Source organism: Ursus americanus, chromosome 4 (assembly GCF_024610735.1).
Source record: "Ursus americanus isolate L20-20 chromosome 4, mUrsAme1.1.p, whole genome shotgun sequence".
Lineage (NCBI taxonomy): Eukaryota > Metazoa > Chordata > Mammalia > Carnivora > Ursidae > Ursus > Ursus americanus.
Genome location: NC_142130.1, coordinates 8,751,688 through 8,889,275, shown reverse-complemented (window position 1 = coordinate 8,889,275; position 137,588 = coordinate 8,751,688). Strand labels below are relative to the sequence as shown.

General features: G+C 41.2%; 5 protein-coding genes, 1 long non-coding RNA gene and 1 other non-coding gene across 10 annotated transcripts; 3 read left to right on the top strand and 4 right to left on the bottom strand.

The window, feature by feature from the left end:
* Positions 1 to 22,632: 22,632 nt before the first annotated feature.
* On the bottom strand, positions 22,633 to 25,584 carry LOC123786373 (uncharacterized). Its single transcript, XR_006777938.2, has 3 exons — positions 25,459 to 25,584; positions 25,188 to 25,292; positions 22,633 to 22,774 (listed from the first exon to the last, which is right to left on the bottom strand). It is a non-coding gene; the product is annotated as an uncharacterized LOC123786373 (long non-coding RNA).
* Positions 22,772 to 52,315, top strand: LRRC31 (leucine rich repeat containing 31). The gene is given in 9 exon segments (XM_045788618.2): positions 22,772 to 23,022; positions 31,807 to 31,950; positions 33,644 to 33,811; positions 36,373 to 36,540; positions 36,773 to 36,940; positions 37,711 to 37,878; positions 40,410 to 40,577; positions 44,203 to 44,370; positions 50,699 to 52,315. Coding segments are annotated over 9 exon segments (1,698 nt in total). The 5' UTR covers positions 22,772 to 22,832; the 3' UTR covers positions 51,055 to 52,315.
* A 461-nt stretch (positions 52,316 to 52,776) lies between these two features.
* On the bottom strand, positions 52,777 to 65,580 carry LRRIQ4 (leucine rich repeats and IQ motif containing 4). Its single transcript, XM_045788742.2, has 5 exons — positions 64,561 to 65,580; positions 60,186 to 60,359; positions 58,863 to 59,001; positions 57,765 to 57,961; positions 52,777 to 53,218 (listed from the first exon to the last, which is right to left on the bottom strand). Exons 1-5 carry the CDS (start codon positions 65,578 to 65,580, stop codon positions 53,066 to 53,068), a joined length of 1,683 nt encoding a protein of 560 aa, XP_045644698.1. The 3' UTR covers positions 52,777 to 53,065.
* A 5,984-nt stretch (positions 65,581 to 71,564) lies between these two features.
* On the top strand, positions 71,565 to 88,716 carry LRRC34 (leucine rich repeat containing 34). Of its 2 annotated transcripts, none has more exons than XM_045788617.2 (10): positions 71,565 to 71,656; positions 76,197 to 76,315; positions 76,416 to 76,480; positions 77,464 to 77,547; positions 80,274 to 80,402; positions 82,142 to 82,237; positions 84,923 to 85,077; positions 85,496 to 85,651; positions 86,222 to 86,348; positions 87,628 to 88,665. In XM_045788617.2, the coding sequence occupies exons 2-10, from the start codon at positions 76,240 to 76,242 to the stop codon at positions 87,829 to 87,831; spliced, it is 1,092 nt and encodes a 363-aa protein (XP_045644573.1). In that variant the 5' UTR covers positions 71,565 to 71,656; positions 76,197 to 76,239; the 3' UTR covers positions 87,832 to 88,665. The 2 variants fall into 2 exon arrangements, with proteins under 2 accessions (XP_045644573.1, XP_045644571.1); XM_045788615.2 differs by lacking the exon at positions 71,565 to 71,656 and adding an exon at positions 75,323 to 75,492 and having other exon boundaries at positions 87,628 to 88,716.
* MYNN (myoneurin) lies at positions 83,621 to 118,284 on the bottom strand. Of its 3 annotated transcripts, none has more exons than XR_015724117.1 (8): positions 116,521 to 116,817; positions 111,375 to 112,168; positions 110,470 to 110,629; positions 108,160 to 108,338; positions 107,191 to 107,274; positions 106,136 to 106,222; positions 96,535 to 104,440; positions 83,621 to 84,526 (listed from the first exon to the last, which is right to left on the bottom strand). XR_015724117.1 is itself a non-coding variant. In XM_045788612.2 (8 exons), exons 2-8 carry the CDS (start codon positions 116,784 to 116,786, stop codon positions 104,178 to 104,180), a joined length of 1,833 nt encoding a protein of 610 aa, XP_045644568.1. In that variant the 5' UTR covers positions 116,787 to 116,817; positions 117,668 to 118,284; the 3' UTR covers positions 95,525 to 104,177. The 3 variants fall into 3 exon arrangements, 2 of the variants coding, with proteins under 2 accessions (XP_045644568.1, XP_045644569.1); XM_045788612.2 differs by lacking the exon at positions 83,621 to 84,526 and adding an exon at positions 117,668 to 118,284 and having other exon boundaries at positions 95,525 to 104,440; XM_045788613.2 differs by lacking the exons at positions 83,621 to 84,526; positions 107,191 to 107,274 and adding an exon at positions 117,668 to 118,284 and having other exon boundaries at positions 95,525 to 104,440.
* A 978-nt stretch (positions 118,285 to 119,262) lies between these two features.
* TRNAV-AAC (transfer RNA valine (anticodon AAC)) lies at positions 119,263 to 119,335 on the bottom strand. The gene has a single exon. It is a non-coding gene; the product is annotated as a tRNA-Val (tRNA).
* A 1,607-nt stretch (positions 119,336 to 120,942) lies between these two features.
* On the top strand, positions 120,943 to 122,932 carry ACTRT3 (actin related protein T3). Its single transcript, XM_045788741.2, has 2 exons — positions 120,943 to 121,249; positions 121,855 to 122,932. Exons 1-2 carry the CDS (start codon positions 121,050 to 121,052, stop codon positions 122,771 to 122,773), a joined length of 1,119 nt encoding a protein of 372 aa, XP_045644697.1. The 5' UTR covers positions 120,943 to 121,049; the 3' UTR covers positions 122,774 to 122,932.
* The last annotated feature ends 14,656 nt before the right edge of the window (positions 122,933 to 137,588 follow it).

Here is a 137,588-nt window from a genome sequence, read left to right as displayed (position 1 = left end):
GTTCTTAGAGGCCCCAAGGCAGGTGTTAAAAAGACAACATGGCTCTTTCTATTATGTAAACAAGTAAAAAACTTCCAAACTATATAAAATACTTGTAGGGAGTCCAGCAAAGGCTTTCTATTTCCTATGATGACTACAATTTTTTAATTTTATTTCAAATATCAAATATGAACTTTTTCAGAAGTTGTTGGTTGCTTCTCCTTTGCGGATAAGCACATGCCTGCTCTTCCCCTTTGCTGACCCGGCCCCTCATGGTTTCTTCGCGAAAGACAATTTGCTCCAAAAAGTTGGCTCAGTGTCAGGATTTCAGTTTCTTGGAAACAGGCTTACCAGCTAATAAACAGTTTTTTTTAAGCATTTGCTAATGCCCAGCACTGTGCTAAGTCCTGCAGGAAACTCCAAGACTTACGTGTGCGACGATACCATGACATTCGAAGAGTTTATAATCTAGTAGCAAAAGATGATTTATGTAAAAAAATGAGGCAATCACCAAATGTCAGTTGCTGGGCAAGGTGAGTGTGGAATCAAGGGTCTGGGAGGCCCTTTGGAAAGAAGCTGGACTTGTGGGTTGTGTTTTTATTACTTGCATTTTATTGTATATTTTGAGTAAATAATGTATTCCCAAGGTCCAAAATTCCAGAGAGCTCCCTTTCTCCCCTGCCCTTCGACTACAATTTCCCTCCTCAAGGCAATCAACCCCGGGTGACTTTTGCCTATGTTTTCAGAGCTATTTTATATATATATATAAATAAATATGATAAATCTTTCCTCCCCTTTTTGGGTTACAAAGGGTAGCTACTCTGGGCCTTGAAGCAGAGAGCGGTAGTCCGGTAGAGTTATTCAAGCCGAGGCTCTGCAGCCAGTGTTCTAGTCTGGGCTCTGTCAAGTTGTAGCAGGGTGACCTGGGGCCAGAGTCAGAGCTGCTTCCTGATCTCCTCAAGGGAAGCAAACATGAGTACCTGCCTCTTCCGGTTATCGTGAGGACTAAACAAGCTAATGTATAGTAAATGCTTAGAGCAGCGTCCAGCATGTGGAAAGCACCATAATATATGTTAGATTGGGCTATTTTTACTTAATATTGTCACATATAGAGGAATTTATTTATTTACAAATGCTTAGTATTTCACTGAGGGACATGCTATCTTGTGCTTGGCCTTGTGTAATGAAGCTTGTTTAGAAAATTAGGAAAACGGGAGCCTGGGTGGCTTAGTCATTAAGCGTCTGCGTTTGGCTCAGGTCATGATCCCAGGGTCCTGGGGTCAAGCCCCACATCGGGCTCCCTGCTCAGCGGGAAGCCCTCTGCCCCAGCTTGTGTTCCCTCTCTCGCTGTCTCTCTCTCTGTGTCAAATAAATAAATAAAATCTTAAAAAAAAAGGGGGGGGGAAGAAAATTAGGAAAACAGTGTTCTAGGGTTTTCGGGAGGCAGAGCAAAAGTAGCAGGTTATCACTACACACCTTTATTTGGCTGAAGTTTAAAAGACTTAAAAAGTTGGTAAGGACGTGGAACAATTGGAACTGTCTCACACACCGCCGATAGGAAAGTGAAATAGGGTGATCATGTTGGAAAACAGTTTGGTGATTTGACCATTTCTTATAAAGTTAAACACACGTCTACTATATGATTCAGTCATTGCACTGCTAAGTATTCACCCAAGAGACATAAAGCATATATTCACACAAGGACTTGTACCCAAGTGTACCTAGCAGCTGTGTTTGTAATAGCCAGACCTGGAAACAACCCCATGTCCATCAACAAGGGCATGGATGAACAAGTTTCGGTAAATTTAAACAACAGAATACTGCTCCGCAATAAAAATGAGCAAACTAATGATAAATGTCACATGGATAAATCTCAGAGTGATACTGCAAAAGAGTACATACTATGTGATTTCATTTATGCAGAACTCTACAAAATGCAAACTAATCTGTAGTAAACAGAAAGCAGATTAGCATTTGAGGATAGAAGTAGGAGAATGGGGGGCGTCTGGGTGGCACAGTGGTTAAGCGTCTGCCTTCGGCTCAGGGCGTGATCCTGGCGTTATGGGATTGAGCCCCGCATCAGGCTCCTAGCAGAGGAGCCTGCTTCTTCCTCTCCTACTCCCCCTGCTTGTGTTCCCTCTCTCGCTGGCTGTGAAATAAATAAATAAAATCTTTAAAAAAAAAAAAAAAGAAGTAGGAGAATGGGGGGTGAATTACAAAAGGGCACAAAGAAATTTGGGGGGGATGATGCATATGTTTATGATAGGTTCACACGTATGTACGTGTGTCAAAGCTCTTCAAATTATGTACTCTAAATATGTGTAGTATATTATGATAAAATATACCTCAACAGACTTGGGGAAGGAAAAGAAAACGTATGTATTCAGAACAGAAGGATTAAAGCACCCCTAAGAAGCTAATAGAAAAACTAAAATTTTTTGAATGTCCAAACTACGGTTGAGTATGCATGCAAATAGAGCCTAACACCAAAATGACCATTTCCATTTAGTTCTTATTCTGTGCTTTTCCTTCCTCGCTCCCAGATCCAAACTAGTTATGCTGGTAAGGGAGGGAAACCCTTTCCTTCTACCTTCTATGTTTTCAGCCGGGCCCCTGTAACAAAGACAGATTAATTAAAAGACAGAACAACCCAAGTTTGTCAGCATGTATATCTCATATACACATGGGAGAAACTCAGAAAAAGAGAAACAAAAAAAAGGTGGCTTAGGCCTCTTGCTTATGCAGCGTCTTCGGCACGGAACAATAAATGTGTGAAGAGACGACAGGACAAAGGAAGGCTGTGCTAGCCTTCCAGGGGAGACAAACGGAGGGAAGGAAAGGCAAGGGTAGAAGCTGGTGGAATTGGATTTGTTGGCAGATTCCTCTGGTGCTGCCTCTGGGCTGATGAGGTGGAAGGTAGAGAGGTTTCCCGTGTTTGCTGCTGCTTAATTGCCTTCAGCTCAACGTAAGAGCTCGAAGAGGCCTATGTTGGGGTGACATACTCTGGTTTCCTCCTACATTACTCGGTTGGGGAACTTTTTTCTTTCAATTGCTTTGATGAGTCACTTAGTATTTACTTACTGAATGCAACTGGCTCTTTCTTGAGTGAGCGATGGGAAAGAGCTTGATTGGTGTGTGTGTTGTGTGCTGTTCAAGGTGGGACAGGTGGGAAGGCGGCTAGTAAATGGCCGGGTCGTCTCAGTATTTCCCTTATACCAGAGATTCTCAAACTGTTTCTGGCCTCAGGTCCATTTTGTTCTAAAATGTATTGAGTGCCTCAAAAACTTTTGTTAAAATGGGTATGCATATCAATATAGAAATTCAACGAAGAGAATTTTTAAAAATATTTATCAATTTGGGACATCTGGGTGGCTCAGTCGGTTAAGAGTCCAACTCTTGATTTCCGCTCAAGTCACGATCTCAGGGTTGGGAGGTCAGGCCTCGTGTTGGGCTCCGCACTGGGCATGAAGCCTGCTTAAGACTCTGTCTCCCTCTCCCTCTGCCATTCTCTCTTTCTCAAAAAAAATTTATTAAAAAAATATTTATTGGTTCATTTAAAAAACAATGCTTTATATGTTAATGTAAGTAAGATACTTTTATGAACAATATCTTTCCAAAAAAATTTGTGTGAAGAATGGCATTGTTTTCCATTTTTGTCAATCTCCGGAGTGTCTGGCTTAAAGAAGCCAGCTGGATTCTCCTATCTGCTGTTTATTCCATCTGCTGTGACATCATGTCACATAGTCTCTGGCAAACTCCACTGCACAGTCATGAGAGTATGTGAGAGTGAAGCAGGCAAATAGCCTCTTAGTGTCGTTATGAAAATTGCTTTTACTGCAAGGACATTAGTGGAAGGGTTTTTTTGGCCCCAAATCTCTTCTCTGGGAGAGATTTTGAGCCCATGTCTTATAGGATCACATGTAAGTCACAGCATACAGCTAAAAATCTATCCTGTTCTACAAGAGTAGCTTTGAAAGAGAGTCAACAACTGTCCCAGTTTTATAAAATATTTACCAGATAAAGCAGCTGGAGCCTCAGAAATGTTAGGCTGGAAAAAATGGATATGAGGCCGAAGATGAAAAGAATCTTTATATACAGTTAATGTTTACCCGCAAAGCCTTAAAGAATGTATTTAACACTGGATTTAAAAAATCTTTACTATGGCCAGACTACTCTGAAAATTGACCCACTAAAACACCCGGGAGTTGCTTTAGCAATCAAGGGAACAGTCCCCTGACCACATTTTTCTTGAATGGCAACAGAGTTTCCACTGTTTTCCTAGACAACAGTTAGTCATTAAGGGCTTTTTTAGGGCAGAACGTGGTCTCACGGTCATGCCCAAACCAGCAGATTAATTTAAAGTAATTACGTAGTAGAAACCCAGTATTGTGTTCAAATGGTACTGCTCTTAGCCACGGAATTTGGGAATTGGTGGTGATTGCACCTCCAGAAAAGGTCTAACTTCATTTAATGTAGAAATTACGTAAAGCTTATTTGAGAAACAAAACAGTCAGTAGGTTTTTGTTGTGCTTTGGTTCTTGAGGTTAATTGCATACTTTCTCAGTGGGGCAAAGAATAAAATATATTAAAAACCAGAGCAAAATCCTCATGGCAAAATCCCTGCTTTCCCACACTCCAGGAGTTCTTTCAGATTGTTTCTGTTTCCACTCTATCATGTGTAATTTTACCCTGTCGATGTCGTGCAGAAGATCTGTGATTGATAGGTATCCAGTGCCGGTCCTGAGCGCCTTACTGGAACTTAGTGGTACAGTACTTTGCAACTAACGAGTTGGGGGGCGGGGTGGGGGGGAAGGTAAAGGAGCTTGCTTTCCAAATCTAGGACAAAGTAACGATATGCATTGTGGGGATCAAATAAATATATGCAAAAGAAACCTACAAATTTCTAAATTGTTTCATCATCAACAAATGTTTATTGAAGCCCCACTATGTGCTCTGCTAAGCAGTTATCAAAGTGTTCTGTGCCGGCCAAGGTGCAGCGTGGATCAAGGTATGAAGTACCTTCCAAGTCTGGATTTTACACTCTAGTTGGAGAGATAAGCACACAGGTAATATTAGATCAGAGGTGTGGGGGAACATCTCACAAGGCTGAGATGACCCTTCTGCTGTAGACTGAATATTTGCATTCCCCCAAAGCTCCTATGTTGAAACCTAATCCCCAGTGTGATGGTATTTGGAGGTGGGGCCTTTGGAAGGTGATTAGATCATGAGGGTGGAGCCCTCTTGAATGGGCTTAATGCCCTTTGAAAAGGGACCCAAGAGAGCTTCCTAGCCCCTTCCGCTGTGTGAGAGCACAGTGAAAAAATGGCTTTCTGGGGACCAGGAAGCATGTTCTCACCAGACACAGAATCTGCCTGTCAGTACCTTGATCTTAGACTTCCCAGCCTCTAGAACCGTGAGAAGTAAATTTTTGTTTGTAAGCCACCCGGTCTATGGTATTCTGTTAGAGCAGTCTAAATGTGGTAAGACGTTCGTCTGGGATTGCCCCAGAAAGCTTTGTAGATATGGTGTGATGTGAGGACTCAAGGTCTAGAAGAATATGGTCCATATGATATTATTAACACTGATATTATTATTCATGAATTCCTGGTCTGAAACTAGGTTTGTGTTTATATTAAATGTTTAAAATACCTGGTATATTGGGGCGCCTGGGTGGCGCAGTCGTTGAGCGTCTGCCTTCAGCTCAGGGTGTGATCCCAGCATTACGGGATCAAGCCCCACATCAGGCTCCTCCACTGGGAGCCTGCTTCTTCCTTTCCCACTCCCCCTGCTTGTGTTCCCTCTCTCGCTGGCTGTCTCTATCTCTGTCAAATAAAAAATAAAATCTTAGAAATAAAATAAAATAAAATAAAATACCTGGTATAAACTTCTTTCCTCTTTTTCCCACCAAGATTTAAAGAAGAGAACCACAAAATTTCCATTGTGAAATTTTTTAATAAGTGTAAATGATTCAAGAGCATAAGGATTTTATTTCCCTTAAAGTACACAAAGATCCCTGACCAAGGGGAAAGTATGTAGCCCCAGGGTAGCTTGCTGTTTGCCAGAGGCGTGTTTGGGCAGAGAGCGAATTTGGGGGGATCATTTGACCAGGGTCCTGGCATGGTTTTCTCTTTGCCACATATCGAGCCAATTGCTGTCAAGGACACTTTCTGTTACTGAGTCAATTGATGGTTCTTCCTATTTTGTTTGGTTAAACACGTTTCTCAGGAAAGAAACTGGACATTATTTTTTTTAAGATTTATTTATTTATTTGAGAGCGAGCGAGCAGGGGGAGGGGCAGAGGGAGCTGGAGAGAGGGAATCTCAAGCAGACTCCCCACTGAGCCCGACAGGGGGCTCTATCCCACGACCCTGAGATCATGACCTGAGCCAAAATCAAGAGCCGGAAACTTAACTGACCGAGCCACCCAAGCACCCCAAGAAGCTGGACATTATTAATTAGATGTTTCCCAGAAAAATTTAATGGAATCGATTCCGGTTTTGGTATTGTATAGTAAAGAATCTAGCCTTTACTCCAAAAGAGGTCTGGAGTTTGTCCTCAGCTTCCTGATGGGAGTGTCATGTTTGCGTGGGGACTCGGCACCAGTCACGATATGATAGAGGCTGGCGGATTTGAGCCATGTGGTATCAGTTGAACTCCCGAGGGGCTAGATCCCAAGATCGCCCCCTGGATGGGGCCCTTATACAGACTCTGGACCCCAAGGCTTGGGTAAACCTCCTTGGTTGGCAATACTCACTGCCTATTAAGTCATATCAATGCCAAAAAAGTGACAATGCCGTGAGTTCACGGGGAGAGGACAAAAGCTCAGCATTTTGGACTTCATCTTGACTTCTGCCCTAGGTACTTCTTCCCTTACCTGATTCCAGTCGGTACCCTTGAGCTGTGTTACAGTCTAACCGTAGCATAACAGCTTTCAATGAGTTCTGTGAGTTCTAGCAAATGAGCAAACCTAGGGGTCGTTTTAGGTACCCTTGAACTTGCAGGTGGTGTCAGAAGTGAGGGTAGTCTCTTGTGCAGACTGTTTGTTCTAACTTCTCAGTTGGTTAAACTCTCACAGGTATGAAGGCGCATTAGTATGTCCTGCAAAACTCCCTACGAGTTCGGCTTTACTGCCTGAAGCCTGTCCATCCTGGCCTATCCTAATAAAGTGCAGGCTAGGACATTTCTCCCAACATTGTGATCGGGAGAAATCACAGTAAAACGAAGATTAAGGGTGGTTTGGGAAAAGAGGACCCATACACACATAAAGACGTCCGTTGGGCTTTTGGCTTTCGGCTCAGAGGATGCAACCGTCTGTGGTCATCCCGATTCTGAGCTCATCTGACTCCAGCCGCCTCCGCCATGCCACCTCAGTTCAACCCCGACGAGCTCAAAGTCGTGTACCCGAGGTGCGCCCGTGGGAAGTCGGAGCCGCATCTGCCCTGGCTCCCAGGATCGGCCCCCCTGCGTCTGTCTTCCGAAAATGTTGGTGATGACATCACCAAGGCAACTAGCGATTGGAAGGGTCTGAGAATGACAGTGAAACTGACCGTTCCGAACAGACAGTCCCAGACTGAAGTGGCACCTTCTACCTCTGCCCTGATTATGAGAGCCCTCGAGGAACTGCCAAGAGACAGAAAGAAACACTCAGCACAGTGGAAATACCACTTTTGATAGGATTGTCAACATTGCCTGACAGATGCAACACTGATCTTTAGCCAAAGAACTCTCTGGAACCATCAAAAAATCCTGGAGACTGCCCAATCTGTGGGCTGCCATGTTGATGGCCAATAACATCACCCTGGTGCAGGGGAACACTCCACTAGTTAAGAATTACAAAGGAAAATATTTCAATAAAAGATCATTTGATGACCCTCCCCCCAAAAAAGATGTCCGTTGAAGTATTCATCATAAGAGTGAATAGAGAACTGATTATATAAACTATGATATTCCATAGAGTGGATACTATTTTAAAAATTAGATATATATGTACTAATATGAAAAGATCTCCAATATAACTTATTGTAAGAGCAAGGTGCAAAGAACTTGCTTTTTTTTAACCTCAGTAAATAATCCTGAGGCAAGGGGGTAAATGCTTTAATGATGAAATAAACAAGTTTAAAGTAAACAAATTTAAAAAGTTTTCTTTCCTTATTTGTGCATAAGGATTTACTTCTTCAGGGACCTGGAAGATGAAACAGAAGGAGGAAAAGCCAGTCCAGAGTGTGTTAAAGAGGGCAATGGTGGTTCACTCCCTTGGGGACCCCCTGTGGAAATATGTAAAACGCCCTCAGGATTGTCAGCCCAAGAGACAGAAGAGGGGAGCATGTATCTGTTGCATGCCCCCCCAAGTGCCCTGTTGGTTGAGGTTTGCCCCACGGGTGCTAACTCCCTGGCACTTGAGACTTGCGCCCACATAGGAATGCCTGGGCAGCTTCCTCCAGCATCTTTCAAGATGGCGGCAGAGCTCAGAGCAGGAAAGAGCCCTTGGGTTCAGCCAAGGCAGTGCTGTCAGGTTAGGCCTGCACATGCCTGGTTGTTGCAGCGATGGCCAGGACAGCCGTGGGCTGAGAAGATGTCAGACACAATACAAAGATGTTTGACGTGATGTGGGCTTGGGTGTTAATCCCAATGCCGGACTTCCTAGATGACCTAGAGTTTCTGGATTCTCAGGTGCAATTATGCCCTGAGGACAGCCAGACGTCAGCGCCGAGATGGCTGGACCAACTGGAGGCCACCGCCGGGTGAAGCCCCCTGCTTTCGGTATTTCTCCCTGCTGTGTTGGCAACATCCTCTCTCCATCCATTGATGGTAAAGGCTCTCCTCCTGTCACTGCTCTCTCTCCTCTCTCAAGCTCTCCCTAGGGAAGCCCAGGTCTGGGGGTGGAGGGAGACCCATACTCCACTTGCTCAGACCTACCACCCCCCACGCACAGATCACCTTCCACAAACCCCCAGAGATCCTGACTGTAAAACACAACGTGGAAATTTTCTTGCCTCTGAAATTCTTTTTATTGCCTCACCGCTGAGTGTGTGTTTAAATTTACATGGCCATGAGTTTAGGTGATATTTGGGAGATTTTACTCAGCTGGAGTGAGTTCCGTGAGGACAAGAGCCATAAACTGTATTTCTTTGTACCTCTCAATACCTCGTAAAGAAATTATAGGTAACAGATGTTCAATAAATGTGCGGTTGATTGTTGATGCAGGCCCCATTCTGCAAAGCCCCAAGAACAGCTAATTTCAAAGCAAATGAATGAAAGCAACAGTACACCCAGGGGTCATGTGTAACAAAGGGACTAAATCTGCTTGTCCTCATTAAGGCAATGAATAGATGATGAGCCAGCTTGGGTAAGCAAATTCTGCCATTGACCTGAAGGTCATTTTCACAGGGACATTTCTGGTAAAGCCCTGAGCTTAGGACTGACAATATATGAATGCACATTAGCCAGTAGAGAGCATAACAATAAAAGTGAAATAGGAAAAATGTGCCTTAAACAAAGAATGCAATGTGCTTGCTTGAGGAAGTAAAACTCAAGTCACTCCTTATGGACTAATCAGTATTCCTCCCTATCCCAACCTCAACATTTAGGTTAGCTCTCGGGTAGGCAGCTGCAACAGGCCAATATTTGCAGTTCTCTTTCCATTCCTGATCACCCTTTTGAATGTAGATGGCCTCGTGACTTGCTTTGGCCAATGAAATGTTAGTGGGAAGGGATGCATGTCACTCCCACGCGGAAGCATTTAGGAGCCTGCGGCCACTTCTGCAGGCAATCTTGCCTTGCTGCAGCAATCTGGGAGCAGGTATTTAGATAGAGATGCAACAAAATTGAACCAGGGAGATGGAGCACATTCATTTATTGAGTACCGGCCATGTGCAAAGCACTGTTAGATGCCAGGAATATGCTAGCCCACAAGGCAGTCTCTGCTCTCATGAACTTTCTTGTCTGCAGGGCACACATCTATTTTTAACTTCCTTAAATCAGTATTTAATTTTGGCTGTGACTCATTACAAAGGGAGATAAAACATGTCAAGAGAGCACATAATATGAACATCCTGAGGTCTGAGATTTGATGGGAGGATTGATTTAAGAACAAGTAGGAGTTATCAGTTAAAGAATGTTCCAGACTGGGGTTCTGAGGCAGAGAAGGCATGGTGAATCTGAAAAAGAAAAGGCCAGCATGGCTGGACAAGAACAAGTGGGGGAACAGTCCACCAGGCTTGTGAAACTCAGAGAAACCACACTGGATGGGCCTTTGGGCTTCGTTAAAGATCTCAAGAACTTATTCTAAATGTATATGGGTTTTCTTGAAAGAAACAGTGGTCATGCATCACCCTTCTCTAATCCTTCTCTTTACCCCAGCAGCCCTTGTGGAGTGGCACTGATTTCCTCCTCGTTGGGAGGCACTGAACCACGTTGAGAGATTGAGCATGTCCCCTTGTCATAAGTTTGCCGAGTGGTGTCTCCCCCTCCCTCAGAAGTTACATCACCCCCTGCCATCGGAGGTGTTCAGCCGCGTTGCTCCACAGAGACCAGGATCAGCTCTAGCTAGTCTGGTAAAAAGGCATTTGCTACAGGTATTAAATGGCTAATGGAATCATGGAGAAATGGGTTCTACACTGTCTTTCCGGGAAGAACCTAGAGCCACCCCACGTGACTGGCCCAGTAAGAACGCTGTGGCCCTGGCGCCGTGAGGATGCTGCCTGGGAAACTGGAAGCCGCGGTCACAGCTGCCGGCTTGAAACCACATACATCAGGACATTGGGTGTCACGTGACATGCCCCTGTCCCCAGTACCTCATTTGTAGATTCAAGTCTTGCACAAATGTGAGGGATCTGCAAGACCTAGATCACATCCAGAAACGAACTTCAGGGGAGGCTGGGAAAAGTCCTTTTAAGTTTAGTCTCAGGGCGCCTGGGTGGCTCAGTTGGTGAAGTGTTTGACTCCAGGTGTCAGCTCAGGTCACTATCTCAGGGTCGTGAGGTTGAGCCCTGAGTGGGGCTCCACGCTCAGCATGGGGTCGGCACGAGATTCTCTCTCCCTCTGCCTCTCTCCCAGCTTGCATGTGTGCTCTCTCTCAAAAAAAAAAAAAAAAAAGAATAAATAAATCTTTCTAAAAAAAGAGAAAAAAAGCTCGTAGTCTCTGCAGTATGGAAAAGCTGCTGGAAGAGGGTGGAAGGAGATTCTGAATGTGAAAATCATGGTGCTCATCACACCACATCTCAGAGGAACTGAATTCAAGTGAGAGCCCTGCTTTCGAAAGCCTTCCAGCTCTCACTTTAGCTTTTGCAAACCCTATACTTATCTGCATTTACTTTATGCAGAATTAATGTCCAGGCCATCAGTTTTTGTTTCTTCAGTTTCTTCTGGGACATCTTTTTTTCTGTGCAACCTCCTCTTCTGGTCTAGGACCCACCTGCTCTTTCTCAGTAAGGAGTGTCATCTCAGTGCGGCAGGGAGAGCGCGTGTGGGGTTAATCTGACCAGGAGCCCCGTAAGCTCCATGCTGCGTCTTGGGGGCATTGTTTACCTGGATGTGCTCGATGGCTAGAGAGTGTACATCTAAACCCTGAAGTTCAGCATTACACTCTGCAGTTTTAAGCATGCGCACTAAAAATTCAGCACTCCTTTTGAGCCCCCAAGCCTGTGTGCAGTCCCCCAGTTTGGCCCGGGCACACCTGCCAGGTCCACCACTGCAGGGACGGAACGGCCCACATGGCTTCTGCAAAGGGACATCTTTCAGATACCTGCAGGCTTCTTGGATAGGCATACCCTTGGTGGCCTGGGCAGTTTCACCTGTGTTCTTAAAGTGAGCACGAAGATTTGAACCTCTTGATTTGCATGATTTTGTAGGGTTTTCTGGATCAAGTGAATAGAGAACCATTTTCAGAGATCACCTCAGGCCACTTAGGAGAAGCTGAAAACACTGTATGTATGTAGGGCTGCACTTCGTGTCTTTCGTCTTCTCTCTACCAAGAGTAAAACCGCTCTAGTTCTCCATTTCTTCTGCATTTCATTAAAGCATGTGCCCTCTGCTTATCTGTTCCTTTTTTTTTTAAGATTTTTATTTATTTATTTGTCAGAGAGAGAGAGAGAGAGAGAGAGAGACAGCACAAGCAGGGAGAGCAGCAGCCAGAGGGAGAAGCAGGCTTCTCACTGAGCAAGGAGCCCAATGTGATACTTGATCCCAGGACCCTGGGATCATGACCTGAGTCGAAGGCAGACACTTAACCAACTAGCCTAGCCCCCCAGGCATCCTTGTTTATCTGTTCTCTATGTGGAACGTTAGAAGCTGTGAGGACAAGTTCATCACAGGCGAGCTTTGTTGGAGCTCAGCGCTGTGTAATGTACATACACACGTCTATCACACCAATGTTGTTTGTCTCTTGGGTTCTTCTGTAAGGCAGTCGCTCCAGACTGCTTTGAGAAGGTTTAAAAGGGAGCATAAGGAACGCAGTTGAGATGAGCTACGTTGAGCTTCGAGCTTAAGGACCAGAGAGGGTGGATGTTTCAAACCTCTCTGGACTTATATTATTTTCTGTGACTAATTGGGCCGTGTTTTTGCAGCTCTCTAATTATCTTTGCACTTTCTTTACCTTAAGCTGATTTCACAATCAGGATTTGTCTAGGTAGAACTTTGATGCTTGGGATTTTGTCTGAGTTTTAATGTTTTGCTGGTGTTAGGCAGAGCGCAACTGCCAGACTATTGTCCAAAGTGATTGTGCAAAAACAAAACAAAACAGACCCAAACAAACAAACAAAACAAAACAAAAAAGCGAACAAAGTGGTTGTGCCATTTTCTGTTCCCACCAGCAGTGTAGGAGGGTTTTGAATTCTCCACGTCCTTGTTATTATCTGACTTCGTGATTCTAACCATCCTACTGGGTGTGGAATGGTATCTCATCGTAGTGTATATTTTCATTTCCCTGGTGACTAATGATGTCGAGTGTCTTTTCATGAGCTTGTTGGCCATCTGCCTGTTTTTGGAAAAATGTATATTCAGATCATTTGCCCATTTAAGTTACCAATTGGGTTAGTCTTTTTATTCTTGAGTTGTAACAGTTCTTTATATGTTCTAGATACAAATTTCTTATCACATAAATGATTTACAAATATTTTCCCCCATTCTGTGAGTTTTTTCACTTTCTTGATAATGTCCCTCAAAGCTCAAAAGTTTCAAATTTTGATAAAGCACAATCGATCTATTTCTTCCCTTTGCTGCGTTTGTTACTCGTGTTTTTGGTGTCATATCTAAGAATTGTCAAGTCAAAAGTCACAAAGATTTACTCCTATGTTACCTTTTCAGAATTTTATAGTTTTGCCTCTTACATTTTTTTAAATTTTAGTTTTAAGTAATCTTTACAACCCAATGTGGGGCTCAAACTTACAAACCCAACATCAAGAATCACATGCTCTACCAACTGAGCCAGCCATGCACCCCACCTCTTACATTTTAGGTCTTTGACATGGATAGAACTAGAGGGTATCATGCTAAGTGAAATAAGTCAATCAGAGAAAGGCAATTATATGATCTCATTCATATGTGGAATTTAAGAAACAAAACAGAGGAGCATAGGGAAAGGGAGGGGGAAAAAGATGAAATCAGAGAGGGAGACAAACTATAAGAGACTCTTAATCATAGGAAACAAACTGAGAGTTGATGGAAAGGGGGGATGGGGTAACTGGGGCGTTAAGGAGGACACGTGATATCATGAGCGCTGGGTGTTATATACAACGGATGAATCACTGAACTCTACCTCTGAAGCTAATAATACACTATATGTTAATTAATTGAATTTAAATAAAAAAAATTAAATAAACTAGCTGAACCACACACAAAAAAACAAAACCCCGAAACATTTTAGGTCTTTGATTTATTGAAGCTAATTTTTGTAATGGTGTGAGATGAGGGTTCAATCTCATTCTTTTGCATGTAGGTACAGTTGTTCCAGCACTGTTTGTTGAAAGAACAGTCTCAGCACCTTGTTGAAAATTAATTGACCATAAATAAGTGGGTTTATTTCTGGACTCTCAATTCTATTCCATTCATCTATGTGTCTATTCTTATGCCAGTACCACACTGGCTTGATTATTGTTACTTTGTAATAAGTTTTGAACAGGGGAAGCCTGAGTCCTCCAACTTTGTTCTTTTTCAAGAGTGTTTTGTCTCTTTTGGGTCCTTTGAGTTTCCATATGAATTTTAGGATCAGCTTATCAATTTCTACGAAGAAGCCAGCTGGGATTCGGATGGTGATTATGTTGAATCGGTAGGTCAATTTGGGAAATACTACCATCTTAACATATTAGGTCTTCTGATCCTTGGAAATGGAATGTCTTTCCATTTATTTAGATGTTCTTTAATTGCTTTCAATGATGTATTATAAATTTCAGTGTATAGGTTTTACACTTCTTTTGCTAAATTTATTCCCCAAGTAGTTTATCCTTTTGATACTATTGTAAATGGAATTGTTCTCTTAATTTCATTTTTGGATTGTTCATTGCCAAATATATAGAAATTCAATTTTTGGGGGCGCCTGGGTGGCACAGCGGTTAAGCGTCTGCCTTTGGCTCAGGGCGTGATCCTGGCGATCCGGGATCGAGCCCCACATCAGGCTCTTCCACTATGAGCCTGCTTCTTCCTCTCCCACTCCCCCTGCTTGTGTTCCCTCTCTCGCTGGCTGTCTCTATCTCTGTCGAATAAATAAATAAATAAAATCTTTTAAAAAAAAAAAAAAAGAAATTCAATTTTTGTATTTGTATTTGATTTTTGTATATTGATCCTACAACTTTGACAAACTTGTTTAATATGTCTAATAATTCCTAATTATTGCTGCAGTTCATTTTTTAAAAATGTTTCAAGTTTCTATTTAAATTCTAGTTAGTTAACAGATAATATAATATTAGTTTCAGGAGTGGGATTTCGTGATTCATCACTTACGTATAACACCTAGTGCTTATCACAAGTGCCCTCCTAATGCCCATCACCCAGTTAACCCATCCCCCCACCCCCACCCATCTCCCCTCCAACAATCCTCAGTATGTTCTCTATAGTTAAGAATCGCTGCAGTTTAAAATTTGCTTTCTATTGTACTTATTACTAATTCATGCACAGATTCCTGCAGAGCTTCGAAACTCCCTCCAATATGGCCAGATAAATCAGAAATCATTCCTGCCCCAGTTTTTTTTTTTTTTAACTGAAATATCCCCCTTAAAATCCTGTTTTTGCCACTAATGGATTGATTGACCCTAAACCTAGTGCCTGTCGTTCTGGGATTTCCCTTTGTAAATATCTTGGGACTTTTTCCTTTCTGGATCCCATGTTTTTCTTTATCTTGGCTAATTGCCTCATTTTTGTGGAGCACATAATCCATTGGCTTCCTGAGAAAGTATACACGAGAGGGAACTTTTTTTGACACTTAATTTGTTCGAAAAGCTTTATCTCTTACTTTCCATAAGACAGGTTACTTGGGAATGTATAATTCTACACCGGAAATAACTTCCCATAGAATTTTGAAGACACTATTCTATAGTCTCCTAGCTTTTTTTTTTTTTAAGATTTTTATTTATTTATTTGTCAGAGACAGAGAGAGAGAGAGACAGCGAGCAAGGAGCCTGATGCAGGACTTGATCCCAGGACCCTGGGATCATGGCCCTAGCTGAAGGCAGACGCTTAACTGACTGAGCCACCCTGGTGTCCCTATAATCTTCTAGCTTTTAAAGTTAATGCTAACAGTCCAATCTCAGTTTGAGTCCTGATCTTTATGGATCTAAGTTTTTCCTCTATAGCAGCTTTTAGGATCTTCTGTTAGTCATTGTTTAGAAATTTCAGGAACACGTGCTTTAATACAGGTGTTTCCTTCTTCGTTCTTTTGATGACTACTTGGGAGTCTATTTCAATGTAGAAACTCATACTTTCCAGGTCTGAGAAATTTTCTTATATAATTTCTTTGCTTTTCCCCCCATCTTTCTGGAGAGAATAGACCATAATTGATAGTTTTACTTGCAGCCATTTCTTTTTAGTTTTTTCTATAATACAGGAACCATAGTTTGTTTTACTATAGTTGCTATTTCTTTTTCATAAGTTTCATAATTTAATATTCATAATGTCAGAGCACACAACCATTAAATACTTGGTCTCCCTTAAATGTATCAATTATTCTTAGAACCGCACATAAGTATATATTCAGTGATCAACATCAGTTAGTCCTTATGCTGATGTCACTTCAATTACTTTTGTTGTCTAAAGATCATTCTTTAGATTAAAGTTCCCCAGGAAGAGTTAATGGCAGCAGTATTTCCTTATTCTTAAATGTTCATAGCAGTATGCCTGCAGAGTTCAACTTGGCTAATTATAAAATCCTTGGCTCATTTTCTTCCTTGAGTATTTTATTTTTTTATTTTTATTTTTTAAAGATTTTATTTATTTATTTGACAGGGAGAGAGACAGCCAGCGAGAGAGGGAACACAAGCAGGGGGAATGGGAGAGGAAGAAGCAGGCTCCCAGCAGAGGAGCCTGATGCGGGGCTTGATCCCAGAACGCCGGGATCACGCCCTGAGCCGGAGGCAGATGCTTAACGACTGAGCCACCCAGGCGCCCCCTTCCTTGAGTATTTTAAATATGTATCCCACTATCTGGGAAAAATAGTAAACTATTGTTGAAAAGTCTTCTGACAGTGTGATTACTTTCCCTTACAAATGACTGATCTTTTTGCCTTTTCTTTCTTTCTTTTTGAAGCTCATTTGTCCTACTCGAATATGTCTTGGTGTTATCCATTCCAGGTAAATCGTCCTGCTAAGCTCTGTGCCACTTAAATATGCCAGTTTCAGTGTTAGTTCAGAAGTAGTTCCACAAATTAAAGGTTTTAGTATTTGCTTTGGGTTTCTTCTTCAGGGAATCCCCTTATACAGATGTTGGTTTGTCTTGGCCTATCATCTATTTATATCTCTCACTTTCTAATTTTTTTAATATTGTAGAACAGTTTTAAATGTCTGCAAATTCTTTTATGCTCCTTCCTTCAAGGAATAGAACCTAATTTTCCTTAACTTGTGCGAGGGCTGGACTTAGTGACTCACTTTTAACAAATAGAATATGATGGAATGGATGGTGAGTGACTAGGTCACCATAGGCCTCACAGCTTTCCCCTTGCTCTCACTCACAAATCACGTGCTCTGGCAAGCCAGCTACCATTTTGTGGAAACACATCAAGCAGCCCCATGAAGAGGCTCGCATGGTGGACCTTAGAAGAGGAGAACGGGCCAAGACTGCTTCCCTGGCTCAATGGCTATTCTGTTGTTATTATAAAGAGTTAAACATGGATGCCTGGGTGGCTCAGGCAGTTAAGCATTTGTCTTCAACTCAGGTCATGATCCCGGGGTCCCAGGGTTGAGTCCCACATCGAGTTCCCTGCTAAGTGGGGGGTCTTCTTCTCCCTCTCCCTCTGCTGCTCTCTCTCTGTCTCTGTCAAATTAATTAATTAATTAAATCTTTAAAAAAATAAAAAATAAAGAGTTAAACAATACTGCCTTGTGCTTTTTGAAACTACCTTTTCTGCCTCCTCCCCCACTTTATCTGGATCTTCTCTTGCCTCTGCCCACCACGCCTCTGTGCTGCTCCATGTAGATTCTACCCCCAGCAGACTCTCCTCTGAGAGGGACTTTGTTCTGCAAAGGAGATTGCATTTGTTGGCGCTGAGATGTAATACAGCCTAGACTGTCCCATACAATCTAACCTTTCTTTTGCCTTCACCGTTAGGAACCCCTTTCCAGCTCTGGCACCGCTCCCCCAAAAGTTCAATTAGCTTTCAATGCTGAGTGGGAACATTTAGATTTGGGGATAAATACCTTTGGCGATTTGATTATGAGTTTGCTGGCACTCAGTGCCACCAGGAGATCTTTTCTTTGCCTGCTTTCTTCTGTCTCCTGCCACTGGCTGATACGCGGGTCTGCTGCTGCCAGTTAATCAGTGCTCTCCTTGCATTTGGAAACTCACAGGATACCTTATTGCTTCTATAGAAAATCACCGTCGTGCGTTTATGGCGGTGATGGCTCTTGGAGGATTAGGTAGATTCGACACGATACCACTTTACTCTTACACAGAAAATATCACATTTTTCATTTCTAGAAGTTCTGTTCTCTGGATTTTCCCTTTCTTACATCTTCTGGTTCTTGGTTTATGGACCCTTCATCAACTCTTAACTCTCTAGGTATAACAGTGATTTTTTAAAAAATTTTTTTATTCTCCCTATGTTGTCCTTATTTTCTCTAAGTTCCCTTTTTCTTCTTGTTTCTGCATCTCATTTTCATGTCAGTCTTCCCTCCACTATTGTGAGATCTTTGGCCCTTCAAGCATATATAGAATTAGGCATTTTTCACGAGCTCTGTGTGTATATGTAGGACTTCTCAATCAACGAGCAACTCTGTAATTGCTTGGTGGAGACACTTTTACGTAGGTGAAGGATGCTGCACAGTCAATATTGTTTTTCCCAGACTGGTGTGCTCCCATATGCCGCCATGGGATGCGGGAAGGGGGAATCAAGCTTGGTTGCCAGTGTGTTCACAGCAGAACTGAAGGAGAAGTAGGGAGGGGTCTCACGGTTCAAAATACAGACCTTACTTAACTTCCCTATCCAATAAGGTGCTCAAAACATGACCAGTGTCTGAGTCCAGATCCTCTATATTTCAACTTGTCCTGAAAATAAACTTTCCATCTTTTGCCAAGGTAGGGGAGAGACCATCTCTTGTCTGCCCTGGGGTGAGAAATAAAATTTATTTATTTATTTTTAAGAGAGAGGAAGAGAGAAAGTGTGGGAGCATGAGCGGGGGTGGGTTGGGGGGTGGTGGGCAGAGGGAGAAACAGAATTCCCACTGAGCAGGGAGCCCGAAGCAGGGACTTTCTCCCAGGACCCTGGAATCATGACCTGAGCTGAAGGCAGACAAATAGCGGACTAAGCCACCCAGGCACCCCAAGAAATAAAATTTAATTGTTTAACCTCTTACAAATCGGGGTACCTGGCTGCTCAGTCATCAGAGCATGTAATTCTTGATTTTGGGTTTGTGGGTTTGAGCCCCACGTTGGGTGTAGAGATTACTTAAAAATAAAATCTTCAAACAAACAAACAAAAAATACTTCTTACAAATTTTTAACTAATCACTCTGTTTTCAGTCCACCCACTCACCTCTTCTTCAGAGTTACCTGGTACAATTATTGGCTCATTTACTGAGTCTTTTGGGATACTGAAATTTTAAAAATTTGTTCCCCAACTCTTGCATGCATTTAACTATAAAGTCAGTTAAATTCTTCCTTATATTCCCTAGATTTCAAAATTTTGTTGACATTTATCCAGTTCTCTTTGTCCTTAGAGATTTATGAAGGTTTTTTTTAATCCCTTAATTGTAATGAAGTATGGTTCAAAAGGAGGGCAGGCAAATACATGTTTACCTCTGCCATCCTTTTAATAAATTCCTCTTCTGCTTAAACTGAGAATAGTAGTATTAACAATAATGCTAGAAATATATTTACAATAATGTGTTTTCTAGAGAAGAGTCCTGAATAGGGCTGAACTAAGCCCATCAGATATATAACTCAAGATACCACACGCTACCATAATACTTTTTTTAAAACAATTACCTAGGATTTTTACTTTATACTCACTAAAATATATTTAGGCATGGATTTAAAAGCAATCATATCACATTTGTACATACATAAGGCAAATAAAAGCAGAAATTAAGGTATTTCTAAAACCTCCTTACATTTAGTGTTCTAGTCCTCTGAATCATATATATAAAATTTTTAATTGTGGCAAAAAAAACCCCACATAACATAAAATTAACCATCTTCACCATTTAAAAAAATTTTTATTTTACAGCAATTTTTTGTGAAGCACGTTTCGTGGAGAAAGAAAAATGCATTTTCCTTTAATAAGCAACAGTGAAAATATGATTCACTCTGAAACACTGGATCAGAAATGTTACGTACGTGTTAAGCCCAAACCTGAGGACAGAAAAGAAAAGGCATTTCTCACTTTGCGGAACGATATAAAAACAGCGTAGACGCAAGAGCAACAACATGCCGGACATGTATTCTCTTTGGAGTTTCACCGCAAACAACCTTATCTAGTGATAATACAGTAAATATCAAAAAGTGATTGCCCAGTGAATGTAGTTAAGTTGAATTGGAGTGCCAGCCCTTCGTTTTCCCAAAGGGCTCCTAAACGAATGTGTCTGATCCTAGGAGAAGAGACAAAGCCCAGTTGTTTGCTGCTGTAGTCTGGTTGTTATGTTGTGATCTGCAAATTTCCCAATTCCCTTTCCAGGCTTTGCCTTCACGCTGTGAAACCCAGTGCAGGGACAAGGGGAAAATGGAAGGTTTGTGTAAGCCTGAATTGGTATGGGAAGCTGGAGTACTTGTTCAAGTTTGTATATAGAGAGAAATCTCCCGAACACATATTGGGGAAAAAAAAAAAAAAGGATATTTTTAGAGTGAGCGTGGTAACCTACTCCTTACCCACCGCACGTTAAGCAATGTGCAAATGCCTTCTGCTGGGCACTCACTCGTCTGCCTGCCTTATACTTGGTCCTTTTCTACCGCCCTGGCTTCCTGTTTGTTGTTTCTTTCCCTTGCCCTTCTCTTCTTTCTGCCTTCCCCGCCGAACTTCTGTTTCCTCTTCTGTCCCCGGAGTCCTGCGTCCTGGGTTGTGTCTTGCCTCTCCCGCCCCCGCCCTTCCCATTCTGCCCGCAGTGCTCTCCCCTGCAGACGACCTGGAGGGGCCTCCCAAGCTGGGTGGGGTTTCACTTGGGTAAATTACCACATCCTGGAGCACCATCCAGCAGTGTTTTCTTAAGACTTGGAAATGGAAGTCAGCGCATTTAGTGGGGGAAAAACTGAAAGCATTTAGTGGGATGACACTCCGGAGCATGCCTCTCTGTCTCCAAAAGGTGCAATTGCATGACAATGACCATGGAGGTAAATCTTGGGTGGGGGCCGGAGGACCCAGCGAAGGACAAGGGCCCCTGAGGTGATGGTGGAATCGGGATGGGACAGCCAGGTCTGCTTGTTGTGGCTGGCTTCATTGCCAATGGTCTTTTTATCTTTCCCACCTAACCCACTGAGGCTTGGTCAGCTGTGGGGCTGCAGTGGGGGGCTATTGTCTGGTTCCATCACTGTCTGTTCCTGGATAAACCTGGGCTGCACCCTGCTCTAATTTGAAAAGAAAATGCAAAAAGAAAAAGATGCTCAATTGTGACTTCAAAAATAGTATTCCAGGTGTATAGAGTATTCCGTCTCCCTGGCCTGGAGGTGGGCTCTCCAAGGTCATTTTTAGGAGCCCCTATGCAAAAGGTTCTTGAGTCATTCTAGAACATAGTATTACAGAAAGACCTATTTTCTTCCCTAAGAGGCCATGAACATTGTAATGTCAAGAATACCTATTAGGGGGCGCATGGGTGGCGCAGTCGTTAAGCGTCTGCCTTCGGCTCAGGGCGTGATCCCGGCGTTATGGAATCAAGCCCCACATCAGGCTCCTCCGCTATGAGCCTGCTTCTTCCTCTCCCACTCCCCCTGCTTGTGTTCTCTCTCTCACTGGCTGTCTGTCTCTCTGTCAAATAAATAAATAAAATCTTAAAAAAAAAAAAAAGAAGGCACTGGATGTAATGAGCACTGGGTGTTGTGTAAGACTGATGAATCACTAACTCTACTTCTGAAACTAATAATACACTATATGTTAATTAATTGAATTTGAATTTTTGTAAAAAATGCCCCCCAAAATCTAAAATTCCATTGACAGTTTTATCCCCAGTCCAAGTATTAAACCCTCCCTTAAATTGTAAGCAAATTCCAGGAGGGTCAATAGAGTGACCCTTTTGACTCTTCAGCCTCAAATCACACCAGACCCATTCCTTACCTCCATTTCACACTTCTTTTCCGCCAGGTAAACCAGAATTCGCTGCCTGAGCCTACCCTAGGCTTTTTCCAGCCTTCTTTCCTGGAGACTTTTGAGCTTGTTTTTTCTGCCTGGGACACTCTTCCTTCTCTTCTCTTTTTAAGCTAACTCCCCGGGCTAAAAACCCAGGCTCCAAGTCTGTTCTCTAAGGCAGGAATAGTCCATCTGAGGCTTCCCTGATGACCCGGCTCCCTCCTCCCTGGCGGCCCTTACCCCGGTGTGTTCTCTGGCTCACAGCCAGCTTCCCACCAGGTTAAGCTTCATCAAAAGATGAAAGACCGGAGCTGCGTCTTGCTCCTCATCGAATCTCTCATCTAGAACAGTAACCGACCCACAGTAGGCTCTGTTTATGGAGTGAGTGGATGTTTCACCGCCAATGTGTTTTTCATGGGGTGGCGGAGCAGGGCTGAGTGGAAAAGGGAAGACGCCAGGAGAAAAAGTTGCAGTACGGGGAGAGAGGAGGCTGGGCTCATTGGAGGCAAGCTCTCCTGGGTGGCAGTTTTGCGAAGGGCCAGTTGAGAGGCGTGCTAAAACCCCCTTTTACTGTCGTCCCTGAGAAGGTTACAACTGTAATTGACAGCTGACATCGCAAACGTATTAACACATTTGATCCATTTGCCAGAGTGGTTTTTAATGACCTGTATCTCGCACAATAAAATAGGGCAAAGTTAAAACCAGGTTGGCTTTAGATTCGTATCTGCCACCATCTGTCGGTTCCCGGATCTGGGGTTACGTCATTCTTATTTTTACATTAAACATTACCAGTAATAAAAGCAAAGAAAAAGGGGAAATAAAAACTCATGTAGGGAAATTCTGATTTCACACAGGCTTGACAGAGTCTTTTTCTTCTCAGTCATCCTAGAACAGAAAACAACAGGAAGATGTCTTACTGAGAAATACCCCCTTCAACTTGACCATGAGTCAAACACGGAAGAAAAATTCCTCAGATGGAGAAACTAAACCCCGGACTTCATTTGTCAACAAATTCCTCAGGGGCTCCAAATTTATGTCCTCCAAAGCTGAAAACGGAAAAGAGAGCAATGACCTCGAAACAACCGATTTCCAACCCAGCAACGACACACAGAAAACAGCCGCCTTAGATACGGGTAAACTTCTGACTGCTGTTATTTCTTTATTCTTTTAAAGTAACGTTTTCCCCTAAAGAGATCATATGGGTTAAACTAAACCTAATCTGAGTCTCTATTCTAAGCATTTACTATGTGACTTAAATGCTTTAAATACTTTGCTAATTTGACTTTTAAATGAACAAAAGTAACATTACAGGAAGGTATAGAGAAAATACCTTGTTTCCTTTCATTCTAACACAAATGATCATTTCTTCAAGATTCTTTTCAGTCTTTCGTTCATATGCATGCATTTATGGTCAGTCAGCCAGTCAACAAACATTGATTGAGTACCTACTGTATACCAGCCACTGTTGTGTTAGAAATGCAGCCACGAAAAACAGGACCTCATGGGCACAAAGAACCAAACACAGACATAATTTCAGTGTAATAAGTGATAGGAAGAAAAATAAAGCAGGCTAAGGAGACAGAGAAGGGTGGATGAGGTACTGCTCTAGATGGGGTTGTGGGGAAGGAGTCTCCGATTTGGTGGCATTTGAGCAGAGATCTGAATAAAGTAAGCCGAGAATGAATGAATGAATGAATGAATGAATGAAGAAAGCTAGTCACGTGGATGTCTACGGCAACAGCTTCCCAGGCAAGGGGAACTGTAAGTGCAAAGGCCCAAAGTGCAAAGGTGGGACTGGGCCTGGGGTGCTTGAGAGCGAGCTCGAGGTCGGGGTGCTGAAGCAGGATGAGAGAGGAGAGAGGACAAGAGCAGTAGGACCGTCACAGAGGTGCCTGGGGGCCAGAGCGAGCATCTTCTGCAGTTATAATAGCTTACATATCCCTCTTGAGCTTACATGGGGCTGTGAGCCTACTTCCGGAATATACGATTATACTGCTCAGTCCCCACATGGCAGACACACACAAAATGATGTTCGTATGCCTAACTTTAACAGCTGCGTCATGCTCCATTCCATGCATATGCCACGATTACATAAGTTCCTTTTCTGCCCTTCAGTGAATAGTTTTGTCTTTCCCTCTTGCTTATTCCTGGCTTCATTGTATTTCAGCCTTTTTTTAAAGTATAAATTCTTAGAACAGAGATTACAAATTCAAGGGTTATGAAAATAAATATTGCCAAATCTCTCCCTAAACTATGTGTCATACACAATGCCATTAATATATTATCTATTCGATTAAATGTATTTTTTAACACCTACGTACACAGAAGTAGAGAGAACAGCCTAAGGACCCCCCATGATCACTTCCCTCTAACAATTATCAACCCATGGCCAATCGTGTTTCATTTATACCTACCCTCAATTCTGTCAGATTATTTGCATCGAATACCAAAAATAATATCATTTTATATGAAAGTAGAGTACGTATATTTTAAATATATTTTGGAAATCGGAAGTTAAAGTCTACTTTTTAAAAAAAGGAACAACCTCTATCAGAAAACTGTTGATTCTTGTTCTAAAGTAGGAATCGAAGCTTCAGGAACATGGCTCATGAATACCTGCAACCATGATGAAATTAATAGTGCAAGGCCACACGCTGCTTATCCCGGCTGGGCAACACTGGCCACTCAGCCTTGCATGGCTTCTCCATTTCCACCTCTCCCAAAATTCAGCGGCTCCTAGAGTCATGTCAGTTCTGCCCCTAAAATGGCTCTTGGACCTGGCTCCTCCTCCCCACTGCTGTTCTGGCTTTCGTTGTTTTTTGCCCGGACCACTGGGGCAGCTTCCTAACTGATTTCTCTACTTCTAGTCCGGCTCTCTTGCCAACTTGTCCTCCACAGCGCCACGGCATGCTCTTTCTAAATCACAGATATGATGTCTTTCACCTGCTTAAAATCTTTCCGGAGAAAGTCTACACTGCTAAGCATGGTCTTCAAGGTGTTGTGATCGGGTGGACCTCCCTTCCTGACCTCCACCTTCCCCCAGCCTCACGCTCATCCTCTCCTCCTGACGTGCAAATCCACTTGCAGTTTCCTCAACCGGCCACATTCTTCCAAAGGGCTTCCCTGGGCTTACAAAGACTTCCCTTGTGTCACCATCCTTCTTCTGCACCCCTCCCCACCTATCCCTCCCTCATGCCCACCCACCTGGCTGACTGTCGCTCACCCTTACGGAGCAATTCATGTACCCCTTCCTCTTGAAAGCTTGCCAACACCTGCCCATGGGCCCTGAGGTACTTACTGTCATACCATGTGTTCCCATGCTCCTTCCTCACACCTCCACCACTCGTCCCCTCTGTACTGTCAGCATGGCTTCCTTGTCCCTCCTCCATTAGACAGGTAGCTCCTTGAAAACAGGAACTTGTTATCTCGGTTCTCTGTGTGGTGTCACCCATATTACGAACATGTAGTCATGTTTTATGAAACCACTGGGATTCTTGGTTGTTTATAACAAAGAAACTAATCCTTACAGATTTAGGTTGGAAAATAGTTAATGTGAAGATACTGCTTACCTTACAGAATCATGGGGAGGAGGCGGGAGCTTGGTTCAGCAGTAAAGCAGCCAGGAAAGGCCCGGAATCACTCCACGGAACTGTCCTCTTCGTGGAGTGTCAGTCATCCTACCTCAGCCAACGGGTAGCAACCCTGACTCAGCTGTTTTATATCTTGAGCTGTGACATAAGCTATCCCTTGAAGAAAGGGTTTTATGTATTTAAAAAAAATGAAATATATGGTCTATAAGGACGTGTCCAGGGATCACCAGCTGGTACTCGTATTTATACTTAGGCATTTGATTAAGACTTACCATGTTGATTTATTTTGGTCATTAAGGAGCTTTTAAAGCTAATATTCATTCATTCATTCATTCATTCATTCAATTATTTGCTCATTCAACAAATATTTACAGAATATCTCTCATATAAAAGGCACTGCAGAGTCCCCTCTTCCTGGGAGACCCCAGTAAGTGAAAAGTGAACCAGGCAGGAATTATAGTCTCTATTTTACAGACGAGTAAACCAAGGCTCAAAGAAGTTCCGTGACTTGCTCACCTGAGGGACCCATGATTCGAACCAGGTCTTCCACTTATGCTGTCTTAGACTCGCCAGTCATATCAGACATTACAGAGTGCCCAAGTAGGATGCGGTCTGAGAAGAGATTCCTGAATCTGTCAATTGGTAGGTCACTGCTGGTGACCTTTGAAAAACAGTTTGTTGGGATAGGTGAATGTGGTCACCAGAACATAGAGGGTTAATTGGCAAATGGGGTGAAGTGGGACCAGCAAGCACAAACCACCCTTTCCAAACATCTGACAGTAATTGTTTCCTGATAGACAAAACAGTGGCTTGAGAAAACAAAGAAGCTTTGGTGAGGCTGGAGCTGGGGCATGATTGTAGGATGAGCCTGTGGAGATAAAAAGCTCAAAAACAGAAGAGAGAAAGCATCAGAGAGCATGCAGAGAGATTTTTTTTTAACACGAAAATTCAAAACCACACACATACATATAATGGGCTTTGGAGCAGACTGTTCTGGGTTCAAATTCTGACTCTGTTACTTACTAATTGACAGTCTCTCTGTGTCTCAGGTTCCAAACCTATGAAATAGTGTGATTGTGATTCCTTGCATGAAGTTTACACACAATGTCCTGTACTCACTGGCACATAAGAGTTAGCCTCTCTGCACCTGCCACCTACCACTCTCTTCTGCTCCACCCAAAGTTAGAGTTGCCAGACAAAATACATGCAATATTTAGGACATACTTTTACTAAGCAATGATTCCTTGTTTACTTGAAGTTTAAACTTAATTGGACAGGCTGTTTTTGTTTTTCCTAAATCTGGCAACCCTACCCAAAATAAAATCCGTTGTATCTAATGCATGCTACAAGCGGAAGGCCAGAGTGAAGAGGTAAAATAGTGGGTGGTGCTGCCTCCTACTGGCGGAATGTGGAACACCAACCATCCCTGCAAAGATGACACCCTATAGGTGTTCTCTTAAAAACAGCCGGGCCCCAGACCCACTGCGGAGGAGAGGTAGGCTTTGTATTACTCTCCTAATATTTAAGTCTAAGCTGATTACTACTGAAATCCTACTATTAATTTTCAATGGTACCAATATATTTCTTTTTAGCTATGTGGTTTTATACTTTGCAAGGGTTAGAATATCACTGCACATCTGGAATTTACACTTTAATATTGGATTCCAGTATACTCTTTTTATATGTTTTATTTTATTTTATTTTATGTTATTTTAAAGATTTTATTATTTTTTTTTAATTTATTTGAAGAGATAGAGACAGCCAGCGAGAGAGGGAACACAAGCAGGGGGAGTGGGAGAGGAAGAAGCAGGCTCCCAGCGGAGGAGCCTGATGTGGGGCTCAATCCCAGAACGCTGGGATCACGCCCTGAGCCGAAGGCAGACACTTAACGACTGCGCCACCCAGGTGCCCCCTTTTTATACGTTTTAAATTGTCCGTTTTCATCTACAACACCTCCTTAAAGTCACTGTCAGTACCTGCATATTCTTTTTTCCTTATAAAAGTATGGTGTATTTTATATGTATCTTAAATGCTGGCACATACCTGTACACAATAGGTGTTCAATAAAAGTAAAGCTTTTCTTATTTTAGTGTTTGCATGTTAGCACAGCATTAGTGCAGAGGAACTTGGTGAGGGGGCCACGTAAGTCGTCTCTAATAACAAGAAGGACAAATGAGGCTTTCTTTTTTTTTTTTTTTATGAGTGGAGGGAGGTCTTTATTTTATATTTAAATCTCTAAGGATTTTTTTTTCTAATGTTTTTTTATTATATTATGTTAGTCACCATACAGTACATCCCTGGTTTTTGATGTAAAGTTTGATGATTCATTAGTTGCATATAACACCCAGTGCACCATGCAATACGTGCCCTCCTTACTACCCATCACCAGTCTATCCCATTCCCCCACCCCCCTCCCCTCTGAAGCCCTCAGTTTGTTTTTCAGAGTCCATAGTCTCTCATGCTTCATTCCCCCTTCTGATTACCCCCCCTTTCTTTATCCCTTTCTTCCCCTACCAATCTTCCTAGTTCCTATGTTCCATAGATGAGAGAAACCGTATGATAATTGTCTTTCTCTGCTTGACTTATTTCACTTAGCATTATCTCCTTCAGTGCCATCCATGTTGCAGCAAATGTTGAGAACTCGTTCTTTCTGATAGCTGAGTAATATTCCATTGTATATATGGACGACAACTTCTTAATCCAGTCATCTGTTGAAGGGCATCTCGGTTCCTTCCACGATTTAGCTATTGTGGACAATGCTGCTATGAACATTGGGGTGCATATGGCCCTTCTCTTTACTACGTCTGTATCTTTGGGGTAAATACCCAGTAGTGCAATGGCTGGGTCATAGGGTAGCTCAATTTTTAACTTTTTAAGAGACCTCCACACTGTTTTCCAGCGTGGCTGCACCAACCTGCATTCCCACCAACAATGTAGGAGGGATCCCCTTTCTCCACATCCTCTCCAGCAATTGCTGTTTCCTGCCTTGTTAATTTTTGCCATTCTAACTGGCGTAAGGTGGTCTCTTAGTGTGGTTTTGATTTGAATTTCCCTGATGGCTAATCATTTTGAACATTTTTTCGTGTGTCTGTTAGCCATTTGTATGTCATCATTGGAAAAGTGTCTGTTCATATCTTCTGCCCATTTTATGATTTGTTTATTTGTTTCTCACGTATTGAGTTTGAGAAGTTCTTTGTAGATCTTGGATACCAGTCTTTTATCTGTAGTGTCATTTGCAAATATATTCTCCCATTCCATGGGCTGCCTCTTAGTTTTTTTTTTTTTTTAAGATTTTATTTATTCATTCGACAGAGAGAGACAGCCAGCGAGAGAGGGAACACAAGCAGGGGGAGTAGGAGAGGAAGAAGCAGGCTCCCAGAGGAAGAGCCTGACGTGGGGCTCGATCCCAGAACGCCAGGATCACGCCCTGAGCCAGAGGCAGACGCTTAATGACTGCACCACCCAGGCACCCCGTGCCTCCTAGTTTTTTTTGACTGTTTCCTTGGCTGTGCAGAAGCTTTTTATCTTGATGAAGTCCCACAAGTTCATTTTATCTTTTGTTTCTCTTGCCTTGGGAGATGTGTCATGAAAAAGGTTGCTTTGGCCGATGTCGTAGAGGTTGCTGCCTATGCTCTCATCAAGGATTTTGATGGATTCCTGTCTCACATGGAGGTCTTTCATCCATTTAGACTTTATCTTTGTGTATGGTGTGAGAGAGTGGTCAAGTTTCATTCTTTTGCACGTAGCTGTCCAATTTTCCCAGCACCATTTATTGAAGAGACTGTCTTTTTTCCACCGGATGTTTTTTCCTGCTTTATCAAAGATTAGTTGCCCAAAGAGCCGAGGTTCCATTTCTGGGTTCTCTATTCTGTTCCATTGGTCTATGTGTCTGTTTTTGTGCCAGTACCATGCTGTCTTTGTGATCACAGCTTTGTAGTACAGCTCGAAATCCGGCATTGTGATGCCCCCAGCTTTGTTTTTCCTTTTCAACAGTTCCTTGGCGATTCGGGGCCTTTTCTGGTTCCATACAAATTTAAGGACTATTTGTTCCAGTTCTTTGAAAAATGTCCTTGGTATTTTGATCGGGATAGCACTGAAAGTGTAGATTGCTCTGGGTAGCATGGACATTTTAACTATGTTATTTCTTCCGATCCACGAGCATGGAATATTTTTCCATCTTTTTGTGTCTTCTTCAATGTGCTTCAAGAGTGATTTATAGTTTCTAGAATATAGTACCTTTACGTCTCTGGTTAAGTTAATTCCAAGGTAACGTATGGTTTTTGGTGCTATTGTAAATGGGATGGATTCCCTAATTTCTCTTTCTTCGGTCTCGTTATTCATGTATAGAAATGCAACTGATTTCTGAGCATTGATTTTGTATCCCGCCACATTACCGAATTGCTCTATAACTTCTAATAGTTTGGGAGTGGCTTCTTTTGGGTTTTCCATATAGAGTATCATGTCATCTGTGAAGAGAGGCGTTTTGACTTCTTCTTTGCCAATTTGAATACCTTTGATCCCTTTTTGTTGTCTGATTGCTATTGCAAGGACTTCTAGTACTATGTTGAATAATAGTGGCGAGAGTGGGCATCCTTGTCGTGTTCCTGATCTTAAGGGAAGGGCTTCCAGCTTTTCCCCATTGAGAATGATATTTGCTGTAGGCTTTTCACAGATGGTTTTTATGAGATTGAGGAATGTACCCTCTATCCCTACACTCTGAAGGGTTTTAATCAGGAAAGGATGCTGTATTTTGTCAAATGCTTTTTCTGCATCTATTGAGAGAATCATATGATTTTTGAATTTTTCTTTCTGGATAAAATCTATGACATTGATTGATTTGGGAATGTTGAACCACCCTTGCATCCCAGGGATGAATCCTACTTGGTCATGATGGATAATCCTTTTAATGTACTGTTGGATTCTATTAGCCAGGATCTTGTTGAGGATTTTGGCGTCCATATTCATTAGGGAAATTGGTCTGTAATTCTCCTTTTCGATGGGGTCTTTGCCTGGTTTGGGGATCAAGGTAATATTGGCCTCATAGAATGAGTTTGGTAGCTTTCCTTCTTTTTCTATTTTTTGAAATAGCTTTAGGAGAATAGGTACTATTTCTTCTTTGAATGTTTGGTAGAATTCCCCAGGAAAACCATCCGGGCCTGGAGTTTTGTTTTTTGGAAGGTTGTTTATCACTGTTTCAATTTCTTCATAATTAATTGACCTGTTTAAAAAATTAATTTCTTCCTGTTTCAGTCTTGGTAGTTTATAGGTTTCCAGGAAGTCCTCCATCTCTTCCAGATTGCTTAATTTATTGGCATAAAGCTGTTGATAAAAGTTTCTAACAATCCTTCCAATTTCACTGGTGTTGGTTGTGACCTCTCCTTTTTCATTCATAATTTTATTAATTTGGGTCTTTTCTCTATTCTTTTCGATAAGTCTTGCCAGTGGTCTGTCAATTTTATTAATTCTCTCAAAGAACCAGCTTCTAGTTCAAATGAGGCTTTCTGAGTGTATTCTTGTGGCAGGGAGGGTGGTGGAGAAAAGCTCTCCCAGGCACTCCCCTCCCTGGATCTGTCCATTGAATGGTCTAGGAGTCCGGCAGCGTTTCATTGGCTCCCAGCAGCCAACTGAAGCTCCCAGCAGTGGTCGCAGTGTTTCCCCTTCTTCACCTGCTTGGTCAAATACCTGTGCTCCCCACCTGGCCTGAGCGCGGCTCTGTGTCCCTCAGCAGCGCTCCGCTTAATCGCTGTGCTAACGAGTTCGCCGCTTCGTCCAGCAAGACAACACTGTCTACACGCCGAGAAGCCCCTGTCAGGCTGTGAAAGAAGAGCCCCTGAGGTCCTCCGTTTCCTTGCTAGGAAGAGGGTCACTGGGGGCGCCTGGGTGGCGCAGTCGCTAAGCCTCTCCCTTCGGCTCAGGGCGTGATCCCAGCGTTATGGGATCGAGCCCCACATCGGGCTCCTCCGCTATGAGCCTGCTTCTTCCTCTCCCGCTCCCCCTGCTTGTGTTCCCTCTCTCGCTGGCTGTCTCTCTCTCTGTCTAATAAATAAATAAAATCTTTAAAAAAAAAAAAGAAGAAGAAGAAGAAGAAGAAGAAGAAGAAGAAGAAGAAGAAGAAGAGGGTCACTGGAGTGCTCAGTGTCCAGCACCCGGAGGCAGGACAGGGGTCAAGTTCAGCGTCTGGTAGAGGCTTCCCCTTCCCGGTCGATCTTTCACAAAGGACCCGCTCAGCATTGTTGTCGGTCTGTTGACCTGTCTCACTGTGATCACAATGCTTCGTTCATACGGTCTGTCATTCACGGCGAGTTCTTCTTTATTCTTACAACGTAGCTCAGCCTCTCGCTTCGGAAGTGGAATTGGGATCCAGGATGGAGAAAAACGAGCCGTTCCCGCGGAAGCTGGGCACGACGGCTGTGGACAGGTGCCTCGATCTGAACAACTGCAGACTGACGGCAGTGGACGTGACGGAAGCGGGTCTGTATGCGGCTGGCTTCGCATGGAGGGCCTCGGGAGCCCTCGGGTCGAGTGAGCGGGCAGAACACGCTCATTGCTCACCCTGGCAACCCAAGGTCTCGGCGCCGCCCCAGACAGCTCAGGAATACCGGCTGCGCCACTGTTTCGTTTTTTAAAACAAGCTAATTGACCTTCCTCAAGCTTCGAAGATTTGAGCCAAGTTTAGGAGGAAGGTTCATTTGTCTGTTTGTTCTTCCTGAGAATTTTACCTCCCTACTGATTGCTCCTTACCCCTGAAAAACATTTGTCTTGCACACAATATGGTATAAACTCGCAACTCATCCACAAAGCTGAGCCCCGCTGGGAATGTCAAGGGGTGTTGTGCTCAATTACGTGTGGACTGAAAGCGGAACTACCAGCAATAGTTGTTTACAACTTGTGTGCTCAACAGCGTGACCACCGCTTGTCTCACGCAAGCAGGCGTCTGGTTGTGAAGACGCCCCCCCCCCAACTATTACCGCCTTTCTTTTCCCTTTTTCTCAGAGACCTTGAGTCGAGTCTTTGATCAAAGTAGATGTGTCTGCCAGCACAGACGTATCAAAAGAACTGAATCATGAGTGAGGGGGTCCTTGACTATTTTATTTAAATTCCATGCCATTATTTTGGGCAATTCTCTTAAGAGAGAACCCTACCCGTGTCTGTGTTTCCAGATGACTGCTCAGCAGAATCACTAGCAGAGCTTGTGTTCACTTGAGTTCAACCCAAACCCACCGACTTGCAGTCTCTGAGAGCGGGCCCCAGCAATCTTGTTTTTAATTTTTGTTCCTTCTTAATGTGTTCAATAGACTTTTATGCTTTATAAAGTTAGGATTTTGGTGAGCAAGTTGAAATTGAAGTCTAGTAAAACAACAAAAAGCAAAAGCAAATTTCACCCCTAAGCGTGGCTTCAGGATTTTGGACGCTGCTGTGCCTATGACTGTAAGAGCTCAGCTTGCTACTTCTGACTGCTGCCCTTAACCTTCAAGACAGATATTTAAAAGCAAACAAGCGAAGATGCTTTACCCACTCTAAGTTGGCATTTCCACTCTTGAGTGTCATTGCTTCAGGAGATATAGATGGCCTTAGCGAATCTTTTTCATAGACAGTAACGTCACTTTTAATGAGCAATGGCAGATACTCAGAGAAAGTTCCGGTCAGGCTTTGGGCCTGTCTAAACCTCCACATGTTGGCCTATTTAAATACAATGGGAGCTTTTTAAGGTAGTGATACCCAGGTAATGGATACCCTCAATCTCAGCAATCCTGGCCAACATCGCAGTCCTCCAGCTTTCAGCCCAAGGATCCAATAGGATGAAGGGGTGAGGGATGTCAGAATGTTTTGCAAAATAAAGGTCTAGTATACATATCACAGTGACAGTGGTAGTAACAGTAGAATGACCATTTCTGCTACAATAAAGGAGCTCCTATGAAATCTTATCAAGATATCACTACATTTTTTGGAGTGCATTTACTTGGCAGAAATGGAAAGTATCCTAGGAAATAGGAAATGTAAACACCACTCTCTCCCCAATTGCATGGCTGAGGGATCCCTGCTTTGCTAAAAGCCAGCATGTCCACCCCTCCCTTCTATCTTATGGTGCAATAGGCATTGATCCTATTTACTACCAATTGCACCTTACAGATGCAAATCTGTATATCCTCTTGTTTGTTTCCAGTTGCTTTGCTGCCTTTTCTCCCAGACTTGGAAAAACTGGATATTTCCTGGAATGATTCTGTAGGTGGAAACCTCCATTCAGTCACCCAGCAAATGCATCTCGTCAGCAAGCTAAAAATCCTGAGGCTGGGAAGCTGCAGACTTACCACGGATGATGTTCGAGCCCTGGGTATGATGAATGCTTCACTGGAAGCAGCTTTGAAGTGTCAAGGGCAAACTATCTGGGTCACACCCCCTCGGGTGCTCATGGATGAGAGCACATGGATGATGGAATGCCATGCTGAGCACTTGCATAACTTCTAAAAAGCTACGCAGCCGGTACCTACCAGCACCGTGGTAAGCCCCAGGATAGAGAAGGGAACACAGCTGGGCAGATGGATACCTGCTCTCATGGAATTTAAATGGAGATAATTTATCAAATTTGCTTACTCTCGATCTGTTACTTGTCTGTGAAATTGAGGAGTTGGGGGTAGAGAATGATTATTTTCCAATTCCAAAATAATCTCTTCTTTTTTTCCATTCCCATTTCTAAAAAAAATTGACCAAAACAAATAAAAGCAATGGTTTAACTAGAACTGGAACCTCAATTAAGTTAGTTTATATACTGAACACAGAATAACACAGAAGTAGGATAAAATCTGTCATGCTCCTAACCGAACTCTTTACTCCAACCCTTGCTGGTTTTAGATGCCATTCATACTTTTAAAGTCTTTGGGTCTGAAGTTTCTTATTTCAGTGACGTATTTTGATCATTTACATCTCCGCAAGATTTTTGTAAAAACAACACAATTCATGTCGAATGTCTTCTCTCTGATCCTCTGCAGAAAGTCAGGGTCAGTTGATGCCCTCTGGCCCACCCTTCCTGCAGCTGCGGAGAAACACCATACATCTCAGAGCTGGCCAGGTCTTGGCTCAAATTCTACCCCCATGGACAAATTGTTTAAACTTCCCGAGCCTCAGCTTTCTTATTTCTGAAATGCGTTTGATATCCACCTCAAAAAACTATTGTGAGGATTAAATGATTTCTGCGAAGCGCTTACTACGTGCCTGGCACATAGTGCGGCTCAAGAACGGCTCCGCTACTCCCCCGTTCACAGTTAACCTTCAGTGGCTTTATGTGATCAGCTGAGCCTCACTGTTAGCAGCTGGTTACTGTGTAGCTGAGCTGCAAATTGAACTCACTGTTACTTGGGTGAAGAGAAAATGTAGTTTCCTTCTTTTCTGCAATTAATCTAATTTTTGTTCATGATCTTTCATCCTTAAGAAATCAGGAAATGGAATTTCTGCCCTGGGACTCGCTCCAAACTTCTCCGGCTCAGGAGGGAGTCTGCATCTTTGCTGCTAGGATGTTTTGTAACCTGTTCCCTTTTCCCGTCTGGAAGGGCTTCTGCACTTTCTCCCATCAGAAGGGAGCCTTGATGGCAGATGGGGTACAGGGAGAATAAATGGTTTAATGATAAGACACCATCAGTCAAGAGGCGTCCCAACATTATTATACCCGTTACCACTGCTTAGTGTAGGACGACAGGTGCGTGGCTCCCCAGCACCAGGTGCACTGCAGACACACTGATCGGTCACACTCTCTGTCCCTGCTGCTGAGGAGTGCTTCAGGGCTATCGAAGGCCACCCCAACTGACTGGCGATGGCATACAAAATGGCATCTGCGCTGGGAGATCATGCATCTTAACGTGAGGCTCCTGGACTCCTGAAAGCCAGGTCCACACAAGGAATAGCTAATGGTAGGAGTCCAAGTCCGGTAGTGGATCATGGGGGAGAGCCTTCTAGACACAGGGACTTTCTAGTACTCTTGTTTGGTGCAGAGATTGACTCTGCACATTGAGAAAGTGCGTTTTCCATGTGTTCTACCCAAGGCAATGGAGGTTATTCCTAAGGCTGATTTCCCTGGGCACGTCCCTGCTCTCTCCCAGCCTCCATTCCAGCCCGCGGATGCTTTTGTCTGCAAAAGGGTTTCAGAAATGTCAAGTCCCACCCCTTTCTCCCTGCATCCTCCTCTACCCTCCAAGGTTGCATGGCTGTTAGGAGCTGCCAGCACCGTATGCTTTATTACTTGTTCTCTGGAGGGCTCGGTTTAGTTGTGATATTCTTGATGTCAAAGTGAGCTTTACCCTCATGGTGGCCAGTGCCCTGCTTGGCCGCACCTGGTCCTCTGGCCCAGCTTCCCAGTGATGCTGACCGCAGACAGGGTGGAGGAGAGAAAGTAGTTGGAAGAGTACAAGCATTTACTACCACAAAAACAACTCAGTGAAACCACCCTACTGGCAGGTGGGGTTTGCTTTACAAAGATTTTTTTTTTTTAAGATTTTATTTATTTGACATAGAGACAGCCAGCGAGAGAGGGGACACAAGCAGGGGGAGTGGGAGAGGAAGAGGCAGGCTCCCGGCGGAGGAGCCTGATGTGGGGCTCGATCCCAGAATGCTGGGATCACGCCCTGAGCCGAAGGCAGACGCTTAACGACTGCGCTACCCAGGCGCCCCTACAAAGATTTTTGTACATAGGCATGGCTTCTGAACTTTGGAGGGACTAGAATCGCCGTGCCTGTAAATACAGAGGCTCAGCCTGCTGGGAACAGTCTGCACTGTTCCTTGGCACCTAACCAGTCCCTGGCCCAGCCATTATCATTCCATAAAAAATGCTTGTGCTGATTTTGAGATGGATTCCCTGCTTTGTGGATTAGCAATCGACCCCATCTTCGGGCTATTTTGTAACAGGAGAAGCACTCGAGATGATACCCGACCTGGAAGAGCTGAACTTGTCCTGGAACAGTGAAGTGGGAGGAAACTTACCTCTGATCCTCCGGAAGTTCCAAGAAGGGAGCAAGATACAAACACTTGAGCTTGTGGATTGTGGCCTCACATCTGAAGATGGGGCATTTGTGGGTAAGTGGAATTTGGAAGAGTCCTCCCCAGAAAATAAATGTGAAGATGCCCACGATCAGACAGCCTGAGAGTCAAAGGGTCCAAGTTGGCTGTGTTTTCTCTTGCCCTGAATTGGAAGAGTGGCTCCCTATGGCCGCAGGTCACACGAGGCTTCCCTCCCCCTCCTGCCCCAGCATTCACGCCACGCATTTTCACTGAGCTGCTCCTCTCATTTGGATTCACTTCTCTCTAGGTCAGTTGCTACCCATGATGCAAAATCTCGAAGTCCTCGATCTTTCCATTAACAGAAACATCGGTGCAAGTCTGAACAGTATTGCTCAGGGATTAAAAAGTACCTCGAATCTGAAAGTACTGAAGTTACATTCATGTGGACTATCACAAGAGAGTGTCAGACTACTGGGTGAGTTAGCAATGACTGAGGTTTTTATACACATCTGTAATTTTAGTTTATATTTAATTTAAGCTGTTAGGAAATTCAACAAAATATACACAGGGGTTATATTGGGGAATGAGATTATGGGTAATTTAAATCTTCTTTGTTTTATTCTTTTCTAAATCTTTTACGGTAAGCATACACTTTTATGATTTTAAAAATTACCTCTCAAAATAGCTACCTCTGAAAAGGCCAGGATATTCTGGGTTTGAGATAGACACTGGGCAACAGAAAAGTTATGTTCTATGAAAGCTCTCCATTTTTCTCTTACTTTTGAAAATGTCAGCATTATTTTATGCTCAGTAGTAGGAAGGAATTGGTACTGATAAAAAGAATAGCTTCAGTGGCATCTGTAGGGAGAACGTGACATGAAATTGTGTGTTCTCCTTCGACTTACAGAGCCTACAATATCCATCTTGCTGGCAGTTTGAGTAAGTCTAGAATTCTGTGAAATGCCAATGCTCAGCGTGGGAGGAGGAGAACTATCAGTTGCAGGGTTCCACCAAAGCCACTGGCAGTCGATGCAGATTAGGGGGTGGGGGTGGGGGAATTTGAAGCCACTATCAAGTCCAAGGAGGGCCAGATGGTAGGAAGTCTAAAGTTATTCCTCCATCTTGGCTTTTCTCAACCCAGTATATTTTCTCTATCTCCCTTCTCCACACCTACACCCTCCCCTGTTCCACACCTGCCTTCCATCTTCTAACTTGTCAGAATGGGACTTTTGACTTTCTTTGTAGATGCCGCTTTTAGGTATTTGTGTGAACTGAAGAAATTAGACCTTTCCTGCAACAGGGAGCTGGGTGGAGGTTTTGAGGACTCATCAGCTCAGTTGGCCACATTGGAGCGTCTAGAAGTTTTGGATCTTCACCAGTGCTCGCTAACGGCAGATGACGTGGCGTCACTGAGTAAGTGTGAACGACAGAGCCATGGAAAGACTTTTGGAACCTCAGTATCTGTTTGGAACTTGGCAAATTTGAGGTATCCCCTTAAATTTACTGTTTATGAAGTTACCAAAAGCATCAAATCATAAACGTTCTGTGAATGCCCCAATATTGTATTTGGCATGTATTACATGCCCGGGAAATGTTAGTGAATCTAAATTCCTCCTACACATATTTGTAAATGATGAATGTGGCGCTTGGTGGAGAAAATTTTGAATATATGTTACTGTTTAGAAATGACTCTGTTAGGGGCGCCTGGGTGGCACAGCGGTTAAGCATCTGCCTTCGGCTCAGGGCGTGATCCCGGCGTTGTGGGATCGAGCCCCACATCAGGCTCCTCCACTATGAGCCTGCTTCTTCCTCTCCCACTCCCCCTGCTTGTGTTCCCTCTCTCGCTGGCTGTCTCTATCTCTGTCGAATAAATAAATAAAATCTTTAAAAAAAAAAAAAAAAGAAAAAAGAAATGACTCTGTTAGTCACAAAGTTTGTTTCAAACAGGGATGTAGAGAGAAAGCCAAACAAAGGGCATTGAGGCTTTCTGACTAATGACTGAAGTCAAGTCCCTTAGGTACAAATGAAATTACAGAAGAATTTAGGGTGGTGCACCACGGGTCTACATTATAACTTCAGGTGTCTACACTTACTTTCCACTGTAGACATGATCCTGTCATTATAACAGGTAATGTATAAATGCAGTTTCCCATAACGGCGTGAGCGCGGCCTTGCCATTAAGGGTTTAATTCCATCTGTGGCCACAGTCAACTTTCAAAACACCTCCAGAATCTCACCACAGCTCACCTTCTGGACCTCTACCACCCTGGTCCAGGCCACCGCCATCTCATGCCCAGGTTACCGCGAGTCCAAATGGTCCCCTATTCCTCCTCTGTCGTTCTGACTTTGTTCCCTAGCCTTCCCCTCCTCGACTCCACCCCAGCCACTTGCTTGGGCTCTGTCCCTGGGGCCTTGGCCTTGCTCACTGTCCAGATCAGCAGCCCCCACTGTGTAGGGAGCCCCTTCAGTGTCTCTCTTCTGTTCAGGTGCAGGGCTAGCATATAGTTGGCACCAGGAAATGCTTGTTGAATATGATCGAATGAATGAATCAATTAAGAACAAGAGTAAAAAGAATTTTTTAGTTGTTTTTAGTACAATTTGGGAAGGAAAAGAGTAAAATAGGTTCTTAGGTCGAATATCTATATTTTAGACCTGCTAAATTACATTTGGGACTCATGCCTCAATATGGAAAACTGAGAAAAGTTCAAGGCTTTTATAAAGATTTTAAAGGAACAAAACAAGCCGCTTCTGAGCTCCAGATGGAGCGTACGGGGTATCACCGTCCCCTTTATGTCTGAGCGTCACACCGGGAGGAGACACTCCTGAATTATTGGTGCACCTGTTCCAAAGAATGAATTTCCCTCGATACAACCGAATAACATGAATATCGCCTCATCTTGTTACCAGAGGAAGGTTCCAGGGCTACAGGGAACCCAGCTGTTACCGCTAGCATAACAGGAGCACCAGCTTCTCTCACCAGATTCTCAGCCACGAACACGGGTGAACAGCCCTGGAAAGCTAATGATTATTTAAGAACTGTAGCAAATTGCATCGTTCTCTTACTGCCTAATTTTGAGAAGATGGAAATGAAAATACATTCCATTTATACCTTATGAGGTTAAATAACTCACCATTCTTTTATCTGATCATTCTAGATAGCTCCAAAGAAATGGAATTACAGATCGTTTAGCCAACAACTTTGATTCATCATCTAGTCGTACGAGGCACTGTGCCATGGGCTAAGCGAAAATCATAGTCCAGGAGCCCCAGTCTGGTAGGGACAGGAATAAACCAACTACATGTGAAGAGGAAGAAACCGTTACATCTGTTGGGATCCCACCTGCCTGCCTTCCTTTCCTTCCCATCCTCCATCCCTCCTTCCACAAATGTCTGTGCCTCCGGTGTTCTAGATTCTTCGCACACTCGGGAGGACGCAGGCCCTACAGACAGAGCTCACCTTCGGTGAGGGAGGACAGAAAACAAACACATAAACAAAAATAAATAGGGTGATGTGATCGTGACCACGGGCTTTTGTGGCTTAGGGGGCCCCGGAAGGCTCTGAGGAGGTGAGCCAGCCGCACAGAGATCCCAGCATGCTTACATATACCAAGTCATTTTATCTTCCCAATGACCCTGTGAGTTCTGTTGTTGTTGTTGTTGTTGTTGTTGTTGTTGTGATAACTGAGATTCAGAGAAGTTAAGTAACTTTCCTGAAATCCCACAGTTCTTTAGCAGCAGAGGCAGGATTAGAACCCAGTTCTGTCTCCAGGGTCTTTGCTCCTAACGTCTAGCTTGGCAGTAGAACAGCCCAAGCTACACACGGGGGAGGGTGGCTGGTGTGTGTGCGTGTAAGGGAGGGAGACTGTGGGACTGTGGGACCCAAATATCCAGAAGACTCTTTGTGAGATGGTGCCTAAAACATGTCACTGCTGACATTTTCACAGCCCAGGTAGTCCCTTTACTCTCGAGTCTTCAAGAGTTGGATTTATCCGCCAACAAAAGGATGGGCAGCTCTTCTGAGCACCTGCTCAGCCGGCTCCGATTTCTACCCACACTGAAGTCCTTACTCATCAACAGCTGTGCCCTGGAGACTGAGACTTTTACCGCGCTCGGTAAGAGAATCCCCCAGACCCCTGCAGGCGTGTACAGTAACACACGGGAACGCGTACTCCCTACATAGGAATTTCATGCCAAGCCTCAGCCATAGGCAAACTCGTGAATTCCTAATGTGTCTTCTTTTCAGGAAATGTGCTCTCTTAAAAGTGGCTTTCTGAAGGCCAGATGAATGATTGTGGCTGCCATTTGCAAATTTAGCATTTAAAATTTAAATTGTATGCAGCCAACTCTGGAGGTCCATATCCATGGTAACTTGGGATTTCACCGAGGTGCCAATATAAACTGGATTGCTGGGAGTCTGACGGGAAAGATGAGGGAATCGCTAGTGTGTGAACCTCGTTGACTGCCCAGCATCCGCTTTCTAGCAGGATTTGTTGTCCTCGCTAGGAATCTGGGCCTGCTTGAAGGTCATGGATACAGTCCAGCCCAGATCAAGGGTCTGCAGAATCTGGAATGTCTGCCTCCTCGGGGGCAAGAACATCATCTGCAAGTAGAAGGAGATATTTTGAGGCAAAGGTACTTTCCATCAGTTTGCAGAAATAGCCACTCGAGCAAAGCACTTCGGGCACACGTTGCTGGATGGGGGTCCCCAGTGCCACGTTCAGGTTCAGTGATTCGCTAGGAGGACGCACTGGTCTCAGCATAGAGTTGGACTCACTGTTGGGATTTATTACAACAAAAGGATACAAAGCAAAATCAGCAAAGGGAACAGTGCGTGGCGCAAAGTTTAGAGGAAACCAAGTACAAGTTTCCAAGAGACCTCTGCCTGTGGAGTCACACAGCACACACGTCCTTCTCCCAGCAACTTCTGACAACATAGGTGAAAGGACGCCTTCCAGGGAAGCTCACCTGAACCTTCCATCCAGGGCTTTTCTTGGGGGGTGGTCACACAGTTACCCTCTACTGGCAAATATCAAAATTCCAGAGCACAGAAGGAAAGCTGGTGTTCAGCCTAAGTCCTAGAATTTGTAGACACGCAGTGGAGGCACAGCGAGCCACTTGTGTTAGGTAAGGAATGGGTGGAACACAGCCAAACTGCAAAGGCCCGGATGCCAGCCAACCTTGTCAGGAAGCCTTTAGGGGGTCGCAGAGTCAGGCCTGGCAGGTTAGCTCTTTTTCTGCACACACACAGACCAGAGAGCTTGTATTCTTGTGCTTCCTGGATAAGGATGAAAACAGAGTCCTTCTCTCTGACCCCCTCTGGCCCCGGAAGTGTTGTATGTCAGCTGACATTTCTAGAAAAACGAATTGTACCATGGATCAGACACAGTTTATTACTAATGAAAGAAATATATTCTGTTAATAACTGTTAACAGAAACGAATGCATATAATTCACCCCACATTCGAAGACTTCTATATTTAGGGCACTCTTGCCCCCCTTTCAGCCCAAGTACTTTGTTCAACCCACATAGACTTGGTCCTTGGCGTGAACTGTGACCCTCCCCTGCTCCCAGCATTGCTCATCTCCTTGTCCCCATGTCTGGATGGGGAAAATAGCAAGATACGTATCTTTCAGATCAGGAGTTCTTAACCTGGATCAGAAAGTCAGTCTAGAGGGAGGGGGCTGTGAACTCCTGAAGACTGATTGCAATTATATTGTGGGGGACATATGTGGTACATTTTCTGGCTCCAAATCTCCTGGAATCAGGCTGCCTAAAATCAAATCCTGGCTCTGGCTCTTGTGACCTGAGATACTTGACATCTCTGTGCTTCAGTCTCCTTGTCTGTAAAATGTAAAATGGAATAATAGTAAAGACTTCATGAGGTTGTAAGAATTAAATGTGTTGATATATGTAAAGTTCTTGGAAAGGTGTCTGGCACATAGTAAATGCTCAGTGAATGTTAGTTGTTAATATTATTATGGGGAGATAATCTATAAATTTCATTTACAAAGTAAATTGGATCTTATCACTACCCAGTTTAAAAACACACAATGGCGGCCCCTAGCACCCCTGGTAAAATCCACATTCCTTCGTGGGGTCTAAAAGGCCCAGGTGATCTGGCCCTCATGCCTCTCGGCCACTCTCCCCCTTGCTCCCTGAACCAGCCTCAGCTGGCTTCTTCAGTTCCTTCCTGTCACTGAGCTCCCCCTTGTCTCCAGGTCTTCCTGTTCTCTGGATGGGGTGCCCCCAGCCCTCACCCGCCTCCTATTCTTTCCTGGGGAGCTCTGACTTCAGGTCTCAGCATAAAGGCTCCCTGTAAAGACAGCATCTCGGATCTAAATGAGGTGCCCCTGTATCTTTTGTATAGCCTCTATTAGAATTTGTAACTATGTATTTATTTGTGTGTTTTCCTCAATGAATGTATTTCCCCCAGTTGATCATCTCCTTGAAGGCAGAGATCGCACTTACTCTTCACGGCCTACCCTAACCACATTTAGGTATTTCTGCATACAGTTAAGCAAGTAAACTAACTTTTCCAAGGGGTCTGTAATCTCCAAAATGGTGATTTAAACACACATATACACACCACACACACACACACACACACACACACACGACACATCCCACTGTTCAGACTAATGTTCTGTTCGGAAAGTTACACAAAAAACAAATTTAGGGGCAACATGATGTCCCTAGTTGGAAAAAGTTGTATTTTTTTTAAAAGAAAATTTTGTTTTTAATTTTGTGTCTTTTGCCATCGGAAGATAGAGCTCTTTCCAATTACTGCTGCATAATGACTCATAATCAAGTAGATATTACATGAAATTATATCATCTGAGATAAATCTATCATTCAATTTGAATTAAGAAATAAATCATTTGGGAGACCTGGGTGGCTCAGTTGGTTAAGTGTCTGATGCTTGATTTTGGCTCAGGTCATCATCTCAGGGTCATGAGTTTGAGCCCCGTGTCAGGCTCCATGCTGGCATGGAGCTGCTTAAGATTCTCTCGCTCCCTTGCCCTCTGCGCCTCCCCTCCAAAAAAAGAAGTGAATCAAGTAAACATATAATCCATCACATCATTTTTAAAAGAAAAAGTTCCATTTCTTATTGATAGGTCTCTGTACCATGCAGGCGGGAGGGATTTTCTTATTAGACATTATAAAAGGATATGTATTTGCCCCTTGGACACCTGTTATTTTTGAGAAAGAAGAGTGGCATTAAAGTATAATTAACTATATCTTAGGAATAAGTTGTTTGGGTTAATTTCAACATTGGGGCAACTGAGAATTAAGCAGAACCTCTTTTAATCTCATTTTAAAATCTCTCCGAAATCCACTAGTTCTCTTCCTTGTCTCTGTAACTGCAGGTAGGTCCGCAGGAGGCTTGGCCCCACCTCCGAACTTCAGCCTGACTAGACACAGGAGCATGTAAAACCGGGACACGCTCCGGAAATCCCAACTAGCTGTCCAAATCCTCTGCCTCCTTCTTCCTAGAGGGGAACTACAGGAGAAAAAGCCCAGTGGATAGTGAATTCCACTTAATCAAGTTTTATTTTTCTAAAGTTTCCAATATTTCTCCCAAATAAAAATAGGCAACGTAACTTGTGGTCATGAATTTCGGGCAAAAGAAAACAGTCTCTGTAACTTTCTTATCCCAGTTATATTAATACATTGCCCCAGGTTCTTCAGTTTCAAAGACGGAAGCCTAAACGATTACTCTTCTGTTATCAATTTTAGCTGAAGCCTCCACTTACCTCCCTGCTCTGGAAATATTCGACCTTTCTTGGAATAAATGTGTTGGTGGCAACCTGAAGCTGCTTCTGGAAACACTGAAGTTCTTAGCGTCCCTTCGAGTGCTGAGACTGAGCAGCTGTGCCCTGGTGACGGAGGACGTGGCTCTTCTGGGTTGGTATCTACTGGTTCCAAAGAAGTCCGGCGGGGAGCCCAGTGCGCCGCTGGGGGCAGGGCGGGGGAGGGGAGTTGGGCCAGGCCTGTGGCTGAGCCCTCCGCCCAGCTTCCCTTCTTTCTCTCCAGCATCTGCTTAGGAGAGAGCTGGTGACAACGAGTAAGGGCAATTCCCGAGCCGGGAGGGCCAAGAAGACTGGAGGGCGCGTCACAAAGGGAGCGATGGGTATAGACGTGGCAGTGGGTCGTTCCCGCTTCTGCTCCTCGCCCTCCCCGCGCAGGACAGACTCGTTCTCTGGGTAGCTCAGTGTGACTCAAACCAGTTACTTACAGTCCGCCTTCACAGAGCTTGCCCTGTGCACCTGGTACCTGCACTGTTACTTAGTTTTTTTCTTTATATTGACTCTTTAACCTAAATGCTTTTATTTAAACAGGAAACTCATCATCCCATAACTGAAATACGGGAATCACTTCTCATAGACATTATTAGACTGTTGGCAGCTGAAGGCTTTGAATAGAGGTTCTTTCTCTCTTTGTTAGAAATAGGGGAAGAGAGGGCTTTAAAGGCATACTAGCATCAATTCGACCCTTTCTCCACGTCAATTTAGAAGGATGGGAAGAGATTTGAATAAGGAATAACTTTTGCACTGCGGGATTCCAGAGTATATAATACCTTTCCCAAATATCCCCTAAAATCACCTCTATTTCGTCCACATCCCATTGGGAAACAATGAATTGGAGAATACATCTGCGTCTCTCATCTACCCTTGTGCCCGCATCCCCAGCACTATGCAGCCATCAGCTGCATCTCTGAAGCAACGAGCATCCTTCCAACAAATTTTTAGTGAATTACAAGTATCACTGTCTGTGGTTACCTATTGCCACTTTTATAGTGCTTGGATTATTTTAACAAACGTTCTTTAAGAATTTCTTAATCACTTCTAGCTTTTTTCTTTTATAAATAACAACACTTTCTCAGAGTAAACTACAAAAGTATTTCCATAACCTACGATCCTATTACCCAGATTTAAAAATATATATAATAAGTATAAAATAGTGAAATATAATAATTAGGATACTCACATGATTGGAAAATTCAAACAGTATAGGAAAGTTAAAACGGGATCTGGGATTTGCTTTAAAATACAGTAATATGATCATCTCAAAAATCATATAGTCATCTCAGGAAATGCAGGAAAAGCATTTGACAAGATTCAACATCCGTTCATGATAAAAACTCTCAACAAAGTGGGATTCAGGGGAACATACCTCAGCATGATAAAAGTCATATACGTCGGGGCGCCTGGGTGGTGCAGTCGTTAAGCGTCTGCCTTCGGCTCAGGGCATGATCCCGGCGTTCGGGGATGAGTCCCACATCGGGCTCCTCCGCTGGGAGCCTGCTTCTTCCTCTCCCACTCCCCTGCTGTGTTCCCTCTCTCGCTGGCTGTCTCTGTCACATAAATAAATAAAATCTTTAAAAAAAAAAGTCATATACGTCAAACCTACAGCTAACATCATACTCAATGGTGAAAAGTGGAGAGCTTTTCCTCTAAGGTCAGAAACAAGAGAAGGATGTTTGTTCTTGCCACTTTTATTCAATGTAGTACTGGAAGTCCTAGCCACAGAAGTCAGGCAGGAAATAAAAGGCATCCAAATTGGTAAGGAAGAAGTAAAGCTTTCACTATTTGCAGATGACATAATACTATATCTAGAAAGCCTAAAAGCACCACCAAAAACTCTTAGAACTGATAAATGAACTTAGTAAAGCTGCAGGATACAAAATCAATATACAGAATTCTGTTGCATTTCTATACACTAATAACAAAGCAGCAGAAAGAGAAATTTAAGAAAACAACCCCATTTACAATTGTACACAAAATTATAAAATACTGAGGAATAACTTAACCAAGGAGGTGAAAGACCTGTACTCTGAAAACCATAGGAAACTGATGGAAGAAATTGAAGATGACATAAATAAATGGAAAGATAGTCCATGCTCATGGGCTGGGAGAACAAATATTGTTAAAATGTCCATACTTCCCAAAGCAATCTACAGATTTAATATAATCCCTATCAAAATATCAACCGCATTTTTCACAGAAGTAGAATAATCCTAAAATTAGTATGGAACCACAGAAGATCCCCAATAGCCAAAACAATCATGAAAAAGAACAAAATTGGAGGTATCACAATCCCAGATTTCAAGATATACTACAAAGCTGTAGTAATCTGAACAGTACGGTCCTGGCACAAAAACAGACACGTAGATCAATGGAACAGAACAAAGACCCAAGGGGAAAAAATCTGTGCTTATATGGTCAAGTAATCTATGACAAAGGAGGCAAGAATATGCAATGGAGAAAAGACAATCTCTCGATAACTGATGCTGGGACAACTGAATAGCTACATGCAGAAGAATGAAACTGGATCCCTTTTTACACCACACACAAAAACTCAACATGGATTAGAGATCTAAATGTGAGACCTGAAACCATAAAACTCTTGGAAGAAAACAAAGGCAGTGATCTCTTTGACACTAGCCTTAGCAACATTTTTCTAGATATGTCTCCTCGGGCAAGGGAAACAAAAGCAAAATAAAACAATTGGACTACACAAAATGAAAAGTTTTTGCACAAAGAAGGAAACCACCAAAAAACATGAAAAGGCAACTTAATGGGAGAAAATATTTGCGAGTGATATATCCAATAAGGCATTAATGTCCAAAATACATAAAGAATTTAAACAATTCAAAACCAAAAAACCCAAATAATCCAATTTAATTTTTTTTTAAGATTTTATTTATTCATTTGACAGAGAAATAGAGACAGCCAGCGAGAGAGGGAACACAAGCAGGGGGAGTGGGAGAGGAAGAAGCAGGCTCATAGTGGAAGAGCCTGACGTGGGGCTCGATCCCAGAACTCCAGGATCATGCCCTGAGCCGAAGGCAGATGCTTAACGACTGAGCCACCCAGGCGCCCCCAAATAATCCAATTTAAAAACGAGCAGAGGAACTGAAGAGACATTTTTCCAAAGAAGACATCCAGATGGCCAGCAGACACATGACAAGATGCTCAACATCACTCAGCATCAGGGAGATGCAAATCAAAACCACACTGAGGGAGCGCCTGGCTGGCTCAGTCGGCAGAGCGTGTGCCCTTGATCTTAGGGTTGTGTGTTTGAGCACCACATTGGGTATAGAGAGTACTTAAAAATAAAAATCTTAAAAAAAAACACACAACACATGAAGTATCACCTTACACCTGTCAGAATGGCTAAAATCAAAAAGACAAGAAATAGCAAGTCTTGGAGAGGATGTCGAGAAAAAGTAACCCTTGTGCACTGTTGGTGGAAATGTAAATTGGTGCAGCCACTCTGGAAAACCAGATGGAGTTTCCTTAAAAAATTAAAAATAGAACTACCATATGATCCAGTAATCCTACCACTGGGTACTTACCCAAAGAAAACAAAAACACTAATTTGAAAAGATATATGCACCCCTATGTTTATACCAGCATTATCTACAATATCTAAGATATGGAAGCAACTTAAGTGTCCACAGATAGATGAGTGGGTCTAGAAGAGTGGTACACACACACACACACACACACACACAGGAATATTATTCAGCCATAAAAAAAAGAATGAGATCCTTCTAAGGTACACACATTTTATTTATTTATTTTTTAAAGTAAGCTTTATGCCCAACATGGGGCTTGAACTTGTGACCCAACAATGGAATCGTTGACTCAGCAATCTTGAACTTTTGTAGAGTCACATGCTCTACAGACTGAGCCAGCCAGGGGCCCCAAGAATGAGATCCTGCCATTTGTGACAACATGGTTGGACCTAGAGGGTATAATCCTAAGTGAAATAAATCAGAGAAAGACAAATACTATATGATTTCATTTATATGTGGAATCTAAAATACAAAACAAACAAGACCAAAAACGGACTCTTAAATGCAGAGAACAAACTTCTAGTTACCAGAGGGGAGGGGGTAGGGAATGGGTGAAATAGATAAAGGGAACTAATTCGTACAAAAACTTAATAAATAAGTCATGCGGATGAGAAGTATAGCATAGGGAATGCAATCAATAATACTGTAGGATAGGGGCGCCTGGGTGGCTCAGTCTTAGGGCGTGATCCCGGCGTTCTGGGATCGAGCCCCACATCAGGCTCCTCCGCTGGGAGCCTGCTTCTTCCTCTCCCACTCTCCCTGCTTGCCTTCCTTCTCTCGCTGGCTGTCTCTCTCTGTCAAATAAATAAATAAAATCTTTAAAAATAATAATAATAATAATACTGTAGGATAAATAAGTAAAAATAAAATACAGTCATATCTCAGAGGTATTGTGGGTTTGGCTCCAGACTACACGATAAAGCAAATATTGCAAAAAGGCAAGTCAGATACATTCTCCAGTATCCCAGTACATACAAAAGTTATGTGTACACCATATTGTGGTCTATTAAGCATGCAATACATTATGTCTAAAACAAGAATGTACGTACCTTAGTTAAAAAATACTTTGTCGTGGGGCGCCTGGGTGGCTCAGTTTAGCATTCGACTCTTGCTTTCAGCTCAGGTCATGACCTCAGGGTTGTAAGATCGAGCCCCACTGGGCATAGAGCCTACTTAGGATTTTCTCTCTCCCTTTCCCTTTGACCCTACTCCCCCTAAAAAAATACTTTCTCGCTAAAAAGTGCTAACCATCACCTGAGCTTTCAGCAACTCTTAATCACCGATCACCATAACAAACAAGGAAAAAATGTCGAATATTGTGAGAATTACCAAAATGTGACACAAAGACACAAAGTGAAAAAATGCTGTTGGAAAAATGGTGCTTGATGCAACGTTGCCACAAACCTTCAACGCGTTAATTTAATAAAAGCAATTATCTGGGAAGCACAGTGAAGCAAAGGGCAATAAAAGGAGGGATGCCTGTACTAAAAAAAAAAAAAGTAGAAGGAAGGGAAGTAGGTGAAACAAGATTGGTGTAATGAAGGTAAGTGTTGAAGCTGAATGATGGGGACGTGGGAGCTTATGCACCTATTCTATTTTTTTGTACCCTTGAACATTTCCATTACGGAAAAAAATTGTTAAAGGGAAAAGCATGCACATTGTCTCTAAAGGTTGGGTCTTGAGAATATGGTGAGTAATGTTGGGGGAGCAGAAGAGCCACACATCAACATGGACACCTACGAACAGGGCGCAGCTCTTGCGTGTGCGGAATGCTGAGCTTTCGAACGCACGGTGGAACCAAACTGTGGGCAAGGGAAAGCAATGGGGATGGAGCATCCTGCTTGCTCTGGGAGCCAGGACACGTGAAGAATGACGGAGAGATCAGGGCACATTGAATCCTAAAGGGAGAGAACTTGAAGGGAACTGACTGGCGTCCAACATTGCAAGGCGGGTGCGAGGAAGGAGCTGAGGTGTCCGGCAGGCTGTGGGGCAGTGAACGTCACTGTAAGGCAGAAAGGGACCCAAAGGGTGGGGGCTTTCTCCTGCTGAGAGCCACCTCACTCTGTTGGGGCAACTGGAAAGGGTAGTCACCAGTAGAGAAGCTGTGAAAGAGAATCATCTCTGATCATCGATCTGAGCATTGAACGAGGAGACCTGCAGGGTCCCCGCCGACTCTGAGACCAGTGCTACTCATCTCTGTGGTCCACCGCTGCGTCTGGCTGGCGCTGCTTGCCGTGGGCAGCTCTCCTATCTCCTCTTACAAGCATTACTCTCTTTTCTTAGCTTCGTCTCTAACCAGGATTTACAACGTGCCACTTTAGGTAGTACTGTGATATGTGCTCTTCAAAGGGAAAATTGTTCTGTGAATTGGAGGTCCCTAAAGTGACTTGGAAATTACCCATGTGTATTTTGCACATGAAAAGTGCTCAGTTAAATACTTGTTGAATGAAGAATGACTGAATGAGCAGTGAACAATTAAACAGTACTAAACAGCAAGATGACTCTATATAAATGGTCCTCAGTTAAAGCCAGAGAGCCGTCACTCGTCACATTGAATTAGAGAGAGTCTGCAGGGAGAGCTGGGACTCTAGTAGAGCTAAGAGCAGGAACTTGACGAAAAGGATGTTCTTCAGGTTGGGATTTGGAAAGAGAAAAGAACGATTTTCAGGCTGTACCTGGGATGCACAGAGAATAGATTTGGCACTACCGCGATTTCAGGTGTCCTGAATAACGCTGTTAGCTAATAACAAAGCCACTAATCACCGATCTTGTCATTACTAATCTTAGAACAACTGTGTTATCGGAAGTGGCAAACAGCCATTGGAGAAAGTTTTCTTGTATTTTAGCATTTAGTGTGATTTTATTTTTCAGCATCGGTAATACACACAGGTCACCTGGCCAAGCTACAGACGCTCGACCTGAGCTATAATGACAGCATCTGTGATGCAGGATGGGCCGTCTTCTGCCAAAACGTGAGGTTCCTCAAAGAGTTGACTGAGCTGGATATTAGCCTCCGGCCATCAGCTTCTCGGGATTGCGGACAATGGTTTAGACACTTGCTATGTGCTGTCGCCAAACTTTCCAAGATCACGGAGATAGGAATGAAAAGATGGATCCTCCCCACTGCACAGGAGGAAGAGCTAGAACATTTTCACCAAGATCACAGACGCAGCATTCACTTTGACCTTGGTGAGTTTCAGTAAGCTGATTTCCCAAGGCTTAACTAAGCTATAAACCATTATCTAGAGAAGGAAAAGAGCATGGATGAATCTTAGTGTAATCAAAGGAGTATCAGCTTCTGGGCTGTTTAATGGGATTGATGTTACAAAAGCTTTATAAATATGTATATGGTAATCTAATATAAGTACAGCTTTACTTTCTAATGACAAGGATGATATGTTTCCATGGAGTGTCATTTATTTTGGATATATAGTTCCCTTTCTGTTTAGAAGGCCTGCCAAAAATGTTTAGATTCTAGTAACACATTTCCCTTTTTCTTGACCTGGAATTTTCTGTCTCTTCCCTTCCTGCATGATAAATGTTCTAAATATAAGTGTGAGGGTGTGTATGTGTGAGTGTGTGAAATTCTAATGTGAAAGGCACTGGCTATGATAGTTTCATGCTATCATTACTATTGTATGTGTCTTATGTACTGTATTTCCATTTTTGTCAGAAAGTATATCCTTCCAAGGTGTATTATTTTATGTTCCGGTGCTTTTTATCTCAGATATAAACCATGAACACCGATAATGATCACAGACATATAAATCATTGTAAAAAGTGGTCAAAACTTCCAAACCCAGTATCAAAAACACATCTTATTAAAATAAAGTAAAATCTTTTATTGTTAAAATAAAATAACATTAGCTCTGGGCATCTTTTGACATGGAATATTCTATGTAAAACCTATTTAATTCATTAATTAAAGTTTTTTGTCTTGCTCTAAGTGATTTTTGAAATTTTTGGTTACCTTTTACAGGAGCACGAAACTCATTGCACGGCAGAAGTATTTGTTTGCCCACACATTTCTATTCTGATACACTCTAAGCAAATTATGTTTGGTTTCTTGTTGCTTCACTAGTAATTTATACTGCAATTATTGCTTGAAAGACATGTTGAACTTGAAATCAATATTACTCCCAAAGGAAGTCACCAAGATGAGGAGCTTTGGGTGGTGTAGATGGGGATGTTTTAGGCAGTCGTGGTATTCTTCATTCTCTGGGCCTTCCCATGAATTCCATGAGCACCTATGCTCATGTGTTTCCGTGAACATATGCAAAGCCTATGAACAAGTAGCCAAAAACCGGAAACAGACCAATATCCTTCAATGGGGGAAGGGCTAAACAAACCATGGTACTAGGTGATACTACTCAACAACTAATTGATCCATGCAACAATGTGGATGGACTTTGAGTTATGTGGAGTAAAAAAAAAAACCAATCCCCAAAGGTTACACACTATGCCATTCCATTTGTCTGATATCCTTGAAATAACAAAATTATAGAGCTGGAGAAAAGTTTAGGGATCGGGAGATGGGGCAGACCGTAGATGTGTGTAAAAGGAATAGCACCTGGGAGATTTGTGGCTTACATGTGACAAAACCACATTGAACTGCACACACACTCATACACACACACGCACACAAGTGCACCTACAACCCATAGAATCTGAATAAGCTCGGTTGATGGCACCGGTATGACTTTTCTGGTTTTGGTGTCGTATTAGAGTTATGCAAGATGTCAACACTGAGGGAGGGAGAAGGGTGCATGGACCTCCATGTCCATTTCTTTGGAACTTCCTATGAGTCTCTATTTCAAAATTGAAAGTTTTAGGGGTGCCCGGCTGGCTTAGTCCAAAGAGCATATGACTCTTGATCTTGGGGTCATGAGTTCAAGCACCATGTTGGGGATAGAGGTTACTTAAATAAACTTAAGAAGTTTTAAAGTAGACAGGATAGTACAACGAACCTCCATTTACCTATCACATGCATCTACAATTATCAACTTATGGCCATTCCTGTTTCATTGGGATCCCTCACACTTACCTCTCCCTGATATTATTCTGCCACAGTTCCCAGGCATCATATCATTCAATCCATAAATATTTCAATAAAGTGAGAATCTTTATTTTTATACATAATCATGATTCTATGAATAATTTTAGGGTGGTAGGCATCTAATTCCTATATATTTTGCCTTCTTAATCCAACGGGGTTCATTACCTCAATTCATCATAGAATTATTTCTTATTTTTCTTTGCAGTTTTTCCTTTTACATCTTTTTTTCCTTTCTTATCTTTTGGAGAATTCTTTCCTTTCTTTAGCAAATTTTGCAGTTCTTCAAATCTCCCCAATCCTTTCCGGACCATTGTTCCACGCCACCATGCCTGAATCTGAAAACAAGATAAAGCCAAACAGTATCAGCTGGTATCACTCAGGATGGGGGATAGTTATCTCTTCATTCTGGTATGTAGCCTTAAAGATGTGAAGAATGGAATGTCACCAGAACTCTATGCCTTATTTTCTCTTGGCCAGCCATCCTGGCAAATGTGTAAAAAAATAAAAAATAAAAAAAAAAATCAGTGCTTTTATGTCCCAGTCACTGTTGTAGACTTTTAGGGAACAGCAGTCAAACGCCAATGTCCCAGGCCAACACAGGAATGTATGATTGGATAGATGGTAGTAAATGCCATGGAGACGACAGTGCACAGTAAGGGGAATCAGGAGGGCCTGCACCTGCCCTCCCCCTCGTCGCTGGACTGCTGGGCTCCTACCTACAGCAGCCCCCACTCCTTCCGAGATCCTATTCCTTCCCACCTCCTCAGGTGGTGGTAGGCTCTGAATCTCCCTGTGCCTCCCCACTTCTCTTGGAATAAAAGCTCAGGTCCTTACAACGGGCTTACAAGGCCCTATCTGATCTGCTCCCTTCCTCTTGCCCGCACGGACCTCTTTCCTCCTTCCCCTTGCTCACCTTGCTCCAGCTGTGCGGCCTGCTCACAGCCGGGCACACCAGGCACAACCCCAGCTCTTGGCCTTCGCTTTTGCTGCTGCTTCTGCCTAGAACACTCTTCCCAATATTCAGACGGCTTAACCTCCAGTACTTCAAGTATTCGCTCAATTGTCATGGCTGTGGACTGAACTCTCACCCCTCGTCCCCAACTCATATTAAAAGCCCTAACCCTCAATGTGATTGTCTTTGGAGATGGCTGGTGGCAGGTAATTAGGCTTGGATGTGGTCATGAAGGGGGGGTCTTCATGATGGGATTAGTGCCCTTATAAGAGACACCAGGTAACTTAGTCTTCTCTCTGTCTTGTGAGGGCACAGCAAGAAGACGGCGATGCGCGAGGCAGAAGAGAGCTCTCACCGGAGACCAACCACGCCCGCACCCTAATCCTGGACTTCTCGCCTCTAGAGCTGTGAGAAGATGTCTGCTGTTTGAGCCACCCAGTGTATGGGATACTGTTATGGTAGCCTGAGCTGACGAAGCCAGTCGTTTTTCTAATGAGGCCTACCCTGACCGTCTCATTTAAATCGAACCCCACCAACCCACCCAACACACACACACACACACACACACCCAACACACACACACACTTACTTCTGGCAATCTCAGTTCCCCTTAGCTTGAACTTTATTCCAATGCCACTTATTACTTTCTAACAGACTATATAATTTTATGTTTTATATTTCATGTTTTTATTTCTATCACACTACACTTTAAGCAATATGAGGACGGAAAACTTTGTTTTGTTCACTGATGTATTTCCAGTGGCTACAGCAGCGCCTGGCACATAGCAGAAGCTCAGTAAGTATTTGCTGAATGGAATGAGCAAATGAATGAATGAGGTGGCTGGGGGTGCTGTTTTAGATAAGGTGGACCAAGGGCAGGTATGAGGATATTTGAGCGGGGACTGAACTAAGTGAGGGCCGGAGTCTTGTCCATATCCGGGGGGAGCCTCTCTGGGCAGAGGGAGGAGCAGGCTTGGGCCTTGGGAAAACACGGAGGATCCGTTCGGGACATGAAAATGGCATGGAGGAGATGGGGAGTGAGAGCAGCCGTACAGGAGTCAGGTGGTGCTTTTCCAGGGGAACAGTATCGCCCTCTAGAGGCAGTCTAGACTTTTGCAGGGCTTTTTTGGTGTCTTGAAGTTGAGCAGTCTTCAACTGTGTGACACAAGCCGTCGTGCACAAAGACTTTCCCAGGTTGTGCACACTTGGGTAGTTTGCAGGCAACCCACTTCCAGAGCTTCACCTTTCACACGCACCCCTTCCTACAATGGATCTGCCGAGGAACCCAGCTGCTGGTTCTCCACTCCCACCTCTGCTTCACGGCTGCCCCTCAGGCACGCCTCTCAGCCCCCTGAATCTGACTAGGGTGTGTTGCCCTGGACTCCCAAAACCTCTGGGACACCACAAAAACCAGACAATACATAGTAGTACCAAAAAAAAAACAAAACATATGAACAAACAACAACATAACAAAGGCTCTTAAATACAGAGAGCTCTTGGTTGCCAGAGGGGAGGTGGGCGGGGAGATAGTGGAATAGGTAAAGGGGTGAAGAGGTACAAACTTCCAGTTATAAAGTAAGTAAGTCAGGGAGATGAGAAGTCCAGCATAAGGGAACATAGTCAATAATATTGTAATAATGTCGTATGGTGACAGATGGGGCCTGCACTTGGGGTGAGCACTGTGTGATGCACAGAATTGTCAAGTCATATGTGGTACACCTGAAACTAATATAAAATTGTATGTCCAATACTAAGAGACTAGCAGTATGATGTTGGCCCTTGGGACTAGGTAACCAGTTCTTTGGTAAGGCAAGTGGTTCCCAGCTCTTTGCCTTCAAGAAAATCGAAAGAAGACCAGTTGATTTGCCAGCCAAGAGCCCGGCCTCTGATTTTTGGGGATATAAATCTGGAAGAAGTTCAGAGATGTGTGAAGCATTACCATTTAAAACAAAATAATATAGGCACACACACACAGAGGCCTCCTCCATTCTTGTCAACTTATCTATGTAAGCAAGGTTTCTCAGCGCTTCATCTGTAAAATGAAAAATAGAACCGATGTCAACTCTGTCTCATTCTAGCAATAAGTAACATTTATGCAGGGATATATAAACTATGGGGGGCAGTCTCTCATTTGTGTATGTATTTTCCCCAAATCCTCTAGGGCAAATAATTAAATTAAAATATTAAATTAAATACCAAAAATTTTAATGGATTTTATAGTGTTTTGGTCAATTTTATACCACTAATAATTGCAATATGACTTAATCCAGGACATTATGGTCACAGAAAAAAAATTTAATTTTAGAACTTAACTTGTATAAATATTTGTGTTGCCTGAAAGTATGAAAAGTGATCTATAAATGACTTAAAATTATACATATAAAACATTAAGCTCAATTCTTAGGGGAAAGTGAAATAGAAATACATGTTCAAGAAGAAAAAGAAAGGATAGAAAATTTCTGTCTATGGGGTGGGTGGGTGGCTCAAGTCTGACTGGTGATTTCGGCTCAGGTCACAATCTCATGGGTTGTGGGATTGAGACCGGCTCTGTGCTCAGCATGGAGTCACTTAAGAGAGACTTTCTCCTGCTTCCTCTGCCCCTCCCCCACTCAGACGGTGCACGCTCTCAATCTCAAATAAATCCTAAAAAAAAAAAAAAATTCTGCCTATAAAATAAGAGCTTGCTCAAGTATTTTGTAAGTTGATGTGACTGACATATCAAATCCCATAATGGTATTTAGATTCCACTGGGCACATTTAAAATACTGATCTAAGAGCTCTATTTTAAGATGTCAATATTTTAAAAAAAGTAAATCCTTTGCAATAATTTTAAACTTAGTGGGAAAAGAATTTAAATATCAGTTTCAAACTGTGCAAGAGGGTACATGGTTTTTCAAAATACTTTAAGGAAGTATCCAAAAAGTATTATTTTCATTCTTCCAGTGTAGCCATTCTTGAGTATATACATATTAATATAAATTACTTTCCTTTCTCCTTTATGTTGCAGCTCAGGCATTCTTTTCATTTGTTAAAATTATGGGTTTTGGTAGGTTATGTTATCTGAGTTTAATTTCAGAAGAGTAAAGAAGGTATCACATACTATTTATCGTAAAAGAGAGGGCGTTAGGTTTGACATGGGGGAGGGCCCCTGCCAGAGGAGGGTCTTGCAAAGCAAAGACTGACTCTTGCTTCAGATGAAAAAGAGAATCACAGATTTCAGTAGAGTAGTGATAACTTCCCACCTGTGTTTTAACGGCACTGGTCTGATGCTAAGTGGAGGGTACACGTATGGGGAGCGGGTGCGGAAGTGGGGATGCTATTGGAGGACCAAGGTGGCCGTCAGGGTGTGGGAAATGGGGGCGTGGACCAGCTGCATGGAATACTGCCTGAAGTGGACACTGGCCTGGCCTGGCTGGGGCACCCTATCATCTGCATGAGCTAGGTGGGCAAGAAGGCCATGACAAGGTTCTTTGCCCCCCCTCCCTTTTAAAGGCTCTTTGCCCTTTGATCCTAGTTCGTGGCAGAGCAGAACTCTGGTCTCCACAGCCCCGCTCCATAAATACTTTCATTTCTAATTCTTCGGCCTGACCTTAGTGACTTTGTGAATATAAGCTTTTCGGCCCAGTGACTACTCCAAGAATTTTAGACTGCTTTGGGATTGGAAGTTTGGCTTTCTTTTGCCTGTTTGTTGTCTTCTTATCTGACAAAGAGTTGAAGAACGAAAATGCAAAAATGCTAAGATGATGCTCAAAGATCCTGTTGCTTGTTTCTGAGGATATAAAGGAAATAAGAGGGCCTACTCTCGACGAGGACCAGGTATAGATGTGTAAAGAGCCACCCCGGAATGGTCTGTGATAGGTTTGTGTTTACCACCGGCCCTTCTCCAGAGCAACTGTGAACGTGCTACCCAGAATTTTTGCTGATTTTACCTTTGTTGCCATTATCTTCATGTTTCTTTTTTTCTTAAAGTTCGCCCATATAGCCTGGATGCCTTCAGCACACACTTCTCTTGGGGGGTCCTCTAGGGGGTTGTCCACCAGCGTCAAAACCTTGAGATTCACCAGACTATCCAAATTCTCTGGAAGACAGGTGATCAAGTTGTCCTCAAGCAGTAATTCTTTCAAAGCTGAAACAATTTGTTTTTAATGATAGATTTATCTTAAGAAGCAGCAAAGTTAACATGTGCATTCTTTAGTCCAGTTACTGTGAAACGTGTGTCTCCTGCTGTGTTGTGTAACAAAAGACACAGATTTAAGGAGGCAAACCAAGTTCTCTTCCTTATAACAATTCAAAGTTGTTGGAGCCAGTGTGTATAAGTATTAGAGACAGAAAAATAGTACACACGAAAACAATCTGACAATGTTTCAGTCCTCCAGGGACCAAGGACAGGATGAGAATGTATGGTCGGGAGCATGACTAAGGAGTACTGCACGCGACCCTCGGCCCTAATCTATAGCAAAAAACATTGTTTTATTTGGTCCCACTAAAAGCTCAGCACAAGGCTGTCACGTGGATGGATAAACTGACACATGTACAAATAAAGAATGGTTTAGCCTAGTGCAAAATGTTTGGGTGTTTAAATATGGATCATATATGATTCTTCATGCCAATCTTACAGCTCCAAAAGTCCTCCCTTGCTGATTTCACCACTCTGGGTCAACACTTTTCCTTTTATTCCAGTGACTTCAGTGACCTAATGCAAACTTGCTGCGGGACCCCCAACTCCAAATTCTGGCATGTAGTAGGTAGGTAGTAAAGTATGGTTGGTGGTATAATGATTATATGGACGAATGCTAATTCTCTCAGTAGTTGCTATTTACTTCTCTATTCAATTCCCAACAAACAATCTCACTGCCTGTGTACTATTCAGGCCCCCGGCCTTCCCTGTCTCACTAGTGAGACTTGCGAGGAGGTAATGGGGTAGGGCTAAGCTCTCTAAACATGGAGATTGGTCTTTAGTGAATGGAGGAGAGGGAAAGTGCTGGCCTCACACTCCACTAGGCTGAGGATCTACTAAGATTCCTCACCTTGTGCTTGGCAAATGGAATCTGGAAGTTGCTTAAGCCGGTTGTGGCGACAGTCCAGAATTTCCAGGTTAGGCATTGATCCCAAGGATGTGGGCAGGTACTCCAGATGATTATTCTCTATGTACAGCTCTTTAAGACTCTGAAAAACAGCAGCGTAGACCATAATGATCCTTACATTGATAAAAGAATTAAAATAAGCAGCATCACTGGTGAGTTCCCATACTCTTTCAGTGGGGGATGCCGTGGATTGGAATCAAGGGAAAACATACTTATTTAAAGAACCATCATCAAAACATAAAATTATTTTTGGGTAAAACCATTAGACATGGTTCCCATCTATGAAGGGAAAAGAAAACACGAAATCTAGCATTTGTTCACATGAACTTTACGGAAAAATAATTGTGATAATGTAACTATATATTATCATTTGCTCCCTTTCAACAGCTGACTATCTGCAGCAGTTGCTATAGAACTGAAACTGCATCAAGTATCAATCTAACATCGTCCGGGTTTGAAGTGGTAAAAATGTGCAGATAATGAGTTAGCTATTTTCAAATCCGCTGTCATGTTTGCATCTCACGCGAAGATTTCAGAGAGTGTTGCATGGCCTGTCAAGGAGCCAGATGACGGGAAGAATTCTGAACGCAGGGCAAAGCAATGGAGAATCAGGAACAGGACCTCTGTGTCACAGGTGAGAAGTACCCGTGCTACACACGCTGTCGCTCAGCTCCGCGATGGGGGGCTAGTGAGACTGCAGGACTACAAACACGGAAAAAATCTCATATGCATACATTAAGACACAGGGCACGGCTACTTTGAATGAAGCTATCTTGTTGCTTTGTTGGGATTTAGCCCATGGGTGTGGACCCATCTCCACAGGAACCGGGGACAATGTTAAATATACCCTGATTTGCCTGCCATCCTGCAGGGAGGGAGGTCACCTTGACCCATCCAAAATGCAGGCTCCTAGCCATGTCACCGGTATGATACTTCAACTTCAAAATAGTACGATTTTCAGGGGCCTCTTCCAAAAAGGTAGAAATCGAATGGAAAGCGGTGTGGCTCAATTTCTGCAAATAAAACATGCCAAACCGCACTGTGGAAAGGAGTGTGGCGTGTCACAGCCTCTTGGCTATATTCTTTGAGGATGGATCCAGGGGTTCAGGAAAACAGTGTTAGAACAACTGCTTGTTCGGGGTTGGAAATCTAGCACGGATGATTCCACAGGCAGCCCACGGGACACCACCGTGTTTTCTCAGTATCAGCAGACGTACGCAATCGGTGGGCACGTACTGCTTTGTCCACTCACCTGGGGAAGCTTACCTGTAGTTTACTAATGTGTTCTGGCATAGAGGTGAACTTGGCTCCCTGGTCTTGCCCAATGTATAATTTCTCTAAAGACTCTAAAGGAAGGATTTCTTCTGGAAATGAAAGGAACTGATTTCCTGTTAATCCAAGCATCTTCAGCTTTGAAAGTGAGCCGAAGTCTGACGGCAACTAGAAGTATTCCAAAAAGATAAGTTTCAGGTCAAGGTTATTTTAAACAGTAAGATAATAAATGGGGTTTTTTAGTTTTGAGGTAGAGCAATTGAGCAATTCCTGCTGATGAGAAGCTGGCACACGTTTGCACACAGTATTTGTATCTGCAGATCGAAGTCCGGAGCCCCACTCTTTCCCGGAGCCTCTCTGCGCTTCGCTTTCAGGCACTGCTTTAAATTAAAGCAATTTTTTACCTACTTTATGGCAAGTTGTTGAACTGTCGTGTAGCAAATGTGTGACACGACTGAAAAAGTACTCAAGCTTTCAGTGTGATTTCGCAACTATAATATTAATAAGTTCAGTTATTGGAACGGATCAATTTAGGAACATGACCCCTCAAAACTTCAGCTGATATCTCAGTTGGGGGCACCTGGGTGCCTCAGTTGGTTAAGCATCTGCCTTTGGCTCAGGTCATGATCCCAAGGTCCTGGGGTCGAGTCCCACATCAGGCTCCCAACTCAGTGGGGAGTCTGCTTCTCCCTCTCCCTCTGCTCCTCCTTCCTCTCTCCCTCCCTCCCTCTCTCAAATAAACTTTTAAAAATGTTAAAAAAAAAAATCTCAGTTGGAAGCAAACAATGAAGACTATCGTGGTTTTATCCTGCCATATTCTTCCGCCAATGAACACCAAGGCTTATGTGCCCTTTGAGGTATTGGGTAGCCATTTCCCAGACTCCCAGACTGTCCAGGAATGGAAGGCCATCGGAAGGTCATCTATTCTAATCCTTGAACAGGGTGGTTGAATATATTCCACAGCTAGCCATCCAGCATACATTTAAATACCATCTCCTGGAATGAAAACTCATTACCTGGATGGAGACCTCTAATCATCGGATTTCCTTCTTCTGTCAAGCCAAAATTTATGTCACTATTATGTTCACCTATTGGTCTCTTTCTGGCCCTCTGGAACCACATGGAAAAATCTCATTCTTAAAATGTGTGACAGTCTCCCTATTGATTACGTTACAGAGACACCTAGTTTCTTGTAGGGGGAAAAAAAGCCCAGCTATATATCTCAACGGCTTCATAACTCACTTTGAACCACCTTCTTTTGTCTGACTTTACTCCTAACAGGGAAAGCATTCCCCACAGTTGCCTGTCCTAAACCCGGGGTTCTCCTCCACCCATTCCTCTCTTCTTCATGAGAATGGTTACGGTTCAGCTCAGCGTGATCTCTCCATAGATGGGGGAATAGATAAATAATTGCGGAGTAGCCAAAAGTAAGCCCCCTAGAGGGATAACATAACAGTAGGTCTCACACACCTGCAATCTTTCTTTTCTTTTTCTTTCTTTTTCTTTCTTTCTTTCTTTCTTTCTTTCTTTCTTTCTTTCTTTCTTTCTTTCTTTCTTTCTTTCAAGATTTTATTTATTTATTTGACAGAGAGACAGCCAGCGAGAGAAGGAACACAAGCAAGGGGGAGTGGGAGAGGAAGAAGCAGGCTCCCAGCGGAGGAGCCCGATGAGGGGCTCGGTCCCAGGAGTCCGGGATCACGCCCTGAGCTGAAGGGAGACGCTTAACGACTGAGCCACCCAGGCACCCCCCCTTCAATCTTTTCTCTTTATTGTGTAGGGTGAGGGCTCATCTTCCTAAAAGTGCTATAAAATGTTTATAGTTTTATTTATTTTTTAATCAGAGCAAGTCAGTCTCCAGAGAAACTCATGTTTAAGCTTTCCTTCTTGGCTATTTCAAAATTCTTCATCAGGCACTTGGATCCCTTTAATACCAAGCACCTGCATCTGTGTAGTCCAAATAATAGGAAAAGGTTTTTCACGCTAACTGCTTCATTACAACCTATAATGTCCCTCTTGCTGCTGTTCAGTTAGCTCACAGGTTTAGCTTTTCTTTTTCAAAGCACATTGAATGTTTAAAGATTTTTTTGCAGGATATTCAAGATTCAATAATGAATGCCATCACAGTCACATTAAAGTGTCGCGGGAATAAATCTGGCTGTACAGAAAAGCTGCAGGGCGTCAAAGGAGGACAATCACTATGGATGCGCGAACTGCTGCAGTCATTCTGAGGCTGAGTCGTCCCTTTACAGAAATGACCATACAAATAAAATCCATCTAGATACACACTGGAAGTCAGCTCCTTTTGCATCCACCTGGACAGAAAAAGCTGCTGGCCAGGCTCCACGAGCCAGAAACCCATCAGGTAAGTGTTTGGGATAGGAGAGGTAAGGAGCCGGCTTAAAAGCCATGTGTCTAATACAGAGAAATGCACTGGGAGGTCACTGGAGGGATTAGCATAATAGGTAATGAGGGAAGGAGACAAAAAAACACAGAAACACCATCATAAGAACTGAAGAATAACAAGCAATGGTACTTAGAGATTTTCACATTCCATATACTAATATTGAACACGTCCACATTTCAGCGCAGCTTGACTTGCGGCCAAACCTGGTATTGGATGAGGCTTATCCTTGTTAAGATGCCCTCCGTGTGTGATTCCGTCCTCTATTCTGATCTCTGAAAATGTCTCACAGGAAAGGATTAGGGATCATTCAGGACTCACCAAGAATGAAGTGAATGTGTTATTCTTCCCAAGGGCACTTTAGATTTTGAGCCTTTCACTCCCAGTGTAGAATTGGACGGACTTTGTCCGCTGGGAAAGGAATTTCTTACCTCAGTGCTGGAAGAGCTGGGGGGATGGGCAGAGGGCCTCTGATAAACCTCTAACCCCCCCTCCCCCCCCCCCCGCCATGGGTTGCTACCTAAGTAGAGATTAAGCCCTAGATTCTCTTCCTAAATCCTAAATTACCATCAGAATGGTTACTTCCTGAAAGGCAGTTTTAAAACTACAGCAACTAGAAAAAACAACAACAGCGCCCCCCACAGAGTTCTACATTAAAAATCGAGTAAAAGATTAAACAAAAACAAAAACACCCCCAACAAACCTTTAGGGCCTAGGATTAGTATAAAGTATGGTGAGCACAGGAGATCCATGTCCATGTCCAGAAAAGCAGACTATTATTTGATTACAGTCGTGGATTTCCAAATCTCCTGATTTCTCCCTCTGAAGTTGTAACAGAACTAACTGTTCTTTTTAATTTTCAAAAACTAAAAATAAAAAAAAAAAACACACGTGCAGGCACCATCCAAACCTTTTGTTAATAAACAAAATGAAATGTGTCAACTATACTTAAATAAAAATAATTTTCGAATAAATAAAATGAAATGCTGCAATCAAAACCGAGCTCCCCTGTGATCCCCCCCTTTTTTTTAAGATTTTATTTATTTGACAGAGAGAGAGAGGCAGCGAGAGAGGGAACACAAGCAGGGGGAGTGGGAGAGGGAGAAGCAGGCTTCCCACTGAGCGGGGAGCTTGATGGGGGCTCAATCCCAGGACCCTGGGATCATGACCTGAGCTGAAGGCAGACGCTTAATGACTGAGCCACCCAGGCGTCCCCTCTGTGATCCCCTCCTCATTTCCTTGACTTCCCTCCCCTTCCCAGAGGCAGCCACTGTTAAGAATTTGGCGAGTTCTTTTTCTAGTTCATATTTTTTATACTTTTATTACATATATATTAATATCCACAAAGTATGTGTTGTGTGCGTATGTATGTAGTTTTGTGTGATTAAGAATTTATGAATGGTGTCAGGTTCTGCAACTTGGTGTCTTCCTTTTTAATAAATGTAATTTTGAGGTCTCGCTGCCCTGGCACGTAGTGCTCCAGTTCACCTAAATTACTGTATAGTTTTTAATTTTATGAATATAGCCATCTGTTTGCTCGTTGCTCTGCTGACATTTGGCTGTCTCCCATACTTGCTGTCAACGGTGCTATGCTGAACATTTTTGAACACGCCACCCTGCACACATGGGAGAGAGTTTCTTTAGGGACTGTTTTTGCAGTTCCCCCCGAGTGCAACATTAAGGCCTGAGGTTGTAGGTGTCAGAAAAACACCTGCCGTGTGAGGAACCCCCATTAGGAGCTGGTCTTGGGTCAGAATAGAGACTCCGGGGCCCAGCCGCTCTGGGAGGGAAGGCGGCTCTGTCTCGTACAGGGGTGTGGCCTCAGCAAGTCAGTTAAGGTCCCTGCGCCTCGTTTTCCCATGTATCACTGAGGATAACAGCACCCACATCAAAACGAGCACATCAACCCCAGCTCAGGGCAGCAAAAGCCCTTGACAGCACAGTGACAGCCAGGAAGGGAATCAGTACCTGCCATATCTTATTATCATCCAGCGCCAGGACTTCCAGGTTCTTCAGCGCGCTGATCTCCAGCGGACAGCGTTCCAGAAGGTTCTGGCTGAGATCCAGGAAGCGCAAGGTGCCCAGGCGCCGGAAGGAGCGACGCAGCCCCCGTAGGCCTGTGTTGCCGAGGTACAGCAGGTGCACGGAGGTCCACCTGCAGATGAGCCGCGGCACCTTCTCCAGGGGGTTGCCGCTCAGCCCGATCTCCGTCATCCCGGTCAGCTCCGCCAGGGTGTGCGGGAGCGAGTGCAGGCGGTTGTAGGACAGATCCAGCACCGACAGTCGGCTGCAGCGGCCCAGCGACTCGGGGAGAACGGGCAGGCTGTTGTAAGCTACATAGAACTTCTGCAGCCTTGTCAGGTTCCCGATCGCCTCCGGGATGACAGTTAGTTTGTTCTCATCCAGGTCAATGATCTCCAGGTCGCAGAGAACACAGAGCTCCGCAGGGAAAACCTCGAACTGGTTCTGCTTCAGGTAGATCTCCCTCAGTTTGGTCTGGTTCTCGATTTCCTTGGGCAGAGATTTCAGGTCGTTGCCGGACAGCCCGAGCAGCTCGAGATGGTGCAGGAGCTTGCAAAGGCCGCTGGGGATCTCGGCCAGGCCGGTGCGGTAGAGGCGCAGCTCGCGCAGCCGCCGCAGGCCGCCGAGCGCCGGGAGGGACGAGCTCAGGAGCGGGTTGTGGCTCAGGTCCAGGCCCTCCAGGCTGCTCAGCCCGCCCAGCTCCCGGCCCAGCGCGCTCAGCTTGTTCCCGTTCAGGTAGAGGATCCGGACGTTCTTCAAACGCTGGATACCCCGGGGGATTGCTTCAATCTGGTTGTTCTCCAGATGCGCCTCTTCTAGTTCTTCTAATTCTAAGATCTCCGATGGAATGGTAGTCAAGCTCTGATTAGAAGCATCGATGAAAAATGTTCTGCCGGAGGCCTGTTGTGGACCACCTTTTGGATGAATTTTCGATGCACGGCCTACTGATTTTATGTCATTTGACATTGTGTTGACGGAAAGGTCGAGTATTCAAAATCGGAAATATTGGGAAAACAGAAAATCCGTTTACTTGCCGTGAGACTCCATATCCTTAAGAGAGAGAAAATTTAAGTTTAGTTGACTGAATCGAGGGCTTGACATTCTAACGCGGCATGAGATGTAGGTTTTTGTGTTTCCTGCTGGGAGATGAATTCAAATATAGGCTTCTCCTAATAGGTTGACTTCTATGAAAAGAAAAAAGATCGTCTCATTTCAGTTTTTTTAAAAAGTCCCTATCCTGATTCTATTTCCAGGTAGAATGGAGAAGATTGCAAAAGATTGCTCTTTCCATAAACACTAACGGAGCCCTAGGAAAAAATAATATTTTAAAATATTGTGTGTTTTTTTTTCTTGAAGCCACCAGAGAAGTGTGGATGCAAAGAAGGCCAAGCGCGTAAAGTTCTAGAGACGGACTACCGCTTCCTAAGTAGGGAGAGACCAGTGGGCACTTTGATGCCTGGTGGCATTTTCAACTTTGGGACCTGGCAGGCAGAGAAGCTGCCATATGCTCCGGGAAAGGAACTTCTGAGACAAGGAGGGACCAGCCAAACTTTGTCAAGCCGGGTATGCACACCCCGGGGGAGTAGCATGGAAGGGCCTCGGCTGCAGAGCCGGGTCCCCCCATAGACGGGGGCGACTCAGTGGCCTAGGAAAAGTTGCAGGCTAGCTGAAAGACCAGAGAGAGCTTGTGGTCTTAGATCCCTACGCCTGGCTGCGGGCCGGGCCTTAAATCTCTAAGCAAGAGATCTGAAATCGCTCCAACTGAAATGAACTACAGCAGCAACCTAGAAAGAAATTAAATGAGAATAAATCATGTCCATGGATTAGAACACTCAGTGTTCAGAGGTTAATATATTCCCCAAACTGATCTTTTGGTTCAGTACAACTTCAATCAAAATCTCAATAGGCTTTTTTCTTTCTTTCTTGGTAGATGTTAACGAGCTGATTCTAAAATTTATATGAAAATGCAAAGAATGGAAAATTGCAAAAGACAATCTTGAATAATAACAAAATTGGCAGACTTGCACTACTGCATTCATAAATCTTATAAATCTAAGATGTTAATATTGTGTCACAGAAGACTAAGACCTGGGTCGTTAACATACGCGCACACCCCCCACAGCCTAGGAAGGAAGGCAGAGAAGATGAGGTGGTGTTGGCCTGGTTGATTGCTGCATCTTTGACTTGGCTTCTAGATGGGGGCTTTCCTGCTGGAGTACTGGGCCTCTGCTCCCACACCGAGCCTGGGCCCCAGATGGGGGGGATGTGCTTCCAGCCCCCACTTACTATTACTGCGCCTGGCCGCCCAACAGTATGTGGCTTAGATCCTCATGGCTCTATGCCTAGCCTCCAGCAGAGTTCTGGGACAGTGTTGCTCTCTGTTATTTAAAGAAAGGAAAAGACTTATCATTGATTAAATTATATCTAGAATAAGTTGTCTCCAGGATTTCTCATTTGATCATTAGATTGATTTAATGCTGTTCAGTCCTGTAGGATAAAATTTCCCGCATCCTGAATATAAACTACTGACAATGCTGAAGACCCCTAGACAATTCATAGTGTGCAGACTAAGGCCATAGTAGAAATGAAAATAGAGAACACTCGGGACACTGTATGCTCTAAGCTTCACTTAAGCTGATGTACACGTAACCCTCACTAGAACCCTAAGAAGCAGGCACCATTACGATCTGTTTTACAGAGACAGAAACTAACCAAAAAGGCTTTCCTCAGAACCTAGTAGGAAGTGGGGGCAGGAGCGTAGAATTTGTTTTAACCCCGCTGAGGATATTAACATCATTTGTTTACAGGAAGCCTGCTTTTTGTCAAAGTCCGGCTTGGGTGTGAGCATTCAGGCTTGATTTTCTTTTGCGGCCTTCCAGCAGAGTCATCTGGGGAAGATGCTTGCCGACTAGCTGCCTGATTAGGGTTAACACAGGTGTGTCTGGGCTTTCAGACACATAAAAGAACTTATTTCTCCTAACGTTCGTCGGTTCCACCATGAGACCTGCCTAGAATGTCTGAATGTCTGTGTACATATGTTATCTCGCCAGAATCATATATCCCACATGTGTCTGGAACCGATTTGATGGCCTCTGAAAGCTACATATACTGTATATCCATTAACAGACTTAATAAAAGGAGGTCGTAAAGTCAGATTTGCAACAGCTTGGCCAGTAATTCAGCCACAGTAAATAAGAACAGAGAAGATGGATTCCTTATTGGTTATTTTTTTCATAAGGATTGCTACCGCAGCGTGGTCAGATGAACTTGTTACAACCCAGTATTACTGTGGAATTTCTAAGGGTAGTGACTGTTGTGTCATTTCAAGGACTCAGCGTTTGAATCGTTTAATGATTAGCCCTTTTTTGTGTCATTTTAATGCCTGAGAAAACCATTTAAGAAAATGGCCAACCTTCTTAAATTTATATCAAGTGTTGACACTTTTGTTTCCAAGTCTGTTTACACACCAACTGCATAGACAAGACTAGGGTCCTGAGGTTAACATGGCTCTCTCTGATAGCAGAAATAACCATCTCTAGTTAAAATCATTTCAAGATTTTACTTAAAGCTTCACCCGAGATCTTCTCCCTCTAACACAGACAAGCCAAAAGCCTCCATATACCTAGGATGGAGAACCATGTGATGGTAATGGTAACACCCTTTGCTTTGATAAACATTTCTGGGACACTAAAATCCCAGGAAAAATTTTTAAGTCTCCTCTCAAGTAATACTGAGATGAAGACCCATATAAACTTCAGACTTGAGTGGAAAGCTTTTATAATCAAGCAACTTTAGATTTTTGGCAGGGGCAAGGGAGAATCTACACAGCTCAGCCAATAATAAAGACAAGATTCTGGGTGTGATGTTGTGATATAATAATTAATATATATTTGGTCTTTGTTCCCAAGTTCCTGATACAAGAGCTTCTAAAACCTTTAGTATTTTTCCGAGGGGTTGGAGAGGATCATCTTTTGGTATTCATAAGAGACCCCATTCAACCACACCTGAGTCCCTACTGATAATGAGCTCTGAAAAGTTTTGTAGAGTGAAGAGGCTTCCAAGGACGGGTCCAGTGACTCTGGCCTTTGAAAACCTCAGATCAGTCAGCTGAAGATTAAAGAGGCCTTAGAGAAACATTCGCTTCCCAGAATTGTTAGCTGTGTGGCATGGTGTTCCCCCCTTCCCGTTGTCACCAAATTGATCTGAAACAGCTTCTCAGGACATGTTTTCCTTAAATAGACTCGTACGGGCATCTCACCCGTTGTCAAAAACGTTTCTGCCTTTCATTCCTCTACATGTACCACCAAACTATAGATCTATTAATTCCTACGCAAAACCTCTTTTTTTCTCTTAGAATGTGGTTTTTCAAATTATTGTCTTGCACGATGAATAAGAAGGTTTGAGGTGCTATTCCATTACTAATCCCTGTTACTTTCTTGTCTCGTCAGATAAGAAAAATGTAAACTTTTCAGACCACTCACTTTTTTCCATGGGAAATCAGTTCTTTGATAACACTAATTTTCCCAGCTGCGTATTTAGTACCTAAACACGCATGCATGAGCAATGCCAGAAGTCAGCGCTTAAGATACTCGTCGGAAAATTCAACCCGGAATTTGCTCTGACACTTCCTAGCAGCCCGGTTGAGCCCTCTGGTGGTTGGGGAAGAATAGGTAATGGGTGGGTTAAATATTAATTCTCCCAGATCCTATGAGTTCGCTCTCCATGTTAGCAGGAAACGACTTACCTAGGTCCTATTTTGTGTTTTCTCAAGACGGGAGGATCGTAATGAGATCATAATTAAACCTCGTGCTGTTGGCTTTTTAAATAAGTACAATAAAAGAAACATTTGAAAAATATTTCTGAATTTTCTATAAAACTATAGTCAAAGACCTGTCTAGTAAGTTACTTATATAAAGATACACCTATTAAACCTTCCTACTGTAAGGTGCCAGAGAAATGTAAATGCTGCCTTTTATTGAAGAATGGGGACTACATATCCTCATGTATTCTCTTTGGTTCTGACGTCTAGAAAGCTGAGATTCAAGTTAGACTTCCATTCTGGGTTCTTGATACATAAGCACCCAGTGAATCCACTTAAGTTTCCTTGAAGCCAGCTCAGCGACACGTCTCCCCCACCTCCCTAACCGCCCCTGCCCCCAATCAGGGATTCTCAAGGGGAGTGTTTTTAAAATTACCTCCCTCCTTTGTCTGGAAATCATTGGATTAATAAACAATATACTGATGGAAATGAGTTGTACATGTGGTCAGTTTGTTTTTTGGCTTTTTTTTTAAACCATCCTACTTGATATGCATTTTGACATGCAGGCTGTAGTCTGTGCAAATACTGTTGTTTGTTTATTTTGTTTTGTTTTTGCTAACGTGGATAGGGAGAACAGTGCTTTAAGTGTTATTTGGTTAAAAGCAGCTCTTTTCTGTTTATTCTGTTCTAACCCTGTTTGTTAGTTACTCTCTAGAACAAAAATCTGATTGGCACTTCTTGCTCCCTTAGAAGGGTATCCCTCCCTTCCCCTAGAGCAGCAATTAATAAGTCCTGAACCTCTCTTTACTTTCCTCTACTTAACTCCAAATACTCTGAAAGGGGTTGGGAGGCTAGATGCTGAATTGTGCCCGCACTCGCGCTCTAGCATATTTCAAGCTACCTCTCGGCTTTGTTGGTAGAACATGGGGTAAATGAAAACAGTATTTTCTATTCATGTTTAACCTGAAATAATTTAAGTGATGCTTAAAATCTGTGGGCTACACAGGGTGTGAAGAGACTTCTGCCTTGCCTAGCACGGTTTCTTAGCAGTGGAGCGCTGATCTGGAATTGTCTAGTGAGGGAGCTTCAGGGACCCAGGTCCTGGACGTTTTGTTTTTCACCTTTGAACTGTGTTCAGAAACTTCCTGGTTTCACCTTGAGGGTCTTCCTTCTTTCTCCCAGGCAAGGAGTCTCTGCTTGGCTCCAGAGCTCTCTACAGGGGCCCTTCAACTACTTCTTCTGTGGTCTACGGTGACACCCAACAGAAGACCTTTCTTTCCCTCCTTCCTCTTTTTCTTTCTCCCATGTCCAAGTACCTGAGCATGTTGCCCGTAAGTATGGCTGGACTTTGTCCCCTTCTCCTCCTCTCCCCAAGACCAGCCTCCACTGGGCCTTCTCTCCAAAGGCCTCCTGCAGCTGCTTCAGACCTCCTCTCCCCTAGGTCCTGTCAAATCCACCAGCGGCTCCCTATCTGAGGGCTCCCAGCATCCTTGTCCCATAACAGCTGTGCTTCTCAGGATGCACAAGGGCTCCATGTGGGTCCGACCCTGCCTGCCCCCCACCCCATACTCCTCTGGGTGGCCCCAAGTACCTGCGTGTCTCCAGCACCCACCAACCCGTTCATTCCTGGGATGGATTCACTGGGACCAATCAGGAAGTTACCTCCTACAGAAAGCCCTCCGTGATACCCCCGCCCCTCCACAAGACTATCTACATACCCCTTTAAGCTCCCCTAGCTCCGTGCCTTATCCGTGCTGGTGCTACTTCCTCTGCACTTGGCCCCCGCAGGTGTGTACACACTTCGGGGAGGAGACTGTGTCATAATCGTCTTTGTAGCCCCGGCCCCTAGCCCATCAGCCGTGCCCCCTAAACCTCAAGAACTTCCCCCTGCAGAGGAGCCGGGGTACCCTCCCTCTGTGTTTTCACCCAGGTCTGGGTGATCCAGAGCCAGAGGGGGTGACCAAGGAACTTCTACAGCATTGGCGGTCACCGCCTGCCCAGTCAGGCCTCGGGGCCCAAGTGGGTAACGGCAGGGGATGCGCAGCTGGCTGGAGGTGGCACTCAGGATCCGGCGGTCCTTGGAGCCCCGACGCAGCAAGCAGGCAGCCTGGGACTGGGCAGGCGCATGCGCACCGTCGTCATGACAACGCCCCCGCAGCGGCCTTGGGGTGAAAAGCAATATGTGGGGCCGCGGGAAGGAGGTCCCCTGGGCGGGGCCCCGATCCCCCCCTCCCGCTCCCACTACAACCCCTAATCCGTCCTGGGCCCTGGCCGACGGCAGTGGTAAGAAATAGGGTGTCCTTCGGCGCCTGCCAGGCCCATGGGAAGCGCGGAGGGGCTCCGGCCCCAGCTGAGGGCGGCTTGCACCAGCCCATTCCTCTGAGCAGGCTGCCGGCTCGAGGCGGTGGGGCGGGAGGGTGCCCCAGGGAACCCCAGCTGCGGCCAGAACTTTGGGGGTCCCCAAATGTGGGCGGGAAGGGAGCCCCGAATGTCCCCCCACCCCCACCCGTGGGTCTGGCCTTCACATGAGCCGTTGTCCTGGAGGAGGGTGTGTCTGTTGCTTTGCTCTTACGGGTATCCCGGAAGGGTGTCTAGGTGCTCTTCTCGGGCCCTTTTTTTGTGCAAGCTCCAAAAGGCAGGGCCTAGGTGGGCAAGAGGGTCTTGAGACCGTTCTTACTTTGCATCTCTATGCCGTCTCTGTTTTAAGTATTTCTGCAACTGTGAATTATCTCTAGCAAATTAGGCATAGCCTGCACGCCCCTCCTCCGGCCACTGGTTCCATCTTGGATGCTTGTGTTCAAGTGTGTGCTTGTAGATAGGGAACTGTGCTAGAAGCCTTAGGTATTCCTCACTGCATCCTTGAGATGGGCATCGTGCTCTGCTTTTAGCATAAGGGGAAATTTAAGATGGGAGAGTTAAGATAACTTGTTCAAAGCCGCACAGCTGACCCTGGTAGGCACACCAGTCTGTCTCACTCCCAACCCTTGGATTTCCTGGCATAGGGGCCACCTCCAAAATGAGCCCTTTCTTTAGAAACTTTAAAACGTGCTGCCAGGTGAAAAATACTTGGAATACAAGACTTCGGCGTGGATGAAAATTGACATTTAAGTTAGATTCCTGATATTTTTCTTGTGTGACTGGTTAGTTCTAGTTTTAGCTTTACAATTTGAAGACGGATTTATTATTTTCCCCTAATAGGAATACAGGAAATAAATTATTGGTGCCATAAAATCCTGACGTACAACACTTAGGTGAATTTTAAATGAAAGCGAGCATAGCAGAAAAATACAGCAGAAACTTTTAAATACTTTAAATCCATGGTCAGGTAAAAAGACTTTTTTTTTTTTTTTAAGGATTTTATCTATTTATTTGAGAGCGAGCACAAGCTGGGGAGAGAGGCAGAGGGAGAAGCAGACTCCCCACTGGGTGGGGGATCATGACCTGAGCTGAAGCCAGACACTTCACCGATTAAGCCACCCAGGCGCCCTAAGAATTTTCTCGTACCTTTCTTTGGCTATATTTAACTGGTAGTCTAAGATTCCTTCCTCCAGAGAAAGAGTTCTAAGTCTGACACATTTCTTCTGCATGTCTTGGGTGTGGTATGGCCAGCTAAGGGCAGGTGCTGAACCTCAGAGATTCTCAGGCCAGTCTTGTCCTCTTTTCTTTTTCTTTTTTTTTTTTAATGATTTTTTATTATATTATGTTAGTCACCATACAGTACATCCCCGGTTTCCGATGTAAGGCTTGATGATTCATTAGTTGTGTATAACACCCAGTGCACCATGCAATACGTGCGCTCCTTACTACCCATCACCGGTCTATCCCATTCCCCCACCCCCCTCCCCTCTGAGGTCCTCAGTTTGTTTCTCAGAGTCCATAGTCTCTCATGTTTCATTCCCCCTTCTGATTACCCCCCCCTTTCTTTATCCCTTTCTTCCCCTACCGATCTTCCTAGTTCTTATGTTCCATAGATGAGAGAAACCATATGATTGTCTTTCTCTGCTTGACTTATTTCACTTAGCATTATCTCCTCCAGTGCCGTCCATGTTGCAGCAAATGTTGAGAACTCATTCTTTCTGATAGCTGAGTAATATTCCATTGTATATACAGTCTTGTCCTCTTTTCAATACCAAGGAAGATAGTAGCCGGAAGGGAGGAAAGAAGCCCAGTGGGAGCCCAGCTCCAGCAGTAAATTTGTTGGCGATCTATTCGATGTGTTTCCTGTGGAGAATGCTAAAGTAGCATTTTGTAGCTTGAATTCCATGTGAACCATGGTCCCGTAAGTCTGGGAAATGGAATATTTTGAGTCTCCCTACTCTCCAGACTGAACAATTTGAAGACTCTTTGTGCCCCTGAGTGTTGTAAATGTCCTGAAAAGTACTATAGAGGTCTGTTTAGCTTTAATTCAGCACTTCCCAAACTTAGTTGACAATGAATTCTATTTAGAATGTCGTTAATCATCTCATGGAAGATTGGTATGCCGAAGAACACAGTTTGGGAAATATTGTGCTAAAATGTTAAATTCATGGAAACTTCCTAAAACGAGTGGATTTCTTATGTACATCCACCCATAAGATAGGAAATTCTGTTGACATTAAAATTTTTCAGAGACTGATGGGAAAACTCACAGTGTTAAGAGATATAGAACTGTACTGAAATATTCCAATTTTTTTAAAAAGGCTAATATGTACATAGATGAGAAAAACAATAAGGAGGAAATACCCACAGACCTCTATTGTAATGGTTCTTTAGCAGTGGGATTGCTGATAAGTATTTATTTCTTTTTGATATTGAAATTTCCAAGTTGTCTGGAATAAGCGAGTTGATTTTTTTAAAAAAGTTTATTTAAAAAAAAACTATTAAAAGTTTACTACTTTCATTTTTAATTTCCCTCATTTTAAATCTTGTTCTGCAAATTTGTTTAGCAAACTCTGTTCATATAGTGCAGAAATCTCAGCAAAGAACATCGCTTGAAATGCAGAGACTCAGAGTCTGGCTCCTGAAGACACCAGGCTCGTTGAGTTGTGAGATCTCTGAGCACAGGTTTTTTTGTTTTTTGTTTTTGTGTGTGTGTTTTTTTAAAGACCTATACAAAAGATAGGACAGAATACAAAGATAGTGGTATGTGCCTCTAAGAAGAGGGAAAACAATCATTTCCAGCCCTAGAAGGCTTGGGTCTTGCAAAAGATCCTTTTAAATAAATATCAAAAACAGACCATTAAAGAAAGCTGTAGGCATAACAGAGGAAGATTTCAACTCCTGCTTTGTTTCTGTCTTCTTATTAAGGACTGAACAGAGAAAAACCAACCTTTAGAAAGAGGAAATGGAAGGCTAGGGTAGGTGAAGAGCTTCTGAGTCAGGCCTCAACTCAGGAGGAACCAACAGAGCTATAGTCAAAGATGCCATCCTCTTGCACGTGTAGAGCGTATCTGAGAAACCTCTGGGACTTGGGGATTTTTCAGATCCTTTGAGTTTAGATTCTCTGATTAAAACCGTCTTCATTTGAAGTCATGATAAGAAAACATGAGTCCCTTAATGTGATGTGGCAGAGTGGAAAGAGGCTTTGGAGTCCATTTTTATACTCTACCCTTATGAGCTGTATGATTTTGGATAAAATATTTAATTTCTCTGAATATCCTTTTCCTCCGCTACCAGGATTTTAGTTCTCCCTCTGTGTCCCTTCCAAGTTAGTATCTGCCTGCCCTCAGTGGGTGCTTCTATGGCCCTGCTTCTCCAAACAGCATTTTTATTCCCCCCGATTCCTTCTATTTTCCTCTTTGTTCTTTATTCTTCATTCTATCATCTTTTTCTTCCTTACCCCTGACTCTACACACACACACACACACACACACACACACACACACACACACTCATACACACTCATATCTTTGAAAGAAGTGTAATTTTTTTTTGGGGGGGGGAGGGCAGGGAGGGGGCATAGGAAAGGCCCTGGTATCATTTATATATGATGAAGAGTAATGCACTTATGTTTCAAAAGTTCCAGAAGCTATTGGCCATCTCCAGGAAAATTATTATAATCTCTGTATGGAAAAGTCCCAGAAAATTAATTCTTTTATATTGCATATACTCCAAGAAGTGGATGAAGAAATTGAAAAGGGGTAAGGAAGACAAATACATGATTACATAAGTAATTCCTCTGTGTGAAAATCCTGGAATACCGAGTGATTTGTTTTAAGCTATTTGCACACGCTTTTTAAAACAGACCCACCTTTGACTTAGAGCAGTGGGTGATGGACACTGCTACTTGGTCTTGGAGGTAGCGGAGTACGTGGGGAAGAACACTAGACCAGCGGCTTCCAAGTCTAGCCTTCAGATTTGTCCTGAACTCCTGTGAGCTGGATTTATTTATGAAAACCTTGAAGTCTTTGATGTCATTATCAGGGAGAGATACTTTTTTTTTTTTTTTAAGATTCCATTTATTTGTCAGAGGTGGGAGAGCACGAGCAGGGGAGCGGCAGGCAGAGGAAGAAGCAGACTCTCCGCTGGGCAGTGAGCCCGATGCGTGACCCATCCCAGGATCCTGGGATCCTGACCTGAGCTGAAGGCAGTTGCTGAACTGACTGAGCCACCCAGGCGTCCTGACACATCGTGGGGTTTTTTTTGTTTTGTTTTTGTGAGAGAAAAACTATATAGTATAAAAGTGTTTACAAAATCTATGGAATAATCAGTCATCTTAAGTTCCTTGGTGTGAATCTGTATTGTGATACATTCTTGGTTTCAGTAAATGCTATTCATGATGTTACTACTTATATAGGAGGAAAAAATACTTCTATTTTTCTTTTTTCTTTTTGTATTTTAACAGGTTGGAAGGAATCACATTAAACATTGCTGGTAACAGTTGCTTAATGCCAGAAGAAAGAGTAACAGGTGAAGATTTTTGGATTCTTTTCAGAATTTTAAAGAAGAATCCATATATTAATGGTATATGTCTCCTTAGCACTCATTACCTCTTGCTTTCATTTTCCTGACTTTAATTATTCAGTATAACAAATGTCAGCCTGTATTCACCCGTGTTCTTCAGGTCTGGATGTTAGATATAACCTCATAAGTGATGTCGGTGCGTACTATGCCGCAAGACTGCTTCAGGTATTTTACCACAAAATGTTCGGAGTTCTTTTTGTTTTCTTCAGGAGTCCATTAAGAACCAGTCCTTCTTCTTTGGACGGTCCAGGGTTTGAGCACCCCCAGCCTGCTAGGTTGGCCCTTTACTGTGACCTCACTTTGGAGATGCCCGTGATGAAATGCGGCATCGTGGTTGCATTTTATTTAAGACGGACAGTGGAGTAAAACAAGTGTGGTCCACCAATCAGAGTAGGTGTACTTTAAGAAAAGGCTTTGTTTCAACTTCAGAAGATGGGCAAATATGGGTTTATGTCTGTTTAAAAAAAATGTTTAAAGGAGCATGTATCATTTTTTGATACCTCTCTTAAATTGGCTTAAGTTCCTAACTACTTGTCCCAATCTCAATTGCTAAATGTGCTTCTCATGAGCTTAAAAATGGTCTTAAAATTCTCCTATCCATGAGATGGCACATAGCACAAGGACAGAGTGAAGATTTAAAAACATGAACTAATTCTCAGCAATTACAAAAATGTTGCAAAAATCATCAAAGTGTTAAGTTTTTTTAGTTGTTTGCAGTGAAACCACCTAGTCTAGTGGCACGTACACACAAAATGCTAGTTTTGCAAAATATCCAGGGTCCTAACCTTGTACTATATTTATAACACTTGAAATAAACTGAAAACCCCACTTGTGTATTTATCGGTAGATTGCTGGTACCTAGAGCTCCTGAGTCATCTTTTGCAAACTTGTAAATAAAGTTAAATAAAGGACATTCGTACTTTAAATGACTTATCAAAATAGAACATAGTTTTTTTTTTTCCATTTATATTGCTGTTATGTTTAAATGAGGATGGTGATTCCCCATCCCCCCGCCCCCCAAATGGTAGCTTCTTTGGCTGATTTTCTGTTACAAAGATTTTCTTTGGAGGTGAATACTTAAAGCAGCTTCTAAATTTTTTCCCCTAATAATTACATCTGTAATAGCTTCTTTTCTCTCCTTATTATAGAAACAACATAAACTCACTTACTTAAACCTTATGTTTAATGATATTGGGCCCGAAGGTGGAGAATTGATTGCTAAAGCACTACATGTAAGCATTTTTATACCTCAAACTAACATTTTCTTTGGGAAGTTCAACTTCTGATAGCTTGAAATTAACAGGATGAAATGTTACTGTGAACTCATTGTGCAAATGTGTATTTTTATTACACTTCAGTTTATTAAAATGTAACAGTACATGAGCATTCTTGAACTCATTTTTAAAAAGCTTAAGATAATTCACATAAAGATTTCCTTTTCCATAAAAATTTACCTTTAAGATGTTTATTCAGTGGGTTTTTGTATATCCAGAATTGCATGACCATCCCTATCTGTTTTTAGAACCTTTTCATCCCAGAAAGAAGCCCTGTACCCATTAGCAATCCTTCTCCATGCGTCTTTCACCCCCCAGCCCCTGGCAGTCACTAATCTATGTTTCATCTAATAGATTGCCTATTCTGGACATTTCACATAAGTGGAATCTTACAATATGTGGTCTTCTGTGACTGACTTAATGCTTTCAAGGTTCATCCATATTGTAACATACTTCGTTCCTTCTTATTGACAAATAATATTCTATTGTTTGGATATATCCTATTCATCCATCAGTTAAGGACATTTGGGAGTCCACTTTTTGTCTATAATAATACACTACGAATATTCACACATTTTTGTGTGCATATGTTTTCAATTTTCTTGGGTATATACCTAGGAGTATACTGCTAGATCATTTGCTAACTCTTCAACTGTCAAACTCTTTTCCAACATGTCTCTTTTTAGAAGTCCCCCAACAATGTAGGAGTGTTCTAATTTCTCCATATCCTCTCTACACCCAGCACTTGTTACTGTCTTCTTGATTTTAGCCATCCTAGTGGATATGAAGAGGTTTTTGGGTTTTGATTTGCATTTCCATCATGAATAATGATGCTGAGCATCTTTTCATGTACCATTCTTTGGGAAAAAACGTCTGTTCAATGCCCATGTCTAGTTGTCTTTTTAAATTCTAAGAGTTCTTTGTATGTTCTGGATATAAGTCCCTTATATGTGATTTGCAAATGTTTTCTCTCATTCTGTAGGTTACCTTTTCACTTCCTTAATGGTGTCCTTTAAGGCACAAAATTAATTTTGATAAAGTTCAATTTATTTTTTCTTTTGTTTGTGCTTTTGGTGTTATATCTAAGGCCTTGCCTAACTGGAAGTCATGAAGATTTACACTTGCATATTCTTCTAACAGTTTTTGTTTTAGCTCCCTTGTTCTTTGATCCATTTTGAGTTAATTTTTATATATGTGAGGTAGGAGTCTAACTTCATTCTCTTGCATGTGAATATCCAGTTGTCCCAACACTATTTAAGACTTTTCCTCCCCTCATTAATTTTCTTGATGCCCTTGTCAAAAATTGATTGATTACAAATGGTTTCTCTACTCTTCATTCTATTCTATTAACCTGTATGTATATCCTTATGTCAGTCCCACACTATTTTGATTACTGTAGTTTGTAGTCAGTTTTGAAGTCAAGAAGTGAGTCCTTTTTGTTCTTGTTTCATGATGTGTTGGCTCTTCTGGGTCCCTTGCATTTCCATATGAATTTTAAGATCAGTTTAACAATTTCTGCAAGAAAAACAAGGATTTTGAGAGGAATTGCTTTAAATTTTTAGATAATTTGGGGAGTACTGCCATCCTAACAGTATTAAGTCTTCTGATCCATGAACGTGGGATGTGTTTCCATTTATTTTTATCTTTCATTTCCTTCAACAGTGCTTTGTTTTAATATGCAAGTCTTGCTTTTGCTAAATTTATTCCTAAGGCTTTATTCTTTTTGATGCTATCGTAAATGGGATAGTCTTAATTTCAATTTTGGATTGTTCATTGCTAGTGTGTAGAAATACAATTGATTTTTATATATTGATCTTGTGTCCTACAGTCTTGTTGAACTCACTAGTTCTAACAGCTTTTTTGGGTGGATTCCTTAGGATTTTCCATATATAAGATCACGTTATATGCAGGGATATTTTTCTTTTCCAATGTGGATGCCTTTTTTCTTTTCCTTGCCTAATTGCCTCATTTAGAACCTCCAGTACACTGTTAATACTTCCATTTAACAGTGGACATCCTTGCCTTCTTCCTGCTCTTAAGGGAATTAATTATTTGCAGTTATATATCCTCTAATATTCATTAGGATACTGAAATGCCGAATTTTCTTTGTAAAAGAATTATCAAGAGTAGAATGAGAGGAGTTAAATTTTGCAAGTGTTTGAGGAATTCTATTCCTTTAAAAGTGATACAGGGAGCATATGGAGTGATTGCTTAATGGGTATAGGGTCTCCTTTGTGGGGGTTGGGGGGCGAAGTATTTTGGAACTAGCTAGGTGATGGCCATATAACATTGTGAATTTATTAAAAACCAGTGAATTGTACATGTTGAAATGGCTAACTTTGGGTTATATGAATTTCACCTCAATAAAAAAAGTAGTGTAATTTTCTTAGAAAACAAATTTATAGATTTCCTAAAGAAAGGAAAATTTATTAAAATCTGCTTCATTTACTGGGCATTGTTTGGGCATCTGTTTCCTGGGCACTCTTTCCAGTACAAAATTAAACTAGATTTTTATCTCTTATTGGGGAAACTGAATGTTACCTTTAAGGAGTATATCCTACTCTATCTCCATGAAGCCATAAAAAATTGATGAGTCTGCAAATAGAAAAATCTCCTAACTCATGTAATCAAGAGAATTCTGTGAAATAAAACTTTAATCAAGTTTTGATTCTTTTTCTTTTCAGAAGAATACAACTCTGAAATACCTAAGAATGACTGGAAACAAGATTGAAAATAAAGGTGGAATGTTTTTTGCTGCAATGCTACAAATTAATTCATCTTTAGAAAAATTAGATCTGGGTGACTGTGATCTGGTAAGTAGAATGGTTGAGAAAAATCACCCAGGTACCTCATCATTCTCCTTGGAACCAGGATAGGGAACTGTCAGAGACCAGATAAATGACAGTCTTATAAATGATTGAACTTGCCCCTAGTATCTGAGAGAAAACGTTTTTTTTTGTTGTTGTTGTTTCGCTTTTTCTATTAGGCATAACAGTGCAATTAATAAAATCAGATTGTATTAAATGATATTATAGAGGAAGACCTATAATAAAATTCTTCCTAAGCTTCAGTCTATAACCCTTCTTAACCTATATGGGGTTTTTTGAGAAAAAAGATTGTTTTTAATTTAGGCTTTCTAAAGAAGTAGCATTTTTTTTTTTAATATTCTAGTTGGGAAAACATCAATAAAGAGAAAAGTGCTACAAAGATGGCCAAGTACTCTGGTAGGAGGTAATCTGCATGATAGGATGTCTATCTAATGCCTAATATCTGAGGAGGTAATATGAGTCATGAAGGGTGAGGAAAAACATACTTGGAGAGGGTCCATGGCAGAACATTCCAGGCAGGGGTCCAGAAAACATAGACTCTAAAATAATGCTACCCCAAGAGTGGTATGGGTAGCATTGCTATTACAGATGGAGGTAATTTTACTACTTGTGTATTTATTTTTACAGATGCTCTATTTTGAGGAATTACGGTTTTCTATTTATGGTAGCGATAGAGCTTTAAAATGGGAAACAGTGAGTTGATTTAATAGAAACGTATTAAGTAAATAGTAAAACTGATATTCCATTATGGCAAAAACTATGAGTGGTGCATGAATATTGAAATATTGAGTCTGGCAGTTTCTAAGAACTGAAAAGCCAGAGTGGTTAGACAGAGGGGGTTAAGAGGATCTCAAAGCGAAGGTGAGAGGTGTGCAGAGGCCAAATCCAGTGACATTGTATGGGTTGTAGGTCATACACCAGGGGGAGAGGGGATTGTGTTGTAAATATGTATCATGATAAGGCTTTGGGGGTGACGATTTGATTGTCCTTTATAAAAAGATCACTCCAGTTTCTGTGGGGAAATTAAGAGGGTGGTGAGAGGAAGCTCACTGACCACTTAGGAAGTTACTATAATCCAGGGGGGCGATAAGGACTGGGGATAGGGTGGTGGCACACAGATGGGTTAATCTGAGACCTCTTTTGGAGACAATCTCTAAGACTTACTGATCAATTGGATGGGAGGGTAAGTAGACTGGCGGAGAGGAGGCCCAGGTTTTCTGGCGTAACAGGTGGGGGTGTGTGCTCGTGTCCATCACAGAAATCTGGGAGAATTAGGCCCTTCCAATAAAGTAAAGAGGGAATCCTGTAGAAGCTGTGAAAAACGTTGATCAGTAAACCTTTCCCACTGTGCACACACTGAAAGTACGAGTATGGGTATAAAAGAACGCTTGCACAAGGTCTATTCTAAGTAGTGCAGAACCCTAGCTGGAATCTGCAGGTGTGTCTGGGTATCTGAGGTCAGAAACACACAGAAACTTGAGGGCTTAGGAGCAAACCTAGAGGTGAAAGTCCTAGGAAATGGATACTGAAACTTTAAGAACTCCCCTTGCATGTTACAGATTTTAGGGCAGGGAGAAAACATAGTAACAATTCACTCCTGAATTTGACCAAACTGCAATTCAGGATTTATAATTTAAAACAGTTTATTTCTCTGAATCCAGATTACTGATTTTGAAATAAGTTTTATATTTCAACAGTTTCCTTAATGAATTTGCTCTTTCTAGGGAATGGAAAGTGTGATAGCATTTGCTACAGTCCTAACTCAAAACCAAACAATTAAGGGAATAAACCTAAACCGACCTATACTGTATGGTGAACAGGTATGTATTCAAAGTGATAACAGCTAATATTACTACATGTGAATAAAACGAAGGTACTATTTACTGAAGGTTATGTCAAGGTTCATATTTTTAGAATTTACTGCATTTACAAAGAAAAACTTATTTGAAGAAAAATTGAGTTAAATTATGATTTTAGATGTTACTTATTTAAGCAATAAACATGCTTTTTTCTTCCTTGTAAACTCAGATTAACAGTGAATAAACCTGTAAAGAGGCAGAGTAGTTAAGACAAAAACAATGATTAAAGTTTTAAAGGCTGGGTAAGAGCTCAGTGTGAATTGTTTTGTTTGTTATACTGATATCACTAAACCCTTTGGAAATCATGAGTAACAATGGCAAAATGTGTGTGAACAGCAGCCTGGGAAGTCTGGATGTCATCCTATAGGTAAGCTGCATGCTGAAGACAAGATGATGGTAAAAACATGGTAGCTGCTTTCAAGGCTTCTTGTTCTTTAACATTCTTTTAGAAGTGCAGAGAAGGTTCTCAGGTTGAGGACATGAGACTTGAAGACTAAATCAAAATTTTCTGGATTAAAGCCTTGAGGAAATACGTATGTTAAACTATATGGAATCACATTAGAAGCACAATTCCTCTTTTAAGTGTGTCGGGTGGTGTCATTATTCCCAAATCAGAATAGTTAAGAGAAGCCCAAGGTCTTTCTGAGGTCCAGGCCTGGCCTGGTGCTTCTAGCAGTCAGCTAAACTCTAGCCTGCCTTCAATTCCTCTCCAAGACAGGCACTACGTTCCATCCCTGTGCGTACTAGTCTCTTCAATGGCTGTGCAGCAGAGTCCTCCTGTGCTGCTTCGCACTTGCTGTTTCCAGACAGAAGCCTGCAAGCTGGTTCCATTTCACTATCTGGGGAGCATGGAAAGCTACAGATGCCAGGTGCCATCCTAGGCAAATTGTCAAAGTTGGTAAATGGATCTAAAAACACTTTTACTACTTCTGATTTTAGTTCCCTTCCTTAATAAGGGTGGTCCCTCAACCAAACTTCTTGACCTTAAAAAAAAATGCAATCAAAGCATAAAACACAAATATATATATACATCCTGTCCTCTGTTCCAGGCCCCATGCAGAGCAATACTGGACCCCCTAAGTGGTCAGTCTGCATTTGTTAAGACCTCAAACCATAGCTTCCCTTTGGGTGTATCTTTTACAGCGTCAGCAATAATTTAAATCAGATATAGGATTGCAGACTACTGAACAATAAAAAACACTTTATAGTGTTCTACAAAACAGTTATTTTATGCCAGGTACTTTTTTGTTAATTGTGAGGGAAGTATAATTTTACCTATCTTACAGAAAAGGAAACGGAGACTTAGCTAGATGAAATAATTTGCCCAAAGTCAGACAGCTAGTATAAAGCTAGTATTTGGACCATTTTATTATAAAGACCATTTTATTATAAAATTCATGTACACATCTGCTATTGCTATGGGTTTTCACTTTTGTAGATTTTCTCAAAGTAGTTTTTCTCAGTTATTACGTAGAAGTACATAATTTGAGCATATATAGTTACCATGTTTGTGATCAGTATTTCCAGTGACTGTAAAACTTATAAATACAGCAATCTTGGGGCACCTGGGTGGCTCAGTCGGTTAAGCATCAGACTCTTGATCTCAGCTCAGGTCTTGATCTCAGGGTCCTGAGTTCAAGCCCTGTGTTGGGCTCCATGGGTATGGAGCCCACTTAAAAAGAAAAAATGCAGCAATCAAGTAAGAGGACTTCTTACCATAAAATACTGACCCATTCATTTTAAGACCTGCTTTGACTTTGTTAAAAACTTAAAGTGCTTGGTATTCAAATCCTCATTGAGATTATACACTTTTTGCCTGGAAGCAGCTAGAATTTGGAATGAAAAAAGTCTTCCAGTGACTAGAACAGTAAAACATATTTAGAAATTTGTGATGATTATAAAAGCGAAGAATTGGATATCACAGGACTAATGAGTGTATTTTTAAAATAGAATCAACATTCAGAAATGTCTTTGTATTTTATCTATGAAGAGTTTATTTTATCTATTTTATCTCTATCAGGAGAAAAGTTGAGGAACATATGGAGGGTATAAGAAACGTTTAGAGATTCTTGGGGCGCCTGGGTGGCACAGCGGTTAAGCGTCTGCCTTCAGCTCAGGGCGTGATCCCAGCGTTCTGGGATCGAGTCCCACATCAGGCTCCTCCGTTATGAGCCTGCTTCTTCCTCTCCCACTCCCCCTGCTTGTGTTCCCTCTCTCGCTGGCTGTCTCTGTCAAATAAATAAATAAAATCTTTAAAAAAAAAAAAAAAAAGAAATGTTTAGAGATTCTTGAGAGGACAGCAATAAGGGAGCTTAACATGCACAATATCACAGAGGGCTAATTGTTTCCCTCCCCACCCCCCTTCTGGAGTGACTTAGAATTATGACTTTTTAAAACCAGCCTCTTTTATATCACTTAGTCACTGTACTTTGCAAGTGCCTGCTGCCAGTTTTTAAAATGATAAATATCATTTGTGGCAAAAGTGGTTTTGCTTAAAAGCCAAGCCAAAACAAATACAAATCACAGGCTAATAGTCTTAACTTGTTATCTTTTTAAAGAGCTAATTTAAATAACTTGGCATATACTTGGAATAAACATGTACAGCTTCAAAACTGTATTTTAGAAAAGGATTTTACCTATTTTTAGGAAGAGTCCACAGTTCATCTAGGCCACATGTTGAAAGAAAACCACTGCCTTGTTCAACTCCACATGTGTAAGCACAATATAAAAAACTGTGGTATGAAGCAGTTATGTGATGCACTGTATCTGAACAGAAGCCTACGCTACCTTGATGTCAGCTGGTAAGTGATAATACATTAATCCAGAAGTCCTGGGAATAATCTATGTAAATATCCACAGTACCTAGGATACATTGTTAGACACTAATTCCAAAGATCAGAAAATGCAACCACTGTTAACTTTTTGTCCTAAGCCTTAGTATTTAGTTTATACTGATATTTTAACGTATATGGATTTGAAAAATTGACCTAATTTTTTTTTCCTAGAAATGTGAATGAGCAATTTAATCATGAGTAAACCAGAATGGAAGCAATATTTTATAGTAAATTTTTATTAACTTTTTTGGAAACTGAGTGATTAAAATCTTTACTAAACTAGAAAGTAATGTTCTATACAACAGTCTTGAAGCATGTTAATCTCTATAAATAAAAGAATACTTCATATTTTAAAATATAACCATGTATTTTTTTTCCTTCCCAGCAATAGAATAACTCATGATGGAATGATGTGTTTGGCTGATGTACTGAAAAGCAATACTACCCTGGAAGTACTAGATCTTTCTTTTAACAGAATAGAAAATGCAGGAGCAAAGTATCTCAGTGAAACTCTTGCTTCACACAACAGGAGCCTTAGAGCGTTAGTATGGTTTTATATTTAAGTTTTTCTCTTATTTTAATTAAACTTTTAAAATACCTCAAGCCCTTTAAAAATCAAGACTCATGATGAAATATGAAAACAGTTTCTAAACTGACATTAAACATTTCAATTTTTTTCAAAAGTAATGTCTATTAAAAATCAGTTGATTCTCGTTATGATTGCTTAAGACTAAGAAAATTCTTACTGCCTACAGTATTTATCCTGAATTGTACAGAAAAATCATAATCTTTCAATATGATCAAGACAAAAAATAATCAAAATATTATTGGATGACTTTATCCTGAAGGGTATATTTGTAATCCACCCGGACATTTGCTGAATGATATAAAACAGACTGCTGACTTCTAAAATGTAGGTAACTATACTAGGTACCTGAAGCATCCACTTAGAAAATGAAGTTTCTTGGATTTTAGTTAGCATTAAGTATCTTTAAGATAATTCCTAAGATTTTACACAATAAAATGTCAAATGTTGTTGGCTAAGTTATGCATCTTCTGTGTGGAAGTCTGTAGCGGGGTTTCCAGGGTTATTACTTCCTGTTTCTCATAGGCTTTCAGTAGTCAGCAACAACATAGAGGGAGAAGGACTTGTTGCACTTTCACAGTCGATGAAAACAAACCCCACATTCTCGAATGTCTACATCTGGGGAAACAAATTTGATGAGGCTACATGTATGGTAAGTTGTTTTTTGTTTGTTTGTTTTTGTTTTTTCTTTCCTTCACTAAAGGCTTTTGCTGGGGTCTTCTCTATAATATCAGACATTTACAGGTGGCCTTGGAAATGATTCCAAAATATAGTACGACACTTCAGTTTTGATAAATTTTAACATAAGTCCTAAAAATTAAGCACTGGAAAGTTTTGTGGTTGAAATAGGAGATATCAAATACTACATGTTAATATAAAGATGACTGAATTATACAGTCCCAATTCCTCCAAAGTTTAAACATTTAAAAAATCACAATTGTTGATTTATTCTAAATTTGATGTAGTGCAATCTCTAATCTGCCCAATAATTAAACCAAGATATGGAATTTGGAGACATACGGTGCTTTTATGTTGCTTATGTAAATAGAGGCCTTCATAACGACTTTCAGAACAAAAAAGCATTGTAACAGTAGTTTTTATTTGGAAAGAAGGAAGATGCTAAAATTCTCAATTTGCAAAAAGACTATCCAAAATTCTACCTCTAAAAAGAGTAATAAAATATACTACTTAAACCCTTGATTTCAGAAAAACATCATATTCTACACACTAGAATGAGTTTGGAATAATAAGCTAAAGTAGAAAGCAACTAAAATTTTAAATCTTTCATTGTCTAAATATCTGCCTTTCTCTATACTCACCACATTACTGACCAACCATTTTAACATGTTTGTATGATACCCTTAAAAAGATACCAATGATCCATAAGAGACATACAAAGAAAATTCTACAATAAAGATGGAATTAGCCTACCAGCCAGGCCAGCATCTAATACTACAGAAATTGTCTTAGCCTCAGTCTATAAATTAGCTTCAGGGAGTTCATGGACTCCATACAGTTGTATGCCAAAATTTGGTTGCTTATTTTTCTGAAAAGTGGGTCCCTGGCTATCCTCAGATTTTCAAAGCATATACAACTCCCTCCTCCCTCATTTAAGAACCCCTGTAGGACTTGAAAATTTTGACCATGGGACCTTTGGCCCACAAAATCTGTAATACAGAGAATTGTTAATTCTGGGAGCCATAGAACAAAATACCTTAGAACTTGGAAATAAACTTTAAGATTATAATTTCATTATGTGAAATTAAGTGAACAAAAATCGTATGTTAAAAAAAAAAAACCTAAAATCCAGTAACTTAGAATATTTTAAACTGAATCAGTACAGCTATTCTGAATATTGAAATTAGCTTATTCATTTTACAGTAATTAAACATTTTTGTAATGAGAGGTTTTTCTTTTCTTAAAAATCATAGGCCTATTCAGACTTAATTCAAATGGGCCGTCTAAAACCAGACAATACAGATGTGGAACCATTTGTGGTGGATGGACATGTGTATCTTGCAGAAGTCTCCAATGGCCTTAAAAAGCATTACTACTGGAGGCCAACTTATGGAGAAGCTTGCACGAATTCACCTAATGCAGGTTTTACTCTTGTACCAGTAGGTGGACATCTATGAGAAACAAGCTCTAAAATAATTTTCATATATCTGTCTTATGTTAATATTTTATTGCCTGTTTTTCTTAAATTAGAATGTTTTACCTTTTATACACTGGAAAAAAGGGACTATTAAAATGACTTTGTATGCCTACCTATTGTAGAAAAACAGTAGTCTAATTCTTTAAAAGAAATTTGACAGGTGAGGGAAGATGGCAGAATAGGAGACCCCTGCATTCACCTCCCCCCACAGACACATGGAGGCAACTGCTACCTGTACTGCAATGCACTCTGGAAACCACCTGAAGGGGGGCAGAACAGATCTTCCACAGCTAGGGGTAGAGACAAGGTCACATCAACAAGGGTTGGAGGGACAGTGATGCCATCAGGAATGAAACCCCTGGAGTGACTACTCACAAAGGCGAGGGACATCACAGGTAAGGAGGAGCGACCCCACAATGGACACTCCTGGCCCTGGGGACTTGCACTGGGAAGACCAGTCTCCAGAAGGTCTGGCTTTGAAAACCAGTGTGGCTTAACTCCAGGAGAGCTGAAGGGCTACAGAAAACCAACTCTCCACCCTTTAAAAGCCAACACATTAAATAACTTGGCCCAAGACAGAGCACAGAAGCAGCAGTTTGAAAAGTGCCTGGGGTATACGTTAGGGAGATTTACTGACTAGTTTTAGGATGTGTACAGGAGGGGCAGGAATCTATAGGAAATACAGGAGCTTTCTCCAGCAATGAAAGTGCTGGTGGGTGCCATTTTTCTTGCCCTCTCCCAGCCTAGACAGCTAGACACTTGTAGAAGCCAGTTCTGACATTCTCCCCCTACCTTGCTAGCACTGTGTGCCCTGCCCTGTCTACCCTGCCCGCTGTGGTAGGCACCCCTCCATAGCACCTCCTGCCCTGGGGAGTGGGGAACTAACCCCACACACCAGTACACGTGCAGTTGCTACAGGCACGCTTCTCAGCTGCCTACATAGGAGCAAGCCCTACCCCTCAGTGTGTCTGCAGCAGCCACAGAGGCTCGTTCCAGACAGCCAGGCAAATGGCCAGCCCTGCCTACCAGCAAGCCCACAGGTGCTGCAACCAGGTCTCACAGCCAGCCACACAGGAAGCAAGCCCAGCCCACCAGTGAGCCCAGAGCAGGAAAAGCTGACCACTGCAGACAGGCTGAGCGCTGGGCCTGTCTGCATGCTGTAGAGACTACTAGGGCTCCTTAGCCAGCTGTGCAGTGGACAAGCCCTGCCCTCAGTGTACCCTCAACACTATAGGATGGTCATTAGAGCCAGTGGGGCAGAGGGCTAGCATCTTCCAGCAGCATGCCAGCATCGGTCATAGCTCAACCACAACAGGTTCTGGTGACCAGGGAGAACTGTGTGGCAGGAAACAACAGGACCCCTTCCACACAAGGCCACTACTTTCAAGACCAGAAGAAGCAGAGGACCTACCTAATTCATAGAAATACAAAATGAGGAGACACAGGAGTATGTCCCAAATGAAAGAAGGCAAAACCACAGAAAAAGAGAGATGCAATATGCCTAATAGAGTTCAAGGTAATGGTCAGAAAGATACTCACCAGACTTGAGAGAAGAGTGGATGAACTCAAAGAACTAGTCAGAGATGAAGAATATAATAATTAAAAAATGTGCTAGAGGAAATCAGTGGATTAGAGAATACAGGAATAAATCAGTGATCTGGAGGAGAGGGTAATGGAAAACACCCAAGCTGAACAGCAAAAACAAAAAATGAGACTAGGTTAAGGGACCTCTGTGACATATCAAGTGTATGAACATTTGCACTATAGGGATCCCAGAAGGGAATGAGAGAAGGGGGACAGGTACTTATTTGAAGAAATAATGGCGGGAAAACTTCCTTAACCTGGGGAAGGAAACTGACATCTAGGTGCAAGAAGCAAGGAGAGCCTTAAGATGAACCCAGGGAGGTCCACACCAAGATGCATAATTAAAAAGACAGAAATTAGAGAATCCCAAAAGCAAGAGAAGAGCAAACAGTTACATACATACATGGAAAAACCCCATAAGGCTATCAGCTCATTTTCAGCAGGACTCTATAGGCCAGAAAGGAATGGCATAATCAAAGTGCTGAAAGAAAACAAAACAACCCTGCAACAAAGAATACTCTATCCAGCGAGATTTATCATTCAGAATTCAAGGAGAGCTAGTGTTCCAGACAAAAGTTAGAGTTCATCATCACTAAACTAGCTTTACAGGAAATGTTAAAGGAAATTCTCTAAGTAGAAAGAAAAGGCCACAGTGTAAGAAAGTAAGAGGAGAAAACTTCACCGTAAAAGCAAATGTATAGTTAAGGTAGTAGATTAATAAACCTAGTAAGGAAGTTAAAAGTAGTAAGAGCAATTCTATCTATAAAAACTAGTCAATGGATATACAAAAAGAGGTAAAATATGACCTCATATACATAAAACACGGAGGGGGGGAATAAAACTTTAGTGCTCTTAGAGAACTTAAAAGACCATGATCTCAATATAGACTGCTATACACATAGGGTGTTATATATGAGTCCCATGGTAACCACAAATCAAAAACCTGTAATACACAAAAAGAGAAAGGAATCCAAGCAGGACACTAAAGAAAGCCATCAATCACAAGGGAAGTGAGAACTACAAAACCAACCAGAAAACAACAAAAGTACGTACCTATCAATGATTACTTTAACTGTAAATGGACTAAATGCTCCAAGGAAAAGATTTAAGGTGACTGAATGGAAAAAAAACAAGACCCATCTATATGCTGCCTTGACTCCGGTCACACCTAAAGATGCATACAGACTAAGTGAAGTGACAGAGGGGTGCCTGGGTGGCTCACTAGGTTAAGCGCCTGCCTTCAGCTCAGGTCATGGGATTGAGCCCTGCATCATTGGGATTCCTGCTCAGCGGGGAGTCTGCTTCTCCCTCTCCCTCTGCCCCTCCCCCCTGCTTGTGTGCTCTCTCTCTCTCTCAAATGAATAAATAAAATCTTAAAAAAAAAAGTGAAGGGATGGAAAAAGATTTTCCATGCAAATGAAGCAGGGGGGAAAATGGGATACCAATACTCATATCAGGTAAAATAGACTTTAAAACAAAGACTGTAAAAAGAGATGAAAAAGGTCATTAAATAAAAGTTCACTAAGAGGATGAACTCAAAGAACTAGTCAGAGATGAAGAATATAATAATTAAAAAATGTGCTAGAGGAAATCAGTGGATTAGAGAATACAGGAATAAATCAGTGATCTGGAGGAGAGGGTAATGGAAAACACCCAAGCTGAACAGTTCACTAAGAGGATATAATAACTAAATATCTATGCATCCAACATAGGAGCACCATCTAAATACATAAAGCAAATATTAACAGACAAAGGGAGAAACTGACAATAACACAGTGATACTAGAGGGCTTTAACACCTACTTACATCAATGGACAGATCATTCAGACAGAAAATCAAACAGTGGCTTTGAATGACACACTATACCAGGTGGACTTAACAGATATACACAGAATTTTCCACCCCAAAACAGCAGAGTATCTATTCAACTGCACATGAAACATTCTCCAGGACAAATCACATGACAGGCCATAAAACAAGTCTAAGAACAGTGATATCATATCAAGCATCTTCTCCCACAGCAGTATGAACTAGAAAAAGATCAATTACAAGAAACTGAAACACAAAATACATGGGAGATAAATAATAGATTACTAAGCAACGAATGAATCAACAAAGAAAGAGGAAACAAAACATACTTGGAGACAAATGAAAATGGAAACACTACAGTTCAAAATCTTTAGCACACAGCAAAAACATTTCTAAGAGGGAAATTTATAGTGATATAGGCCTACCTCAAGAAACAAGAACATTTTAAACAATCTAACCTTACATCTAAAGGAACTAGAAAAAGAAGAACCAATAAAGCCCAAAGTTAGGAGAAGAAACAGTAAAGGTTAGAGTGGAAATAAATGAAATAGAGACTAAAAAAACAACAGAGAAGATCAATGAGACTAAGAGCTGGTTCTCTGAAAAGATAAAATTGATAAAACTTCAGCCAGACTAATCAAGAAAAAGAACTCAAAATCAGAAATGAAAGATCAGTTAAAACTGACACCATAAAAATATAAAAAAGTATATACAATTACTACAAAAAAAACTATATGCCAACAAATTGGACAACCTAGAAGAAAAAGATAAACTCCTAGAAACATACACTCTTCCAACGGAATCAGGAGGAAATAGAAAATAGAAAATAGAAAAACTGGACAGACCAATAACTAGCAACTAGCAACAAAATTGCAACAGTAGGGTGGAGCAGTCGTTAAGCATCTGCCTTCGGCTCAGGGTGTGATCCCAGCGTTCTGGGATCGAGCCCCACATCAGGCTTCTCTGCTAGGAGCCTGCTTCTTCCTCTCCCACTCCCCCTGCTTGTGTTCCCTCTCTCGCTGGCTGTCTCTGTCAAATTAATAAATAAAATCTAAAAAAAAAATAAAATTGCAACAGTAATAAAAAACTCCCAATAAAGTCCAGGATCAGATGGCTTCACAGGTGAATTCTACCAAACATTTAAGAAGAATTAATATTACTATCCTCAAGCTATCCCAAAAAATAGAAGAGGGAAAATTGCTTCAAAATTCATTCTATGAGGCCAGGATTATCCTGATACCAAAACCAAAGACACTACAAAACAAAAACAAAAAAACCTATAGGCCAATTATCCCTGATGAACATGAATGCAAAAATCCTCAATAAGATATTAGTGAACAGAATTCAAGAATACATTAAAAGGATCATTCACCATGATCAAGTCATATTTACTCCAGGGATGCAAAGATGGCTCAATACCTACAAATCAACTGATGTGATCTACATTAACAAAATGGATAGGGGCGCCTGGGTGGCTCAGTCGTTAAGCGTCTGCCTTCAGCTCAGGTCATGATCCCAGCATTCTGGGATTGAGTCCTGCATCGGGCTCCCTGCTCAGCAGGAAGCCTGCTTCTCCCTCTCCCACTTCCGCTGCTTGTGCTCCCTCTCTTGCTGCCTCTCTCTCTCTGTTAAATAAATAAATAAAATCTTAAAAAAAAAAAAACCAAAAAAACCTAAATGGATAAATGTCATATGATCATCTCAGTAGATGCAGAAAAAGAATGACAAAATTGAACATCCGTTGATAATAAAAACTCTCAAAGTGGGCACAGAAAACAGAATAAAAGACATATATGACAAGCCCAAAGCTAACATAATGGTAAAAAGCTGAAAGCTCTCCCCCTAAGATCAGAAACAGAAAGGATATCCACTTTCACCACTTTTATTCAATACCGTACTAGAAGTCCGAGGCATAGCACTTAGACAAGAAAAATAAAAGGCACCCAAATTAGTAAGGAAGAAGTAAAACTGTCACTGTTTGCAGATAGCATACTATATATAGAAAACTCTAAAGACTCCACCAAAAAATTATTAGAAAAAATGAATTAAGTTACAGGATACAAAATACAGAGATCTGTTGCATTCCTGTACACTAATAACAGAACAGCAGAAAGGGAAATTAAGAAAACAATCCTATGTATAATTGTATCAAAAAGAATAAAATAACTGCAGTGCCTGGCTGGCTCAGTCAGAAGAGCATGGGACTTTTGATCTTGGGTTGTGAGTTTGAGCCCCACATTGGGTGTAGAGCTTTCTTAAAAACATTAATAAAGGTTTAAAAAAAAAAAAGACATTGATGAAAGAAATTGAGGACAACACAAACAAATGGAAAAGATATTCTGTGCTCACGGATTACAAGACTTAATATTGTTAAAATGTCCATACTACCCAGAGCAATCTACAGGTTTAATGCAATCCTTATCAGAACACCAATAGCATTTTTCACAGAACTAGAACAAAAAAATCCTAAAATCTGTATGTAACTACATAAGACCCTGAATAGCCAAAGCAATCTTGAGAAAGAACAAAGCTGGAGATATCACAATCTGAGATTTCAAACTATACGACAAAGCTATAGTAGTCAAAACAGTATGGTACTGTGGCACAAAAACAGACACCTAGATCAATGAACAGAACTGAGAGCTCAGAAAACCCCCATGCGTATATGGTTAATTAACCTATGACAAAGGAGGCAAGAATACACAATGGATAAAAGACAGTCTCTTCAGGGCGCCTGGGTGGCTCAGTAGGTAAGTGTCTGCCTTTGGCTCAGGTCATGATCCCAGAGTCCTGGGATCGAGCCCCACATCAGGCTCCTTGCTCAGTGGGGAGCCTGCTTCTCCCTCTCCCTCTGCCTGCAGCTCCCCCTGCTTGTGTTCTGTCAAATAAAATCTTAAAAAACAAACAAACAAACAAAAGAGTCTCCTCAATAAATGGTGTTGGGAAAACAGGACTTTCTTGTACCATACACAAAAGTAAACTCAAAGTGGGTTAAAGACCTAAGTGTAAGAGACCTGAAACCACAAAACTCCTAAAGGAGAACACAGGCTGTAATCTCTTGGACATCAATCTCAGCAGTATTTTTCTGGGTATGTCTCCTCAAGCATGGGAGGGAAGGAGGAAAAAAGCAAAAATATACAATTGGGACTATATCAAACTAAAAAGCTTTTGCACAGTGAGGGAAAGAATCAACAAAACAAAAAAGCAACCTATTGAATGGAAGAAGATATTTGCAACTGACGTTTATGATTAAGAAGTTAGTATCCTAAATATATAAAGAACTCCTATAACTCAATACCAAAAAACCCCCTAAACAATCTAAAAATGGGCTGAGGACCTGAAGGGTCACTTTTCCAAAGACATACAGATGGCCAACAGGCACATGAAAAGATGCTCAACATCACTAATCATCAAGGAAATGACAATCAAAACCACAATTATATCACCTCACACCTGTCAGAATGGCTAGTATCAAAAAGACGAGATAAGTGTTGGCAAGAAAAGTGTTGGTGTGGAGAAAAGGGAAGCCTCATGGACTGGTGATGAGAATGTAAATTGGTATCACCACTATGGAGTTCTTCAAAAACACTAAAAATACAGCTACCATATGATCTATCAATTCCATTTTTAGGTATTTACCCAAAGAAAACAAAAACACTAATTTGAAAAGATTATGCACCCCTACGTTGATAGCAGCTTTGTTTACAATACCTAAGATACAGAAGCAACCTAACTGTCCATCAATAGATGAATGGATAAAGACGTGGTACAGATACACAATGGAATATTACTCAACCATAAAAAAGAAGGACATCTTGCCATTGGCAACATCAATGCACCTAGAGGTTATGCTAAGTGAGGTAATTCAGACGGAGAAAGACAACACGTGCTTTCACTTATATGTGGAATCAAGAACAAATGAACAAACAAGAACAAAAACAGACTCATTGATAACAAACCAGTGATTGCCAGAAGGGAGGGAGATGAGAGGATAAACAAAATAGGTGAAAGGGATTATGAGGTATAAATTTCCAAATTTATTAAAATAAGTGATGAGAATGAAAAAATAGAGAACGTCTTCAATAATATTGTAATAACACTGTACAGTGACAGATGGTAACTACACTTATCACAGTGAGCAGTTTGTAATGTATGTAATTGTTGAATCACTATGTTGTAACCCCGAAACTAACAGGTCAACTACACATCAATTAAAAAATAAAAGAAAAAAGGACTGGGGTGAAAAAAGAATAGAGACTAAAATTTTAACCATGGAGGGGAAAAAAAAAATCAAGGAATTTAATTTGTTTTTAAAAAGAAAAAATTAAGTAGTAAAACTGCATAAAAAGAAAAAGTCATCATAGGTATCCTAACTGAAAGTTGTCATGAAGTAATAAAAAGGGTTCAGGTGGCAGACTGCCAGGGAATTTCAGGGGGTTTAGAAGTTGAAAAAATATTTTATATATCTTATTTAGGTAATTATGATTGTTGATACAATTTCACAAATACAGGCAAATATATATAAATATACATATTACAAATACATATAAATATATGCTTTCTAAACAAGTCAGTAATGCCAGTGAACTTTTTAAGATCATTCTCTTTTAGAAAATGCCAGTAAGATTTTAATGATTTGATGGCAAATAATTACTGTTGTCTATGGCCAATCTTATTTTCAAATAAAGATTCCTATGAGGAGGTAATAAACGCTATGATGCTTTGATTACAGACTTATATTCCCAAATTTATTCACACACGCCAAGAAGAGGCTGCTTCATCTGAATGATTTACTTGTCAAGCAAAGTGTGAAAAAAAGACACGTGGACAGTTTTAAAACGTTACTTTAAGCTGAGGTTCTGCAGTCTAAAAGAAAATACCATCTATCTCTAAATGTCAACAGGGAGGAGGTGGAATAAAGGTGGTGGTCAACTCTACAGTTGTGAAAGTACTGGCCTTCACTTAAAGTATTGTGATTTCCTCAAATCAGAGCTGCATTTATTTTTTTTAAAATTACCGTATCAAAAAATCACATCTGTCCACTCCTTTAGTAGATTAAACAATTAAGATCAATATCCCCTACTCACTATTTAATGATTTTTGAAGGTTTACAGGTCTTTCCTAATATTTGGCACCTAATACCATGTTCCTATACTTCCTGGGGGATGGGAGGGCAGACACAGCGGGTAGTGGTGATTACATAAGGGGAAGAACATCTATTAAACTGTCCGGCATTATTTTCATTTAATGTTACAGAGTCTTTGAGCCAGAAAAGACCTAAATGCCTTACCAAATCCATTCTCATGCTTTCAGAGATGAATCTGAATCATCCAGGACAGGACAGATGGTTGCTATCGGGTTGAGTCTGTGCTGAAAAACAAAATCTTAAAACATCTGAAATTGGTTGAAAAATACTAACCAATAGTTAATGTTAATTAACAATGTGTGAAATGGATTTCAAGTGGTTGTGTTTTTTTAGATAAATATTGTTTATATGTTATTATCAAAGAAAACTATCACAATCTGGTAATGGAATTTTAGAAATAATATGACCTTCCATTGATGTGAAAATCACATAAAGATCTGCCAATGTTTACAATGGAACTAACAAAACTGTATGGATTACAGAATTCTATAAATGACATTATATATCCTGATACTTAAACTGACTGATTTTACTAGTTACTGATTTTACTTATTAGGTTTTAACAAACCTTACTTGGCAACATTCTATGTGTTCAAATCTTATTTTATTTCCATTTTAAGATTTCTGCTCTGCAGTTATAAAGACTGGTTGTTCTTTACAGAGTTCTTTTACATTATCACATGCTGAATAGTCTAGAATTAAATATCTGTATCTAAAAAGGCTATATGTCCCAGGAAAATCAAATATCTTTGTATTGTTAAAAATGCAATAGGAAATGAAGAAAATTTTTGTCTTTTACTCAAATTTGAAAATTTGCAGAACTCAGTGGATGCAATAAAACCACGCTATAGGAAAAAAAATAGGAACATTTTAAATAACCGTCATTACATTTGTAAAACATTAAGGTGATGAGGAAATGCTACTCCTAGCAATTAGAGATCCAATAAATTCAGACTCAAGTAACAATTAATATGACAAACCTCTTATACTTGAACCAAAGTTCAAGTCCAGAGAGTTAAGGAGAGTTTCTTAAACTACAGATGCTAAATCATCATTTTTAAAGTGTGGAGCATCAGAACCACTGGGTCAAAATGTTATACAGATTCTTAGAGTCAGACCTACTGAGTCAAAACTTCTGAGGATAGGGGCGCCTGGGTGGCACAGCGGTTAAGCGTCTGCCTTCGGCTCAGGGCATGATCCCGGCGTTATGGGATCGAACCCCACATCAGGCTCCTCCACTATGAGCCTGCTTCTTCCTCTCCCACTCCCCCTGCTTGTGTTCCCTCTCTCGCTGGCTGTCTCTATCTCTGTGAAATAAATAAATAAAATCTTTAAAAAACAAAAAAACTTCTGAGGATAGTCTGGGGAATGCATTTTTATAATCCAGGTCTTTAATCTCATTGAAGTTTAAGAACCAATGCTCTGGTTTTCTCATTCTTAAATTTTTTTAAATATATACTTTTTAAAACGGAAGTATAGCAATCATACAGAAAGTACACAGATTTTTTTTTTTTTTTTTTTTTTAAGTAGGCTCCATGCCCAGCATGGAGCCCAATGTGGGGCTTGAACTCACAACCCTGAGATCAGGGCCTGTGCTCAGGGCCTGAGCTGAGATCAAGAGTTGGATGTTTAACCGACTGAGCCACCCAGGTGCCCCTTGAAAAGTACACATATCTTAAGTGAACAAGTAGATGAATTATCACAAAGCTAACCGTCCATGTCAGCCATGACCTAGATAAAGACAGTAAATGCCACACGCTGCCCAGAAGCTCCTTCAACCTTCTTCCAATAGGCAACCACTCTTCCGCCTTCTAACACCACAGGGTAGTTTCGCCTGTTTTTGATTTTATATAAACTGAATCTTACAGTAGTCACTCTATGTCTGACTTCTTTTGTACAACATTAATGTAACTCATTCATATTTAATGTAGCAACAGTCCATCTTTCATTGCTTTAAAGTATCTGTAATATGCTGGGTAACAGAGGAGTTTACAGGATTCTGGAAAGAGGTGGCCTCTCATCAGACTAGGTAGGGCACAGTCATATGAAAGTAAACCTTAGGAATGAGATTTGTTTGCCCAGGCTAATCTCTGTTCTTGTGTGGTACAGAGGGGACCCACAAATCTTTATATTCTCCCAAGGGGACTCGGAAGGTAGCTGAGTGGGAAGCAAGCTGATGAATGGGAAGCAAAAAGGCTTACTTTGAGCCTGCAGGGGGGTGGCACAGGCTAAACCTGCACCTTGATCTACACGGGCCTGCTTCAGACAGAGCTGCAGAAGTGTCCAAGTTCGCCACATTTGTTACAACTCCGGTGAGGCCAATTCAGTCAAGAACTATTGGGCTCTGACCAAGCTAGGAAAAACCTGATCACATGTATTTTACAAGCTGTGGCCTACTGCATCAGAGGCCAGTAGGATGCCCAAAGAACGGAAGAACTGCAGACGCTGTCTTCTCTGATAACATTATCATCATGTAAGTCCCCTCCATATATCTGGACACCAGTTTAAAGAGACGACAAAGGACAGAAATAAGAGCATTTTTCCAAAAGTTTAACCATTACCTTAAAATCTTATAAATTGTATCTACTTTATATCAGACTAAGTTTTAAACTGGCTGGGACTAAAAGTTAATTTTTTCCCGTCTTCCCACGGGGTGGGAGTTCAAGAGGAAAGAAATGCAAGTTCTGTCAGAAAACTCCACATCCTCTGCACATCTGAACTGTACTGAGTAAATCTGCAACCATATAAAGCTTCCTTCCATTTTTCTCTTATCATCCTTTAAGATCAGGCTCAAATACAGCCTCTGATTATAGTGTTGCAAATCATATTATGCTCATCATTTTACAGTGTTTCAGATTTGAAAACAAGTAATAACATGCTTTGTATTTTTTACATATTTGAGAAAAAATGATCCTGCTCCACACTGCTTTTCAGCTGGGCAGTAGTATTCAAAGTCTGAACTACTCAAACTATAGCCACCTCACTTCTACTCCTGCTATTACTATAAATTGCCTTCTCAAAGGACCATCATGCTCCAATTACCCAACACAAAGTTGTCTTTGATTTGCACCCTATTTAATCTCTCTGTACCACATGATCAGTACAAAACCACTTCTGTCTTTGTGAAACTTGCACTACCCTAGTGTTCTTCCTGTTACCACTTTTTATCTCCTTGTCCATCTTCTGCTCATTTTTTTTTAAGCAGGCTCCACACCCAGTGTGGAGCCAAAGCAGGGCCTGAACTCAAGACCCTGAGATCAAGGCCTGAGTTGACATCAAGAGTCAGATGCTGAACTGACTGAGCCACCCAGGCCCTCCTATCTTTTGCTCATTCTTTAAATGTATTTCCCCAAAGATTTTATCTTTTGTTCTGTACCATCTCCCAGGGCTGCCTTAATCATTTCTATTGCAGTAATTATTAGCCTTATGCTACAAGATCTGTATCTCTAGCTTTAACCTCTCCTGGATTTTGGGCTCCATTTCCAAGTACTCTTAGACATTTTCACATGGCTGTTGTAGCACCAACCAAGTTCAGTGCATCTAAAATAAAGTCTTCTCTTCCATAAACCTCTACCGTATCTTCCCTATCACAGTTAATGGTGTCACCATCTTCTCAATAATGAAGGATCAAAACTTAGGTGTCTAAGTCGGGGCTAACTGCAAGGAAAAGAAACAGATTCAAGCCTGTGTAAGAAAAGGAGGATATACTGTAAGGATATAACAGGAAAAAAAAAATCACTGGCACCCAAGGACAAGGAAATGAAGCATAGAGCTGAGCCATGTCAAGAACGAGACTGCAAAGCCAGACAGCAAGGCCACACCTCTCTCTCATAGGGAATCAGTGGCTTGGTTCTGTGAACCTACTTCATTCCCTTGCTTCACTCTACAGATCAACTTCCTCTGCTTATACATAATTTCCTTTAGATTTTGGCTTCCTTCACTCACTCTGAGCCAGTTCTAAATGCTCTTTTCACTTACATGTATACCAAAACCTGTCTGAATTTCAGAGCTCAAATTCTTGAGAATCTAACTAGCTCAGTCAGACCTAAGAATTGTTTCTCCCTGGTAAGGTGTTCAGCTGAACTGTGGACATAAGTATGGAATCATGTTTTACAAATGTGGCTGCCTAATCCTCTAATCCCTGCCCTTCGGCAGTCAACCGTGCTTAGGTGTGTGACATTAGAATTACAAACCTGGCTATCCAATCCTACTCCTTCAGCACAGATTAAGGACAGAGGATTATTTCATGTAAGATGGTGTAGGCATAGTGCTGGACATGTCTTTGACTCCTATCTCCTCCGTTTCATACTTTCTTCATTCGGCCTATTTCAGTTGGCTGTGCGCACAGTCCTTCCCACCACCATCATCCATCTCTTCTTGTTTGTCTACCCAGGGGAACAGTGGCCCTTTTTCTGTCCATTCAACTCTCATTGACTGCTCAGTATTTCCTTCCTTGCCTTCCCCCATAACACTTGACATTCTGTCTTGTTTTACTGCCACTATATTCAGGCTTGTCTTTCCCATTTGACTTAAAGGGTGGCATTTATCTTATCTTTGCTAGGTTTATGTATCCTGATTTCAATAACTTTCTAGCACTTCAAATATTGCCCAGACATTTTAATCCAAATATCTGTTCACATCCATGATGTTTACAATAGTATATTCTTCTTGAAATTAAATACCCTATTTCTGGATCGTTATTATGTCTACCTGATAATTACCATATTCCTTAAGCAAATATACCAGCTCTCTCTTGAATGAATGGGGGCAGGGGTTGCAGAGAATAAGAGTAACCATACCATTGACTCAAGAAATTAATCCTTCAATAACTAAATCTACATACTATTCATAAAATGAGTAAGAATATAGAATTTACTCGGTGGTATTTCTAGGGAAATTCTAAAGACTCAAAATCTGAGTATGAGATGGAAAGTTATATCAAGAGCTTCAATTTTAAATGCTTCCAAAGAATACCAAAAGAAATTTACGATATTACTTCCCAACATCTGGTTACATTAAAACCGGCTGTGGGGCTTTTCCAGCATGTATGTCCCAGAGACTGTATGATTGAGTAGGCCTAAATTGGGGTGGGGCTTGGATAGTGTTATTTTTAAAATGTTTCTGATATGCATCATATGTTAGAACTATTATTCTAGGATATTTTAAAAAATAAGAACATGTACATTGTCTTTATACATGTACATTTCAACTACTCTCATTTGTACAATTTCTGCAGAATTGAAACATACAGAAGTGATCAACTACTTTTGCAAGAGAACTGATAGAACCTTTTCTTTAAGAAAATTTTTTCTAAAATTTGTCTATCAAAATCATCCTATGAAATTAAACATAAAACAAATACCATTTAAAAACGGCAAAAAATCATTTATATATAATCTATGGTTTCTTTTTAAAAAGTCTACACTCTAACAATACAGTAGGAATAATCTAATACATACAAAATTATTTTAGAAAATAATTTCTCAGTAAGATCTTCAACATCCTAAACAGACTTTCAAAAATGTAGTCAGATTTAATTAAGAACAGACTTTTCCGCAAACTGCACTGTAACAAATATATTTAAAAATGGGCTTAATTAAAATCATAATTATGAGTGTTAGGAAGATACCAGATACAACTGAAATATATACGTATTATGATAAGGGTATAGTATTATAAGAAGAATGACAAGACAGGAACCTCAGCCTTCAAGATTTCTTACCTGTCACTCTGGAAGAACATCAAGCCATGTCAATTTAAAATAAAATTATTTTAGCTATGAAGCAGATAACGTGATGAAGAAAAAGCACAGTAAATCAACCTTAGCCATTCCAATCCATTAATATTAATAATAATAAATTTGAAGACTAATCTATGCAAAATGCTAATTACCAGCATATTAGTGGAAATTTGGTAACTACTGCTCTCATAAAATTTTGGCATCACTGCAGCAGTTTTTGAAATTTTATTCATTAGATGCTTGAATTAATGAAGATGTGAATTAAATATAACCTCTCCATTTCAGCAGACTTCTTAAAGAGGCTGAGTCTTTTAATTTTCTTTAATTTCTTCACATTCCAATAAATTCCTATTGAATTTAAGCCAGAATAGATTAGTTGAACATTTTATAACTTTGTAAATTGTATTTAAACCAGTATATTAATACACATGCATAATTAGATTTCTTAGATAAATAATTAAATACTAAGCTTGATGTCTATTATACAAAGGCAACAGTTCAAAGTCTACTCAGTTAAGTCAGACCCGCTGGTGACAATCCACTGTAAAAATGCTGAGTGCGTTGGGAAATGGTGACAATCTCTACAAGAATTAAGGAGTTTTACAACATCCTCTTCTAGTTGGTTCCTCTGACTAGGATGCCAGAGAAAATACAATTAAAGAAATCAACACCAAAAAAACCCCACATTAACTTTATTACAGGTGTAGTTTAAAGCCAGAAAACAAATAAGCCACAGCTAATGCATGGCAGAAGTAAGAAATAATGTCACCATGGTGTTTTATCAGCAATATAGGAACTGACTCTGTGGAACTGATAATTTAATGTCCAAAGATTAGGCAGTAAAATGAATAAATTATGTGAGATAAGTGGGATGGGAAAGACTGGTAGTAACTATCAGAATGATAATTTTCTACATTCGGCAGGAAGGAAACAGACTACTGTGAAACTATGACAACACCCAAATGTTGTGGTTTAATTTATAAAATTTTAAAACTCAAAACTTACAGAAAACTTAAATATAAAATAGTTAATAAACTGGTTTTCTGATAACTCAAATGTTCACTTATAACTGAAACTAGTTTCTTAACTCTTTATGTAATCATAATGTGTCAATTCAGAGACCAAGTGGTTTAGAGTATGCATTAAGTTTATATTTAAAAAATTCTTTTTAGAACTTAGTATTTTAAAAAGAGTGTAACAGGTGTAAGAGAGGCTTATCAAAAATCTTCAAAACTCAGTATATTTTCCTTATCACCAGTAATCTAAAAACCTATTAAAACATAACCTGAATCACACTTTGAAACTGTCTTCTAACAAGGTAAAAACATCAAATGATCTATTTAAAACTCGTTTTGCAAATGTAGTCTCAGATAACGCAGTTAAGTCGAAAGTACTGACCCTTGCTTTTCTCCAGAATACTGAATTCTAAAAGAACAAAAATGTACACACAGTTTTTTAGCTTTTATGAAAAACTTTTTAAATTCATTAGAAAAGTTACCTCCAATGGATTATATTAAATAACACAATTCTTATTCAGTACCTGAATTCTCTTAAATAGAAATATGAAAATTTACTTTTCCCCCATAGTTTATATATTGATCTATGGGGCTTAGTAACAGCAACACTCTTGGCCTGATACTATCATGAATTTTGCTTAAATTTTGAGGGGAAATAACTAAAAAATCCCATAGGTCGAAACTAACTCATATAAACGGAAAGATTCCACTTCAATAAATGAAAGGCAATTTAAAATGCAAAATAAAAATGAATTAAGGCAGCTCTAAAGGAAAATATAACTAATCCATCCAAAATAGTGCTACTACAGTATAATTCACTCCTTAACACGTTGTTTATAATCTAGACATAAAAGCCAAAAATCAAAACAAGCATTGCGGTTACGATGCAGCATCAGGTGTTTACTTCAGTGAATGAAAAATAATGGTTACAACTCAAATGAATGGTAATTTAATATGAATAGATGCACCTTACCAGAGATGTTTATGTTTACTACCAGAGATGTTTTAGCAACTCCATATTCCTCACAAAGTCAGTATAACTGCTGTAAAAAAATCAACTGTGGTTCTGAATACCCATTCACAGTTGATCTCAACAAGGTATCTGATGTAGGAGACTGATTATCTGTGACAGGCAGAAGGATGTGGTGGTCCTCAGTTCCAAGTGGAAGAGAGAGTGGTAAAGTCATATCAGAAGGTTTCACATCCAATGTTTCTGATAACGGACTTTTCTGTATGGAATCTTGTTCACTCAAGGGATGATCCTCTGTGCTAGAATCTAGAATTTTATCTGCACCTGAAATAGAAGGGCAACAAATTTATGCTATCTTTGAATACAAAACAAAAACCCTTAGACTAAATCTGCTTACCATTTCCAGCACTTGCATTCAAACCTCCACACCTTTTACTCATGCTGTTTCTCATATGCTGATTTACCCTCATTATCTATTCAAATCCAATACAGGCCTCAAGCCTAGGTTCAAGCACCAACTTGAACTTAAAATGGACTTAACTGTTCTAGACTAGGGTGAGCTGTTACCTATTTTATCACTCGGTTGTCAATTTTTCATTTATCACCTTGTGACATCTATCTCTCTTACTGCTACTGAACATTCTACTTCAGTATGCCCTGAATTCTCAACCAGACTGTAAATTCCTTAAGGGTAAATGTCAAGTTATGCTTCTCTAATTCCTTCAAAGTACTTAATAATAGTGCTATACACATAATAAATGTGTTTACTGAACATATTAATGAGTAGTTCATACCACTCTCTGAGTTCAAGTTCAGAGGTACGGCACTTTTGTGTATTTTCAGAAGCGAGAAATTCTTCTCTACTTAGGGAGTGATTATCACCCTATGGTAGATACACTTTTGCCTTCAAAGTTCCCATGAGCTTTACCATGCTTCTGTCTCTAAAGTATTTACATTTTACTCTGTCTTCATTAGACAAAACTGCCTATTAACTTTCATAAAATTATAATTCTCTCTGTTCTTGCCAAACTACTCTTCAGTTCAACCAGCCGAGAATATAACCTGCGCTTCCTTGTCCCGATGACTCCCTTTATAAAGTGCTCTCTGCCTGGGACGAAGGTCCTTTTCCTATCTGCACCCTTTGAACTCTCTTTCCTTCAAGTTCCCTAGAATTAAGCCCTTCCAATACTTACCTCAGAAGGTCTTTATCTCTTCTTTAGCACTTTTGTGTCTCTATTAAACCCTACATTTTATCCTGTAATCACAGCTATTTAGCTTTCTGGTCTCCCACACTAGATTGCAAATTCTTTGAGGACTAAGAATGTGCCTTGTTCTACTTCATATATCTTGCAGTTAGTTATGTGTACTTTGGAGGTAGAGGCATTTAATGTTTGTTGAATTAACAACACTGCAGTTTTCAGAAGTTACTGACTTAATCCTATGTTTCTGTTTCTGTTCACTATCAGACTTGTTAACATCTCTACACACTGAAGAAGCCTAGTATTTTGTTTCTAATCATGACACAGTGAAGCTTTTTCGAGGATTCATTTTAAGCAACAGACTTAAAATTTTGTAGTCTGGCTTTCCATTTCTATGTAACAATTTGGGGCTACCTATTTGCTTATTTTTATGTTTCTATTATATTCCCTCTTATATGTTTCTGGATTAGGGTTTATGATGCCCTTTTCTTCACATAACTATAGTAATCCCCAGGTAACCCAGACTCTAGTATGGATAACAGTGATACATATATATATTTTTAATATTCTTTCATTCTTGAAACTTCATAAATCAGGTTTTTAAAAGAGGAAATATTTCAAGTACTGTTTATTAGAAGGCCAATATGGAAAAAAATTGTTAGTGAATTTATCTACAAATTATAAAGCTTCCTTCCTAATATGTGTATATCTAGTTTTCAAAAATATATATCTAATTTAAACTGTTATAACGTGCATCTCAACATTTTAGGAATAGCACGAATATGAGAGCACCAAATTTTTATAAAACACAAACATTTACCGGAATGGACTTTTGTTTTGTGCTTCTTTAAATTTTTAATATCTGTGTAAGAATTTCCACATAATTCGCAGATAAATGGCCTTTCTCCTGAAAAGCAAGTTAAAAAGTTTAAACTCAATATTTTAAAAGCTGCTAAGACAAAAATATCAATGTCTATGAACACAGTGCAAACATTACTATACTGTTTAAGTTTAGTTTCAAATGACCTTTTTCATCACTTGGTTATAAAACTTCTATACATATTAGGCACTCCTTTACTTTATATAAAGCATCCCCATTTCTGGGAAAATGGAGCATTTTCATTAACAGAAATTTAACTTACTCTTTTACTTCTATTAGACATTTAGTGAATGCCAGTTATCTGCCAGACCCTAAGAGGAACAGCTAAGGGGAAAAAATGTGTAATTATGGTTTCTGCTTTCTGGCAGCTTTAAAATCCTTTAAAAATAGTGACAGAATAAAATGCTACAAAAGAAATAAGAATTGTTCAATGCTTTATAAACAAAGGAGCATGAGACTATAGACGTTTATTAAATGTCTACTAAGCGCTCACACTATTCCAGATAGGAATTATGAGGAATAATTTTAAAAATGAAAAAGTCAGAACAGTACATTTTCAAAGTGGCATTTTCCCTTAATTTATTTGTTCCATATTTTCTTCATACTACACAATACTGTTACAAGAAACATGTCAGTACAAAAATTCATTCCGAAAATTTGCTTACGGAACACTATTTGATAAGAAAATATGATATTATCTTGGTATTATCTATTCCTTTTCATTTCTTGGTACACCTGTGCAATTTAATCCAAACCACCTAAAAGCTATTATTATCTGGCATATTAAAAAATCTATACAATTCTAGACCAAATTTAATTAATACTACTCCAAATAACTAAAAAAAAAATCAAAGCAAGTAAAAAGTTGATATTTATACATTAAAATATTGCTATAGGTAGAGTACGACTAGATACCATAATGGTTTAAAAGTCAAGGTTTACATAAAAAGAAATTAGAGAGAACCAAAAATAATACGTTCTCCCTAAACACAGACCTGTATGGGATCGAAAGTGTTTGTTGAGCTCTCCTGAGGAAATAAAACTTTTCCCACAAATACCACATATGTATGGTTTTTCACCTAGATGGAAAATAAAAGATAGCGAAGTGGTGTACTATACCAATATAATATTTATCAATTACAATAATCTAAAGTAACCTGTTCTAAAATACTAAATTAAAACCTCTTATGTTGTATTTTAGAGGTATCTTCAGTGTGATCCTACTTAGATGAATTATTAGTAATTATTTTACACTGTCCATGTAACCTGATGCTTTTCATATAATAAAACTTTATTTCTGCAAATATCCTTCCAGTAGACTAGAGTTGGGCAAGAAGTTCAATTTTTATATGATTACAAACATACGATTAAAAATTCGTCAATCCATTACTTTCTTACTATCTACTATATTATTAAGAGGAATATTTAGCAAAGATCTGTTTTAAAAGGTACCTTATCAAAACTGAAAATCTTTGAGCATAATTTGCTTCAAAACTGATACTCTGCATTTGAAGTATCCATTTAATCTGCAAATCTTAGAATGTCTGCGTAGGACAAGTACTAAGATGTCGTAAAAATCAATGTTCTACCCAAACCCACCTCCACCCAGTAATTTCACTCTACAGTTTTATCTGAGGAAAGTAAAACAAGAGGCTAAGGAGTTTTTCTAAGGTCATAAAATAGGTCTCAATTCAAGTTTATATATTGTCAAAACTATCTGATTTTAATGTATGTAAGTTATATAATAAAAAATTCCAACCACCGTTATGCTCTAGAAAATAAATCTGTTTTTATAGCTAATATTTATTATGTGAAAACCACAAACACAAAAAGCTTCAACAAGCACAAACACAACAGATATACAACACAAAGTCTATAACCTCTTTTCTTTAAGGGCTCAATTTCCCTTTTTTTCTTTTATTTACAACTTTTCCTAATTTTAAACATCTCTGTCAAATTCTTACCTGTATGTTTTCGAGAATGAGTGATAAGAGAACTAGAGACAGCAAATGCCTTCCCACAAGTATCACACACATAAGGCTTTTCTCCAGTATGCCTACGAACATGATAGGTCAATGTGCTGGCTTGAGCAAATCTCTGTCCACACCTATCACAGACATATGGCTTCTCTCCACTATGCTTCCTATTTGTAAATAAATATAAAGTTATATGCTGGTGAGTAAAACAATTTGTGTCCAATCTATGTAATAAGCATTTTTCATTCAATTTTCATTCAGTCTTTTATTTCATCTTAACAGACCAAAAATATGTATTTAAAATCAACAGTTTCAATGTATACTGTCAAAAATAAATGTTTTGGGTGTTATCAAAACATCTGTTCTAAGATCAATTAAAAAAAAATTGTGCCATCATCTTTATATGGTTGTCAAGTGTGCCCCTAATAGCACAGGCTATTATTTTCACTTGTCCATTCACTCACTCTTCAGAACTCCTTCCTTAAACCTCCAGCACCTCCTCACCCATCCTCATCCTTAGCTGATGTCCTTGCTTCCTGTTTTACTGAGAAAAATTTAAGCAATCAGAAGAAAATTTCCACCATCCCAACTCTCTACCTATAGGCATCTGCACCTATGTATTTGCTGTTTTTCTGTTGACTCTAACATGAGGGTGACAGTTGATTTGAATCCAACTACTCCCATTTGTATAATGAAGATACTATCCTACCCCCCATGCCTACTCAATGATAATCACTCCTGTAATTTCCTCCACCAGTTTTCCCATCCCATTGTATCTCAGCATACAAATATACTGATGTCTTCAATCTTAAAAAAACAAAAAAACAAAAAAACAAAACCCTTGACTTCTCTTGCTCCTCCATTTCTTTGCTCCCCTTTATCAAAATTTGAGTCTCCAACTGTTCTACTTTCATTTCTTCTCTACTAATCTCTATTAGCCTCTGCTAACATTACTTTTGTCAAGAGCACTGCTGACCTCTCACTCTGCTAAATTCAATAGTCAATTCTCAGTCTTCACCTCCCTATCATCAGAAGTTGACACAGCTGATTGCTCCCTTCTGGAACAGTTTCCTTCACTTGGATTCCAGGGCAGTCTACTCTTGTAGACTGGCTGTTCCTTCCTAGTCACCTCTAAGCGCCTCATGACTCAGTCCTTTGATCTCTTTTCTACCCACATTCATTCTCCTAGTGATCTCATTCAGTGTTATAACCTTAAATATATATATTTATATATAGGTTTATATATAAGGTTATATAAATATAACCTTAAATACTAAACCTTAAATACTTAAATATGCTAGAGACTCCCAAATTTATACCTTCAACTCAAACCAGTCCTCGAAACTACAGACTTTCTTAACCAATGTACATCTCCATTCAGATGTCTAATAGTCACCTCAAATTTAACAAGTTCAGATCTCTACTCCCTCTTAAACTGCTCTATCCACAAACTTTTCCATTTCAGTTAACAGTAATTCCATCTTTTCAGGTGCTCAGGGCTGTAAACCTCAGAATCACCTTTGATTCCACTCTTCTTTCCTTCTTTCATACCCCACATCCAATCTGCAGCAAATTCTATTGTTCTACCTTTAAAAATATGTCCAGAATCTGACAACTACTGATCTATTCCACTGTTACCACTTTGGCCTGAATCATTATCGCTCTCACTTGGGTTATATCTGTATTTTCCTAACTGGTAACTTTGCTTCCATTCTTGCAATCTTACATTCTTTTTCTATTATTGCAGCCAGAGTCATCCCCTAAAATTGCAAGCAAGATACATCGCCTGCTTCTCAACCTCAAGAGTAAAAGCTTTAGGGGCGCCTGAGTGGCTCAGCTATTAAGTGTCTGCCTGGCTCAGCTGTTAAGTGTCTGCCTTCGGCTCAGGTCATGATCCCAGAACCTTGGGATCAAGCACACATCTGGCTTCTTGTTCAGTAGGGAGGCTGCTGCTCCCTCTCCCTCTGCCTGCTGCTTCCCCTGCTTATGCTCTGTCTCTAATAAATAAATAAAATCTTAAAAAAAAAAAAAAGAGAGAGAGAGTAGAAGCTTTATAATGGCCTATAAAACGTTATACCATTTAGATGCCCTATCACCATTCTGATCTTATGTCTCTCCCTTATTGACTCCTCTCCAGTTGCCATGGCTTCCTTCTGGTTCCCTGACTATGCTAAGAAAATTTAATGGTGGAGCCACAATTACAACTCTACTGTCTTGAGTGCGAATACAATAGTTATTCAAAAGACTATGGTGAATGACAGACTCAAAGATCAAACAACTTATTTTTTTGTTTTTTACCTTGCATGAATCTTGAGATTGCTAGAAGTTGCAAATTGTAAATTGCATACATCACATTTATAGGGTTTTTCCTCACCATGATGCATACGACTATGGAAGACCAGCTGGCATTTCTGAGCAAATCCTTTATCACACAATTCACATTTGTATGGCTTCTCACCTAAAAGAACAAACAAATAAAATTTATATTTAAAAGGAGATATTCTGTTTTAGTTGCTTGAGCCACATAAGCTTTCAAGAGCTCACCAACAGTACTATTTTCAGTATTCAGAAAATATTAACTGCTAGAAGTAAAAAACCAAGGATTTTTTTTCCAGATTGTCTATTGAAAACATCAGTAGAATTAAAAGAAATCACTGTTTCTCAATTCATAAGAGTGAAAGGTGAACAATTAGAAATACACATTGCATCTTAATATGTACAAATCTAAGTGTACCAACAAAGGTAAACGTAGAGGCTGAGGAATGAATATTTGTGTGATTCTAAGAAACATGTTCAGAAGTTGACAAGGTCTAGGAAGCAAAAGGTGAGACGTGTTGGCAGTCTGAAAACTGTCCTGAGTTGTAACTACTTTTTATCAGTTCTCTTAATCTTTGTCTCTGTTAAATACTTAGCAAGCTAGAATCAAGTTTGTGTTTATTTTAACTATGAGGGAAAATGGTACAAAGACCCCATACATTAGGACTTCAGAGTTATCAGCAGCAATAAAACAAATAACCAGTAAATACTTGGTCACAATTACAAAGAAATTTTCAACAATCTAACATACTAAATACTTTGTGAATTCAAGTATATACCAAATGTTGGTCACAAATAGTCAACACTGCATATTATTATGTTCTGTACAAAAATATCATTTCAGTCACAGTATAAAAGCAATCGTATCTCCCACAAACCAGTCTTACCTGTATGAGTTCTTACATGCGTTTTCAGCTGGTTACACTGGGTAAATGCCTTTCCACACAAGTGGCAGACATAAGGTTTAACTCCTTTATGTATTCTCATATGCCTTCTCAAGCTGCTGGCTTCTGAAAACACTTTCCCACATGTGTTACACATTGGCTTGGCCTTGGAATACCTCTGATCCAGCTCTTCCCCAGAGCTCTCCAGCTCGTAAGAATTCTTGACACTGGCTATATTAGACATAGAGTGTTCTTTCAGAGCACAGTTTGGTTGTGACTTTCCACGTTTCCGTTTCACTGGAACAGTCTGCACAATAGCTTGTGCTGGAAAAGTATTTTCCACAACTGACGTCAACTCGAGTTCTGAATTATCATTTCTTTGTGCAACTTGATCTACTACAGCTGTGGATAATTTATTTGCATCTAAGAATAATTCAACAGATGCATTCTCTAAAATGTCACTGGGATATTGCACTGTTTTATTCTGTCCTGTTTTCTGGGAGTTGAAAGCCTTCTTCTTCTTTTTAGTTTGAGATGACTTCTTTGCTAAAGCCCCTTGTTTAGGATTTGCCTGAACTAAATCTGTAGATACTTCTGATTTTTCCCGACTGTTATAATCTCGTAGAGTAAGGAGACAAGTCTGTTGATTCAATTCAATGTTTCCAGTAATACTAGATATCTCTGTAGAAGAGGGATTAGCAATAAAAGCAAAATCTTCCATCTTTATTTTACATTTAGTGACCACCTCTTCCACTTTGAGATAGTCAGCAGCCTGATGAATTTCTTTAACATTCCAACTGTAAGGAAACAAGGCTAAATGACAATATTCTGAACAAAGAAAAACTATTTGTGAAACAGAGCTGCACATATATTTCAATGTCTTTTAAAAACTTAATGAAGCAGAATGATGAAAAAGGCATAACTAAAAGAACAAATTTACAAGAATTCATTTACTCATTCAGAATAACGCGTAGGCAAAAACTTCCAGTTTTGCAGAACTTGAAAAGATGAAAAAAATGGTTACATACTACGTTACGTACTACTATAGGAAAATAAAATGTTGAAATTACTGTGTGTTTTAAAAAATACTTGTAACACAAAAGTAGCTGTTGGCAATGTACTGCCTCCGCCATTCACCCTGAGGCCTATTCAGATACAACCATCTTTCTTGGACTGGCAACAGAGTAAAAAATTATTTCCTATTATCTCTCTCTGCTCCCCTGTGAGGGACTTTAACAGTGCTTCTCAAACTTTCCCAAGTATGAGAGTCACCCAGGTATCTTGTTAAATGTAGATTCAGATTCTGTGGGGAGGTGTGTGGTGGGACCTAAGTGTCTGCATTTCTAACACACTTGCTGGTGATGCCAATGCTGCTGGTTTACAGATTACACTTGGAAGGAACAGGATCTAGAATGCACTAAGCTCTAACAACCCTCCCGTGTGTGTGTGTGTGTGTGTGTGTGTGTGTGTCTTACTCAACTCAGGTTGGAGTCTGTCATTATTAGAATTATATAAAAAGATTAAAGTTCACCCTGTTCAACATTCCAGTCAATATTTACTGAGCATCTACCATGTGTGGTACACTAAGAGGGATATTAAGAAATATCAAATAGTCCCTGCCCTTCAGAAGTTTATACTGTAGTGAAAAATTGTTTGATTACTCTAACATTGGCTCTGGCATTACAAGGTGAATTTATCAGGGTAGGTCAGCATCTTTAGGCACTTCTATTTTCTTAGCTATAAAATCTGAGAGATGAGGGGCACCTGGGTGGCTCAGTCGGTTAAGCATCTGCCTTCATCTCAGGTCATGATCCTGGGGTCCTGGGAACAAGCCCCACATCTGGCTCCCCACACAGCAGGGAGCCTGCTTCTCCTTCTTCCTCTGTGCTCTCTCCCTCTCTCTCTCAAATAAATAAACAAAATCTTTATTTAAAAAATCTGAGAGTTGAGTTGGTAATAATACAAAAATATGACCCTTTTAATTATCTGAGGACGGATACACACACACACACACACACACACACAAACACACCCTTCAAGTAACCTTACTACTTGCCATTTTCCCCAAATAATATTTAACTCTTTAGAAAAAAAATATATTTTCCCTTTTCCTTCATTATACATGTAAGCCAGAAAAGGGTTTTAGTTATAGCTGATAATATAAATATAGTGCTATTAATACATCTTTTTTAAAAAAAGAAAAGGAGTAAAATTTGAAATTAAAAATTAACGAGTGTCATGAACCACTCAGGTCTTTAAAAGTATGCTACAGTATCTACAGATCTATATCCATTTTTTCATCAACAATTAAAAACTTCTTTATTTCAAGTGCCACCTGTATGTTTCTTCTTTTTTAATTTAACATTACATTGGCTTTTAAAAAATTGCCTTTCATTATACACTTAATCATTTTTCAGCTCATCATAGATTAAGTAGGTTTATAGGCCAGTCTGGAAACCTAATCACAAGTTTAGGGAACATTTTACTTTCTGGGAAAATATACCTAAAGTTCTTAAATATACTATAAAAAAAAAAACTTTTGGAATATAATCTATTTGCAAATGGAGTCTTTCCCCTACATAAGAAAACATGACCTTGGTTATAATTTTGGAATATGTAACAAATTATCTTTGTAATGAAGTTCTCTATTTGCAAAGATATAGCACAAATGTCCCAAACATAAACACAATCTTGTTCATCTTTTATACAAAATGTTTTTTGCCATATATACAGTAGCATTATCACTTCTAAAAATGTTGTTTTTCCTTAAGCCTTTTATTAATTTTGTTACAGTCTATTATTAAATTACAATAAATGAGAATACCACTAGAATGAAACCAAATTTATCACTTATTATACTCAGGCCATCAATTATAATTGTGCTTAGTGCTCCATAAAATGAACCACCGAACACATAACAAGGTCTGGTAGCCTGTAAGACCAATACAAACTAGCACTGAGTGGCACATGAATTGTTCAGTACTGATACAGTATTTCGTACAAATTATCCATCTATTTCATAGACAGACTATAATCTCAGTTACAGTTAAGAGAACCAATCAGCATTTGTTTACATCAATAACTGCTTTTGTTTACAAGCGTAAAGTTACAGGGCTTGCAAACTTACTGTCATCTTTTGCACAGTCACTGAAAGTCATTTAATTACATATTGCCAGGTATATGGCTAAACACTTTACATAAATAGTTCATTTAACCCTTAGGACATGTCTATGCAATCTGGAATAATCCCATTTTACATACAAATGAAGGCTCAGAGTTCCAAAGAAAGTAACTTGTACAAGATCACAGTGTGTTAGAACTCTGATTTGACCAAGGAAATCTGGCTCGTGAGTCCACTTAATTCTTTATTATTTTGTTTTTTTCACTAAATTTAATCACTAAGTTGTACAGACTTTCTACTTTTGATGTAAACCTTCTCACATTGGTGGGTGGGCTCAAACAACTAGTTCCCAGGCAAGATATGTACCAAAAAAGATTGAGCAAAAATCTGGCCTTTTTCACATTGGTTCTTTGCACGAAGGCTCAAAGTAAGCTGCTCTTCAGTTTGTTCAAATCAATTCAAGATTGTTCTGGAAAAGTTAATTGAGAAAGGGAAACCACTAAATTGAAGATCAACCAAAATTCACTAGTTTTGTGGTTATTTTATATTACATATTCTGAATATTTAGAAAGAGGTAATTGTAGAATCAACTATTCAGTAAATTTAAATAATTTGTCATGTAGGTTAATCTATGACACTGGTCTGTTCTTTTAATCAACTCATACAGAACTGACTCAAAGATTTCATTACACCAAAATTTAAAAACAATTCCAAACAGTACAAATATTTCCTTTTCAAAAGGATTAAGGAACATCCTGATTCTAGCTTTCTAAAGAAGTATAGTTAGACAATAAGCTGCAGTGTAAAACAGAGAGAAGGATTCTGCTTAATGTGTATGAGCATATATACAGAGACAGAGATCATCTGGAAAAGAATGAAATAATATTTATCAAAATGTTAACAATGATTATAAGTGGGTGGCAGAATTTCAGATGTTTCCTTTTGGTTTCTTTCCTAATTTTTCTCCAAAAATTGTGAAATTAAAGGGAGAGAGGAGAGTCGAAAAGAGAAAATAAATGAAACTAATGTTCATTGGGAAGAAGGCCTTCAAGTAAATCCTTGATCTTCACAGTAACACCAAGGTAGTTATTACCATCTCATTTTTACAGATGGGGAAACTGAGGCTTTTAGAGGTTGCATCTTGCTCAGAGACACAGTGACTGACAGGCTAGATCTAATTCTAAAGCCCATAATCTTTTTATGTCAGATTATGATCTAGTCATGTTCACACTTTTATAAGAGATGGAGGAAAGAAAACAGGAGTAATTTGATTGGTTTCTCTTTCACCTCCACAACTAATAAATGCATTAGTATTAAACTAATTATACAGTTCACTATGCATGGGAGACACACAGTGCCTGCACTATCAAATTCCTCAAAGCCTACTTCTTGTTAGTGCAGTGAGAGCATTAAGCATTTCAGAAAAGCATTCTAGCACCATGGATCTGATTTAAGCATTAGTACTGATAGCTATACAGAGATAATAGAAGTCACGGGCATTTACATTCCAAGGAAATTATCTCCCTGAAACAAGATCAGGAAGAGGTCCTGCACGTTCCTCTCTATGGTTGGAAATGGGAGTATTATTAAATGAACACAGAAGATCATCCTTCTTTCCTCATCTACATTCCCTTACCTCAACCACTTTAAGAAGTAGGGAAATAGAGTGAGGAAGAGAGACGATCAGAGGTACAGAAAGACCAAAGAAACTGGAATTCACCTAGAATTCATTGTGTATGCTCCTTAAGTTTTCATAACTAAAAACACAGGCTTTGTTTCAGTAGATAAATCAACTGTGTCAGAAGCAAGGTCTTAATCTTATTAACACCTGTGCTTTTCGTGCGTAAGAAATGTAGTCTGTTCATCCCAAATCAGTAATACTGACTTCTTTATTAAAAACAACAGCATTGTGCACATGACTATATGAAGACTCCGAGTTAAGGGACTGAATGGAAAAAATTCAAATATACTTCAGCTCTACAGACTGCTGACTAGCTTTTATAAGTGAAAATAAAATGTGTACTTTACCTGTCAAGATTTAAAGTTCCTGTGTATATAAACTCCAACAGTTTCTGAAATCCATCAGCCTTCACCTGACTCTGATCAAGGAAGACATTGTTCTCAGAAGTGCTTCTGTAGATCGCACCAAAATACTCACTAAATGAGGCAAGCACATTCCTATGAGCTTTAAACTGGAATTCCCCAATCACTACGGTGCAGTCACAAAGAAAACCTGCTTCCCGTTGTTTGTTCAGTCTCTCTAAAAGGTGCTCACAGTGGTGCGAATACTGCATTTTGATATCAGAATGGAATTTTACCCTTGTTCTAAAAGACAAAAAGAAATAGTAAGTCAGTAACCCTAAGTTTTCATCAAACGTTTCACCCAACCAACTGGTAAGGGGAGAAGGGACATGGGACAGAACATGGACAAAAACAAAGTCAGTCCTTATGTATTCCCCCCCACCTCGAAAATTCTTATCAAACAGGATAGTTAAAAATGCTGAAGCGTAAGTTCCTGTCTATCTTTGTTACATCCTGGACAACTAACACAATCCTTTAGACAGATAAACAAATGGCGATGAATGAAAACACTTGCACCAGCTGAAAAAAAGCACCGCAAAATTTCACGCTTTTGCAGCAGTTGAACCTTCAGATTTTCAAGCTCAGTACGCATGCATATGCTGGGGGAAAAAATTAACCAACCACTAACAAATGACTCCTTTGAACAGATGGCGAAAAAATACGGCACAAGTTCTTTAAAACTACTCTCAAATCACCGAAACCTGTTAGTTTCCGTGGTGCACAGTTGTTTCAAAACGCGAGGCGGGTGCCCAGGGGGCGGAGAATGAGCGGAGCCAAGAGTTGTCAAGGTTCCGTCACTCGCCCAGAGGAGGCCACACCCCCTTTCTTCCCACTTCTCCATTCCGGACCGCAACGGAGAGTGACAACGGTGTCTCCCGGCTTCTGCCGCACTGCCCTTCGCCTACCTCCCACTACCTTGAGTTCCCACAGCAGAGGTTGTGGCCAAGGCCCACACCGGGCTGCCTCGCCCAAGCTTTCCACGTTAATACCTTCGCCCCGACCTGAATTCGAACTCCAAGACGCCTGCCCTCCAATGACCCAGCGTCTGGAGAGAGCGGGACTGGCAAGCTGGGGGGCTGAAAAAAGAACTCACCTGGAGCAATCCAAGGGGGAACAGTTTCTTCACGCTCTCTCCGCCATCTTGGAGGGACGTCACCGCGCCCCGCTCCGCCTCTTCCTTCTTCCTCTACGGCGACATCATATCCGGCCCGGGCGTCCCATGTATACGCTGGAGGCGCTGGTACAGTGGACGTCCGACACCGGCGAGGCCCGACCAGACAGGCCCACAGAAATTCCACTCCCCAGCATACTAGGGCCCCCCGCGAAACCGCAAACGTCACGAATACGGGACTTAAGGGCTCATTCACAGCGCCCCGCTTGTCTTCCTCATTCTGAACATTATGGTTGGCCGACAGTCGGCATCTCGCCTATGGCCAGCGGTCGGGCAGCGCGCCACCGAGGCCCTCTTTCCAGGAGCCAGATTGTGCACTGCATGCTGGGGCTTGTAGTTTCTTTCATCATCCTGCCCTTCCTCAGGACCCCGCGAGTGGAAACAGCTTGTGTACTTAGGCTCCTGGCCAAGGGAGATTTTCAAGCTGAGACAGATCACCCCTTTTCGGTTTACGTACCCGAAAGCTCTTGGGAACCCCCTGGGTTTTGTTTGCATCAGCCGACTGTAGCTTAGTTTCCAGGATATCCTTACCTGGTGTTACAAGTCTGAGATGCAGCAAAGCGGAGCAAAGCAGTAGGGTACACTGGGCACGCGCAACATTGCAGGAAGGTGGGCTTTATACCGGAAAAGGTTCTGCGTCTAGACCAGAAAAATTTAAATATAATGATTTACATCGAATTCAGATTTTTGTACAGTGACGGAAAAGGATGCCAGTTATCTGCGTAATATACAAAAGGCGCAGAAACAGTAAGATAAGTCCTGTTAATATGTTAGGGTGAATTTTTCCCTAGTACTTGCAGACATCATGAATCTCAGAAAACCAAAACTTCATTTTTTCTTGTTAAAAGTTGTATCAGGACTTTAGGATATTTACTCATGACTTTATTTTAAAGGACAGTCACCTGGAATTTACTCGTTTCTTCTGAGATTTTTCCAAAGACATTCTGCTTGCTCTTTAACTTCTTTTCTCTGGTCCGTAAAAACATTTGTGAATAAAGCCACTACCATTATGTTTATAAGGGAAAAAGCTGAGTCGGGTTCTTGATTTTATCTTTCTGATTTCACTTTTATATTTCGTCGGAACCTTTTTCGGTAGTTTATTCAGAAATATTTATGAGTCTCTACCAGGTGTTAAGCATGACACCAAGTATGGATAAAATAAGAGTAAAACATGGTCTGGCGTTTAGGGGAATTTGCAATCTGAAGGGGAAGACTAATGAAAAACTAAAGGACTTGTAATACAAAGAGTGGTCGGTAGGCAACAGGGCTAACAGTTTCTAACACCGTGTTTGAGCTCCTCTTCTAGGTTGTACATTACATTATTTTTCAGTAGTAGTTTGGGAATTGAATTTTTTTTTTTGAAACATTTCCGCGTGGCAAGCTGTCAATAAAAACATTTGGTGAACAAAATAATCAAGGTAAAAGTTCAAATTCCCACTGTTCCACAAGTTCGTATTTAGACTGTCTTAAAAAATCACATATCTCTGTTTGAGGGAATCTATAGGAAAAGCAATAATTGTTTCCGCCCGGTTTCGAACCGGGGACCTTTCGCGTGTTAGGCGAACGTGATAACCACTACACTACGGAAACCTAACTGGTTTCTGTGCTTCAAAATGGCCTTGATATAGAAGAAGAACCACGAAATTCTGGGCACTTACAGCAACATTAAGGTAGTTTTAACAGGAAAAACGAACAAACAAAAAAGGAAAAATGACTATACTTCTAATTGTGTAGTGCTAAAACTATTTCGAAAGTTGGAATTTGCGTGCGCTTTTTTTCCAGAGTCTCCTGCGGACTGCTGTAGAAACCAGGCGCTGGCTCCTTCCACTTCCTTTGCGTACACTTGCTTCTGTGGGAGGAAATGTTTTATTTGGCAGTCTCTCCCCCCCCCCCCCCCCACGCAGTGCTGAGAAGCCCGGGGCAAGTGCGGGGCTTGGTTGGCGTCCCCCTTCTTGCATCAGTTTGCAGCACCAAATGCCATCACTGTTGTTTAGTAGGGTGACCGTTTCAGCCTCTGGTGGAGAGACAGGTAAATAGCTTTTGAATTTCCTCCCCTGCTTGTATAGACCAACCAGAGGTTCGAACTTGCCTGCTTGTTTTAAAATCCTCTACACAGTGTGTAGAATTAAGGGGGTAAAAAAATCAGACACGAAAGACGCACCTTTTGGCACGCAATGTACTTAAATTGTTCTAAACCTGAACTTCGTATGACCTAAGGAATATCGTTTTTCTTGAAAAGAGGCAGACACATCCTTATGCCTAAATATCAAATATTTTAAGGAAATGAGAATGGCCTTCCATATCACATGGGGGATACCAGGTGAGATTGTTAAAAATCAATCAATCAAAAAAAGCAAGATTCTACCATTTTGGTTTTGAGTACATTTTTCTTAGAAACTGCGGGAAAGAAACACAACAAAGTATTTGCCCAGTATATAGAAACAATAATAAAAGTATATAAATCCCACTTTTTTCTCTTTCAAGATTTTATTCAAATTCAAGTTAGTTCCCATACTGTGTAGTACTAGTTTCAGGGGTAGAATTTAGTGATTCGTCTGTTGCATATAATACCCAGTGCTCATGACATCGAGTGCCCTCCTTAATGCCCAGCACCCAATAACCCCATCCCCCAACCCCTCTCCCCTCTGACACCCCTCAGTTTGTTTCCTATATTTAAGATTGTCTTAGGGTTTGCCTCCCTGTGTGTCTTTATTTTTCCTTCCCTCCGCCTATGTTCATCTGTATAAAACCCACATTAAATCCTAGCATTCTTTCACTTTTTCTATCCAGAAGTTGAGGAGGGTTTCAGAACCAAGCTTCTTCTGCGACAACTTTCCCCTGTCAAATCTCTCCACCTTTTCCTAGCTTCAAGGGCACATTCCAGAGCTTTCCTCAGGCCCCTGGACAGGTACCTACTAAGCAGAATTTAAAGGCTTTGGAAAAGAAAATTGTTTTTATGGCTCATCGAAGTATTAGAGAAAGGCACTTTGAAGGGTTAAATTTGCATCTTTAAGGAAGAAAATTGGGTTTTCCCCGATATTGGCATAGTGACCCAGCCCCTGTGAGATGCAATCAGCAAGCAGCACCTCCGAGAGTCAATAAGCCAGGCCTCTCCCGGACCCCCGCCCGCCCTTGCCAGGCGCAGGTCTCGTGGGGCCGGGCCAGGGCCTCTGTGACGCGGCGTTCCAGGCCGTGGGCCTGTTAACGCTGCCCAGGGTCTGCGGCCCGCACTTTCCGCCCTCCTGGCGCAGCCCGCAGGCAGGGCGGCCGGTGTGGCCAGGCGACCGGAGGCGGCGGCGGCGGCATGAGCTACTACCAGCTTCCAGTGGTGATCGACAACGGCTCGGGAATGATCAAGGCGGGCCTGGCTGGCTCGCGGGAACCCCAGTTTGTCTACCCGAACATTATCGGCCGAGCCAAAGGCCAGAACTGGGTGGCCAAGGGCGCGCTGGAAATGTGTGTGGGCGACGAGGCGCAGGAAAAGAGAAACTCACTGTCCATCAGGTATGGCCTTCTCCCAGCAGGCAGGACCCACGTCGGATTACGGGGAGTCCAGATGAGGGGCGCAAGGGTGAGAGGATAAGGAAGCGGGGAACAGGAAAGTCTCAGCCTGCTGGTGCCGGCCACAAATCTCCAAGGGTGCGAAACATCTAAGAGTGAACATTACTTGCTCTCTTTATAAATATATGTATTCAAATGTACAAATAAAGTTATCATTCATAAAATACAAGTTCATTAAGAATATCACTTAATTCATAGTACCCTTATCATGTGGGGTTCTTCAATTAATTGCTATTAAAACTGTACTATTATGTAAAGATTTCCCAATTTTTTAAAAAAAAGATTCTTTGTCTTCTAAAGGGAGGACGAATAGAAAGCAACAAACACTGCAGAGGAAGGTAGTAGCTCTGCTAACTTTTGCTGGCAGTCACCTTTTTCTGACTGGCAGTCACTGTCCACAGAGGGATACTGGTGATAAAAATGGGGATTAATCCAAGTTTGAAGAGAATAGATGCTGGAGAAATTAAAAGCTGCCATTGTTAAACAAACAAACAAACAAACAAACAAACAAACAAATGCTGCCATTTATCTTACTGCTTTTCCTACAGCTACCCAGTGGAGCGTGGTCTGGTTACTTCCTGGGGAGACATGGAGACCATGTGGAAGCATATCTATGATCATAACCTGAAGCTAAAGGCCTGTGATGGCCCAGTTTTGATTACCGAGCCGGCACTGAACCCACTGGTGAACCGGCAACAGATGACTGAGGTGTTTTTTGAGCACCTGCAGGTTCCTGCCTTCTATATGTGCATCCAAGGGGTACTGGCTCTCTTTGCTGCTGGCTTCACAACTGGCTTCGTGCTCAATTCAGGTGCTGGCGTCACCCAGTGCGTGCCCATCTTCGAGGGTTACTGTCTGCCTCATGGTGTCCAGCAGCTAGATCTGGCAGGCCTTGACCTCACCAACTACCTCATGATGCTGTTGAAGGATCATGGCATCGTGCTGCTTAGTGCTGCGGACAGAAAGATTGTCGCAGACATTAAGGAAACCACTTGTTATGTGGTAATGAACTATGAAGAGGAAATGGCCAAGAATCCCGAGTCTATAGAGAAAGTTTACCATCTGCCTGATGGGAAGATGATCAAGCTCCATGACCAGCTCTTTCATTGTCCAGAGGCCCTCTTCTCTCCACATCTTATGAACCTCGATACCCCTGGCATTGATAAGTTGTGTTTCAGCAGCATAATGAAATGCGATACAGATCTGAGGAATTCGTTTTTCTCCAATATTATCCTTGCTGGGGGATCAACCTCTTTCCCTGGTTTAGACAAGCGGCTAGTTAAAGATATAGCAAATATGGTACCTGCCAATACGCCTGTGCAGGTTACAGCTCCTCCAGAAAGGAAACTCTCAGTGTGGATGGGAGGCTCCATTCTTGCATCCCTGTCTGCCTTCCAGGACATGTGGATCACCGAGGCAGAATTTAAGGAAGTTGGACCCAACATAGTACACCAAAGATGCTTCTGAATACAGATAAAATGGTTAGAAAAAAATGTTTTGAGTGTTCGTGACAGAAAACTGGATATTATATGTATCTGGGGGAACAGGAAGTATTTCATTATTGGATTGTCCACATCTCTTGCATTTCTATGATGGGGGAAGATAATGGTGAAGTAAACCATTGAGTAGAGCCAAATTAAATGCTAGAGGAAACTATTCTTGACCTTGGAGATCTTATATTTCCTTTGGAAAAAGAGCAATTTGTAGTACAACATGTGTGCCAAATGAGTGATATAGATTTACGTTTGCTGAGGTTTAGGGAAAGAAGGTTGCTGTGAGGAAAGATTTCATAGCAAATGTTTGCCATCATGGATGTGGTGGCATTAGGATGGGTGTGTGGTGGAGGAGGAGGAAGAGGGCAGATATCCAGAGAAGCATAATGGAAATGAGAAAGGGCCTAGGGACAAGAGAGAATGAACAAAGCCTATTCAAAGCACGTTTAATAAACTGGTTTTATTGAAATGAAGATCTCATAGGGAGCAGACAAAGAGCAATGACTAGGAAGGCAAATGAAGGCCAGGGACTAGACTGGAAAGCTGTGTGTTAAATGTCCTATAGGCAAAGGGGAACGATTAAAGAATGAAAAGCAGGAGACACAGGAAATTAAGATGAATGTGGCTGTAGTCTGGAAGATAAATTGGATTGGGAAGGCCTTGGAGATTTGGTGATCAGTTAATAAGTTACTACTCTAGATACAAAGTAGTCAAGTTTTATACTCAAGATTATAGGCAATAGGAATTAAAAAGAAGAAGTTACAAAAAACCGACAAGTCTTGGTGTCTAATTAGATATGAAGGGGAGAAGAAGGATGTAAAATGACCTGGGTTCCTGATAATGATGGCAGTATTAACGTAACTCAAAGTATTTCGTATCTGCTTTATGCAAAGCACTGTGCTAAGTGCAATGAATGCTAAATCAGGAGTCAGATCATTTCCTTCAGAAGCCAGCAGTCTAGTATAAGAGGTGAAATTTTTACCTCAATTATAATAATCCTAGATAGAAAGTGATTTAATGTTCTAAGAGAAATATGAAATGCTCTGGGGGCTCAAAGGAGGGAAAATACCTTGAGGGCTCATAGAAGACTTTCTAGTAGATTTGGCTTTGGGGCTGGGCTTATAAGACAGCTGGAACTGAAACCTAAAGCAATGCGTTTTCCTCAGAATTTAGGGGCAGCATATGTGGATTTAGGTCCAGGCCCTACCACCTACCAGCTGCATGAACATTTTGAAGATCAATTTCCTCATCCATAAGCGGGGCTCCTAATCCCGATCTGTCTCACAGGGTCATTGTGAGGTTCAAATGGGATAATGTCCCTAAAGATACTTTACAATAAAACAACAGTTATTTTTTATTATAGAATTAGATAATTTAGAGGTCCAGCTCAGATGCTACTTCCTCCATACAGCCAAAATTCATTTTGTACTCCAGCACATAATATTACTTGTACTTCTATTCACTACTTAATTATGCAAATTTACCTTTTGGTTTGCTTGTCTTTCTCCTGCTCTAAGTGTGTTCTTAGAAAATAGGGATTGTGGGATTTCCCTTTTCATCTCTGTCCCCTTCCCTGAGGCTCTCTGTGGTGCACTCCCAGTAGGTATGGAGATATGGAGAATTTACCAGAAGCACATTCTGGGCAGAGAGCATGTTAGGGCAAAGGCTCCTAGATGTAAAAATGATGGGCACATTGTACAAGTAGCAGTAAGTAGAGCTGAGTCAAGCATTTGTGAAGAGGTGCATTTCATTCCTTGGTATTTCTCTCCCATTTTAGTGATTGTAAGCAAAACTAGATTAGATAAGGTGTAGAAAATTATTATCTGAGGGCAGTTTGAACAGTTGATGCTGCACTCACTAGATTCACAAGCTGTGTAGACAGCATGAATTCACTCTTCACTTTAGAATTCTTAAAGTGCTTTTTTTTTTCCTAAAAGAAAACAGGGCTCTCCATACATTTATCTAAACTTCAATCTCCCAGAGAGATGGGCGCAAGACGAGTATCATTCCCATTTTACAAATTAAGATATTGGGATTTAAACAGCTTAAGAGATTTAAGTTTAAAGAGATCTAAGTTCAAAGTAGCTTGCCAGGTAAACGATCCTTAACCGTGGTCTCAGTTAGCCCAACAACCAACCTGGAATATTCTGTACTGACTCCAGCCTCTAACAGGTCCATAGATGATCCTTTCCAGGTAATCTAGGGATAGGGAATAAAATTCGAAAATCACTTTTATATTCCCCCCTCTTACAATCGTCGGAAACCAACGCCCCTAACATTTTGCTTTTTTCTCAAACTGAGCTGTCAATAGCCACAACTCCACAGAATTCGCCCAGTGGAACATGAATTCAACAATTAGATTCTGCCAGTTGTATGTAAAACAATATTATACCTGCCATTATAGAACCCACTACAACTTACGGTGGATTGTTCTTTTTTAACCTAATCACAATATTAAACCAAAGTCAACGACTGAAAAGCTTTTATTCCTAATAAAAGGTAGATTCAATCCTGAATGTTAAACTTAAGAATGAAGTAGTTACACTTAATAAAAGTCATCCTTTGTTCAAGGAGAAGTTGAAGAGAGGCATTCTAATGAGAAGGGAACAGGGTAGGAAGTCCAAGGCAGTCCAACGAACCGAGCCAGTATTCTAGTTTAGTCAAAGCTGTTCGGGAATCTATTTTCTTAAAGATCTCTAACAAATGTGATTAAAGAATCACTGCTCTGTTTACCCGGCCCTAAAATGTTTCTGTGAACTCCACTTTTTTAAGGTGGTCGAGCGCACCGTGCGCAGTCTGTAGGGGATGGAAAACCGAGACAGGCAGTACTGCAAGTTAGTTTTCACTTTCAAAGTACGGACAGGGAAAAAAAAGACCTAACACTTTCCCTAAGGAATGTGGAGGAGGGGCGCGATTGTCCTCATGGCCCGAAATAGAACTTCCGGGGCGGGGGGAAATGGCTAGGCCAGCTCTCGCGAGAGCCGAGACGAGTGGGTTCCGACCAATCGGCTCGGGCGGCGGCCGCTGCATTTATAGGGAGCCGCGGCGCGTTGTAGCTCGGATTGAGGAGGGTGGGCCTTGGAGGGGTGGCGGTCAGGTTTTGTCTAACCCTAACTGAGAAGGGCGTAGGCGCTGCGCTTTTGTTCCCCGCACGCTGTTTTTCTCGCTGACTTTCAGCGGGCGGAAAAGCCTCGGCCTACCGCCGTCCACCATCCAGTTTGGAGCAAACAAAAAATGTCAGCCGCTGGCTTGCTCGCCCCTCCCGGGAGCCTGCGGTTGCTCGCCCGCTTAGCCCCCGCGTCCCGCCTTGAGGCCGCGGTCGGCCCGGGGCTTCTCCGGAGGCACCCATTGCCGTCGCGAAGAGTTGGGCTCTGTCAGCCGCGGGTCCCTTGGGGGCCAAGGGCGAGGCTCTGGCCGCAGGGAGAGAAACGGAGCGGGTCCCCGCGTGCGGTGCGCTTCCCTGAGCTGTGGGACTTGCACCCGGGACTGGGCTCACACACATGCCGCCGACTGAGGGGCTGCTGGAGGCCCGCAGTCGGCTTTCCCACGGGAAGAGATTGTGGGCACTCCTTTAGTGCGCATCGGTCTCCCTCTCCCATCAGTTGTGGGCCTGTGGATCCCCAAACCTGCGGATTGGACCTGGGTGCGTGCAAATTGGTAGAAAGATAGGTGGAGGGCATTTATGCAGTTGGCCCGAGTGAATGGGCCGTGAGCCATACAGCCAGCTAAGCCATTCTTTTGTAGGGTTTTTGCCCTAATCCCCTTCTGGTGTTGTTGCCCCTTTGTATCTCACGTATTTTCTACTCTGCGGGTTTTGTTGAAGTTCTTGCTTTTTCCAAGGTAGATTTTTCAGCCAGTCTCCTCAATTGGGTGCGAGACTGTTAAAACATTTCATAGTATTTGTTAACTAGAGCTAGCATGTTCTCAAAACAGTGAAAATTGCGTTCCTTAATGGTGATTGCGTTTTAATTTTCTTTGCTTCTGCCTTTGGATGCGAAGTGTTAAGTGGTGACAAACTGAAAGGAAGTTTACAAACAAATATATTCCCCTCACTGGATCTGGTTTTCTTCCAGAAAAGAAAATGAGCTGATGGCCCACTAGGTTAAAGGAAGCAACCTACAGGCACTTCTGCCCACTCATCCCCAAAACCTAATTCCTAATTCCAGGCTTATGAATTGGATTCATCCCAAATTTGTGCCTTCACCTCCTTAAGACAGCTATTCTGGGGGCATTTGCCTGGGGGAGAGAGTAGCCAGCAGACTGTGTTACAAAGGCAAATTATCAGACTGATACCCAACTCAGATCTGACCTGACAATGGGAAGGGTCAGTCAGGAGGACTATGTCAGCAAATTTGGTAAATGTGTATGTCTGCAGCATCTCAGCCTACTACCTAAAATAGGTCTCTCAATGTTGTCCAGTACAGTTCTTAGCCCTATTATGGGAACAATGGGAAATGGAATATGGGAAAAAACGAATTCACTGTCGCTGGTAATGTTCTCTAAGTAAAAAGGAAAACATTTTACTCAGCATGGTTTTGTGGAAAGGACACAGGGTGAGTAACCAATTGAAGTTCTAATTCTGATTTTCTAGACTCTTGAAGTAACTCAGCTTCACAAAGCTTCCATTTACTCAGAAGTTGATCTTTGAAGATCTGTTGAAGATTGGCTGGGTTCCTTGAACTAAAAATAAAAGTCTTTTGTTCCTGCTCCATCTAGTGGTACTTTTGCTTCTTCACATTCATAAAATTGGTGGTGGTATGGGGCCTGGGGCAAGGATGGCCATCTATTGGGAATGTTTTTGTCTCATTTTTAAAAAGAAAATGTAATTGAATAAATACAGTTTAAAAATAAGCCCACAGCTGGTTTTTTTGTTCTCATATATGAAGTCCTCCCTCTGGCTAATTTCTTGTAAACATTCCAAAGGGAAGTTCTTCTTAGTATTAACAAACACTTGACATATTTATTCTATTTTGGCAAAATGATTCTCTTCCTTAAGTTATATAGTTTTGGGGTAAGAAGGGGCCATCAAGTTCATCCAATAAGAGAATTTACATGGAAACCTTTTGTAGATAATAATTATGGCAAAAGTGACTTACTGCTACAAGATTTAAATCCCTCTAGCAGATAAGGATACTGATGCGTAAATGGGTTTAGATGACTTGCCTGAGTTAATTATTTGCAGAGTTGGGACCAGCAACAAGGCTTCCCAACTTTAAGTTCAGTCTCTGTTTACTAGGTGGCATCTTACTGTTGCGTTGTTTGGGAGGAATGACTAGCATTAACTCCACCATCATTTTCTGTTAAAATAAAATAGCATCCTTAATGGTTACTTGCCTGTGAGTTTAGTTTCCATCCCCACCCCCACTCCCTCCACAGTGTCTTTGATGTAATTCTGTGATGGAAAGTCCCATGTGTGCTTCACTATGTTACCAGTACAGTTTATCCTTGTCATTTATGGTAGTTATGCTCTATAAAGTCATCATAAACACTGAATTAGTGAATACTGAACCATTTCTCTCAGGGGAAATACAGAATTCGGGTTCTGTGACCTCTGGTCACAACATCTTCATCAACTGATTAATGCATAATCTTGTTTTATGTGTGTTTCTTTTTAAAGAAGTATGTTAATATATTCAATATATTGTTGACTTGCTATCTTTAATATTATTTAATATCTATTGTTGATTCATTAACACTCAACTCATGTTCAACAACACTGTAACTCATGCCTGTACAAAGCTTATCTAGCACACGTATTTTCTCTATAGGTCCTATCACAGCCTTCTTGCACTTCGGAACACTGGATAGCACTTCAACACTATGCTTGGGGTTGTTTTAAATGGCAAGATCCTTAAGAAAAAGCACAAACGTGCAAAAATAGTGCCACAAATAGAACACAAGTTAGTTATAGAACACAAGGGCAGTTATTTACAGTGTTCTTTTGGAACAAGAATGTGAAGTGTCACCTTGTTTGGCCTCAGCAGGAACCTTCATAATCAGGTGACTCAAATTTTTCACTGCTCTGCACGTGTTTGTGATGACCCTGAAAACATTACAAGAACTGATTTTGGGGTTACAAATTTTAGTGAGTAGATGAATTCCAAAGGGGAAATCCACAAATATTGAGGATCAACTCAAGGGCTATGTGACACCCGTACCTGAGAGAGACCACAGGTGTCCCCATGGCCACTGAAGTAGATGGGGCTTGTTTCATGCCTTATACTCTTTAAACAAGTGATTTACAAAGGGGCTTACAAAGGGAGAAGGAGCATATAAAGTTTGAAAATAACAGTATTTGTCCCACTTATTTCCAGTGAATGATGTTGAATTTCAAAGAATAAAGGAGGATGTGAGAATTTCATGCTCATGAAGGAAGCTATAGCTTTGAAAATATTGAGAAACCTAGGTTTTGCCCTGTCTTTAGATAAGAGGCTTCTTTTCTAAGGTCCTGGGTTGGGTATAGTTGTTGATTCTGAAAACAACACAACTTTTATTTCAGCTCGTCCTTGTTCTGCAGTCAAAAATGTCATGTTAGCCTGGCTCAAGACTTAGATGCGTACATGGTACAGGCATGCGTATATGTGCACATGCGCCCAGCCCCATAGAAAGCGTAGAGGAAGAGTAGTTTGCAACGGAGAACGAAATGAGGTAATTGTCATTCCTTCCGCATTTATTCCTTGAAGTTAATAATGTATGATGCAGTAAAAACAGCCAAGATACCCAAGGCTTAGGCCAGAGTTTGCAAATTTAAATGTTTGCATGAAGGATACAAAGGAGCAAATCGCACCAAGAATAAGTAAACAGAGAGGAGGGAGATGGCAGGAGCATGAGTGTCCCTTTTAACGGGGGCAGCAGCTTTATGGGAATGGAGGCCTAAAGTTGCCAATATGTTAGCGGAAGACAAAACATTTAGATTTTTATGTGAACATAGATTTTTATTTTTATTTATGTATTTTTTAAAGGTTTTATTTACTTATTTGAAAGAGCGAGAGAGAGCACCTGTGGGGTAAGGGGCAGAGAGAGAAGCAGACTCCCCATTCAGCAGGGAGCCGGATTATGTAGGACTCAATCCCAGGACCTTGGGATTACGACCTGAGCCAAAGGCAGACGCCTAACCGACTAAGCCACCCAGGCGCCCCATGAACACAGATTTTTAAATGTTGGTAGCTCACGTGAAATAAAATTTAAATATAGCATGGATTTCTAAATAATTTGGCTGGTCTTTGTTTCTGAGTTGTGCGAAGTAGTTTCTATACCCTTGGAATTCCCCCTGAGTGATAGAAGTGCCTTTCCTGTTCATGGTGGGCCCCTCACACTATGTGAGGTGGCGGATACTAGGAGATGACTCAGTTTGGGGCTGGTCCTGCCGAGAAGAGCAAACATGGGATTATCAGCCCAGCCTCCTGGGAAGGGCGGGGGTGGGGGGTTGGCAGAGACTGATACAAATTGAGCCAATCATTTATAATGAAGTGCCAGTAGAAACTCTGGACATACTGATGCTTGAATGAACTTTCCTGGTTGGTAATAATCTGTCTTGTCACATAGCACTGTGTTGGGAGAATAAGTCCCTGAGGACCCAGGAGAGAGCAATGGAAGCTTCACATCTGGGACCGTCCCAGACCTCACTCTCTGCATCTCTCCTTCTTGCTGGTCCTGATTTGAATCCTTTTGCTCTAATAAAACTGTAATTATGAGTATTAGGTTTTCCTGAGTTCTGTGAGTCATCCTGGCAAATTATCAGACTTGAGGAGGTAGCAGGAACCCCTAAATTTGTGGCTAGCAGTTTAGAAGGGAGGGTGGCCTGGGACCCTCAAACTTGTGGCTGGTATCTGATAAAGATACTTTAACCTGTGAAGTCTGGCCTAACTTGGCTTGTTGGTGTCAGAAGTCATTGCAATGGACCAATTGAAAGCCTTTTGAGGTAAAATCTGGCCCATTAAAGGCTACTAATTTATGACCTTTGGCCTAGGCAAATTCAGCAATACCAGACGTCAGTTATGCCTTCCCTAGAAGTGTGGGGGTTTGGGCAATCCCACCAGTTCAAGGCCTACCCAGGATAATTGTATTTGAGAAGGAGTTATGCTGTTGGTGTCTTTTATAGGCTCCCGAGTATATCACTGGAGACAGAAATCTCAAAATTCAACTGTAATATATTCTGAAATAGTAGTGCTACTCCTTCCCCATATATAGGGCTTAGGGTATTTTCCCCAGGGTTCTGCCTGAGGGATGGGCCTATTGTGCCTCAGTGTCCGTTCTGTCAGATCCTGGTGGGGCTGTGAGCAGGCTTCTACCACCACTTGGTGGAACTGAGGCCATTTTCTCCCTACCACTCTTCTCTCCTGGTTTAGATCTCCGCTCCTAGAAAGTTATCAGAGTGTACAGTGTCTTCATTTGTGTTGCCTCAAATGCTAATTTCTTCCTCGAGAGAAGAAGGAAACAGGAAGAAATGGGAATAAGGGTATCCTTGTGGTCAGGCATTTTTACTTAGCCTGGTGTTCTGACCTAGCTGGGAGATCTAGTGTACGTCATCCAGTTTCAGATTCCACATGTGTTGAGTGGATATATTAAGACTTACCTGGAACAGTATTATTTAAGAGAAGAGAGGTAGGCCTTATTCTCTTACTTTGCGAGGAATGATTTTCTAGCACTTGACTGGGAGCGTTTGGCTACTCCAGCAGGGAGAGGTTTGATTTGTGTTAGGTATATAGGTAAGAGGTGTGTGGATAAGGATAGGAGTGCTAATGGTTTGTGAGTTTTTAAATATAATACTAATTATGAACTTGATGCACATCGTAATAAGAACTGTTGTTCTAGGTGATGTTTACCGTCCTGGATTTTATCTTGAGGCCTGTAGGTTTTTACTTTGATGATTTTTATGTGTGTACCCTGGCTGTCAGTGCAGGTCTTCCTTGACTCATGACGGGGTTATGTCCTGATAAATCCATTGTAAATTGAGGATATCGTAGGTTAAAAATGCATTTCATACACGTAACCCATCGAACATCACAGCTTTGCCTAGCCTGCTTTACATGTGCGCAGAGCACTCACATTACCTTACATTTGGGCAAAGTCTCTAACATAGAGCCTCTGTTACAATGAAGCGTTGAATATATTCCTCATGTGATTGACTGACTACTGTATGGAAAGTGAAAAAACAGAATGTCTCTAGGTATGGGGACAAAATAGTTGTTAGGTGTTTTGGTCGTTTACCGTTGGGATTGTGTGGCTGACTGGGACCTGCGGCTTGCTGTCGCTGCCCAGCATCTCGAGAGAGCATCGCACCATATATTGCCAGCCCAGCAAAAGATCAAAATTCAAAATTTCAAGTATGGTTTCTACAGAAAATATCCATATCGCTTTTGCACTTTCCTAAAGTAAAAAAGTTGTAGTCGAATCATTGTATGTTGGGGACCGTCTGTATTCGAAATGTTAAAATGCATAATTATAGCTATTAAAAGCAATTTTAGGAAAACCTGTCAGAAAAAAATGCAGCAATGAAGAAATAAAAATACTGAATTTTTCATAGCAATTTTTGAATGAGGATATTGTAGTTAAAATGAAAAACATTATTTATACATATAATTTGCGTAAAATAGTTAGATTCACCTCACAATCACTTTTAGAGTGCAAATAGCTTACTAAAGTGAACCAAAGGGCTTATTTTCAACCTTGGAAGAAAAACTCAATTAAGGCTGCAATTGAACTATAATGGCACCAAGGAGTTCAACTTGACCTCACATGCCAGATGATAATCATCGTTCAAGTGTACAAACAAGGAAGCATAGTTACCAAAGAATGAGAAATACATTTGTTCCAAGACCATTTACCGCTTTAACAAGAGGTGAAAGCTTGCCAGAAATGTATAAACACCCAACACGGTGCTATTCATAGGCTTAATGTGTTCAAAGACTTGGGGGGCAATTGAAAACTATCTTTGAAGCTGTGAGCATTCATCATCATATCTAATAATGCTTACTTTCTAGAGCCCCTTTCCAAGGAGGGCAAAGCAATTTATCTGACTATTTTCATGACATCCTTGTGAGATAAGGCAACTACCATTATCTCCCTTTTGCAAATGGAGAAACTGAAACACTGGGAGGTAAAATCACTTGAAGTAGGTCAGTAGCCGCCCAAGAATTTAAGCACACACATTAAAGCTTTTAATTCCTATTTTAGTTTAACTACAGAAAACTAAACAAACAACGAATTAAAAAATAAGAATCTCATGCTTTTCTTTCTCTTTTCAAGTTAAGGGATAATTAATGGTCAATCAATTTTTCCTTGTCAGCCTTGGTAAGGAAAATGGTCTAAGATCACACTTTTCACAATAACTGGAATCTTATTACGTTGGAACAAGTGAAATATTTGCAAAGCTGTGATGTTCGCTTAACACATACTTAAGGGTACTCTGTAACATGTTGCATTGTTCAGGGTGTTAGGATTTCAAAGGTGAAAAACCTATTCCCCGTTTTTAAAGGTCTTCCTGAAGAGAAAGATTACAAAAGCAGATTATATATGGCAGTTCAGTATTATTTAAATTTAACTAAATTCTTCATTTTATCCCTCCAATCTACTTCTTCCTCTATTTTCCCGTCTCTGTAAGTGCCACTGCCATACACCCAATTGCTCAAACCATTAATCTGGCCACCACACTCTACTTGCTCTCCCCGCACCCCACCATATCCCCTGGCGTGTCTTGAAAACATACCCTGAAGCCTTTTAGTCTAATTCACCCCTTTGCAGGTGGCTGCAAACAACCCTGACTAGCCTCTCCACTTATCTTGTCCCCTACTCATCACCAAATCATTTTCTGGAATGCAAGGGATGATTTTTTTAAAAAGATTTTATTTATCTGACAGAGAGAGAGAGAGAGAGTGCGCACGAGCACAAGCAGGGGGGGTGTCAGGCAGAGGGAGGAACAGGCTCCCGCTGAGCAGGGAGCCCCATTCGGGAGATTGCATGCATGCCGGACTCCATCCCAGGACGCTGGGATCATGACCTGAGCCAAAGGCAGATGCTTAACCCACTGAGCCACCCAGCACCCCCCCCCAAGGGGTGAGCTTATTAAAGTGCAAACTGAACCAAGTTTCTTCTCTATACAACCCATCAATGGTTTCACGTTGCATTCAGAATAAAATCCAGAATTCTTATCAAGGTCTTGCAGGAATGGTCCCTGCTTACCTCCCAACCTCATTTTAACCCTCTTCTCCTCTTGCGCTGTGCTCTAGCCGCGTGGGCCTTCTGCTTTCAGTTCCCAGGTCTTGTCAAACTTTCTCACCTTAGGTCCCCTGCTGAAATTACCCTGCCCCGGCACTTGCGTGGCCACCTTCTCATTCTCATCTCAGCTTAGACGCTACTCCTTGAAGCCTCTCTGACCTCCTTTTCAAGCAGGTTCTCCTTCCTATTATGACACTGTTTGGTTATCTTCATATCATGTTTTCCTCATTTGTAACAAATTATTTGCTTATAGTCTGTCTTCTTCACTAGGCTGTAAGGATAGGTGCAGAGACCAGGTCATTTACTCAATGATACATCCCTGCTGCCTAGTAGGTAATAGTTGCTCAATAATTATTTCTTGAATAAATGAATGAGTGCTGTTGGGACAGAGGACAGACCACTTAAATGTCATCGCTGGTTGGTTTTTTTTTTTTTTTAATTTAAGTAATCTCTACACCCAATGTGGGGTTCAAACTCACAACCCCCAAGATCAAGAGTCACATGCTCCTCCCACTGAGCCAGCCAGGCGCCCCTGTAATTACTGTTTTGCCAGCATGGGTGTAAGCTGCTAAGTAGATATCTGCCAAGTAATAATGCTTTCCTTTTTTTTTTTTTCAGTTATAAAGTTAGTAACAGTATCCCAAAAAAAGTTGAGAAGTAGAAAACAAACACATTTCAGTAAAACTCAAGTATTATTTGGTATATTTCTTTTTTTTTTAAAGATTTTATTTATTTATTTGCAGAGACAGAGACAGCCAGCGAGAGAGGGAACACAAGCAGGGGGAGTGGGAGAGGAAGAAGCAGGCTCCCAGCGGAGGAACCTGATGTGGGGCTCGATCCCAGAACGCCGGGATCACGCCCTGAGCCGAAGGCAGACGCTTAAGGACTGAGCCACCCAGGCGCCCCTATTTGGTATATTTCTTTCCAATCTCTTTTTACATGTATATTTTACATGGTTACATCTGCTATGTATATTTTACATCATTATTTTCCAAATTCTGCTTTTTTTCACTCAGTAGTAAATCATAAGCATTTTTTGTGGTTTTACAGAGACTTCGGATCCGTCAGTTAATATCGTTGCCCAATGTTCCATTGAATGGATGTACCCAATCTAAATAATACTTTGCCTATTGATGGATATTTAAGTTGTTTTCCATTTTTTCCCTGCAATTGTGAATAATTATTATACACAACATTTGCCATGTTTTTAGATTATTCTTTCCCTTAATTACTAAGAGTGCATGATTAACACAGGGGGTAGTATTTGGTTTGAAGGAGAATCACCCAGGCTTGGATAGTGCCTTTGGATAATCTATCTATTTTGCTTTTCATCCACAATTTCCCCAAATAGATTTTTTTTTGATCACCACATACATCTGCTTATATGGAGCATTAGATCTGGCTACAGCTGCAGGCTTTGGGCAACTCTGCAGATTGAGTCACGGAATCTTTCCCAGAGTCTTTCTACTAAAATGAAGGACACCTTATATATTCCCTATCTTATCTTTCCTCATTCTCTTTCCTATCTTGCTTTCATGGTCAATCAGTTTTAACAAAGCAGGAGATAGAGATGGCAGGGAGAACCAGATCCGGAGGGGAGAGAGAGAGAGAGGGAGGGAGGGAGGGAGGGAGACACGGAGAGGGAAGGAGAGAAAGGGAGTGGGAGCACAGAGAGAGGGGGGAAGAGAAAATGGTTTAAAAATGCTGAGTCTACTTCTCAGACAGCTTTGTTTGTGGTTCTAAGTTATAGGGACCAAGGGAAGTCAACACAGAGCCTGGATATGGACATGGACATTCTACATTATTTTTTCCTCCTACATTCAGTTGCAGTTATGCATTGTAGGTGGAATGGACTGACCCTTGCCTATATCTGGATGGTTCTAATCCCATCTTCCTTGCCATCGTGATCAGTTCTGGTATGGTCCAATTGGAACAAGTCTAGCGCTTCACTTTAATGGTTGAGTGAAATTAGGGTCTCTCTCCTTGGATGGGAATGAAGAAGCAAGAAATCAATGTTGCTGCTATTAGTAATTAGAAGAGAAGCCAGTCTGAGGACAGAGTCAACACATAAAGAAAGGCAGAATCCAGAGAAACACAGAGCAATGGTGGGGGTGGGGGGAAGCCCTACAGACTGTACTTAAAGTTTGCTCTACTTCTGGAATTTCCAAATACATGAGCTGATACATCGCCTTGATTGTTTAAGCCATTTGGGGTTGAGGTTTTTGTTGCTTCCACTCAAAAGTACCTTAACCGATGCAGAAGGACTGGCATGACTGCAGTATGATTGCTCTCTTGCCAAGTGATCTTCTTGTGACCCTGTCCCAGAAGAAGGGTTACGGTGGCTTCTGTCCTAGAGTGAAATGTTCTCTTCAGCTCAGGAGGCCTGCCTCAGAGACTTCTAGACCTGCTCTTCTCCCCTTTGTACTCTCAGGCCCTGGACACGCTGATAGGTGGCATTGCCATTTCTCAAGACAGGACTTGCAACTTTGAGATACTCTATTTGCAAGTAAATGTTCTCTGATAAGAAAGGTTTTATAACTGCCACATGCCACAGATGTGGTTTGTGATGATTTATAATACTTAATATTTATATAATTTAACTTACACATATTTTATTTTAAAATTGTATAATATAACTTATAAATATATAAATAATATAATATATAAGGTAGCAGAGGCACCCGGGCTGTAATTCCGAGGCAGAAGCAATCTGGACAACAGCCCTAGGCTATTCAGGGATGTAGGTCCGCAGGCTAGGAACTTGAAACCACAGGGTGTGGTTGGAAAGCTTATTCTTAGAGGTGAAAAAAATTGTGTGTGCCTGTGTGCGTGTGTGCATGCATGTGCCCGCAGCAATGAAAAACTCCCGGGTACCCTGCCCTTCTCCATCTCCCACTCCCATTCCGCCCGTTTCCCATGACCAGCTCTCACCTTATTCAGCTTGTTGTTCATGACAAAGAGATTCACATGAATGATGTTGTAACCTAGGTGAGAATATCTGTCTACGTCAAGTTAATGTTTTAAAAGAGTTAATGCATCTTATCAGATGACTATCCAAGGTGTTATTCCTGTTATGGAGTAAGTCTTCCTTTGGTATTTATTGCAACAAACTGACTCTAGCAAAAAATAGCACTGCTGATGATAATGCTTCTGAGTGGTGGCTTCCATATTAACAGGCCTTCCCTTTGCTATCAGACAGAAGGGTGGTCCTTAATCAGAAAGATTGTCTTGACCTCTTTATTGATGGAATTTGCTCTGCTAGTACAAGATACAGAATTAAAATTGAGTTATATAGAGAGCAAAGGAGAGGAACAGAAGGAATGGTTTGAATTCACCAGGTCTCTCTACTTTTCTCCACGCCTGGCTTCATTTTGCTTTTTCCCAGCGCTAACTCTGACCTTACTTCATTGTTTGGTCTTTGTCTCAGAGATTCAGATTCTAATTTTTTAATAGGGCACAAGGACCCAGCTATGTTATTCTCAATTTCACACCATTTATACCACTATTTCCCAATGGTGTTCTGCAGGATGTTTGATTATTTTTCTATTTGTTTATTCACGTATTCATTCATC

Excerpts from the sequence above, each read along its gene's own strand:
- LRRIQ4 (XM_045788742.2), bottom strand. The coding sequence starts at position 65,580 with ATGTCAAATGACATAAAATCAGTAGGCCGTGCATCGAAAATTCATCCA. Across the intron at positions 59,002-60,185 it reads AACACATTAGTAAACTACAG|AGTCTTAAAGAGCTGTACAT; the intron begins GTAAGCTTCCCC and ends GCTGTTTTTCAG. Across the intron at positions 57,962-58,862 it reads TTCCATTTGCCAAGCACAAG|CTTTGAAAGAATTACTGCTT; the intron begins GTGAGGAATCTT and ends AAATTGTTTCAG.
- LRRC34 (XM_045788615.2), top strand. The coding sequence starts at position 75,419 with ATGGAAAAGTCCCAGAAAATTAATTCTTTTATATTGCATATACTCCAA. Across the intron at positions 76,316-76,415 it reads GAAGAATCCATATATTAATG|GTCTGGATGTTAGATATAAC; the intron begins GTATATGTCTCC and ends CGTGTTCTTCAG. Across the intron at positions 86,349-87,627 it reads TTGATGAGGCTACATGTATG|GCCTATTCAGACTTAATTCA; the intron begins GTAAGTTGTTTT and ends TAAAAATCATAG.
- MYNN (XM_045788612.2), bottom strand. The coding sequence starts at position 116,786 with ATGCAGTATTCGCACCACTGTGAGCACCTTTTAGAGAGACTGAACAAA. Across the intron at positions 108,339-110,469 it reads AATCTCAAGATTCATGCAAG|GAAGCATAGTGGAGAGAAGC; the intron begins GTAAAAAACAAA and ends ATTTACAAATAG. Across the intron at positions 107,275-108,159 it reads TCATTCTCGAAAACATACAG|GTGAAAAACCATACATATGT; the intron begins GTAAGAATTTGA and ends TTTTCCATCTAG.
- ACTRT3 (XM_045788741.2), top strand. The coding sequence starts at position 121,050 with ATGAGCTACTACCAGCTTCCAGTGGTGATCGACAACGGCTCGGGAATG. Across the intron at positions 121,250-121,854 it reads AGAAACTCACTGTCCATCAG|CTACCCAGTGGAGCGTGGTC; the intron begins GTATGGCCTTCT and ends CTTTTCCTACAG.